Here is a 122,147-nt window from a genome sequence, read left to right as displayed (position 1 = left end):
TGTTACGCATTCCCAGCACCCACACGGTGGCTCACAATCATCTGTAACTCCAGTTCCAGGGCATTCAACACCCTCTTCTGACCATAGCAGGCATCAGGCATGCATGTGATCACATACATCCTTGCAAGCAAACCACTCATACACATAAAATAATAAAATCGTTTAAAACAAACATTTAAGGCTCCCATCTGCCGCTGGTCCGGGCCTTCCAAGGCTAATTTCAAAGAGATCAAGATATAGCATTCCTGTTAAGACATTTCCAGAGACTGGAGAGATACCTCTCATGTTACGGCACTTGATACCAAGCCTCATGACCTGAGTTTAGTCCCCAGTACTCACAAGGTAGCAATAACAGACTCCTGCAAATTGTACTCTGACTGTATGCATGGCATGCACGGACATGCACACACATGTACACACATGCATACACACCCAAATAAATAAAATTATTTATTAAATTAATTTTAAAATTAAGTTAATTAATTTAATAAATTAAATTAAATTAAAAGGCAATAAACCTTCCCAGAATGACTCCACAAGTCTCTGAGGAAGCCAGGCCCCATAAGTGTAGGAGACAGTGGGAAGCATGAATCCTCTTAGATAGGAGCTCAAAAGACCAAGCTATCTACAGAACACAGAGGGCCATGTTCAAGAGAGCTTCTAGAACTGGGGTCATCTACCCACAAAGGGGAGATGTGTAGATAGAAGCAGAGATGGGTGTCCTGTAAAAACCAGAGAGGACCGGATGCTGTTTACACACACACACACACACACACACACACACACACACACACACACACACACTGTCTACTTCACTGCCCCATTCCTCTGCAGATCTCTACCCAGTCAGTCATGTGACAGAAAGCAAGTGAATGACGCCTCAGGGTCCGTAAACCTTGGAGATCATCATCCAAAAAGCCTAGCTGTGGCCTGGGAGCGGCACCAGGCCTGTGGCTACCATGGTGTCCTCTGCAGAGGGATTGAGGACACAGAAAGGAGCGAGGGCCTCCTGAAGAGTCGGCCATGTTCTCTTGCCAAGCATCAGAGCCACAGGACACCTTCAGTCCTGTGACAGCTCAGCAGGAGAAACCCCACCCCGAGGAGTAGGAAACACCACCCTAAGGAACAGCTCTATCACCCAGCTCCCATTTTCAGACATACCATGTAAACTGAGGCAGGAGGAAAGCAGTCCACATGAGGCAAGGATGCATCCAAACATGAGGCTTATCTTTGGGGAGCATGGCACTGACAGATCATTGCACCCCCTGTTCCTGGTTGCACGTGTATATATTCTGCTTTATTTCACAAACAAAAACTGCACAGGGGTCTGGCATTGCTGGCTCATTGGTTGAGAGCTTGTACTGCTCTGGCAGAGGAGTGGAGTTTGACCCCCAGCACCCATGTCAGGCATCTCACAAACACATGTAACTCCAGCTCCAAGAGCGGTCTGCTGCCTCTGGACTCCTCAGGCACCTGAACAGGCGTGCGTATACTCATACAGACACAGACACATAATTTAAAAATAAAGTAAATCCGCTGGGCAGTGGTGGGGCACACTTTTAATCCCAGCACTCAGAAGGCAGAGGCAGGTGGATCTCTGTGAGTTCGAGACCAGCCTGGTCTACAGAGTGAGTTCCAGGACAGCCAAGTCTACACAGAAAAAACCCTGTCTCAAAAAAAAAAAAAAATTCTTTTAAAAAGGTAAATCTTTACCCAGAAAATGCATAGGTCATTTGGATCCCTGACTGTACTGACAAATTTTGTGCCCCGCCCCCAAGCTGACAGCAGCCCAGGAAGAGCTCTGGAGGGTTCTCTGTAAGCCTGACACCTGCCTGAAAGGCAGGCAGCCACAGAATTGGGAGTCTGCCGTGGAATCTGAGGCAGGTGCCCTAGTTCCTTGTCCTGCCTGGCTGGCCCTGTCCATCTGCCCAGCCTCCTCCCCGCCCACTTCATCTCATGACCCCTTGCATCAGGCAGGCTAGCTTCCTTTTCCTTCTGGCTGGAGCTTTCCTGGTTGACGCAGCCTGCAGCCCTGGGATCTAGCCACATGTGGACCTAGAGCACCTTACTGAAAACCCTTTCTGAGCCTCCTTCCTCACTGCGATGGTGCTGTCAAGTGCTCTACCAAGTACTTGGCACAGAATCGGTACTTACTAAGTTACATCACAATCCCACAGTCAGCATATGCCCTGGCCCTGGTGGCGGTCATCAGCGCTGACACTGAGGTAGCTCGAAATGAGCCTCTGGCTGCCTCCACTTCCCCCCAACAGAGCTACCAGGCTGTTAGGCTGGCAGCAGTCCTTTGCTTTGGGGCCAGAAGGACGGGGATTCAGCCTGTACGCCTCTTTCCTCTTGCCCAACAGACGCTCTGATTGACAGCTACATATTGCTTTGATAAATAACAAAAATAGAGAAATGAATTCATTATCACTTAATTACGTGAAGGCAGGTGGCAGAGGAAGAAGGAAGAGCAAACAGCAGCCCTCGGGGTGACACAGAGCTGGGACACAGCCCCTTGCCACCCAGCTGGGTCGCTCTGAGCCTCAGTTTCTTCTGGGGCGCTAAGAATTGAGTGACATAAACCAGAACCAGCACAGATACAGTCTGGGGACTGTGAAGGTCATGGGTGGTCTTAGAAGACCAGGGTGCTGCTGGTCACCCAAGAGCTAGCTTCATAAGTTTTTGCATATGCAAATTCCAGCCGAAGGCCTCAGAACCTAGAGAGGTCTGCGGTAGGCCCAAAGGGTCTGTAATGGAAAGCTTCTGTATTTCTACCATCTGGAAAGACTGCAGCCTCCTGTGGGTGGAGTTGAGCTTAAGATGTCCCAGGGCCCTGTCCTTACTAGAGAGAGTCCCAAGGGAACTCACCTGTATTACTTGGGGTCAGTTTAGCCTCAGAGGTTGAGTCACCTGTGACCAAGGTCCTGAGTGCTAGTTGCGTGACTAGATCCGGAGGCTAGAGGGGTGTTTGTGCCTCGTCAGGTCCTCCGTTTTGCAGAAGCCAGAGCTTGGTGGGGGCTGGGGTGCCTCACACCCCAGGGAGGGAGGATTCCCAACAATGGGCCCCTTCTCCTTTCCTCCCACTTCCCCTCTCCATCTGAGTCACCTCCCCCCTCCCACCCCTCTCTGGGGACTTCCTGGTTTACACCTCCCATCTGCCCCCTTCCCTTCTTCACACTCTCTGTCGCCTGAGGTCCAGGCTGGCTTCAGCTGGAAGAGTCCAGGGTCATCAGTGCTGCCAGAGACAGTTTCTGCAAAGCCAGGCCGGCAGAGGAGTTAGTTACTTTGCAGCCTCTTGAAAGGACAGCCCCCACACCCCGCAGCCACTAAGTTCCTTCTGGCTGCCCACAGCCTTTTTGATGGACTTCTGCTTTGCAAGAAGAGGCTGCAGGCCCAGGCAGGTGTGGCTAGCTGGGACCAGGCCCAGCAATGCTGAGCGGGAAGTCTTTCCTAGACCAGCCATTTGGCTGATGAATGGGGTCACTATTGACCCCCTGGGTGCCAGGACCCTGGCTCTCTTCTTCTGTTATTTATTTTAGTATTAGTATTAGTGTTTTATGTATATGGGTGGTTTGCCTGCATGTAAGTCTGTGCAGGGCATTGGAACCCCTGGAACTGGAGTTATAGACGGTTGTAGCCGCCGTATGGGTGCTGGGAATAGAACCCGGGTCCTCTGCAAGAGCAGCCAGTGCTCTAACCACTGAGCCACCTCTAGCCCTGCTGGCTCTCTTCTTAATACTTTCCTAACATCTTGCAAGATTCCCACCACCCTCTTCACAGGTAGGGAGACTGAGTCTCAGAAGATTCAGGTCCCACAGCTAGTGAGAAGCAGGGGCATCCCTTCATTCTGGGCCTCACATGGTCCATAGGCCTTCAGCATCACTTGTGCCCCAGAGTCAGATCAGAATATGCATCTCCACAAGTCTCCCTGCATTGTGTGCAAGTGTCTCCCAAGCCTGGTGATGCAGGCCTATCATCCCAGTTGCTCAAGAGGCTGAGGCAGGAGGATAGAAAAGTCAAGGCCAGCTTGTGTTGCAAAGTGGGTTGAGTCCAACTTGGTAAGACCTTACCGTGCATGAGGCCCTGGGGTTAATCCCTAGTACCGCTGAGATCGAGACAAAGAAAGAAAAGGTACCAGGCTCGTGCCGTGTCCCATACGGGTGACTGTAGGCAGGTGATTTTGTCTGTCTGAGCTAATCAGCAATAAAATGAATGGAGTCAAGAGTGTGAAACCAACACTCGCCGGGTTATATTAGACAGTAAGTAATGGTCTCCATAATCACTATCAGAGTGATGATTGAGGCTGGGCGGGAAATAGAGCAGTAACAGGATGCTCCCACATTGCCACCTTGGCTCAGCCTGTGGGTGGTGTCAGCCTTGAGGTTAAGACAACACTGAGCTAGTAATTGTCAGCGTGGGGCTCTCTGGAAACCTGGAGCAGGGAGACTGTGAGCATCGCACACTGGTCCCTCCCTAAACCCCTGACTTAGGATAGACAAAGTCAGAGTCTACCCTAAGGAGAAGTGATGCATGTCCGGCTTTTCCCATGAGTCAGTCAGTGGGGGCATGCCAAACGGAGTTGTCATTACTGGGACCCACCTGCACGTCCCACAGAGATAGACAAGCTGGCCCAGGCTGGACAGAACAGCTAGCAAAGTGTCACCTACCCTCAGGGATGCCTTCCCATCTCTGAGGATATAGAGGCTAAGGATCCACTGAGACCCCCTCCTACACAGGATGGAGGAGGCCCCAAAACACAGCCACTTAATGATTATAATAGAATTAATAGGCTTGAAGCACCTACTCTGTGGTTGCCATTTTGTATTCTTGGTTACACTTACTCCTTAATAATCCTGAAAATAGATATTTGTAATAATAATGTAGCGCACAGACTGGGGGTCCCGAACCTGTAAAAAGCACTCTTTCAGCAGTCTATCTGTGGCCCCCTGGAGCCAGCAACTCAGGCCAGGACTAGGTGCCAGAAGGGACGGATGTAGTCCCTGTGCCCCTGCCCCAGCCAGCACAACAGGGGTGGGGCTGGGGGAGCAACCAATGCAAAGGGACCCACCTTAGGAAAACGGGGAGCCTCCTGCATCAGGAATTTGCCCTTACAGAAGGCTGGGTGAAGTGACTCACTGAACTACCTTTTCCCGTTCTGGAGCTCTCCCACCAGGGTCTAGAGGCATCAGGAGCTAGTATGGTTTTTATCACATTTGGAGCCCAGCTGTACCCATGTTCCCGCTGACCTTGGCCCACGCACTTTCTTTCTGTGTCTCAGACTCCTTATCTGTTGAAAGGGGATGTCTGTACTGAGAATTAGACACAGCACAGTTTGCCCAGTACCCAGCCTATGAGAAGGTGTTCATCAAATTCTCCACTAAGGATAACCTTGTGAAAGGAGCCTGCCTGGGTACTGGGCCGGGCATCCATACTGCGTGTCCATGGAGCCAGGCACTGCCCACCCTTGTGACTCTGGATTATCAGAACTTGGCGAGGGGAGAGACAAAGTTAGGAGGAAGCCAGCTTCTTTACAGGACTGTGTTCAGACCTAAAGACAGGGTCTGCCTGGATGGCAGCTGATGGGAGGGATTTTTGTCGCTGGCATCCGGGGCAGCAGCTGCTGAGCCCTCCCCTGGTGAGAACTATGCTGGAGGAGGCAGGCAGGAATGTGGGCCGGATGCCAGGCCCGCAGCCTCCCTCCACTGGTAGGGAAAGGTGCTGAGCTCCAAAGCCTGGGAGTTTTGTTGACAAAGCTGGGTGACATTGGCCTTTCTGGGCCAACCCCAAGTGGAGCATTGGGCCCACCCTCCTCACCCTCCCCCACCTCGCCTACGTGCTTGAAAACACGAAAAATCCCCAACCCCAATGGCCAGGAGGAAGAGGGAGGCAGAAGATGGGAAGAGCCCACAGCTAGTAGAATCCCTCTTGTTCTGTGACCGTGGGCTTATCACTGCCCTCTCTGGTGGGCCAGGCTATGTGGATGAGCCCTGAAGGCTAACCTTTCTTTTCCTGGATCCTCTGAGCCTCCTGGAGCCTCCATTCCTGCTCAGAAGGGCAGTAGGGTAAGAGGGCCTCCCCAGCCAAGGCACCATGTCCAGCCTCATGAGAACAACTGTTCACAAGCTTGGAGGCATGGGACAGTCCCCACTGTCACCTCCCATATTTAGAGAAAGGAAAGCAGGGAGACCCAGAGCTGTGCAGCTTGGGGCTCCTTTCTTCTTCAGCTTAGCCAGACCCCTAAGTCAGGCCTAGTAGAAGATAAGTAAGTTATGCCCTCCCCTACACACACACACACACACACACACACACACACACACACACACACCTCCCCCACCCCCATCACTTCCACCTAAGCCCCTCCTCCCAGCCCCACACCTTCAAGCCCTTGGAGAAGCCAACATGGGTTCTTTTTGTTTCTTTGTTTTTAAGGCAGCCTAGCTGACCTTGAACTCTCTTATGTAAACCAAGCTGACCCCAAACTCACTGAAATCCTCCTGCCTCTATCTTCCAAGTGCTGAGATTATAGGCAAGGGCCATCCCATTCAGCTCCAGCATAGTGGGGTTTGGTTTTGTTGTTTTCAAGGTTTTTCTTTTTTTCTTTTTTAATTTAGTGTTCTGGTGTGTGTGTGTGTGTGTGTGTGTGTGTGTGTGTGTGTGTGTGTGTGTGTTTTATGATGCAGTACTCCAGAAGGCCAAAAGAGGGAGTCGGATCATGGTGAGCTGCCTGACTGGGGTGCTATGAACCAAATCTTGGCCCTCATGATTGAGCAGCAGTGCTTTGGACCTCCAGGGTGTCTTTTCTTGTCCCACTGTCCCTGCCATTTTCATAGTAAGGGTGTGAAATGCTCAGTGAAATGTCTGGTGCATGATCTTAATGACATCAGTAGGTTTTAGGCACCTACTGTGTGCTGGCCATTTTAGTCCGCATTTACCCTTTAAGGTCCCTAAAGGCTGCCGAGCGGTGGTGGCGCATGCCTTTAATTTAATCCCAGCACTCGGGAGGCAGAGCCAGGCGGATCTCTGTGAGTTCGAGGCCAGCCTGGGCTACCAAGTGAGTTCCAGGAAAAGGCGCAAAGCTATGCAGAGAAACCCTGTCTCGAAAAACCAAAAAAAAAAAAAAAAGAAAGAAAGAAAAAAAAAAGAAAATCCCTAAAGGCAGACAATAACATTTGGTTATTATTGTCAATTAGCCTGTATTAAGTACCTGCTGTGGGCCTAGCTCTGGGCTAAGAGTCAGCTTGAACCATCTCCCAATCTTTTCCTCAGACCCAAAGTGAGTTCTATAATTCTGCTTGGTAGAAATGGTGAAGGTGAGGTTCATGAGGACAGGTAACCAGCTAGGCCACCCAACCAGCAGAGGCAAAGTTGGAGTTTGGATTCGATGTGAGCATGTAATCAAATCTTTGGTAAGGTTAGCCCTGCCACCCCAGCCTGAGGCCACATCAGAGCCTCAGACACATCCAGGATGTACATTTTTAGGACCTTTGGGGGATGGTCACCTCCTCCAGGGCCACCTCTCACCCTGGCACCTGGCTTCTGACTCTGTTACCTGGCTTGAGGATTGATTTTTTTTTTAACTGTAGCCAACCCCTCCATTGTCCCCCAGAGGCTGGAGTCTGCCTGGGTTGGAGCCCAGCCCTAGTAATTGATTGACCTTTGATTGATGTAGGCTGTGGTTTGGGGCCTGGCCTGGCCCAGGATGAAGCTGCCAGAAACCAGGGAATCCACAGCCCAACTTGACATCCAAGTTTAGATATGGTGTGAGCTTCCTTTAGACTGAGTTGTTCTGGCTTTGAAAGAAACCTAGACTCTTGAATGTAGGTCCCACTGGGGACCCAGGAAAACAAGGGACATGGGGCTCCCAAGCTGGGGTCTGAATCCCAAGCTAGCCCCTCCTCAGTGATCTCCCTCCCCAATCTTGACCTGTTATGATAGCTGATCATATTAAAACAAAGTGCCTGGCACACAGTGGCTACTTGGCAAGATAACGAAATCTCTCGGTGATAGGCACCATGCAGAGCTAGCTGGTCCTGGTGAGCACCCTTTGCCATGGGCTTGGCATCTATGAGCCCAGGCAGGTCTCCCAGTAACCAAGAGGCACCATGCCATCTGGGTTTCTCAACTTTGATCCAGTGACATTTAGGACCCCTGATGGCTAATTTTGATTGTCAACTTCACACAGTTTAGAGTCCCCTGAAAGGAGTTGTCTGGATCAGGTTGGCCTGTGGGTGATGTCTGTAGGGGATCGTATTATGCTCATTGATCTGGGAAGACCAAGTATACGAGCCGGCAGCACCCATTTGGGGTTTTAATTATATAACATTATTATTCTAGTTCCCTTCCTGTGTTATGATAAAGCTCTTGAACCCAAAGCAGTTTGCGGAGAAAAGGATTTATTTGGCTTACACTTCGATATCATAGACCACCATTGGGAGGAGCCAGGACAGGAACTCAAGTAGGAACTTGAAGCAGAAACCATAAAAGAGTGCTGCTTCCTCTGGCTCGTGCTCAGACAGCTTCCCTATCCAGCCCAGGACCACCAGCCCAGGGAATGGTGCCGCCCACAGTGGGCTGGGCCCTCCTAGTCAGTTAACCGTCAAGGTAACCCTCTGCAGAGAGACTTGCAGCCCCATCTGATCTGGCCAAACCCTTCATTGCAGTTCCTTTCTCAGATGACTCTGGGCTGTGTCCAGTTGACAACTGGAGCTAACTAGGACAAGTAGGGAAAGCGAGACTAGTGAGCATGCGTTCATTGTCTCCACCGTGCTGGGTATGATGTGATCAGTCGCTTCAAGCCCCTGCCTTGACTTCCCCAGCCATCATGGCTGTCACCTGGAATTGGGAGCTAAAAGAACCCTTTCTCTCCAAGCTGCTTTTTGTCAGGGTATTTTAGCACAACCTCAGGAAAGAGACTAAGAGAGAGGCCTGGACCATTCTCTTTGTAGGGGACTGTCTTGGAAGCTGTAGGCGTCTTCCTTGGTGTTTGTTCAACAGCACCCATGACTCCCAGTTAAGACAACCCCAAATGGGTCCAGATGTTACCAGATGTCCTTTAGAGGACACACATTCTGCATCGGGCTGAGGGGGAGTGGCAGTCTGATGTCAGAACTATGATGTGCCATCTCTGACCTTCACTGGAATCTAAGTTCAGAGGGTTCAGGGGGGACTTTGTGGTGCTTGGGACACAAAGGAGAGGCATCCTTGTGTCTCGCCTTGGGAAAGGCAAGCCCCTCATCAGACACTCCTGTTGTCAAAGGCATGCAGCAGGTACCCAGCCCTCCACCACCTGCAGATATACTGCAGTGACAGAGGGCTGGCCAGTCACCTCGAGGGCCCTTCCTGCTGCAGATGGAGGCTGGGCCATGACAGACAGCCCTTGCCTGCCTCACTGACATCCCACCACATCCTCTCATACTTAACCCCCACCCCAGCAGGCCCTCTGTCCTCAGGACCCACTAGCCTGCCTGTCCCCACCCAGCCCTCTCACTCTGTAGGGAACCCATGGTCCCGAAGCCAGTGTTTGCTGTGCTTCCAAGCCTGACTCATCCAGGCATGAACTATTTATACCCCTCACACGGATGCTTGTCTTGGTGCTCCCGGCAGACACTGTTCTGCAGGTGGCCACAGGACGCAGGAGGAGGCTGGGCACAGACAGACAGATTGATAAGTGCCTCAGCCTACCAGCCCTGGGATATTAGCCCAGCTCCTTCCTTACTGCTCTGTGACCTTGGGCAGGTCATTTAGCCTCTCTGAGCTTCTGCTTATGAAGAGCATTAAATCAAAGTAAGCAATAAAGCTCCCATCCAAAATTTTCAGTTCCCGGGGCTGTTAGATGTCTAAAGTCAGGTGCGGCTGTATGTACCTGGAGAGGGGCACCCACAGATAAACAGGGAAGGCCCCCAGTGTCTGTAATTGAGCACTTTTGTGTCAAGCTGTTGTCATCTGTCCATCTGGAGGCCCCGGGTACCAGAAAAGCCCCGCATGTCACCCTGAGGCCACTCTCCCCAGGCTCCTGTCCCAAGAGACAGTCACCCCCACAAGAAGGCCTGATGGACCTGCAAACAAAGCCATTGCTTCAGGTATGGGCAGCACCTTCCAGCTAGGAAACGGGCTGGAGGCCACCTCTGGCCACTCACAACACAAGGAGTGTGACCATAGCAAAGGGACATTTAGACCCTGTTCTCGCCCATCCCTGTCTCCACCAGGTGGCTGGTGGCAGAGGAAAGAAGGAAGGACAGAGACAGGTCTCATTATCAACTGGCTCTGTGCCAGGCTGCCCAGCACTCCCCGCCACTCCCTGCAGCCTCCCAGAACAGCCTGTTCCTGAACACACCCCGGGTCCGATGCCCTGATGTGGCCATGAAACCCTCCCTCCAGGATACAATCCTGTCCACAAAGGCTGCTGAGACTCTTGGCTCCGAATTCATTCCTGAGTCACATATTCAACAGTCTAAGCACCTATTAGGTGCTTTTTACTCCTCTGGGAGCCCACAAAGGTTTCCTACTGAGACCTGAGCTTGCTTTACACAGCAGGGCTGCATTAGGGGATGGCTGGACCACGTGCATGGTCACCAGGTGTCTGGAAGGGTCTGCACTTGGCTGTGCAGCAGGGAGGTCTTTTGCTCCACCCCTTGGTGTTCCTTTAAAAGCCCTTTAGTAGAGACAGAAGGGACTGGTGGATAAGGATCCAGGCCCTCCCAAGGCTATCCTATGTTTTCTAACTGTCTCTCTATATACTTCTATCTACAAATTCCTCATTTCTCCCTGCTCGAGTACCCTGGGGGAATAAGAGTGAGCTGGTCTCCCTCATACTCTCTCTCCTGGAACCTAGCATGAGTTGGAGCAGGAAGTCAGATCCCCGTGTGGAGGGTGCCATGTTAGAAAGGAACTAGAGATCCCATGTGGAGGGGGTGACTTAGTGGTGGAGTGGAATACACCACAAAAAAATAAATACTGGGGAAGGACCATGCACATCTATAGTCCTGACATGTGGGAGGCGGAGGGAGGAAGATCACTATCACTACAAGTGCTAGGATAGCCTGGGCTACATGGTGACTTCCAGGACAACCGGGGCTGCATAGTGAGACTGTCTGAAACAGTTAAGTAAGAGACTACCTTCCACGCTGATGCTATCCTCCGGCCACTGGGAATATTTTGCCTCCCCACCGCCCCGCCGCACACACAACACTTGCACAGGAGACAGTTGGCAGTGTTTGGGAGACATCTGACTGTCACAGCCCGGGAGGGCGGCTTCTGTGAACCTCCCACCGTGCACAGGGCAGCCCCCACTGTGGAGAGTGTCCAGTCCCAGCTCACAAGGGCCTACCATCTAACCGGAGCCACAGATCTGGCCAGGGTAAGACCAAGACACCCCTCAAGTGCCTGTAGAGGTGCCTACACCAAATAGCTGAATCCACAGGCATGGTGTGAGTTTTGTTCACAGCACACTCAGTACAGGAGGCCGTGGCTTCCTCCCTCAAGCCATGGGTTTGTGTGAGAATTCGCATTGTTAAGAATACAGGATGCTGCCCGACCGTGTGGTGAGGTCCCTTCCAGCTATGATAGGAAGACATTGACCACTTCCTGTATCCCTCGCTGCACAGTCAGACATGAGGCACATCCTTAAGCCTCTCTGCATCCTCAGGTATGATGCCGGCAGGGATGGCTTCATCGACCTGATGGAACTGAAACTCATGATGGAGAAACTGGGGGCCCCCCAGACTCACCTGGGCCTGAAGAGCATGATCAACGAGGTTGATGAGGATTTTGACAGCAAACTCAGCTTCCGGGAGGTGAGGTATCCCCAGGCTGCTTCCCAGCCTGCCACACCTGAGCACTGGGTAGCTTTTGTTATTTGTGAGGCTGGCAAGGCATTCTTGGCAGGTGTCATCCTGTCTCAGCCTCCCAAGTTCTGGGGTTCTAGGTGTAAGCCACCACAACCAGCTATTTTTAATGATTTCTGTATGCCCGGCTGAGTTGTGGGAAAGGCTGTGTGCTCCAAGGATCCGGGAGGCACCTAAAAGAGGATATATGCAGTGCTTGGTTGAGAAGAAAGGGGGTGATGTGTACTGCCAAGGGGACCAGGTGTGGTGCGAGGTAGCCTCACACTCTGAGGCAGAAGCGTGGACCCGCCTGTTTAGGGACTGGCAGGAGGGCTGGATGGAGGCTCAGAGCATGATGGCTGTGGCCCTGGGCCCTAAACAGCATAGGGTTGCCTGTGTGGGGAGGTAGATGCTCAGGGAGTCCTGGCCCTAAGAGAGCTGACAGGAGAGATGGGGGGGGGAGGTGTCAAGAGCTTCTTGGAGTGTGGGAGGTGGCAAGAGGCCAGGGAAGAATTCAAAGTAGTCCACAGGAATGGCTTGGGGTCAGAGAGCATCCATTCCCATCCTTCCTATGTCTCCGAACCATCTTCATACTATAGAATGGGAGCGAGGTCCCTCGGGGCTTTGTGAAAAGTGATACAGCACAGATTTGGGGGTGGGGGGAACAGTGGGTGGCAAAGAGAGGCAGGCTGAAGCTGTGGGTGGGAGCTGGGTGTGGTCCTTAGCCCAAGGTCCTGGCAGGGCACACCAGGAAGATAGGGGCCGAAGCCCAGCTCTAGCTCCAGGTCCTGCAGGTGAGCACACAGCCTTTCTACAGAGATCTGAGCCGAGACTTGGGTGTGTCCAGGGACTTTGTTCCAGGTGTGCCTTGCTGACCTCTGTCTTCCCTCCACAGTTCCTTCTGATCTTCCGCAAGGCAGCAGCAGGAGAGTTGCAGGAAGACAGTGGCCTGCACGTCCTGGCCCGCCTCTCTGAGATCGATGTCTCCACAGAGGGTGTTAAGGGTGCCAAGAACTTCTTCGAGGCCAAGGTGAGGAACCAAGGACTGTGTGGTCCAGCTGTGTGATGGCACCGTTTAGACTGAGGTCCCTCCCTGTCCCTGTTGAGGCTGCAGAGGAGAAGCTGACCCTGTGGGGTGCAGGGCTGTGGGGATCTTAAAAGAGGGAGACAGCCAGCACTGCTCCTAGAGACCCTGCCCTGTCAGCCCGACCCTTTCAGCACATGCATAGATGGAGGGGGACACATTTGGTCCAATGGCTCCTGAGTCCTGCCTACCCAGGCCCCCACAGTTCCTTATTCCTCTTTTCCAAACAGACCTCTCCTTTCCAAGGCTGCCCCGCGCCTCCTCTCTCTCTCTTCCAACCTTTGATAGCGATACCAGGGTTCTTTAGCGGACCTGTGCGCCTTGCCTCAGGACAGGTCATCAAGGGCATCATCCCTGCCTGCAGTGCCCTGTGCTGCTTCTACCCGTGAATATTCTCTGTGTCTCTCTGTCTCTTTGTCTCTCACTCCCCTCTCTCTTTCTCTGTTTCTGAGAGGTATGGTCTCATATAGCCCAGGCTGGCCTCAATCTTCTGGTCTTCCTGCCTCTGTCTCTCCTGAGCTAGGATCACAGGTGCTGAGCGCCATACCCCATTTTTTTGAAGTACAGCTTAAACCATGCTAGGCGAGCACTTTACCAGCTGGGCTCTATCCAGTGCATTATTTTAATCTTTCCTGACGAGCCCCTGCGTTTGGCTACTGTGTGCCAGGTTCTATATGGAGAGAGATAGAGGCATAGAGGACTCACAAGGGCCACTGTTGGCGAGCATGGGCCAGAAGGTGAGCAGCTCCCAGGGGTAATAACTATGGAGGCCGCATCTCTGACCTGTCCCCCTCACTTCCAGGTCCAGGCCATCAACGTGTCCAGCCGCTTTGAAGAGGAGATCAAAGCTGAGCAAGAGGAAAGGAAGAAGCAGGCTGAGGAGGTGAAGCAGCGGAAGGCGGCCTTTAAGGAGCTACAGTCCACCTTCAAGTAGCCAGGGCTAAGGCCCAGACCTGGCCCTGCCCGGAGAGCAGTCTGGGGACATGGGTGGGTACAGGAGACCTATGGGAGACAAGCCTGAGTCCTGGTCTGTGGGGGCCAGGACCACTACTAAACTCTAAACTGTCTGTGAACGGATCTCATTCAGGAGTCTCCCCAGTGGCCTGGCCAGTCCCTGCTCCCTCCTGCTCTTCCTGAGGCTGTGACACCACCCACCAGCATCCTCTCTCTGACCATCCTGCTGCCTGCTCCAGCCCAGCTCCAGCCCATTCACGCCCCTGCCTTGTGTACCAGTTGCTTTGCCCGCCCACCTACCCTTAACCTTAGGCCGCCCTGCCCTGGGCCTGATGGCCCCCTTCCTAGATAGGGACCAGCAGAGAGAGAAGAGTCCCCTCCTTACAGATCAGCCCCTTCTGCGCTGGGTGTGGAGGGCTCCTGTTTTGGAGAAGAGGCCCTAGCTTGCTATAAATGGGGCCCAGCCAGGCAGGGTGAAGGCCACTGAATCTACCTCACAGGCTACACTCTGCTAGGCATGCCTTGGGGACGTGAGTGATAGGGCTCCGTGGGGAGGGCCAGGTGTGTCGCTTTCTGACACCTGACTGCTAGAACAAGCTGAGGGTCCCAAGGGGCTGTGGAGAGGAGGGTGGGCTGCCCAGGGATCGGCCTTCCTAGGGAGGCCCTCAGCGCTCTGCCTTGGTTCCCCGGGGAGTGCCTGATGTGTGTATGTGTGTGTGTGTGTGTGTGCCGGCAATAGGACATGGGGCTGGCACCCCTTCACACTATCCTTCCCTGGGCTTGTCACCAGTGAGAGCACCTGCCTGTCCTGCCCACACCTAGAACGCATGGGGGTTCCCCAAACCCACCCATCACCAGGCAGGCCATAGTGAAACCCGTGCGTACCTCCATAGCGCCCATGTGCTTGCTCGTGTGTGTGTGTGTGTGTGTGTGTGTGTGTGTGTGTGTGTGTGTATCTGTTGCTGTGTTGTGAAACTGTGACGTCACCCAGTCTAAGTGAATGGCCACGGAGGCCACTGTTATGCAGCGTTCAGTGTGTCACCGCTTTCAAAACTCTTTATTTTACTACAATGCCCCAAGAGTCCCCAGGTCCCCCCGTGGGACTTGCAAAGGTTTTATTTTTTCGGTCTTAGAACCCATGAGAATCGGAGGGACCCAGCCCAGCAGCTGTGGCCCCGGCTTGCGTTTGCCTTAGTGGATATGTTTATACAGATGAATATAAATTCCCTTTACTTTTGGCTTTCTGCATTTTATTTTTGGTCCCCCCCTCACCACCTCCTCCCCCTCAAAAAAAAGAAAACAGCTACTTCTTCATTCAGTGGTACAATTATTTTTTTTAACTAAAGTGAGATAAAATTCTATATTCTTATGTGTGTGTGGTTTTTGACGGCTAACTGAAGAGGGTGGGGAAGGGGACCAGGAGCCGGGGAGGAGAGCACTCCTGATGGAGAGGTTGGTCCCTTAGCGCCTTTAAAACACCAGTGGTCTAAGCACTTTGTATGTTAAACTTATTTCCTCCTTTAAGGAACTCACTGAAGGGGCGCTGACTTTTAATCCCCTTTTAAAGGTAAGAATAGGATGACTCAGCTGTTAAGAGCATTGGCTGCTCTTCCAGAGGTCCTGAGTTCAATTCCCAGCAACCACATGGTGGCTCACAACCACTTGTAATGAGATCTGGTGCCCTCTTCTGACATAAAGATGTACATGCAGATAAAGCACTCATATACATTAAATAAATAAATAAATCTTTTTTTTTTTTTTTTTTTTTTTTTTTTTTCCGAGACAGGGTTTCTCTGTGTAGCTTTGCACCTTTCCTGGAACTCACTTGGTAGCCAGGCTGTCCTCGAACGCACAGAGATCCACCCGGCTCTGCCTCCCAAGTGCTGGGATTAAAGGCATGTGCCACCACCACCCGGCAAATAAATAAATCTTAAAAAAAAAAAAAGAATAGGGAAGCCTGAAGGCCGCCAGGCACACAGACCAATTGGGGCGGTAGGATTCTGCCCAGGGTGGGTAGCCCACAGCCTGTGCTCTCGTCATAGGGCCACCAGCCTTGAGATTTCACAGAGGTAGGACTGTGCCACCAGACCCCAAAATGATGCCCAGAACAGATGTGATGCATACCTGTCCGTCACCCCAGCCTTCCAGAGAGGAGGGAGTGTTCAAGCCGGTTGGCCAATCTAAAAAAACTATAACAAAATGCTACAAAGTTTCAGAATCGATGAACGCCCCATGGTCCAGATACCCACCATCCTCATTGTCCCTGGAGTCGGGGAGTGGCTGCAATGTTGGCACCAGCAGATGTCTGTGCGGTGCCCATGTTATCCCGGTCTCCACGTGTGGGTGGACTGGGGTCTCCAGATCTTTCCAGATTTGTGGTTAAACAGCCGAAGCAGCGTGGGTGAAGTTTCTGATTTGTCTAGGTGCGTCTGCCCTCGTGTGGCCATGAGTGGAACTGCAGCATCATGTGGCCCCTTGCTCCTTTCTCACAGTCCTGTCTGGGAAGGCAAGGATCTGGGGGTATATATATCCTGGGGTACACCACTCCACACATGCTAGCTACTGGCTTACATACCACCACCAGTAATAACATTTGAAGCTAGGCATCTCCTTTCAGTAACCCTTTGTGGGGACCCCTGCAAGCGTCAAAACCAGCCGGGAAACAATCCCAGTGAGAATGAAACTTGGGTCAGTGCAACTGAGGCGGTTCTGGGTCAAAACTTCTGGAGTGTGATGCCAAGGGATTTATTTTTCACGTATTTATACGCTGTGAAACTTGGAGGGAAAGTTTCCATGTGGCAATTACCACGATGAAGCTTTAGGCATGGCTGTATTGAAACAAACTCCTTTGCAAAGCACATCTCTAGCAAAGTTCCTGTGACCTTTTCTCCTGACTGAGCAACAGTGTTCAGGATAAGGGCCTGGGGAGGAGGGGTTTGTAATAACCCATAAGGATGGGTTCTGTTGACTGAGAAACCGTGTTCAGGAGTCAGTCTGGGGGGTTCGATGTGATAAGGGGTGGCTTTACAGAATACCAAAGATTGCCAGGTATCAACACAATCACTCACAGCCTCCTGATGGAAAACGGGTGTCAGTTCTTCCCTTGAAGAAGAAAGCCTTGTTGAACAATTCTGGGTTTTCTAGTGCTTATCTGTGAGCTCTTGTCCTCTACACATCTTGTACTAGGGATTCCCTAACTTGCTGGAGTGATGGTTCTCAACCTTCCTAATGCTGCGACCCCTTAATACAGTTCCTCATGTGGTGACCCCCCCAACCATAAAATTATTTCATTGCTACTTCATAACTGTAATTTATTACTGTTATGAATCGTAATGTAAATATCTGATATACAGGGAATCTGATAGGCGATCCCTTGTGAAAGGGTCATTTGACCCCCAAAGGTCGCGACCCCACAGGTTGAGATCGGCTGTGCTAGTGGGACAAACCCAGGGGTGGGGCAAGGAGCTGGAAAGGGAGCAGCTTCCATTCAGGCTGCAACTGTCCTGGCGATGAGTGTGGGCTGACTCTCGGGTGCCAGAGCCTCAGCTCTGGGGACCTGAGTCTTAGCCTGCCAAGACCCCGCCCGCCCACTGCACAGCCCTGTAGAGAAAGCCAGCTGAGAGGCGAGGAGGCCTCAAGTGACGCAGTTCCCACAAGAAACTGCACCAGAAACCATCCCCAGGACAGGGTGCATTGGCACCTGCCTGTGATGCCAGCCTTGGGGAGAATCGGGAGTGTAAAGCCAGCCCGGGCGCCATGGCCCCATGTGGTAGAAGGAGAGAACCAACTCCAGCCAGTGGTCCTCTGACCTCCACATGTACACCATGGCATGTGTGTGTGCACATGTAAATAATTACATGTAATTTAAAGTTTGTTTTTAATCCAAACAAATGAAAAACTTCCCCAAACCCCATCTTCTCACTAAAACTCTTCACCAGATCCAAGCCATTCAGATCTCTATTGCTTTCCCAGATACTCCACTGGACTCAGATTTATTTTTTTTTATTATTATTATTTTTATTATTATTATTCACAAGGTCTCACTATGTAGCCCCAGATGGCCTGGAAAATCTCTGTGTAGACCAGGCTGGTCCAGACTCTGAGATCTACCTGCTTCAGTCTCCTGAGTGCTGGGATTAAAAGTGTACACCACCACACCCAAGACCCCCACTGAATTTACCACTCTACCTCACTGACCTGAAGATGTTCAGTGAACCCCCAAACTCCCTCCCTTCCCTGTGGTATTTGAGATGAAACCTCACCAGTCCTCCAGCCTCCCCCACTTAGTGAACCTCATTCAAGAGGCAACAGCTGCCACCAGATCTTGAAGGAGGCAGACAATCCAGGCCCCTGTCACCAGCACCTGCCCCTTTCTCAGGCTCTCTCTCTGCCTCCTCCCCCACAACCTTCTCTAGAGGCCACATCCTAGCATGCCCACACATCTTTAGTGGTTACTTTTCCATTCCAGCCTCTGGCCCTGAGCTCCTAGGTCCTGAGAGCCACACACACTGCAGGCCATGGAAACCAGGGAAATAGAAATGTCACAAGAGTGGAGGGTTGTGACACTCTCATCACCTCTAGGTCTCCAGTTCATTCTGGACAGGGATGAGCAGAGAAGAAACCTTACCTGCATCCCATCAAGCTCCCGGCTAGGATGGATCTCATCTCCTTCAGAGCTCCAGCCAGGCTTCTCTTCTCCAGGGAGCAGCATATCACCCTAGCTGACAGGAAGGTCCCTCCTGCACACAGGGCATACACATAGCGGGTGCTTAGTGAATCTTGGGGGAGTGATGAATGAATCCATTTTATGAATATATATATATATATATATATATATAGAGAGAGAGAGAGAGAGAGAGAGAGACAGAGACAGAGAGAGAGACAGAGACAGAGAGACAGAGAGACAAAGAGAGACAGAGACAGAGACAGACAGAGACAGAGAGACAGACAGAGACAGAGACAGACAGAGACAGAGAGACAGAGCACATGGATAAACAGGCAAGTCAGTACAGTGTCAAACCCTATCCCACAGTCACAGGAAATCCACCAGCTCCCTATGACAGCTTTTGCAGTCTTTATTATCATGAGTAGAAAATAAGTTAGCCCACCCAGTGTCCTAGTGTGGCCCAAGGCTAATAGCATCCTCTGCCCAGCCACTCCGGGCACCAGAGCCAGGGACCAGAATGCCAAAGTGATTCCTGCCCACCCCACCAGCTGCTCTTGAGAAATGGTTGCTCGTAGGCATGCTAAAGACGTCCAAGGGCGGTGCCAAAGCCCTTGAGAGGCCCAAGGGAATGCTTTCCATCTCTTGAAAATCAACAGGAAGTGGAGCCAGAGAGATGCCTCAGTGGCTAAATGCATTGGCTGCTTTGCAGAGGACCCAAGTTTGGTTCCCAGCACCTACAGAGCAGCTCACAGCCATCTGTAATTCCAGTTCCAGGAGATTTGATGTCCTCTTCTGGTTTCCTCTGGCACCAGGCACACACATGATGTACAGATATACATGTAGACAAGCATTCACATAAAATCATCTTTACATTTAAAATAATAATAATAATAATAATAATAATAAAATAAAATCTGCAGAAAAACATACAAATTGAGTTCCAGTCATCTACAAAGGCAAACAGCCCTGAAGTTTAGATCAGTATTCTGATGGAAGACAGAGGCCCTGTGAATTCACTCAGTCTTGGAAACCCTATACTTCTAGCCAACCACATCTTCTGCCCAAATTAAACAGTAATTACCAAGGTCAGGAAAAGGCCTTGTCAGAACAGGTTTGTCCCCAGACTGAGCTCAGCTTTGACCCTTGTGACCTCACACCGCCCACCTCGTCCCTATAAATGCTCAGCCTGCCTCCACACCAGCCAGTCCTGAGCACCTGACCATGTTGGGAATTACAGTCCTCGCTGCCATCCTGGCCTGCGGTAAGCTTGAGAGTGGGGACAAGCTGCATCCAGCAGGCTATATGATCAAGCTGGCCTTGGGGTGTCCTCTGCTCTCCAAGAAAGGCACTTTGGGCTCCTGTATGGGTTCAGCTACTGAGCAGCTGTGTGACAGTTAAGGCACTTCCAAACTAGTAGGTCCTGGAGAAGGGGTGAAGAGCACCCCCTAAGGTGTGAGGCTCGACAGGAGGCCCTGAGCAAGGCCCACTGTAGGTGTTGCACCCGGCGCTCACTCCGGGGAGCCCCCGGGCCCGCCTTTCCCAGCTGTGTCTTCCTCTCGAGGGCTCTTTTGCTCTCCTGTTTTGGTGGCATTCTCCCAGATTTCAAACTGAAGGGTTCACTAGGATTTGGGTTGGTATGGGTAAGGGAGAGCACTTGATCAGGAGTGGAGCCAGGTTCTCTAGATGCAGGAGCAAACTGGACCATATGCAAGTATTAGGCTTGTCCATATCTCCATTCAACAGTGGGAACACAGAGTGGGTCCAGGGATGCTCAGTACCCTGCCTCAGGATCATATGCTGGCTCACAGCCAGAATGCCAGCCCATCTGCCTCACCTCAGAGCACACACTCTTAACCATGTCATGCGACTTCCTAGACATGGCAGTGTGGCACTCTGTGTAGTCCACACTGAATGCTCCCCCATACACACACTGTACCGTGACCCACAAAAGGCATCCTTAGTCCTTCGTGAGTGCCAGTCACCTGCCTGTTCTTTTCCCTATAAGAAGTGCCCCTCCTACTGTGTGGCTTTTTAATGTGCCATGTGGCTTAGTTCTCAGGAGACTCTTAGATTAGTTCTGTTCCTCCCATATCACACACACACACACACACACACACACACACACACACACACACACACACATACACACACACACCACAGCAGGGGGGGGGGTGTGGAGCCGAGGCCCACAGAGCTAGCCTGAGCTTCTCACCTGCCCTTGGGGTGGGGACAACCTACTCATCTGCACTCCCCTCTCTCCCCAGCCTCCAGCTGTGGGGATCCCACTTTCCCACCCAACCTGTCAACCAGAGTGGTAGGGGGAGAAGATGCCGTCCCCCACAGCTGGCCCTGGCAGGTAAGCACTTGATGAGGCAGAGGCAGAGGTTGGAGGGACAAGGCTGGGGATCCCTGGAGGGCTGACACGTGGCCCTTTTGCAGATCTCTCTCCAGTACCTCAAGGATGACACGTGGAGGCACACCTGTGGCGGTACTCTGATCACCAAGAGCCACGTCCTGACCGCTGCCCACTGCATCAAGTGAGTGAGGCTGACACCGGAGACCTGAGCATCTAATGCTCCAGGCACTGGGCCCTGTTAGCTAATCTCCTTCCAACTCAGTTGTTCATTTAACCAGTTGAAAACATTTCTCTGTGCACCTACTATGTGCCAGGAAACAGCAGAGAAGACAAAGGCCATCCTCTTTTTTCTTTTTTTTTTTTTTAAGCTGAGTCTCGAACTCAGGGTCTTACGCTTGCTAGGCAAGCACTCTCTATCACTGAGCTAAATCCTCAACCCATCCTCTGGGGCTGTTTTGGTGGAACGTTCTATTCCATTATTCTAGCGGAAGGTAGAGCAATAGACGAACAAGTGAACATGTAACTTATCAAACAAAAATGAGGCTGAGAGAAGGGAAGGGCACAAGGTGGGTCTGGCTCAACTTCAAAGAAGATAGCCCAGAACCGGGGGGGGGGGGGGGGGAGGGAGGGAGGGGGGAAGGAGGGAGGGAGGGAGTCAAAACAGTAAAATAAGGCAGCCGGGGCTGGAGCTTAGTTGGCAGAGTTCCTCCTTAGCATGCGCAAAGCTGTAGGTTGACTCCCCGGGCCACATGAAAACAGGTGTGATGGATAGTACCTGCCATCCCATCAGGTGAGAGGTGGAGGCAGGAAGAGCCGAGGTTGAAGGCTGGGATAGCCTTGCATTTGAGGCCAGCCTGGGCTAAAAAGAAGAAAGAAGGAAATGGGGTGGGGAGTGAGGGAAAGAGGGAAGGAAGGAGGGAAAAAAGAGAGAAGGAAAGAAAGACGGGCCTGGGAGATCGCTCTGAAAAGGGCAAAGCCCCGAAAAGCAGGGAGGGAGGGAGAGAGGACGTGGGTGATGTGTGGGATTACAGGAACAGCCAGCGAGAAGGAGGAGGCAGTTCTTGGATGCTAGGGAAGCACTGGGGCAGCCTCCTACTGGGAGCAGAGTGTAAGGGTTGGGGTGTATACACAAGGCTACAGTGTGACTGGAGGGAGGGGGGTTGTGGGAAGGACTTCAGGGTACAGTTAGCACCTGTTTTAGGAGGTGCTGAACAGTCAGGGGAAGCCAGGTATGGTGGCGCTTGCCTGCTATCCTAGGGCAGGAGGATCTTGTCGTAGGGGGGACAGAGCCAAGCAGGGGTCACTCAGGTGGCTAGTGCCATGTGGAAGCCAGAGGCAATAGCAGCTTGACTTCTAGCCTGCCAGTCTAGGGCGGCAAGGTCATACTTGACCCGAGTCCCTGGCTCTAAGCCGTAGGCCCTTTCTCCCATTTTGCACAGGGTCAATAGGGACAGACACACTCCCTTCCCCACAAAGCCCTACTGTAGCGAGAGGACCAGGTCACCAATGCCCTCAGTTTCCAGTTGGTCCTTCCAGAAGCCACTAGACATCTCTTTCCCCCTTATAGCAAAGACTTAACCTACCGCGTGGCCCTGGGGAAGTACAATTTGACGGTGGAGGATGAGGAAGGTTCCCTGTACTCAGAGGTGGACACCATCTACGTCCATGAGAAGTGGAACTCCCTCTTCGTGTGGTGAGTGCCAGCCCTGCGGCAGCTACAGCGCACTTTCCTGAGGGTCATAACCTACAGTGGTTCTGAACATTTCCACTCTGTTAAGCTGTCATGAACTGGCATTCGAGGAAGAAACCACATGGAAAAGGACAGGTGCACCCATTAGGAGGGTCACTTAGGGCCGGAAAGGTGGCTGCATGGCTAAGAGCGCTTGCTGTGTGTCTTAGCCCAGGTTTCTGTTGCTCTGATAAATACCGTGACAGAAAAGCAAACTGGGAAGGAAAGGGCTTGTTTTATACTTCCAGGAAACAGTCCGTCTCTGAAGGAAGCTGGAGCAAGAGCTCAAGCAGGGCAGGAATCAAGACAGGGTTTCTCTGTGTAGCCCCGGCTGTCCTGGAACTTGCTATGTAGACCAGGCTGGTCTTGAACTCACAGAAATCCGCCTGCCTCTGCCTCCTGAGAGCTAGGATTAAAAGCCCGGCTTTTAGCCTGCTGTCATCATCCAGGGCCACCAACCTAGGGATGACACCACCCACGGTGAGCTGGGCCCTTCCACGTCAATCATCAATCCAGAAATGCCCTACAGACTTGCCTACAGGCTAATCCTATGAAAAGCGGTTTTTTTTCTCCATCAAGATCCCTTCCCAGATGACCCTAACTTGTGTCAAATTGATGTAAAGTTAGACAGCACTATATGCGAGCCTGAGGACCTGTGTTCAGATCCCCAGCACCCACATGAGAAGCTGCGTGTGGCTGGGAGAACCTCTAACCTCGGGGCTCTGGGAGGTGGAGACATGGGGCTCTCCGGGGCTTGCTGGCTGCCGCTCTCACTGGTGAGAGACAGTCTCCGGGGAATAAGGTGGAGAGCAAGAGAGCAGGCCACCTGACATCCCCCACACATGCATGGGAGCAGACAGACAGATAGACAGACACACATACACACACAGAGTCGTTTGTCTTCCAGAGTGTCCACTACTAATAAAATGCTACTAGGTGTTTACGGGGGAGTCCCTGGCCACCAAGGCTTGACACCCAGCACCACCTTCTACACATTTGCCAAACCTCTACTTTGCATTTCAGGAATGACATTGCTATCATCAAGCTGGCTGAGCCTGTGGAACTGAGTGACACCATCAAAGTGGGCTGTATCCCAGAGGAGGGTGCCCTGCTGCCTCAGGACTACCCCTGCTACGTCACTGGTTGGGGTCGCCTCTGGAGTGAGTACAGCCTGCAGCGGGACATCCCCGAGGCTTCCTGGAGGAGGTGCCACTCAAGATTAGAATGTTTCTCCCACCTCCCTCCTGCCTGATCTCGTCATAGATTTTAAACCTTTGTTATAATAGCAGTTACTATTGATTTACTCAGGCCAGACCATGTGACAAGCATGTCACAAGTAAATGTGGTGGGTGACACAAGGGTTCAATAGGCTAGAACTCATCAGGTATTTAGAACAGGAATTGGCTCATTGCCCCAGTCACATAAATAAACCGAAAACAAAAGGCAGGCCTGGTCATGCACTCCTGTGATCCAGAACTTGGAAGGTGGAGGCTGGAGAGTCAGGAGTTCAAGGGCACTACATAGGGAGTTTGAGGCCAGCTTAGGCTACATGAGAACCTGTATCAAAATAAGAAATACACTAACCAACTAACTAAAACCATCCTCTTGGGGGGTAGGAGTCTAGATCTCACAGCAAACCAGTTCCCAAGCAAATGTCAGCTGAACTAGACTGTTAAATGAACATTAAAACTATGCAAGACTTAGAGAAAGCAGAGGCTGGCTCTTAAGGACATCCTGGAAGAAGAAAGCCTTCAGATGTGTGTAGCTAAGATGAAGTTCTGGAAGGAAGTGGCAGACCGTTGAACCCTCAAGATCCCCAGCTAAGGAAGAGGGATCACAGGTCAACCTGGCTCAGTTCAGAGTGAGTTCGAGACCAGCCTAGGTAATTCAGGGAGACCCTGTCTCAAAATAGAAGAGATCTAGCTCAGCGGCAGACGGCTTGCCTAGCGTACTCAGGGCACTGGGTTTGACCCCTAGCACAGGGAAACAGAAAGAGGAGGGAAGTCGGACACCAAACTAAGGATACGTAGTCTCCAAGGGACTGTGACCCAAAGATCTGGGCCATCCTGATGAAGGGCACACACACACAAACACACACACACACACACACACACACACACACACACACACACACACACACACACACACACAGTTCCCAGAGCCTTCCACGCACCAGAACTTGCCTTTGCCAGTTCCCAGTCTCCTGCGGGCTGGTGACCAGCGCTATGGCTGGGCTGAGGGCACCAGCTGAATCCCTGGCATGGCTGCTCTCTCCCCAGCTGGTGGTCCCATTGCCGACGTGCTCCAACAAGGCCTGCAGCCCATAGTGAGCCACGATACGTGCTCCCAGTTGGACTGGTGGTTCATCAAGGTCAAGAAGACAATGGTGTGCGCTGGGGGTGATGGAGTCATCTCTGCCTGCAATGTGAGTGTCCTGACCCCACACCAGGGGGCAGCAGGGAGGTGGGCAGAGCAGGGTAGAATGGAGCAAATCAACTGCACCCCGTCCAAGAAGCCAAGCCCTGACGGACCCTGCAAGCCTAGGAGAAAGCGGTCACTCAGCCCATCCCTCGCTGCTCAGCCCCAGTGCATGGGGAGAGGCAGGGGGCTGGACAGCAGTTCAAGTACAAGTCCCAATGGAGGCAGCAATTGCATGGGCTGCTGAAGTGCTCTATAAAGGGGGGGGGGGGTGGCAGGAGGGAGGTTGTTCAAAAGGTAAAGGCGACCTAAGGTGACCTAAGTTTGAGCCTCAGAACCCATGGGAGAAGAAGAGGGCCAAATCCCACAGTTGTCCTCTGCTCTCCACTGTGACATGTATGCATAACCACAAAATACATTCATATATATATATATATGAGAAAAATGGGGCTAGGGAAATAATTCAGTTGGTAGTGCTTGCCTTACAAGCACAAAGACCTAAATTAGATCCCCAGAACTCATATTATAAAAATGCCGAGCATGGTGGTGCCTCTGAATCCCAGGCTAGGAAGGTGGAGACAAGAGAAGTCCTGGGTCTCATTGGCCAATGAGTCCAGCCCAGTTGGCCAGCTCCAGGCGAGAGAGAAGCACACTTGAAGATGACGAGCAAGTGTGTCTTCTGGCTGCACATACATTTGCATGCACACTGGCACACATACCTGCATACACACACACACACACACACACACACACACACACACACACACACATAAATACATACATACATGCACATACACACATCAAAAAAAGAGGCCATAGGAACCACTTCACAGAGCCACTGTGTGACTAAATGGGTCTTAGCAGCATGAAGTGACTTCCTTCATGTTCCATTCCTGAAGGTTCTGGTGCACCAGTCCCGGGAGACAGGGACTCAGAGTATGACCACAAAACATCCGGGACAATGGGGGACTGTCCATTCTGAAACACACGACCCTCTCCCCACACCAGCCCCCCTACTTTCCTAGGCCTCTTTGGGGTCCCCGGCCTCCTTGACTCTCTGGGAAGCTCTCAGAAGCTTACACATAGTGACCTGAACAGTCAGGGAAACCGAGGCAGAGTCCTTTGGCATCGTCCCAGATCATAGCAAACTAAGAGCTAGCTGACACCTCAGGGCCTCACAGGGTGAGGTCAGCATAGTCCCTTCACTTTCTCTGTCACTATCCCCACAGCTAGCCTGAGGCCTAAATAATAGGTATGGAGGCCAAGGGCCCAGCTCACTTCCCCCAGAGCAGCCAAAGCCAGCCTCTGGGGGAGGGCTGGGGCTGAGGCTGGCTGCTTTGATGCAGGGAGATTCGGGTGGCCCACTGAACTGCCAGGCAGAGGACGGCTCCTGGCAGGTGCATGGCATCGTGAGCTTTGGCTCCGGTAAAGGCTGCAACACATACAAGAAGCCAGTGGTCTTCACCCGCGTGTCTGCCTATAATGACTGGATCAATGAGGTAGGTGTGCCCTGCACCCCTCCCTGTGCCCCTGAGCCCACTTCCTCAAGTGGCCTCTTCTTCACTGGCTCCTCCTGGATGTATTCGCTGGTCACTTAAGCTCGTGTTCAGGTTCCATTCTCCCTCTGATATACCCTGGCTGAATCCCTCTTGGAGTAAGCCTTGAGTCAGGAATGATCGCAGAGGGGGCACATGGGTGGTCATATAAAGGCTTAAGAGTGTGGGGACAGAGGCACCCTGGGCAGGAAGCCCCCAATAGGTATAGGGTGTGCTCTAAGCTCACATGCATTATGCTCTGAAAAGCTGGGAGACCCAGAGTCTTTTGAGCAGAGACCAGGCCTGGCTATGTCTCTGCTGGGAACCTACTACCCTGCATGGCTTTGTTCTGCCCCAGAAGGTAGCACGTCCCAGAGTCACTCAAACTGGCTTCTGTTCCACCAGAAAATACAGCTGTGAAGAAGAGTCGGTTCCAGGAGCCTTGCAGCCCATCTCCCAACAGCAATAAAGTGCCTTCCAAAAATGTCTGGGTACCTTCATTTATGCCTTCCGGGAGTTCCTGGATCTCTGCGCACTGGAAACATACATCCTAGGCCAGGCCATAGAGATGTTAAAGGCAGGTGTCACCATGTTAACAGGAGGCAAGCAGGTAGCTGAGGGGATCAGAATTCAAGTCTAGGGCCTCCAGCTGCAGGTGGAGACAGGGAGCTCCTCAAAGGCCGGGTCACAGGAAGATGCACGGATCTCAGAGACAACCATGAATTCCTAGGGATGAGTGCCCAGCAGGTTCCCTCCTGTCCATAAGTCTCAATAGCAGCTGTTATCTTATGGAGGCATTTTCTTTCTTTTTCTTTTTTCTTTTTTCTTTTTTTTTTTTTTTTTTTTTTTGGTTTGTTTTTCGAGACTTTCTTTCTTCCTTTCTTTTTTAAAGATGTTTTTATTTATTATGTATGGAGTGTTCTGCCTGCATGCATGCCTGCTGGCCAGAAGAGGGCACCAGATCTCATTGTAGGTGGTTGTGAGCCACCATGTGGTGGCTGGGAATTGAACTCAGGACCTCTGGAAGAGCAGCAGACGCTCTTAACCTCTGAGCCATCTCTCCAGCCCCCGGAGGCATTTTCCAAATTGAGTCCCCCTCCTCTCTGATGACTATAACTTGTGTCAAATTGACATAAAACTAGCCAGCACGACTTGTCAACCTGACACACAAACACATCACTGTTAAGCCACACCTTTCCTTTCTTGTTCATCCCCAAGGGCACACATTAATAAGAACATCACAATGTAAAATAGTCCAAGCCTTACAAGTCCCACAGTCTATACAAGTTCAAACACTTTGAAACTCAGTCTATTTAAATAAGCCAAAGTCTCTTTTAAAACCTAGAATCTCTTTAAAGTTCAGTCTCTCAACTGTGGGCTCCTATAAAATCAAAAATCAATTAAATATCTTCTTACTTCAAGAGGGAAGAACCAGGGCACAGTCACAATTAAATCAAAGCAAAGCCAAGCCTCAACTGTAAATAACTCAGTACACAATGTCTGGGACCCACTCACCATCTTCTGCCAAAGGGTTTGGGGTCACTCTGGCTCCGCCCTCTGCACACACACAGCTCATCCTCTAGGCTCTGGCTGGCTCCACTCCACTGCTGCTGTTCTTGGAGGTCATCCCATGGTACTGGCATCTCCCAAATGCTGGGGTCTTCTGCTGTGACTGGGCTGCATTCTCCTGGGCTCTCTTCAGTGACTCTAACCCTGCCACATGGTACCAAGCCTCAGCTGCTGTCCATAACCCCTTCACACCTTCAAAACCAGCACCACGGGGGTGATTCTCACCCTACCAAGTTTGCCTGCCAATGTGACATGGTACAACCTCGGCCATGTCTGGAACTCAGCTTCTGTGTGCTGGCTCTCAGGAAACACTTTCCCGAGATTTCTCCTCAGCAATGCTGGGGCCTCTTCTTGATCAACACTAATTTCTCAGCTCCAGCCAAGCAGCATGGAGTAGCCCAGCAAAGATTTCACTTTAGTAGTTCTGTGTCTTGTCAATAACAGCTGATTCTTCAGCCCCAGATAACCAGAACCACAGAATCCCCCCCCCCTTTTCTTCTTCTTCTTCTTTGTTGTTGTTGTTGTTTTACAGGGTTTCTCTGTGTAGCCCTGGCTGTCTTGGAACTCGATCTGTAGACCAGGCTGGTCTTGAACTCAGAAATCTGCCTGCCTCTGGACGTACAGAATTTTAATTCAAAATAACAAATGGCCTTCTTAGAGCCTTTAAACTTCCCTCTGAAACGTCACAAGCCAGGCCCCCATCATTTACACTGCTCTCATCCACGCTCCACAGAACAGCCCACTGACATCTCAACACTCAATGGCTTCTCTAGCCCAACTTCTACTGCTTCCACAATCCTCCCAAAAGCCGTGACCCCTTGGGGGTGGCATATCAGCTATCCTGCATATCAGATATTACATTATGACTCATAACAGTAGCAAAATTACAGTCATGAAATAGAAATGAAATGATTTTGTGGTTGGGGAATCACTACAACCTCTGACCTCCTCCCAGGAGCCCCTGGCTATAGCTACTGATTGGTCCATCAACTGTCCCGCTTCTTCCATCAAGCATCAGCTGCTGGAGACAAAGACTGTGACGGGCCTCCCCTGCCCCAGGGTGCCATTCTCAGGAGTGTCCTGGTTACTCAAAAGAGATGGGGTGTAAGGGTCCCCAGTTTCAGAGAAGATCCTTGCTCTGTAGTAGACCAGTGTGTATGTATCATGAGCGCATTTGTGTACGTGTGTGTGTGTGTGTGTGTGTGTGTGTGTGTGTGTGTGTGTGTTCAGAAACACAGACCAGGGGAACAGAAATGAGCTACCTTAACCAGTGTCTGTCGGTAGCAGAAGTCCAGGAGTGCTTCTTGGAGGTGGTGATGTCAAGCTGGTTCCTAAATTGGAATAGAAGTTTCCTAAGAGTATTGCTGGCTGTTTGGTCCAAGCTGTATCCCCAAACACCTTCTTTTTTTTAAGATTTATTTATTTATTATGCATACAGAAGAGGGCGCCAGATCTCATTACAGATGGTTGTGAGCCACCATGTGGTTGCTGGGAATTGAACTCAGGACCTCTGGAAGAACAGCCAGTGCTCTTAACCTCTGAGCCATCTCTCCAGCCCCCCAGACACCTTCTTTAATGCCTGTCTCTATGTGAGAGGTGACATGTGCTCAACTCTTGCTGACCCCAGGTCCCTTGCAGGTAAGGAACTAGGGGAATCTGTTCTGGTCAAGAGAACATAATAATGAAATAACCTAATGTTCAGTGAGCTCTGTCCCTGTGGGTTTTATATTCATCTCAACTGCCCAACACAGGCCTGTGAGTCTGGCTGTCAGCACACACACCCCATTTGACAGATGAGAAAACTAAGGTCAGAAATATCTAGTGACCTCCCAGGATAGCTTAACTTGAAAGTGGGAGAGCTCAGATTCAGACATTGCTAATCTGGCTCCAGAGCTCATGGATTGGAACACAAATGTAAGGAGAAGGAAAATCTTTCCTGTAAGGAAAACCGGCACATATTGATGTTACACCTTGAATACAGGCATGATAGCTGGAGCTGAGGCAGCCATCATGTGGTCCTGTGGACTGCAGGGACACCAGCTCAGGCCTTGTTGAGCTGATGCTGCAGATCTGAGGCCAGCAACCATTCCCCTCTGAATTTCTCTTAAAAATAATAATAAGGGGTTGAGAATTTAGCTCAGTGGTAGAGCACTTGCCTAGCAAGTGCAAGACCCTGGGTTTTTTCCTCAGCCCTAGAAAAAAACAAAAATAAAACAAAAAAACAAATAAATAAATAAAATAAACCTGCATTTGTTTGAGCCACTGTTATTAATTCTTCATTTCTTTATTTCTTCTTTCTAGATGGGGTCTTATTGTATAGCCCTGGCTGACCTGGAACCTCCTATGTAAACCAGCATGGGACATGGTACTCACAGAGATCCACCTGCCTCTGCCTTCCAAGTGCTGGATTTAAAGCTAGCCTGCAACGCCTGGCTAACTCTCATTTCTTGCAGCTCGGCACACTCCTAGTGGGCAGCAGAGCAGGGAAAGGGGAGGGGGCTCCACTTCCTGAGTAAAGCCACTGTGAGAGTCTGGAAGGGAACTAGCAGCTGCTGTTACTAGAGCATGGCACCCTCGGGTGGGAGGGTGAGCAGGCAGGTGACTAGCCACCCTGGGTTGCCCTGGACTGAGGAGTTTTCAAAGATGCCAGAGTTCTAACGCTAAACCTGGAACTTGGTCACCCCAGCAAGAAAAGGCAGAGTAAGGGCTACCTGGGGATCATCCAGAGGCCCTCCTAAAGCCCTCATGAGTAAGGGCTACCTGGGGATCATCCAGAGGCCCTCCTAAAGCCCTCATGCTGTGCTGAGGGTGGCTGGGTCTCACAGGGCAATTGGGGAGCCCACAAGGTTTTAGGCAGAGAAGTGCACATTAAAGCACTGGGGTGGGGGGGGGGCGGGGTGGAAGCAGAGAGGCTGCTGTTCAGCACTATCTATGGAACCAGACAGATGCCATCTTCATGAGTTCAGCTGCGCCTGCATGCAAAGGCTCATCACAGCTAGGCCTGATGACTGTAGAGAGTCCCTCTGAGAAGGAGGAGGTGTGGGGTTGGGACGAGGGGGTGATCAGACACTCACTGAGTAGCCAGCCTCTCCTCCAAGCCATTTGATTGTGATTCTGCCATAATTGTTTGTGGGTAGCTTTGGTATTTCAGAGAGGGGGACAGAGGCAGTCTGTACAGGACAGAAGGAAAGGGACTCCATCTGCAGAGCTTTGGGGAAGCCATCATGCATGCTGGGTGCAGACTCTTCAGTGTGGCTGTTTTGAGGTCACCCATGCTCCCGTCAAAGACCCTTCACCCGCCCTCTGTATGTAAGCCCCCAAGCCTTGTCGGTTCTGCAGTGTGAACGTGGTAGACTCAAACTCTGGTTTGTCTTTGGAGAAAAGGTTACATTGCCTAGCCCCTCCTCTGGGGTGAAGGTCCTCACAACAGAGGCCAAGCTAGGAGGCTGCTACAATGGTCCCAGCAAAAGGTAATGTGGCCTGCATGGTGGCGGCTGTGGAAAGGAGAAGGGAAAATACTAGCTGGTCATCAGCCGAAAATGTAGCTCAGAGGTAGAGTGCTGGCCTAGCATATGTGGGGCCCTGAGTTCAAGCCCTAAAGCCACCTAAAAAGCTGTCACAGGTTGAGTAGAGGAGCACTCTCTTAGTCCCCAAGTCACTATAACTCTCTAGAATGCAATTTAAAAGTTCTCTGTTGGCGGGGTGTAGTAGTGTACTTTTAAAGTACATTCTGGGTCCCCACGCTCAGGAGGCAGAAGCAGGCAAATCTCTTTGAGTTCCAGGACAGCCAGGGTTACTATCTTGAAAAAATGCACTCTATTAGCTAGCACCAAATTGAACAGGAGCCACAGGCCTGGGGAGCATTGAGTTCTAAACCAGCCTCAGCTACAAAGTGAGAGCTATCTCCAAATACGGGAAGAGTCTGGAGAGATGGTTCAGAGGTTAAGAGCACTGGCTGCTCTTCTAGAGGTCCTAAGTTCAATTCCCAACAACCACATGGTGACTCACAACTATCTATAATGAGTTCTGGTGTCCTGTTCTGCAGAATGCTGTATACATAATAAATACATCTTTTTAAAAAATAGGAAAAAAAAGTGTAATATTCTCTGGTTTGGTGACACAATCCACTTATTGTGCCCAAGAATCAAGGCCTGGGTTAAATAAATCATGTTCCCTGAAAAGTCCACATCGTGAACCCCAGAATCCATGAACATGGAAGCTCCCAGGGCAAAGGGGAATTTTCACATTTGATTTAGAATCTTGAGATGGGGTGATCCATCTGTGTATAAGTTTGGCCATCACTGTGACCTGGTAGAAACAGCTTACGTTGGGAGGGGGGAATTTACTTTGCTTACAGTTTCAGAGCATTGTGGCAGAAGGGCATGACTGGGTAGCCAATATCATGGGGAACGTGAAGCAGAAAGGAACAATACAGAATTGGGTAGGGAAAGACACTCCCCCCTGTGGACATGTCCTCCAAGTCCCTACTTCCTCCAGCCAGGCCTCACCTTCCCCACTTCCTCCAGCCAGGCCCAACCTTCCCCAGTCCCTCCTCCTTCTAATTGCTTATTGAAATTTTGAATCCACAGATGAATGAAACCGTGGATGAGGCCAGAGCCCACCCGGCCAAACCCTTTCCAAAAACCCAGAGGTGTCCTTCCATAATCTCTTAGGTGACTCTCAAGCCAGTCAAGATGACAGTCAGGACTGACCATCACAGCCTGAGGGCCGGGCCCAGTGTGATCAGTGGGGTCCCACAAGGAGACAAGAGAGACACATCGGAGACTTAAGGATGAAGGATGACCCTCCTCCAGGGGATCAGGATCAGGGAGACATGAACACAGAGGAGGGTCCACAAGACAAGAGATGCAGGCAGGAAATTATCAGGAGCTGGAAAGGGTCCATATCAATTGTTCTCAACCTGTGGGTCATGACCCCCTTGGAATCAAATATCAGATATCCTGACTATCAGATATTTACTTTTTTGTTTTGTTTTGTTTTTGGAGACAGGGTTTCTCTGTGTAGTTTTGCGGCTTTCCTGGAACTCACTCTGTAGTCCAGGCTGGCCTCAAACTCACAGAGATCCGCCTGGCTCTACCTCTATTCATAACGGTAGCAAAATCACTGTTATGAAGTAGTAAAGATAATAATTTTATGGTTGGGGCGGTCACCACAACATGAAGAACTATATTAAAGGGTCTCGGCATTAGGAAGGTTGAGGACCACTGGTCCAGATGGACTCTCCCTGCAGCTTGCAAAGAAAGCCAGCCATGCCGACACCATGACTCTGCCCTGTGGGATAAACTGGACTCCTTGTCTCCAGAACTTTAAGATGAGAAATTGCTGTGGAGTGTGGTGACTGTTATCATAGCCAAAGCAACCCAGGCACCATCGCTCCTGACAGAAGGAAAATGTCGGAGTCAGGGATAAAGGCGGGTCATGAAAGACTCCCTGGGACCACTTGGGTGATAGTTTTATTGGAGGACTTGGTTGAGAGGCCACAACTGGTGATTGGAAGTGAGGGGAATTCAAACTTGAGTTTTAACTGCACACACACCCCCTTTGAGACAGGGTCTCTATTATGTAGCCCCAGCTATGCTGGAACTCACTATGAACCAGGCTGGCCTTGAACTCACAGAGATCTGCCTTCCAGTGCTGGGATTAAAAGTGTGCACCACCACGCCCAGCTTTATCCCCCATTTTCCTCCCGGTATTGATGAACGAAACAGCTCTCACTGCAAAGGAATAAAATGCATGGTTTATTCTGCAGCCAAATATAAGTGGCCATGACCCAGAAATGTAGATTCAGATCTCCTCATATACCATGTTCCAATGAGGTTTCATGACCTTTTTATAGCACCAGAACAAAGAAAGCCACAAATTGAGAGACTGTTCAAATACGTTGATGGTGACATCTGGTAGGCGGGTTATAGAAGATGGGAGGACTCTGCCATAGGCCTCACTGCTATTCAACAAGCCTTCGTTTTCGGTGGGAAAGAAGGGTTTTGTTAACTTAGTACATTCCAAACAGTTAATTTTTATCTATTTGTCAGAGTGTCAGGTCTGGGTGTCAGTGGGGTATTTGTTAAGACACAGAGCTGGAGCCAGGAATGGATATTTAGTAGACTAAAGACCACACAAGATAAACTTAATTATGTCTACAACATTCCAAAGTCTCCACATCATTGCAGCTCTGATCAGTCAGGCAGACACAGCATCTTTCTAGGAACTCACACTGGGTTGAGGGGTGGCTGGCTCTGACTGGAGAGTCCTGTGCTATCACCCATGATGCTGCCATGGGTAAGAGTAGCCATTGCTCTGACTCACACATGCTGAGAACCATTAATACCAGCTTATTCCAGCCACAGAGAGCCCTGGCCACTAACCCTTCTAGATGAGAACCTCGGCTCAGAGAGGCTTAAATCTCCACCCTCAGACCACATATCCAGGAACGGGGTGCCAAGATTTAAAGTCCAAATACACAGCTGTGTCCTGGCTAGCCACACTACTCCAACAGGAGCCTAGAGTCACATGGACCCCTTTAGGTACAGACATGCTCTAGTAACCGGGGAGGGGGTATAGGTGGCAAGGAGCAGCAAGGAATCTAGAGAGACAGAGGAGAATTGCTGCTCCTGGTGGAGCGATGGAGAGGTTCAAGGTCACCCTCAACTATATATAGCAAGTTATAGACCAGTTTGGACTACCTGAACCCCCATCTCCAAAGATAGGTAGGTAGGTAGATAGATAGGCAGACAGACAGACTGGCAGGCAGGCAGGCAGACAGAGGGACAAACAGGTAGATAGACAGACATAGATAAAGTCACACAGGAAAAGAATGATCACTGGGTAGCATGGTAGTGAATGCCTATAAATGCCAGGATTGGGGAGGCATAGGCGGGTTCTAGCCCACAGGGTGAGATACTTGTCTGAAAAAAAGAAAAAGAACACCTCCCAGGAACTGGATTACAGGTGTGTGCTCTATGTATCCACTGGATCCTTGGTCACACAGTGATTTTTAAAGATTGTTATTGTGTGTGTACAACATAGGGGGTGCAGTACACACGTAGCACACATGGAAGAGGACAGGAGCTGATTCTCTCCTTTACACAGCAAGTGTTTGCCCACTAAGCCATCTTACCCAGCCTACATAGTGAGTTTGAGACCAGCCTGGGCTACATGAGACCCTGCCTCACACACACATGCACATGCATATACACATACCCATACATAAACAAAGGCATACACCCAACTAAACACAGACATGCATACACACAGAGACACATAGAAATACACACACACACACATACACACACACACACACACACACACACGCACACGCACACGCACACACACACACTTAATGCCTAGATATATAGACACATAAACACGCACATGTACACACACTCATGTATATGCACAAATGTACATACAGATACATATACATTCAAACACATTTATACTTATGTACACTCACACTTGCATATATATACTAACACATACATAAACACATACATGTACACATACCTAACATATACATGCACACATATATATATATACATACATAAGCACATACACATATACCCACTCACATAGAGACATACATATATATCAATATGCCTATGAACACATATATACATGCATATACACAAAAAACACACATACACACATATCAATGCACACATACATACATACTCATACACATACATATATAAAAACATCCATTATATATATATATATATATACATTCATACACATATATACTGATACATATACACATGTATACACAAAGACCACTTAAAACACATATACACAGAGACATACATATATAGACATTCATACATATATACATACACACATACACACACACTATAAGACATGCATACACATACACACACACACACACACACACACACACACACACACACACACACACACTCGCTGCTTGCACAGTTCCCCCTGAGAATCTAAGTAAACAGACCGCCAGAGTCAGGGATCAACAACATTGGCTCTGAGACTGTTGGCTAAGGAGCAACGAGTTGACATGCTCTCTAGGACCAAGCCAGTATCTCACCCCAGATGATGTTTGGCTGCAGTTGCCGAATCCGGAGACCAGAGGTCCGGGTGGAAGTTCCGAGTTTCCCATCTGCTCCAGTGTTGCTGGCCCCAGCCACAAGGCCAGGCCAGAACCCCCACCCAGGACGCCCACACAGAAATGCCCACGCTGAGCCCAGGCCCAGAGCCAGGGAGCCAGCCACCTGGCTTCTCAGAGGAGTTGTTGTGAGTCAAGAGCCAGTGAGAAGGTCACATCTGCAGTACTGCTCCACCTGTCACACAGTCAAGGTCACACAGTCCAGTTTAGAGCTTGCTAGAAGCCAGGCTCTCGAGCAGTGTGGGAGTTTAGGGGGGGTGGGAGCTACAGTGGCTCCTTGCTGCTCCCTCTCAGGGCAGAAACCAGGATTGGATTCTGGGAAAATGGTCTGGGGAAGCCTTCCTGCCAAGACCAAGGATGGGGCATGTGCTGCAGGCCCCACCAGTTCCTGTACTACATCCCCTTCCCCAGCAGGCCCTGAGTCCTAGGGAGGTCATGAGACCAGGGGCAAACCCAATCAGCTTGTTGGGAAGAACTACCTTAAGTTCTCATGAAATCATCTGAGGCTACAACCACAAAACGGAAAGGGAATGGCCGAGGGGGGACTTGTTCCCCCGGGGTACAACTAGCAATGGGACATTTTTGGTTGTCAAAACTGGGGATGGTTTCTAAGGGGTGAGACCTACGACACTTGGAAGGCTCCTACAGTAAGAGACCAAGCAATCCGAGAGCAAAATGCAGCTGGTGGGGAGGACTTGCCCATCATGCATGAATTGATGATTTGGGGCTGGAGAGATGGCTCAGCCAGAGGTTATAGATGGGGGCTGGAGATAGAGTTCAGGAATGGGGTGCCTGCCTAGCATGTTCAAGTTCCCAGGTTCAATAGAGAGACAGAGAGATAGAGACTCTGAGCATGTTTTCTTCCATTTGGTAGATAGACAGCCCTCAGGCAGAGAGAGCCTACCCTCTTTGCCCAAGATCACAACAGCAAGCTCATGGCTCATGCCAAACTGCTGTTTGTTCAATGACTTCAACTAGAGAAAACTATTTTGATATCAAAGCCAACCCCTGGAGGAGAGTGCCACCTGCACTTTGGACATTAAGGGAAAATCGACACTTCCAAAATGGCTGCTGTCATGACCCTTATGACCATAAACAAAGGTCCTAACCAATACAGGGCATTAGGGGTAGAACTCACCAGAACACATGTTGTCTGAATTCCAGTCTGATAGGATTCTGTACCTCAACACCCCTCATCTTTGCAAGGCTCTTGCACTGATCTTGCCATCTACACGGCAGCCCCAGAACTGTGCCTGGCTTGCTTGCTTGCTTGCTTGCTTGCTTCCTTCCTTCCTTCTTTTTTACTTCCTTCCTTCTTTCCTTCCTTCCTTTCTTCTTTTCTTCTTCCATCCCTCCCTCCATCCCTCCCTCCTTTCTTTTTTGAGATAGGACCTCATGGAGCCCAGGGTGAAGTTGATGAATAACTGAAGAGGAACACCTGATGCCCTGCTGCCATCCCCGAGAGCCCTGGGATCACAGGCCTGAGCCACCAGGACCTAATTTCCTGCAGTGTTGCGATTCCAAGCCAGGGTTTCACTAGGGAAGCACTCCTGGACTACATCTGCGGTTCTGATTGTTGTTTGCATGATTATATGCATTAATGATCAGCTCTGAGTCCCAATAACTACGCATTAAGGAAAGAAATGACAGGACTTCCCCTTGGAGTCATTTAACCAAGAGTGGGTCCAGATTTAAATTCTCGACTCCATGCTCCCGGCCACTTCATCCTTTGTCTGTCTCCTGTATCTGTCTGAATATGTGCCTGCCTGGAGGCTGTCTTGTGAATCTGTCTATCGGTGTCTGTTTGTCCCTGTGTGTGAGACTGTCTCTTCCATCAGTGTATCTGTTGTTGGGTGACTGTGTCTGTCTGTCCCTCACAAAGGGCTTCACTCCCTTTATTGAACAGCATAGAAAGCATCATATGGGGGAAGGAATGGGATACTTCACTGAAATCTTTAGCAGAGTTTTACAAGGGATTGCATATCTGGATCCATTGGATCCCAACTGACTCAGACAATAAATGTCATTGTTTATCAACCAGTATCCATAAATGAATCCTCTCAAACTTAGTGTTAGATTTAGGAAGTTGCTATCTGTCTGTCTGTCTGTCTGTCTATCTTTCTTTCTTTCGTTTGTTTTTGTTTTTTCTTATTTGTTTGTTTGATTGTTTTTGTTTTGTTTTGTTTTGTTTTGTTTTGTTGAGACAAGATTTCTCTGTGTAGCCCTGGCTGTCCTGGAACTCACTCTGTAGACCAAGCTGGCCTTGAACTCAGACATCTACCTGCTTCTGCCTCCTGAGTACTGGGATTAAATGCCTGTGCCACCACACCCACCTGGGACCTAAATCCTTAACAAGGAAACTAAAGCTCAGAAGACAAACAACCTGTCTGAACTATGGCTCTCTGAAGTCACTGACAAGGACTTGAGTCCAGGTCTTAGGAGTTGAAACCCAGAGGCTGGAGACGTGGTTCAGTAGTTAAAAGCACATAACAACTACTTTTGCAGAGGACCTGAGTTTGGTTCCCAGCACCCAAATCACAGTTCCAGGTCCAGGGAATCTGATGCCTTCTTCTGCCTCTGTGGGTACCTATACTCACATGAGCATATTCATACACAGATACACATAATTTAGAGATGATCTTTTTTTTTTTTTTAAAGGATGTCTGTCCCACTAACACCTGATCTGCACCAGCAATGCCATCGCTGCTATTTCATCCCTCGCCAGCAGGGGGTAGAGTGAAGTTCTAGAGGTAGCCTTGGATTCAGATCATGAGGGGCTTCATTCTGACACTCTGATGCTGTGTGTCTTGAGACAAGCCACTTTGCCTCTCTGAACCTCAGTCTCCTCATCTGAAATAATGAGGCAGGTTTCCTAGGCTTGATTAAATAAGAAGCACGGAGGCTCCTACAGGTACCTTGCCTGTCTCTATCTGCACACTTCCTAAGACAGTCTTGCCTTAAAGCCATTCAGAAGATGGAGAAAATCAAACCACCGTTGTCCTGGGAGCAGATAATAAAAATACACTTGAAGCCAGGCAGTGGTGACACTCGCCTGTAAAGTAGGGGGTGGAGAGATGGGTGGCTCAGTGGGTAAGAACACTTGCTGTACAAGAGGACCTGAGTTCAGATCCCCAGCATAGCATCCACGTGAGAAGCCGGTCACAGGCACATGCCTGTGACCTCAGCACTGGAGGGTGGTGGCAGGCAGATGCTAAGAGTTTGCTGGCCAGCCAGCCTAGCCTAAACAGAGAACTCCATGTTCAGTGAGAGAATCTGCTTCAAAAAAATAAGGGTCTTGGCATGATGGCACACACCTTTAATCCTGGCACTCAGGAAGCAGAGGCAGATGGGTCTCTGTGAGTTCAAGACCAATCTAGTCTATGACAATGAGTTTCAGGCTGTTTAGGGCTACATAGTAAGACCCTGTCTCAAACAAAACAGAACAAGTATTAAATAGAGAGAGAGAGCCAGAGGAGGACACCCAAAGCCCTGCTCAGGCCTCTGCAACACACATGTGTGTGCAGGGCACAAACACACATGCATATATACTGCACATGATAAATAATTTGCAGGGCGGTAGTGGCGCACACCTTTAATCCCAGCACTTGGGAGGCAGAGGCAGACGGATCTCTGTGAGTTCAAGGCCAGTCTGGGCTACAGAGTGAGTTCCAGGAAAGGCACAAAGCTACACAGAGAAACCCTGTCTAGAAAAACCAAAATAATAATAATAATAATAATAATAATAATAATAATAATAATAATAATATAATAAATGAACATACCTCCAACCCATCCCAACAAAGCCTTCCTCTGGCACATTCTCCTTTGCTCAGCACTGGATTCCTTCAACTCACATCTGGCCCTTCTCCTAAGCATGTTCTCTGTGTTTTGAAACTCTCCCCAGGACACAGTGGAACACACTGGGTATAGACATCTCATCTTGTCCCTCCAAGAGTCAGCTCTGGGCCTAGAGCCCACACCGCTCACCCAAGACCATAGAGCCAGCCACAGCCTGGTCTAAGGCATTCTCAGTCTTGGCATACTTGGTGATTAGAGTATGAGAAGTCCTTCATTGTCCCGTGCCTACAGGATGCCCAGCAGCCTCTCTGTTCTCTATCCTCAGAAGCCAGTAGCATGGGAACCCAAGCTATGACTACCAAAAACATCTGCAGACATCATCAAGTATCCCTGGTGGCTAAAGCAGCCCAGTGAGAGCCGCTAGCCTGGAATGCTGTGTGCTCCATAGGCTGGTTTAATATTTTCTTTTGAAAATGCAACTCCAAGAACAAGCAGTATTATTCCCCCTCCCATAACATACGACCATCTCTTGAAAGCAAATAGAATCTACATTTCTGTTGTTGTTGTTGTTGTTGTTGTTTGGGGGGCTGAAACAGTCTTGTGTAGCCCAGGCTGGCCTCAAATACTCTATGTAGTCATGAATGATCTCAATTCATCAACCTGCCTCCAGCTCCCCACTGCTGGGATTCCAGGTGTGTGCTGGCATATTCAGCAGAAGCCAGGCTTCAGTACCTTTCTCAGTGTACTTCCATCATAACAGGTGGAAAGAAATGGAAAAAAAAATATTTATTCCACTGAGCTTTGGGAAAATCTCCACCTTGCACACTCCTCCTGTTTCTCTGGCTGATAAGCCCACACATAAAAAGGAAGCTTAGCCAGGGCCAGACCTATAGATATCCACAGACACACCATGATCAGGACCCTGCTGTTATCCGCATTGGTGGCTGGAGGTAACCTTTATCTGGTGAAGCTGGGAACCAGATGCTCTTGCCCTTGCCTTGAGCAACTGTCCCCTCTCCAGTCCCTCAGTTACAGGAAGCTTGGAGCAGGGCATGATGACACACTCCTGTAATCCCGGTCCTCGGGAGGCTGAGACAAGAGGGTGATAATTTGTGTGTGTGTGTGTGTGTGTGTGTGTGTGTGTGTGTGTGGTTTTTTTGGAGACAGGATTTCTCTGTGTAGTTTTGGTGCCTGTCCTGGATCTCGCTCTGTAGACCAGGCTGGCCTTGAACTCACAGAGATCCACCTGGTTCTGCCTCCCGAATGCTGGGATTAAAGGTGTGTGTCACCACCACCCAGTGAGGGAACACCAGCTTCTGTTCCCTGACAAATTCAGGAACACGCTAGGAAGCAGAGTGAAGGACAGGACTCACGGACCTGTTAGATCACTCCAAAGCAAGGCTTTCCTGCCAGGAGTTGTGTGTGTCCACACATACAATTCCCACTCTGTTTTCACAGCTCTCAGCTGCGGGTTCCCCACTTATGAGGCCGAGCACGATGTGAGCAGGGTAGTTGGGGGCCAGGAGGCTACACCCAACACCTGGCCCTGGCAGGTGAGTCAACCACACTAGTGGGTCTGTTATTCAGGCAAAGATGATGACTGGTGGACACACAGCAGGCAGCTCCGGCAACTTCACCAATACAGTGTACAGTCTTGCATCCTTGGTCAATTTGGCAACTGAGAGAAAGGTATCTTCTCCAGGAGACTTTGAAAAGGAGCTGCCAGAGGCCCACTACTCTGAGACACAAATTTGCAAGGCCTGCTGATCTAAAATTAGATGCTCACTGGCACATATGGTTACCCTGTGAGTCAGTCACCTCTCCTATGCAAATATCCTTTGCTTGAAGGGACCAGTCAGGGTTGTTTATGCATATTAATTCTTAATTACACTGTTACCAATGAAAATAACTGTTTCCTTACACTGATATAATCATAGCCCTGTCAAAACTGAAATTTGGCGCAGGCACAAATTACTAGATCTTTCATGGGACATGTGTGACCTTTATAATAGATTTTTTTTTAAATCTCTCTTACCTAGCATAATTTGCACTTAGCAGTTGAAAAGTTGGCTGTAGAAAAGAATTTTTGTTGCTGTTGCCTGTTTCAAGACAGGATCATAGGCCTGTAAGATTCAGACTCAGAAAACCATACCCAAAACCAAATACATTCTATCTATTTTGTTTTGTTTTGTTTTTTGTTTTTATTTTTGGGACAGGGTTTCTTTGTATGGCTCTGCCTGTCCTGGAACTCACTATGTAGACCAGGCTAGCTTTCAACAGATATCCACCTGCCTCTGCCTCCCAAGTGCTGGGATTAAAGGTGTGAGCCACCATCGCCCAGTTTATTCTACATTTTTTAAATGTCAGAAGCATGTCTGTTTTAAAATAGCTTTCCTGGGGAGCTGGAGAGAAGGGTCAGCAGTTTTGTTTTGTTTTTATATTTTAGATTGGTGCAAAATCTTTTTGAGTATCTTTCTTCATTTTGTTTATTTTATTTATTTGTTTGTTTGTTTGTTTATTATGTGGATGGAACCCAGGGCCTTGCGATTGCTAGGCAAGCGCTCTACCACTGAGCTAAATCCCCAACCCCCATTTTTAATTATACTTATTTATATTTTATGTGCACTTGTGTTTTGCCTCTGTGTATGTCTGGGTGAGGGTTTCTGGAACTGGAGTTATAGACATAATGTGAGCCGCCATGTGGAGGCTGGGAACAGCCATTTCTCCAGGCCCTCATTTTGCTCCTTTTGTTACATTTATTTGCAGGGTAGGGACTCGTGTATGCCACGACACTCATGGATGTCAGAGGACAACTTGCAGAAGTCGGTCCTCTCCTTCCATGTGGTCCATGTGGAACTCAAGTTGTCAGAGTTACTCACTGAGCCCTCTCACCAACCCTCAAGGGCCTGTCTTAAACATTTGCAGGTTTGGGACAGTACAGTGGACCAGCTGCCCAGGGGTGGCACCTGCCATGCTGAGCTGAGCCCTAAGCATCAATCATGAATCAGGAAAATGCCCCCATCAACTTCTCTACAGGAAATCTAATGGAGGCATTTTCTCTCTCTCTCTCTCTCTCTCTCTCTCTCTCTCTCTCTCTCTCTCTCTCTTTTGAGGCATTTTCTCAATTGAGGTTTCCTCTTCCCAGATGACTCTAGTTTATATCAAGTTGACATAAAAAACAACAACAACAAAACAAAACAGCTAACCAGCATTCTCTGCATTACCACCCTCATCACTATTATTATCATCCCTCTTTCTCCTCCATCTTTTCCGCAGGTCTAGAGCTCAAGCCTAAGGCACACATGCTAGACAAGCTACATCATCCACAGCCCCTCCTACCTATTTTAAATAATCTCTAGATCACTTCCGATCCCTAATCACAATGTCGTTGCTATCTAGATCATCATCCTGTGATACTGTTTAGTGAACGATGACAAGGAAAAAAGCATGTGTGTTTTTGTACAGATGCAAGTTTTTTTTTTTCTTGAGTAGTTCTCATCTGTGGCTGTTGAGCCTGAAGTGGAGAGCTAGAAGGCTGATGGTGTTTATCAAGGACCCACTATATACCGCCCATAGACCCCTAGACCACAGTACGCAGGGGTGGGAGTCACTGAACTTGCATTAAAGTTGAGGAGCTGGGCAACAAAGAAGCCAGTGTGTAAAAAGCAATGCAGGAAGGCAGGTGTGTGCAGGTGTGCATAGACTTGAGTGAGCACGTGTCTTAGTTAGGGTTTTTGTCGTTGTGATAATACATGGTGATCAAAAGCAACCTGGAGAGAAAAGGATTGATTTCAGCTTATATTTCCATGTATGTCCATCATTGAAGGAAGTGAGGACAGGAACTGAAGAAGGGCAGGAACCTGGAGGCAGGAGCTGATGCAGAAGCCATGGAGGGGTGCTGCTTACTGTCTTTCTCCTCACGGTGCGCTCATATAGCTTGCTTTCTTATAGCACCCAGGACCACCAACCCAGGGGGTGCACTGCCCATAAGTGAGCTGGGCCCTCTCACATCAGTCATCAACTATTAAGGAAATGCACCCCAAGCTTGCTTACGAGTCAATCTGGGAGGGGAGCATTTTCTCATGGACGCTCCCTCTTCCCAAATAACCCTAGCTTGTGTCAAGTTGACATAATTCTTGCCAGGACAGCATGCATGTGCATGTGTGCACTGTTCTGGATGGTGTTGTCATAGAAACGAGAAGGTGGCATCAAGTAGAGACCAATAGGAAGGGGAGGAAGTTATGCTAGCAGACCTCAGATGCAAATGCCCTGAGACAGCAGTGGGTCTGCCTACCTGGACAACAACTTGACAGAGGTCTGTGTGACTGGCACAGGGGGAAGTGAGCATCTGCAGGGTCAAAGAGGTGATGTAGGGCCTCATCACGTTACGTTATGTGAGAGGAGTGTCTGGATGGTCTGGGCAGAGCAGTCCTTACCAGATTTGGATTAATAAAGGACTGCTCTGGCCGCTGCACACTGAGAAAATATGGGTGACTGGACAAGGTGGCTCACATTGCAGTCTCAGCACTTGGGAAGTAGATGCAGGCAGTTTGGGGGTTAAAGGTCAGCCTGGGCTGTATAGCAAGACTGTCAGAAATGAAAGGAGGGCTGGAGAGATGGCTCAGAGGTTAAGAGCACTGACTGCTCTTCCAGGGGTCCTGAGTTCAATTCCCAGCAACCACATGGTGGCTCATGACCATCTGTAATGAGATCTGGCGCCCTCTTCTGTATGCATAATAAATAAATAAATAAATAAATAAATAAATAAATAAATAAATAAATCTTTAAAAAGAAAAGAAAGGAAAGGAAAGAAAACGTAGGATGAGGGGTGGGCTAAGTGCTACAGTGCAGGTCCACTGGGTAGCTCAGGCTGTCCTGGGATTACCCTCCTGTCTCAGTATCCTTTGTGCTGAGATTACACATACACCACCATGCCCTATTTAATGTTCACACACACACACACACAGAGTTTATCATGGATTTGTGTTCATTTTTGTTGTTTTAAGACAAGGATTCATATAACCTAGGCTGTCCTGGAACTTGGTACATAGCCAAGTTTGTCCTTGATCCCCCTGCCTACACATCCCAAGTGCTGAGATTATAGGCATGTACGACCACAGCCAGTTTTGTGTTAATTTTTTTTTCTATACAGCATTAAAATGCTTTTATAGTAACTAGGTTTGGTGAACACATCTGTAACCCCGTGCTCAGGAGGTGAAGGCAGGGGGATCAGGGCTCTAGGTCATCTTTGGCTATGTACCAATAGACCCTGTCTGGTGTGTCTGGTGGGAAGGAAAATGTTTGTATCTCAATGGTTGAGAACTGGGGATATCCCCTTAAGTATAGGACCTGAGGCAAGTGCCCTCCCACCGTGCCTTCCTCCACTGCCCTCCCAACCATGCACCTGTGCTTCCCCTCAGGTCTCCCTGCAGTACCAGTCCTCGGGGAGGTGGTACCACACCTGCGGAGGCTCCCTAGTGGCCAACAACTGGGTTCTAACAGCTGCCCATTGCATCAGGTAACCAATCACCTTTCCCTATTTACCCAACTGTTCACCTTATCATGGAGTAACACTCAGCTCTAGAGCAAGGATCCCCAAGTGGCCTGCTCCACGTACTGTACAGGAGCCTGGAGAGCCGCCACTTGCCTGGCTGAAGCATAGACACAAATCTATCTATGGTTTAGTGTTGTTGAGTCCCCCTGTCCATACATGGCACACACTGAGTGCCTTGTGCCAGGAGGATGCAGAGGAGGGAGAAAGCCAGCTCCTCCCCCCCTTGGGAATACCAGTGATGGTTCTGGACTGTTTCCTTCATGGCACTCTGCGTTAGAGTGTCCTTGTTCACAGAGGCTGGAAAAAAAAGAGGTCACTGACCTGTCACTCTGCCCTCACAGTAGTTCCAGGACCTACCGTGTGGTGCTGGGCCGGCACAGCCTCTCCACCTCGGAATCTGGCTCACTGGCTGTTCAGGTCTCCAAGCTTGTGGTCCATGAGAAGTGGAATGCCAACCAGATCGCCAACGGGTACATTCTGTCTTGTCCGGTGCTCTCAGGGGTGGGGTTGGCAGCCACACAGAGAAGGGTCAACCCACCCCTCCTCTGCCCCTTCTGTATGGAAGGGAAAGAGCTCTCTCCTTGAGATGGAGCCACCCCCATAGTGGCTGGGGCCGATGTGGGAATGGTGGAGTTACCGGAAGAGGGAGACGCCAAGGCTGTGGGAGGTTCTGCTACCCTGCCTGCAGGGTCAGCCTGGGATTGTTCATGGGAAAATGACGAAGGCTGAAACAGGTAGGCAGGAACAGTCAACACTCCTGGTGTTCTACCTTCCTCCTGATCCAGGAATGACATTGCCCTGATCAAACTGGCCAGCCCAGTGACCCTGACCAGCAAGATCCAGACAGCTTGCCTCCCATCTGCCGGCACCATTCTTCCCAACAACTACCCCTGTTACGTCACAGGCTGGGGCCGGCTGCAGAGTAAGTGAAAGCTAGCAGAGAACCCCAAAGCTTGGCAGGGAAGGGAGGTGGTGTCACCTTCATCCCTGAGGTGTTTGGCTGCCTTGGAGGGGCAGGCTAGCAGAGATTGCTAAGTAAACCTGGTTCAAATCTCAACTCTCCCCCTATCAGCGATGTGATTTGGGCACATTGCTGAGCCTCTCTGGTGGCTTCCTCATCTGTAAAATGGGGTGAAGAACAGTGGAGGGAGGGAAGGTGGGGTAGCAGCTATCTATAGTTAACAAGGTGCAAAGAAGGTGAAAGAAGTCAGTCCAGAGAAGCGTGTATGACTAGAAACTATAGTGCACTGTAGCCCCCCCCCCCCCCCCCCCCCACCTGCCCATGTGTGAGTTGTAGGGTGAGGGAGAAGTATACAGGCCACACTGTGTATTTTATGTGGCCCAGGGCCAGAGCTCAAAAGAGTACGTACTCTGTGACCTCAGGCTTCTGGAGCTCTGTGAAGTCCCCAGACTCTCATCAGAACATCGTCTCACTGTCTAAAGCTGGGCCAGCTTTGATCGGTTAGTGTTCTGGTCACTGGTGATTGGTTCAGGAATGAGTACCTGACTCAAGCTAAGCCAATAGGAATTGGGGATAGCTAAGACTCCATCTCAGACATTGCTGGAGGCCGTTTTCTTCTCTGCAGAGAGGAAAGAGGCCTGTCTACCAAGCAAGGAAGCTGAGAGGGTAAGGAAGGGAGGTAGCTCAGGCTTCTTGGATAGATACGCATTGCTTATGATGGGCCCTCATTTGTAAAGTGGAAAGTCAGTGAAGATCAAAGATACGTGTGGAGTGCTCTGAACCCTAGAAAGTGTCAGCCAAGTGTCAATTGTGTGCTAATTAGTGCAGTCTTGGGCAAGATCCTTAAATCCCCTGGCTTCTATGCCCCATCTGTCACACAGGAGTAAATATTGCTGTGAGGACTGGCCTGTTCGGAGAGCCTGGTCAAGTGCAATTGAGGGGTGATGATGAGGGCTGGGGTAACAGATCAGCTGGGAAAATGTTTGCCTTGTAAGCATGGGGACCAGAGTTCCAGCCTCAGAGCCATGCAAAGAAGCCAGGTTTGGCTGTGTGTACTTCTAATCCCAGCTCTGGGAATGTGGAAAGAGGCAGATCCCTGAGGTTCAACAGCCATCCAGCTGAGCCCAATTGGGTGAGCCCTGACCCAAAGGAGTGAGGGCACTGAAGCAGTGGTTCTCAACCTGTGGGTGGCAACCCCTTTCAGGGTTGCATAGTGGATGTCCTGCAGATCAGATATTTACATTACAATTCATAACAGTAGCAAAATTATGTTCATGAATTAGCAACGAAAATAATTTTATGGTTGGGGGGTCACCACAACATACAGAACTGTATTAAAGGTTTGAATCATTAGGAAGGCTGAGAACCACTGCACAAGAGGTTGCCCTCTGACCTCTACAGGCACACGCACACACAAACACACACACACACAGAATATGAAAATGAACTTTATCCTGGCCAACTATGGCAGTGATGTCGACAGTGTCTCTGGGGCCGTGAGTAAAACTACCTTCATCACAGAATTTCTTTTTACCAGCTAGAAGCTCTCTGTCGTAGTTAAGAGAAACGTGCAGAACTGGCCTAGCAAAAGAGGAATCCTAACCCAAGTGCAGACACGCGGCTAGGTATCAGGAACATTCCAGAACAAGGGGTCTGAACCTGCAGGAAACCATAGCTTCCTTTCAGAGTCTTTCCGGCTTCATCCTTCTCTGCATAAAAAGGCATCCACAGCGCACAGCTCTCTGGCTTTCATCTCTTTATGCACTCGCCAAAAATCTCAGAGGAAGGAGCTCATTAGCTTTAGCCTGAGTCAGGCTCACCCCTGAACCAATGACCAATAGCCACCATACCAACCAATCAATTGAGGGCACGGCGCAAACTAACATGGCCGCCTTTCACTGTGACTCGAGAGTGAGAGAAAGTGACATAGACCAGACCAGACCCACAGAAATCTAAGCAGTGATGCTTACCCACCCAGCTCCTGTGTTGTATGCACAGCAGGCAAGCTCCAGGGTTCCTCCTGTCTCTGTCCCCACCCCCACAGCCACACTTGGCTCTTTCCATGAGCACCGGGGATCTGAACTCAGGTCCTCAAGCTTTCACGGCAAGTTCTTCACCGACAGTCCCACAGCCTCCTTCTCACTCAGAGTCTCTTGGCCCCCTCACACCTTCTCTCTGGTCTCATTCAGCCAACGGGGCCTCTCCTGACGTCCTGCAGCAGGGCCGCCTGCTGGTTGTGGACTACGCCACCTGCTCCAGCGCTAGCTGGTGGGGAAGCTCTGTGAAGACAACCATGGTGTGCGCTGGTGGCGATGGCGTGACCTCCAGCTGCAATGTGAGTGTACCTACAACCAGGTGTCCCAGTCTCCAACCAAACATGGCTGGGATGCGGAGGTGGCCGGGGCGGGGATGGGTGAAGTGTTGGGGGGTATCCTAGGATCCATCTCTCCCTCCTTCCAAGGCAGGAGTCTTGGGTCATGGACCATTTCAGAACCTGACCTCTGTTCTCACAGTCCCCAGGAAAAATGCTTTAAGCTCCATCACCCAGTAGCATCCTCTTGGCCTAACTGCTAGGAAGTCTTTAGTTTTTCCTTGGAGCTCATCCAGGTCTCTCATTACTGGCATCCCCCTATAGTGGCCCCTCGGGTAGCTGCTAGAGAAGTCTTCTTAAAGACTGTCATGAATCAAAGCACTTGCTACAGGCAGATTCTTCAGAGGAGGACGGGGGTGGGAGGGTGTCCCCACACCTCAGATACAGTCAGTGCCTTGACTGCATAGACCCCTCACTCCATGGTCCCCTACAGGCAAGTCCTAGCCTCTGAACACTCAGTTGCCTTCTCCAATGAACCCAAGAAACTCACACTGGGCTCGTGGCCTTAAAAAGAGAAGAGGCATAGAAAGTGCTTAGCTACAATTTGGGACACATGCCTATCATCCCAGCACTAGGAAGGGTGAGGCAGGGGGATGGTTGCATGTTTTAGCTCAGCCTTGGCTACATGGCAAGACCCTGTCTGGGGTGGGGGGGGGGGGGGGCGGAGATGTGAGCAAAGCCAGAATGGTAATCCACACCTGTAATGCCAGCATTTACAGGGTTGAAGCAGGACAGCCACATTGTAAGGCCAGTCCCCAAATAAAGACATGTCAGCTCCTGTAAATAAGGTGCCACAGCTTGTGACCGTAAGGCTGTCCTTAGTGGACAGTGACCTCATAGAAGAACAATATGAATATACTAAGAACCAGGCCCCATTGGGCATCCTCTTCCTCCCTCCACGCCCGACTCTGGCTTCCTCAGGGGGACTCCGGTGGACCACTGAATTGCCAGGCATCTAACGGCCAATGGCAGGTGCATGGCATCGTGAGCTTCGGCTCTACTCTGGGCTGCAACTACCCCCGCAAGCCATCTGTCTTCACCAGGGTCTCCAATTACATCGACTGGATCAACTCGGTAAGAACCACCAGCCCCAGCCCAGTGTGAGCTATGAGACCTGCAGGGTTCCCAGAATCAGCAAGTGTATCTCATTTCTTCTTCTGGCCATATAGGCCCAGCCCCCACCCTCCAATGCAGTCAGTGATCATATGTATTTACAAAGCCCACACCTAATGGTTTGAGACCCCTGCAGCCTTAGTTATTAGCACTTAATTCCCCTGAGGAGTGCTCCCCTACACCCCACAAGATGACCAACTGTCCCCATCTGCCCCAGGACAAAGGACTATTCAGTTCTATGTTGGGCCACTCCCAAGCAAATGGGACTGAGTTTATCCTCCTGTGCCTCTGTATCCCCAGAAAGTCTTCTCCTGGAAACCCAATTTCCTTTTTACTATATAATAACCGCAAATTATTCAAAGAGTAATAGGTGGAATGTAGGCAGTGAAGTACGTGCCTTTCAAGTACAGGGATCCGAGTTCAATTCCCAGAGTCCATGTAAAAAGCAAGCATGGTAGCTGTGCTTGGAATCCCAGTGCTGGGGAGGCAGAGACAGGATCCCTGAGACAAGCTGGCCAGCCAGAGCAGCTGAGGATACAGACAGCCAGAACAGCAGGAAATCGGCATAACCGAAGAATGGAAGGAACGCTGAATCTGGAGAGGGATGCTAGAAAGGGAGGGGGTTCTGCCCACACAGTGTTTTGTTCTGGTTTGGTTTTTTGAGACAGGGTTTCTCTGTGTAGTTTTGGTGCCTGTCCTGGATCTCATTCTATAGACCAGGCTGTCCTCCAACTCACAGAGTACACCTGGCTCTGCCTCCCGAGTGCTGGGATTAAAAGCATGCCCCACCACTGCCCGGCCACACCACAAGGTGTATTTTAATCCACCTCTGTGTAGCCAGCCTCTTGGTTTGTTTTTCTGTAAAATGGACTTGAACTGACTCCTCAGCAGGAACAGCAAGGATGGTGGCACTTGTGACAGAGCCCATAAAGCAGGGAAGCTGTCGTTGTCTTATTATCTCCAGTTCAGCTTACAGGGGATCTTTAATTGAGTTAGACTGCTAACCAGATATGAACTGGCAGCTGTGAGCATGTGCCAGAGGGAGAGGGCGCTGTCAAAGCCAGCCAGAGGCTGCTGTCAAAGCCAGCCAGAGGCTGCTTCCGGTTTGCCCACTCATACTTGCTAGCTTCTCAGTCATTTGTCTACGTGCTGGTTCTGTTCAGCCCCTGCTAGACTCAGCCCCAGAGCTTCCAAGAGGGATTGTTAGAGCTCAGAAATGGAGCAGTGAGATAAAGGCACTTGGTGAGAAGCCTGACTGATGACCTGAGTTCAGTGTCTGGGACCCACATAGTAGGAGAGAACAGACTCCCACCAAGTTGTACTCCAACTTCCACACTTGTGCTGTGGCGCACGCGCGCGCGCGCGCGCGCACACACACACACACACACACACACACACACACACACAAATGCTTTTTTTTTTTTTTTTTTTTTTAAGTAAGTTAGGGAAAAACAGAAAATCAAGGGTGTTTTTTCCATTTTGGTTTGTTTTGATTGTGAACTAGGTAAGAGAGCCATGTCTACATTTTGGCAGAGGAAAATAAAGCCAGTTTAGCGCATTTCAAAAGAGCCTCAGTAACTGGATGGAAAGATGCTTATGGGCTTTGTCTCGGGCAAATCCTAGGATCGTCTTTTGTGGTCCCAGCTGCTGCATTAGTCATTGTGCAGCTGAGCCCGGCAGCACCTTTGGGACCCAAAGCGTGACTTGTCCCAGCACCTGCTGTTCCCAGACACAGACACAGGCGGACACAGCATGGCAGATGGCTGGGGGTGGGGGTGGGGTGAGTCAGGAAGACCAGAAAGAAAGCAAACCTTGCTGGGCGCCTGGGCAGACTCCTTGCATTCTCAGGGGAGCGGTCAGTGCAGCAGAGTGGGGGGGGGGGGGAGAGTCCAGACCTGAGTAGCCAGCTGTCCCTGGAGAAGGCTGCCCCGGCAGCTGCAGAGGAGCAATGGGAGCCTCACACGGTCCCAGCCCACGGCAACACTGTGTGTGCATGCAGCCTCAAACAGCTGCAACCCTGGGAGCACCTGTCTAGACAGCAGTAGGTGATGAGCCAAGGCCAGCAAGCTGCCAACAAAAGGCACAAATGAGGCGAGCAGGAAGCCCGAGGCATTTCATCCTTTCAGCAAATGTCCATTGAAAAATGTCAACATGGGATGTTTCAGCAATTACAGCTTTATTGTTCTGTTCAGAAGGGAGTACATTTCTTTATTGAAAATACTGTTTATAAAGAGAATATAGGAGTGTATTAAGTAAGCAGTGAGGGTCCCCTTGCTCTAACCTCTGTTCCCATTCTACAGAGGGAATCACTGTAAATTACATGCTATGTGCTCTTCGGGACTTTGTGTATATAAGACCAACTTAAAGAACAAAACAAACCCTATATTGCCAGACATGGTGGTACAGGTTGTAATGCCCAGTACTTGGAAGGCAGAGGCAGAAGGATTGTTTTAAGGCCAACCTGGGCTACATGAAACAAAACCAGCCTAATGTAGCCAAGCATTGTGGTACACCACCTATAATCAAAACACTTAGCCTGGAATGGTGGCGCACACCTTTAATGCCAGCACTTGGAAGGCAGAGGTAGGTGGATCTCTGTGAGTTCAAGTTCAGCCTGGTCTAGAAAACAAGTTCCAGGACAACCTATTACACAGAGAAACCCTTGTCTCAAAACTGCCCCCTTGCCCCAGGGGGGGAAAATACAGGCTGAGGCAAAAGGATTACAAATGAAAACCCCACAACTAAGTGTGTATATTGTCTAAGCAAAGGCCACAATCACAGTGTGCTTGTTCAATGCACTCAGCTGTCCCGTCACTCTGAACTGCTGTGAGGTATCCACAACACAAATGTCATGAGGGATGTTTCATCTTGTGTTTTTTATTAATGCCCACACTGCTGCAGTGAGCAACCTTAGACAAGGATCCCTGTACTCTGCTCTGAATGCCCGTGCTATTGAAACCAGCAGCTCCACTGGGCGAGGGAGCCTGTATGTTAGAATGCACAGGGAATCCCAGTACAGGTGGAGGTGAGAGGGTCAGGAATTCAAGGTCATCCCTGGCTACATAGCAACTTTGAGGCCATCCTGGGCTGTAAGAAATTCCCATCTAAAAAAAACAAAAAAAAAACAAAACAAAAAAAAAAACAAGGGGCTATTGTGTAGCTCTGTGGTAGAGCAGGTGGACAGTATGTAAGGTTCCAACCCAGCATCAAAAAAATTAATTAATTAATTAAAAACACACCCCCAAAATGTATTTGATCCTGCTAATTGGTCTTGGAAAGCAAGTGACATCCCCCCAACCCATACACCATGTTAGTGCCTCAAAGAGTAATCTTAAGGAACAACTTAGCCCAGTGTGGTGGTGCGCACCTTTAATCCCAGCACTTGGTAGGCAGAGGCAGGCAGCTCTGTGAGTTCGAGGCCAGCCTGGTCTACAGAATGAGTTCCAGCACAGCCAGGGCTACGTAGTGAGACGGTCTCAGAAAAAACAAAGGAACAAATGACGTCCAAAGCCACACCCACCTATACACTTGTCTTGTGCTCAGCAGAGATTCACACATTCAGAAGCTCCAGCAGGACTCCAGGCTAAGACCCCTCTTTACAAAGGAAAGCCATGACCACGCCCTTTCTCCCTAAGAGTCACTGAACTCAATCAATGCTCAGCCATCAGGCTAACCTCACCCTCTCCTGTGTGTCCTGCAGGTGATTCAAAAGTACTAACCAAAGATGGCTCTGGGACTGCCACCTTGGAAATGTCACACAAGGAAAGCAGTAATAAAGTGACCATATGAATCATACCCTGGTACGAGTCTGTCTTATTAATCAGACCCCCTAACCTCAGGGCCCGGAAAACAAGGCCTGTGGAGGAGCCTGGTGTGGTGGTGCATGCTGTAATCCCAGTGCTCAGGAGTCAGGATGGAGATTTTGAGGGCAGCCTAAGCTACAAAGTCAGAACCCAGCTCAAAAATAAACAAGGCTTGGCACCCCTACATCTGAGCTCAAATGGATGTTGATAAAGCAAAGATACTGACCGAAACCAGAAAAAAAGAAAACTAAGTAAAAGTCAGGACAGCTTTAAAGACCCCAGGGGCAGCACCTTCTCCAGGGAAGCCCAGCATTTCACCACTGCACAATCACTGCCATCAGGGGACAGGTTCACTGGGAGCAAGACACTGGGAGACAGAGGTGGGGACTCAGGATAGCCGAGCTCTGTCAAGGTGTCTCCAGTAGGGTAACCATGGACCTTCAAGACAGGAGACTTGATCTGTGGGGGCTCCTGGGCTCAGACAGGGATCTTAGAAGACATGGAGAAAAGCTCAGAAAATACAAAGGTCTGTTTTATAGAGAAGAACGAAACAGGAGTGGGGATGACACAGGCCAAAGGAAGCCCTTTGGCCCAAGGTTGATTCTTTAAGAATAAATAAGGAAGAATGACTCCTTCTGGAAACTTCAACAAAACTCACAGATCCAGGTGTTCACACTGGGCCAGCTGGACTGTGGGGTTTGGGAAGGAGAGATGCTGGTGTGTCTGAGCCACAGACCACTGTGGACAGTGGTCCTCCAGTGGGGGCTGTTATGTCCCCTAGGGCATGTGTGACAATGTCTACAGACATTTCTGGTTGGCAGAACTCAGGAGGGGTGCTCCTGGCAGCTGGCAGGTAGAGACCAGAGATGGCTCAAAATACCCTACAATACACAGGTCAGTCCCATGAAAGATTATGCAACCCCACATGTCAACAGTGCAGCAGCAGAAAGCCCTGCTCCAGGGAGGACCTGGGAGTCACAGGCCACAGTCCCTGACCACAGATGATGAGGCCAGGTGGCAGCCACAGCACTCTGTTCCTCTCCTTCCACTGCTCTGTATCTCTCACCAACCCGGATGCTGCTAGGAGCCCGTCTGCCCCATTTCCAAAAACCTGGCTTTCCAGGACAGTTCTGGCCTCAGCCACGTCCAGGCCACAAAGGTTTAGGGGAGGACATTGAGGCAATGAGCAGCCCCAGACTCATTGAGTTTTAAAAAACAGTTTTTTCCGGAGGAAGTTAAAACAGCCAGGAATCTGCTTATAAATCCCCTTCTCAGAAACAGCATTGGCGACCTGCAAAACAGAACCAGAGGTGGAATTTATGAGTTCAGTGTCGTTGTCGGAGGCTGTAACTGAGGGCGAGGGCCACTGAAGGGACATCTGAAGGAAGGCTACTCCACCTACAGCCTCCTCAGGTGGGTTGTGGAACAAACACCTCAGCAACTGTAAAAGAATAGAAAATTCAAGTTCTCTAATACAAAAATTCACAATTCCAATCAGAATGAAAGGCTGGGGTTAAGGAAGGTGGGGAAAGGGGGGACCCACACATGCTGCTCGGCTGTCCCCATCCTGTAGGGCTCCACTCAGGACCAGAAGGGACTCCTATAGCCCTAAGGTGTGCACCTCAGCAGAGCAGTGGAAACCCTCAGGGCCCTCCTTGTTGTGGAGTATTATTTAACTAGGCAAAGATGTGTTAATTTGTTTATGCTGCGGAATATTACTTTAACTGTGTAAAGGTGTGTTGCATTTGTTTATGCTGCATTTGTTTAATCATGTAAAGATGTGTTGCATTTGTTTCACCTTGTCTGCCTAAGGCACCTGATTGGTCTAATAAAGAGCTGAATGGCCAATAGCTAGGCGGGAGAGGGATGGGTGGGGCTGGTGGGCAGAGAGAATAAATAGGGGGAGGCGGCGGCCATGCCGAGGGCAAGAAGCCAGGCAGCCGCCAGCCAGACGCTGGGAGAAGCAGTGAAAGTAAGGTACAGAAGGAAAGAAAAGTGAAAAGCCCCGAGGCCAAAGATGGATAAAGAGAAACAGGGTAATTTAAGTGAAAAGAGCTAGCCAGAAACGGGCCTAAACTAAAGCTGAGCATTCACAACTTATTTAATAAATCTCCATGTCATGATTTGGGAGCTGGTTGGTGGCCCAAAAGAAAAAGCCTGGTTCACTCGTGGGGAGCAAGTGCCCCGGGCTGGCTGCTGTGAAGCAAGGCACCACCATGCCCTTCCCTGTTCATTCTCTTTGAGGCCTCCAGGAAGGGGACACTCTAGACAGAAGCACAATGCCTGATGGTCAATAGTCAATGACATGGGGCTCTAGATGTAGCTCAGTTGGGAGGTTACTTGTCTAGCACGAATGACACCCTGGATTTCACCCCTAGCACTGCACAAATTGGGTGTGGTGATTAATCCCAGCACTCAGGAAGTAGAGGCAGGAGGATCAAAAGTTCAAGTCCATTGTTCACTACACAGCAAGTTCTAGACCAGCCTGGGCTACACGTGACTCTATCTAAAAAGAGGGCATGTGGGGGACTCCCACAGGATTAAGGGAGAGGCACATGGCCAGGTTTCAGGGTACCATGCTCTTGCCACCTGGCACTTAAGACCACTCTGTCACCTGGGAACCAGGTGTCTGCCTGGGCATCGGTCTCTAAGGAGGCAGGGGGAGACAGCACTTTGCAAAGAGGACAAATGTCATCGCCATGGACCCGTTCCTCATTTGAGAGGCAAGGCGCTCCCTGATTCTCAGCCAGAGCCCATCAGCCTTTGCAGCTGGCTAGGGCCTGCTGCCCTGCTCTCCAGGCCTCTCCGGCCCTCAGGAAGAAGTACTTACCCTGAGGAGGAGGGACTGCAGGTCTTCAGAGCGAGCCCACTGTTCCAGGACGCTGTCCAGGGTCTCGATGTACCAGGAGCCACCCTTCTTGTCTCTCCAGGAGACAAAACCTGCAGGAGGGAAGACTGAACTCTGCCACGGAGCGGAGGGGCACACTCCTTGGCAGAGTATGCAGGCTACAGCCAGATCCAGACTGTGGCTCACGGACAGGTGGCAAGGGCGGCCCATCCCTACGGCTCCCTGCTACACCCCACTTGACTGGCTGTGGCTCCCATCTTCTCAGTCTGGAAACCAAGGTTCTGGGAAGTCAGGGGTCTCAAGAAGGTTGAAGCATGTACCTCATGGCTCCCTTACCGCCACTCGCCCAACACTGCTCTGAGGGAAGTGCCAGCCCCCTCCCTCGTTTACTCTGCAGGACAACCCCAAAAGGTTACTGTTCTTCACCTGCATGTCAGTCTGAAGCCTGCTTCCCTGAGAAGCGGCTCAGGAGAGGTAAAGTGACTTGCCCAGGACAGATGAGCTCACCTGGGAAAGTGGAATAGGATACGAGGATGTCACTGGGGGTGGGTAAACTTGACACGGCATCCAGCTGGTCAAAGGTCCTTGGGCCTTCCTGGTACGGGACAGCGTCTGGCTCCGAGTCGCTGTCAAAGGCCCCACCTTGAGAGGAAGTGCTGGCCACCTCAAAGCCATGGTCTTTCTGCTCTGTAGGGGCAGAAACAGACACCCAATGTCACTACACTGTAGAACCACTATAGCACAGGTGCTTCTCCTGAAAACGGACAGCCGGGACCTGAAGGCTTCTCTTGTGAGCGCTGCCAATCTTGGAAGGAAACTGGGACTGGATATGGTGGAGCACACCTGTTTTGTCTTGAGACAGCGTCTCACTATGCAGCCCTGGCTGTCCTGGAACTCACTACATAGACCAGGCTGGCCTCGGACTCACAAAAATGCCTCCCCAGTGCTGAGATTAGACACATAAGCCATCACACCTGGCAGAGTATTTATTTTTAATTGTGTGTGGAGGTGAGGTTTGTGCACACGCATGCAGTTGCCCACAGCGGCCACAAGAGGGTGTTGGATCCCCTGGAGCTGCAGTTACTGGAAGCTGCCCAAAGAGGTTGCTGGGAACTGAACTGAGCCATCTCTCCAGCCCCTTGCATGCACTCTTAACCAGAGTCATCGACTGGGTCCCCTCATAGTGTGCACTCTTTACCGACCTACCTCTCCAGGGCCTTGAATTTTTCACCACTCACCACTCCGCTTCTGCTTCCTAAACAGCTGAGATTACAGGTCTGGGCTAACAGGCCCAAGCATTTATAATTTTTGAACTACCCTAATCATTCCATGGTATCCCAAAGAAGAAATCCAAACTATACCAAACAGGGGGCCGACAAGATGGCTCAGTAGGTACTTGCTGCCAAGCCTGGATCCACATGGTGGAAAGAGAGAACTGACTCCAAGTTTGAACTTACACACTAAGTTGTATGTGTGTATGTATGTGTGTGCCAAACAGATTTATATTTATACTATATTAAAACCTTTAACTGCAACTTTGCAGCAAACACACACCCCAAATAAAGAAAACTACAGGTAACCCACAATTTTTTTGTTTTGTTTTGGTTTTTCAAGACAGGGTTTCTCTATGTAGTTTTGGTGCCTGTCCTAGGTCTCGCTCTGTAGACCAGGCTGGCCTCGAACTCACAGAGATCCGCCTGGCTCTGCCTCCCAAGTGCTGGGATTAAAGGCGTGCACCACCCCACCAAACCCACAATTTTCTAAGGAAATAATTCAGATGCAGCCCCCAGCACTCTATGGAGACCCCATGTAGTGTAAGCTGATGAACAGTCATAATCCAATGGGCCACAGTTGGGAAGTGGATGTGGGGAAGAGGGAAGTCAGAGGGACACTGGCCACATCTCTACTCATGTGTCATCCTTAGTCTACAAACTGGATAGGAAGGCCGAGTGTGCAGGTTACATGCCACTGTATACATGGAGGGACTGATTGCCCCATATCATACATGGAGGGACTGATTCCCCCTATACCATACATGGAGGGACTGATTCCCCCATATCATACATGGAGGGACTGATTCCCCCTATACCATACATGGAGGGACTGATTCCCCCTATATCATACATGGAGAGACTGATTCCCCCTATATCATACATGGAGGGACTGATTCCCCCTATACCATACATGGAGGGACTGATTCCCCCTATACCATACATGGAGGGACTGATTCCCCCATATCATACAAGGAGGGACTGATTGCCCCATATCATACATGGAGGGACTGATTGCCCCATATCATACATGGAGGGACTGATTCCCCCATATCATACATGGAGGGACTGATTCCCCCTATATCATACATGGAGGGACTGATTCCCCCTATACCATACATGGAGGGACTGATTCCCCCTATACCATACATGGAGGGACTGATTCCCCCTATATCATACATGGAGGGACTGATTCCCCCTATATCATACATGGAGGGACTGATTCCCCCTATACCATACATGGAGAGACTGATTCCCCCTATATCATACATGGAAGGACTGATTCCCCCTATACCATACATGGAGGGACTGATTCCCCCATATCATACGTGGAGGGACTGATTCCCCCATATCATACATGGAGGGACTGATTCCCCGTATATTATACAGCAGGAAAGGATAGACATTCATGACCCAGAGGCTGCATCCACATGGAGAGTTTATTATAATGAGGGATAAAGAATATTTATACTTGGGTTGGGGATTTAGCTCAGTGGTAGAACGCTTGCCTAGCAAGCATAAGACCCTGAGTTCAATCCTCAGCTCAAAAAAAAAAAGAATATTTATACTCATAAGCTCTAAAATCCTAAAAAAATTAAAAAAAAAAATTAAAAAAGGGTCACCTCAGCCTGAGCCACAGCTGGACTCTGGCCAAGAGCGTGTGACACGCTTGTACGATAATTGTGTCACACTGACAGCACCACACCAGTTACTGGCTCTGGAGGAACTTTCTCAAGCCCGGTCCTGTGCCACCTCCTAACAAAAGGCAGGTGATATGTTACCTCTTAAATTAGAATGATAAATTTGGCCGGGCGGTGGTGGTGGCGGCAGCGGTGGCAGCGCACGCCTTTAATCCCAGCAGAGGCAGGCGGATCTCTGTGAGTTCAAGGCCAGCCTGGGCAACAGAGTGAGTTCCAGGAAAGGCACAAAGCTACACAGAGAAACCCTGTCTCTAAAAAAAAAAAAAAAAAAAAAATGGTAAATTTGAAAACAGCAACAGTAATTACTAAAATCCTGGGCCTCATTTGCATGTACGTGAACAAGACAACCAGCCAGGCAGGGGACAGGGAAGTCACTGTGTTTCTGTTCTTAGGTGACATGGTGTCACCAGGTGGCAAAAGCATTAAACAGCAGGTCACACTTCCTGGTGGGGGCAAAGCTAGACAAAGAGGGAGGGTAGATGGGATCTCATATAGTCGAGGCTAGCCTGATACCAGTTTTTGGTCTGTGTAGCTCTGGCTGCCCTGGAACTCACTATGTGGACTGGCAGTACTCAGACACCCTCCTGCCTCTGCCTCCTGAGCGCTGGGATTAACCTTGTCAAGGAAGGGGGAGGCTAGGGCAGATTTCCTGGTGGCAATGACAATAAACTGCAAGCAGAGAGAATGGAAGAGTTAGGGGCTATAGAGGTGGCTCAGCCAGTGATAGCACTTGACGCTCTTGTAGAAGGCCCGGGTTTGGTTCCCAGCACCCACATGGCAGCTCACAACTATCTCTAACTGCAGCTCCAGGAGATCTCATGCCCTCTTCTGACCTCCACAGGCTTCTGCACACTTGTGGGACACATACATGCATGCAAAATACCTACATACATTAGTCTTTTTTTTTTTTTTTTAAAAAAAAGGGCCAATGGGCCGTGGTGGTTCACCCCTTTAACACTCGGGAGCACTCAGGAGGCAGAGGCAGCCGGATCTCTGTGAGTTCGAGGCCAGCCTGGGATACAGAGTGAGTCCCTGCCTCAAAAAAACAAAATAAATAACCGGGAGCAAGCCAGGGCCTGCACCACCCTGTGAAGGTTGATCTGTGCTGAGGAGAGCATAAGAGGACATGGCAGACCAGGCGTAGGGTGGCACAGTGGCAGAGTCCAAGCCACCAAAGGCCTTGATGGCACTTCTGCGCACTTGTGGTCACTGACATACATGCATGCAAAATACCCACACACATTAGTCTTACAAAAAAAAGAAGGCCGGGTGGTGGTGGCGCACACCTTTAATCCCAGCACTCGGGAGGCAGAGCCAGGCGGATCTCTGTGAGTTTAAGGCCAGCCTGTCTACAGAGCGAGACCCAGGACAGGCACCAAAACTACACAGAGAAACCCTGTCTCAGGGGAAAAAAAGAAAAAAAAAAGCCAATGGACAGTGATGGCTCAGGCCTTTAATTCCAGCACTCGGGAGGCAGAGGCAGGTGGATCTCTGAGTTCAAGGCCAGCCTGGTCTACAGAGCAAGTTCCAGGACAGCCAGGGCTACACGAGAAACCCTGTCTCGAAAACTCAAAAAAATAAAATGAGGGGTTGGGGATTTAGCTCAATGGTAGAGCGCCTGCCTAGCAAGCGCAAGGCCCTGGGTTCGATCCTCAGCTCCAAAAATAAATAAATAAATAGATAAAACTAAAAAAATAAATAAATAAAAAGAGGTCTGAAGAGTAAGACCATTCATATGTGTGGGACCAAAATCCTACTTGCGACTAAAACTGTGTGAGATTGAGAGACGCGAACACAGGCAAACTGCCGTTGTCCTGGAAGCTGGCGTCCCACTCAGCTCTGTTCCTAGTTCCCTCTATCTTTCAGGGGTCAGAGCTGGCACACCACCGCAGAACACCCTGTATCAGAAAAAGGGTGGACAAGAGGGCATCTCTGTGGTCTAAGAGCACAACGCAGCTTCTCCCACCATGTTGTCAATATTCTGCTAAAAGAGTATTGGCAACAAGAGGGGGCATGAGGTGACCCTGGGCCCTGCGGTCGGGTGGGGGGGTGCAGGAAGGGGTTCCCTGGGACAGAATGGCCAGAGTTCCTTGTCATTATCTAGCCTAACACACTAAAAGACCAGTATCTACTTGTTTTGTTCTCAGGCGTGTGTGTATGTATGTGAATATAAGCATGTGTTTGTGAGTGCACATGTGAGCACATGCATGTGGGGACCAGAGGACAATATCGAGTATCTTTCTTAATCATTCCCACCTTGTTTTTCGAGACAAGGTCTCTTGCTGGACTGGCTAGCCAGCAAGCCCAAGAGACCTCCTGTCTCCACCTCCCCACACTGGGATCACAGGTAGGCACCACTGTGCCTGGCTTTCTGTGGGTGCTGGGGCTCAGACTCAAGAGCTCCTTGTTTTCATGGCAGGCATTTTACAGATGGGGCTATCCCTCCTACCCTATTTTATTTGTTTTTACAGAAACTCTGGAGCTGAAGTCATCAAAGTCACATGAGCTTGTGACATCACTGCACCAAACTCCTCAGATGATGTTAGGCCTGTGGCGGCTAGGTGGAAGTCCTGCTATACACCACTGTGTGTGGAGAACCCCCTGGACTCAGTGAGGGGCTAGGTGGGGAAGGGAGCAGGCAGTGGCTTTTAACCTGCCAGTTGTGCTCACAGGGGGCTGAGTGCCACTTACCACCACCACAAGCCTGGATGAAGAACAATTTTGGTTTCCCGCCCAGGCTAGGGCAGCCAGTCCCATTGAAGATGTTCACAATTTTCTCTATGGACACGGAGCATCCATCTGTGCCATAGACAGCACCCGGGAACTGCAGGTGGCTGGCCTAGAGAACAAGGCACTTTGATTATAAAAACAAGACTGGGTAGAAATCCAGAGGTCTGTCCCAAGGCTTTGTGTGGGTAGGTCAATATTCAGAAGGCTCTAGGCAGGAACACCCATTGACGGAGATGGAGCAAGCTGTTTAGCATCGATTCCGAGGGGCCTGACTTGTTTAACTATGGGAGCCAAGGAGCCTGAGAGTTCAGGCCAGCTGTGTCCAGACCAAGTGTTCCCACACCACCAGTGTCAGTATCACCCAAAGACTTGCATAAAATGCTGGTTTCCAGATCTCACCTAGACCTCCAAAATCAGACTTTTAGTCCTCCAGCCCATCTGAAGCAGCTGAACACAGAGCAACATTTATTTTGTTGTTGTTATTGTGTGTGTATGTGCGTATGGATGCCCACATACATAAGGAGATCAGAAAACAACAGGAGTCGACTCTCTCCTTACACTATATGGGTTCTAGGTTGCCAGGTTTGGCAGCAAGCACTTTTATCTGCTGGGCCATCTCGCTGGCCCCCAGTCCCTCAACTTAAAAGATGAAGGATCTGAGACCTGGGCAGGGGTAGAGACTTAGCCACTAGTGCATTAGTGGCCAAGCACCAGACAGATCCCAACATCCTGTGTTCCATCCAACAGTAAAAGGCCTGGAATATACAACATGGAGCACAGTGGAGGTGAGGATGCAGTGGAGGTGAAGGATGCAGTGGAGGTGAGGATGCAGCAGAGGTGAGGATGCAGCAGAGGTGAGGATGCAGCAGAGGTGAGGATGCAGCAGAGGTAAGGATGCAGAGGAAAGATTCCCGCAACTGGTTTCTGAACTGGAGAAGGCAGTTTTGTGGACAGGTCTTTCTTAAGTCTTCCTTCCCATACTGGACAGGGCTTCCCCTGTCCCACGCACGAAGGCAACTCCTCAGAGGCCCACAGGGCCCTGAAGACAGCAGAGTGAGACAGGGCCTCACTTCTTTCTCTCCAAAGCTAAGGGTGCCGTGGACACAGAAGGGACATTGCTACTGCAGGGCCTGTCAAGGCTTAAGAGGAGAGGCTTCCTACCTGGCAGCCATGAGAGAGGATGACCACCACAAAGCAGTCCAGGGCATGGTGGTCCCGCTGTGCCATCTCCACCAAAGCCGCGACCATTTTCTACAAAGGAAGGTAGCAGGTAAGACAGAGGCACCAATGGAGATCTGACCTGCAGGGGCCAGCCAGAGGCCACGACATAGCACTCTGCTCCTAGTACTGAAGCTGTGATGGACACAGTCAACATACCAGCACCACTTGGAGGAAAAGATGCTATGCGTGGTCACCAGCCATTTAATTTCCATGATAATTTTACAATGATTACTCTTGCTTCTAAACAGGGAAACTGAGGCATAAGAGGTCAAGGAGTAGGCACTGAGAAAGCCAGTCCTCAGACTCTCTTTCTCTAAGTCTGATGCTTGAACCCACAGCCAGCTGCCCATGTCATTTCCCACAGTCCCATGGACATGTCTGGGGCACTCATGGGACAGTGACTGACCTTGGCAGTCAGGTCATTCTTCACCTCCACCATGAAATGCAGCCAGCGGAAGCGGTGCTGAAGCCTCTCACAGTCCACACTGGAGCCAGTGCGTGTGCTGAGCCCCGAGGAAGGGCAGAAGTTCACATTGTTGATGATGAGGCAGTGGCCACAGGGGTCCGCATCCAGGGTGTATGCCTGCACAATGACAGATTTCCAGTGGCATGGGGGGGGGGGGCTCAGTGCACTCCTCAGGAGAAGCAGTTAAGAGCACTGGATGCTGTTGTGGAGGACTTGGGTTCAATTCCCAGAGCTACATGGTAGCTCACAGCTGTCTGTAACTCCAGTGCCAGGGGATATGACACCCTCTTTTGGCTTTTGTGATGCACAGACATACATGTAGACAGAACACCCATACACATAAAATAATTCCTTAAAAATACCAAAAAAAAAAAAAAAAGCAAAAACAACCAACGCAGACACATTCACCCCAAAGGGACTTTAAACACCATGCACCTTAGGGGCACTGGCCCAGGGCTCACCTGAGGAGTACATGATAGGTTCTGTCACAGCAGTCTCAGGCCAGGGCCACACTCTGATCTCCTGAGACAGCTTTCACCCCAGGCTCAGACCCAGGAACTTCCTCTTCCATGGCCTGTCCATGGGTCTGATCACTTTAAGTGAATATTCCTTTGCCTGACTTTTTCTCCCCAGCACACGGCTCTGCAGGTTAAGTGGTCCTTGTCCCCAACAAGGAGAACTCCAGCAGCACATGGGAGCCAGAGAGTGTATACATGGGAAGGACAGCCTGAGAGGCTTGCCCTGAAGTAGACATCCTTGGGGATACAGCTCTTCTGTAGGTTTCAAATCTGACTTTACAGGGGCAGGTGGGCAGGATGGGTGGGACAGAGCGCTCCAGCTGGGGTCAGAAGCCATGGAGAGTGGTGACTGGAACCGAAGTTCCCCGACCAGGCAGGGTTCCTCGGCTCCTAGCTCAGCCATAAAGAAGGGCTTGGGGAAAAGACCAACTTTAATTACACGATGACTCACCATAGCTGTATGTCCCTTGATCTGCCCTGGAGCACCTGCAGAACAAGAGAGAAGAATGTGGGTGCTGGGGTTCAGCTGAGAAAGGCCAAGGAGCTGTGAAGACAGTCCCCACAGCAGGACTCCGGCAGAGGAGAGTCAAGCGACGCAGCCACCATGGAGAAGTGTCTGAAAGTTGCCAACATTAAACACACACTTCCACCCTTGAAAAGAGTTGGCCAAGAACGTTCACTAAGGTCTTATTCAAAAACCTCAAACTGTGATTCGGCCACTCAGGGGGGCATCCTAAAGAGAAGCCAACTAGTGATCCCCACAATGCCCTGGGTAACCCAGAGAGCACGAGGCTATGTTAGAAACAAGCAAGCCAGCCACTGAAATACAGACCACATCACTCCATTTCTACGAACTCCATAGCAGAAAGAAGTAAGGGAGGTAGGGGTGAGGGACAAGAGCAATGGCTGCTCCTGTGGAGGATCCAGGTTCTGGTCCCAGCAAACACACAGCAGTTCCCATTCATCCTTAACTCCATATCCAAGGAACCTGGCACACTATTATGGCCTCTGTGGTTGCCAGGCATGCATGCAGTACACATACATGCAGGCAAAACACTCAGAGATATAGAATAAAAATATCAAATAAACCTGTACAAGTTTCTGCTCCAAGTTCATGCCTTGTATTCCTGCCCTGACTAGTCTGTAACTCTAGGATCAGGGAATCTGATGCCCTCTTCTGGACTTCAATGGCACTGCACTCACGGGGACATACCCACACAGAAATACACATAATTTTTAGAGTACAATAAAAATATAATCTTAAAGAAAGAATAACCCAGCTGGGTAGTGGTGACACACACCTTTACTCCCAGCACTCGGGAGGCAAAGCCAGGCGAATCTCTGAGTTCGAGGCCAGCCTGGTCTACAAAGTTAGTTCTAGGACAGGCACCAAAAACTACACAAAGAAACCCTGTCTCTAAAAACAGAAAGAAAGAAGGAAAGAAAGAAAGAGAGAGAGAGAGAGAGAGAGAGAGAGAGAGAGAGAAAGAAAGAAAGAAAGAAAGAAAGAAAGAAAGAAAGGAAAACCAATGTGTCTATCAACGAAAAAAAGTGTGTTAAGCGCTTGTCATGCACCATGAAGACCTGAGTTCCATCCCCGGAGCCCACATAAAAAACCCAGGCACAGTGGCATATAACTCCAGCACTGCAAAGGCAAAGACATGCAGGCAAAATCCTGGGGCTCACTGGCCAGCCTAGACCCTTCTATCTATCAGTTCCAGGCCAGTGAGAGACCCTGTCTCCAAAATCAAAGTGGGGAGGGGACCAGAGAGGAGGCTCAGTAGTAAAGAGTACTTATTGCTGCTGGGCAGTGGTAGTGCACACCTTTAATCACAGCACTCAGGAAGCAGAGGCAGGTGGATCTCTATGGGTGTGAGGCTAGCCTGGTCTACAGAGCTAGTTCTAGGAAAGCCAGGGCTACACACAGAGAAACCCTGTATCAAAAAAAAAAAAAAAAAAAGTGTTCATTACAGGAGCTCTGGATCCAGTTCTCAGTACCCATGTAGTGATTTACAACCACCTGTAACTCCGCAGTCTTCTGACTTCTGTGAGTTTCTGCACTCATGTAGTACACATAAAACACTCAGGCACAGGCACACACACACACTCACATAAAACAAATATTTTAAAATAAAAGTGAAGTCGGAATGTCTTCTGAAGAATAACATCCAAAGTTGTCCTCTGACCTACTGATACTTACACTCCTGCACAAATGGCACACATGTGTGTACAAGTACACACACACACACACACACACACACACACACACACACACGGAATAAATAACTTCAGATAATTCAGAATGGGAACTACTGCCACCTAGCACTGAAGAAGAGTGGACTGTAGGTCTGCACACCACTACGACTGGAATGCAGACACAATGGGTGAAAGATGCTGACTCTACAGAGCTCCTAAAGTGGGATTTCATTCTCACTGATGTACAAAGATCAGCAAAAATGACAGACGTCGACAAACCCACAACAGCAATGACCTCAATTGCAGGAGTGGGTACTGACTGAAGAGACAAAGTCTCCTAGGATACTAAAATGTCCTGTAATGTGACAGTGTGTGGGTGGTGGCAACCCGTGTGCACACACACTCAAGTAAAAACCTTCCACCTGGGGTGTACGCATTTCACTGCACGCTGTTGTCATCTCTGGACAAATTATTTCACCTTCCTGGTTCTGAGCCTACCGAACTGAATCTAATGGTATCTACCTTGCAGGGGTGCAGGGAGGTAGGAGTATACGTCATGCAATATATATGTGTGCAGGGCAGAGTCCTAACAAACAGCTTCCCCACACCTTCTGTCAGGCGTGAGTACTTTCCGTCATCCACCAGAACCCAAAGGCAAACCCTGAGCCGCAGCTCCTTCTGGAAACACTCAGAGACAAGGAGCATCCAAAACAAACTCTTGCTTTTCAGATGGGCTGTAAAAATGACATCTTCTATATCAAAATGACATCTTCTATAGAATGATTGGAATATTCCACGCATCTCCTATGAGCATTCACTAAGACAAATACTAGAAATTAAATTAGAATTAAATTCTGAATCTTGACCCACCAATTTGTACTAGCCACCCCCCAAATAACCTCACTACACCTACCCAACAATCATTCTCTCAATACTCACAGACATCATGGGTTCTGCCAGAACCACTGTCCACTGGCCTGGGTGTTTCTGGTCTGAGAACCTCTGGCCTGAGCAGAGCAGGCCAGAGCTCTTCCGGCCCCAGCACCACTGGGGTGAGGTTTCCCAGGGCAGGCGGCGATGGGTCTGGCTTCACTACTCTCTGCTCCTTTGGCTTGAGTCCCATTGGTCCCAGGACCACAGGTACCAGGTGGTCTAGGGATTTAACAGCCTCTGGATCCTGCTTGGCTGCTTGCCGACTGGTTCGCAAAAATGAAGCCAGGGTGTCTTGGCCTGTGTCCTCTAAGCAGGAGATGAAGAGAGGGAGGGCCTGCCTCCCTCGGGTCTCAAGATCTGTGACCAGCTGCCTGGCCTGATCCCGCCGAGACCCACAGCCTGCCCGCTGTTTGGATAGAAAAACCAGACACTCATTACCCAGGGACATCTACTGACTCTCACCCTGTCTCCCTCCCACTTCTTATCTAGCACAAGCCTGGGACAGGCAAGCAGAAACTAATCCAGCAGCACACTGAATGCATGTCAGTCCCTCTGTGGCCTTTGCTTGCCTATCTACTACAGTGCTTTCAAAGATCCTACTGTGTGTCCAGCACTGTGCTAAGTGCTAATTAGCCCTACTAAAAGTAGCAAAGTGGTGGCCAATGGTTTACATGAGTTACTTAAAATTTTCTAAATTTGTTGCTAACATTTAAGTAAATAAGGGAATTTAATACAGAAATCAAGATTTCCAGCCTCTCCTTTTTGGAGGAAAGAGGTTGTTTTGCTTTATATGGAGGAGGGGGCACTTTCATTTTTGTTTTGGGGAAGGGAAAAGTTCTCCAGTAGCCAAGACTGGCTTTCAACTTCCTTCCATAGCTAAGGATGACCTTGAACTTCTGACTCTCCTGCTCTTGCTTTGGTTTTGCTTTTAAATTGTGTGTGTGTGTGTGTGTGTGTGTGTGTGTGAGAGAGAGAGAGAGAGAGAGAGAGAGAGAGAGAGGGAGTTGTGTGCTGGGACCCTGAGGAAGCCAGAAGAGGCAAGTGTATTTTTTTTTTTTAGGATCAAATGTTTTGCCAGGTGGTGGTGGTGCACACCTTTAATCCCAGCACTCGGGAGGCAGAGGCAGGAGAATCTGTGAGTTCGAGGCCAGCCTGGTCTACAGAGCTAGTTCCAGGACAGACACCAAAGCTACACTGAGAAACCCTGTCTCGAAAAACAAAATAAACAATAAACAAACAAATAAATAAATCAAATATCTTATTCTTCTGTTACCTCCATCAAATCCCTTCCCCCCACCCCCAAATCCTTCCTAAAGCATGCACTTGATACATAAAGGTCTGAGCAGAGAAGACAGGGCCTGCTGGGTCCTGGTGTTGTGTCCCACACAGAAGTGCGTCACCTCTGTTATCTCACTCGCCCTAGGACAGGATGGCCACTGTTCCATTTCACAGCCCAGGAAACTGAGGCTCACAGAGGGTAAGTGACTGGTAGAACGCGCCAGTGCAAGACTAAGGTGGGTGCCTAGGGCTCTTATACTTGAGCAGGAAAAATAACCGCCTACTTTCTCGAGAGAAATCCAAGTATTAACATGGTGCAATTTACAGTCGCTTTAGCAAACACTCCACAAAAGAGGTGCTTGGGGTTTTTCTATTTATTCTTCCGGACTCCATAAGAATCTGGGGGATTAACGGGGCTGAAGGCGGTGAGAGGAGGGCAGGAGCTCCGGGGTGGCTTTAGTCCCCATCTGCGCCGCGGGAAAAACTGAGGACGCAAGGGGGCGGGGCGCACCTGAATATCCTCGATCATGTCCCGAGTGAAGAGCTCTCGACTCAGCAAAGCGTCCCAGATCTCGGCGACCTGCAGCTCCCCCACTAAGCGCATCCGACAACGGCGCAGGAGCTGCCGGTCCGCTTCGTCCATGGCTAGCCGATTACGGTATCCCGGTTCCGTCCGCTTCCGGCCCTTGGGTCCCGCCCCCGCCCCCACGCTCCGCCCCCATATCGCCCTAGCAAGGGATCGCGCCTGGAGGAGGCCTCGCGGGCCAGCAGTCACTGAGACTCGTCCACTCGGCTCCGCCTCCCCAGACACCTCACAGCACCCCCAACCTTCTCACCTCCATCTCCCTACTCTCCCCGCTCCCTCCAACGCGCTCTCGGGCCCCGCCCCGGCACTTCGCCACGCCCTAAGATGTGCCAGCCACGCCCCCGGCCCCTTCAAGCCCCGCCCTGGCACTGCCCCTCAACACCCTAAGACCCGCCCCACGTGATATTGCTCCTCCCCTAAGACTCGCCTCTACGTCGACGTTCCTTCTCGCCTCCTAGACCAACACCCCGCTCCTACCATGTTCCTTCGCCCCGCCCCTAGGCCCGCCCTCCCAGTCCACGGTTCTTCCCTCTCTCCCCGCCCCATTCTGCTGCTCAGTCCCTCCCTGGTCCGGCACTCAGGCCCCACCCCACATCTTTTTTCCCTACCGCGCTATTCCGTCAAGGACCTAGCCTAGCTCTCAGGTCCCTAGCCTCGCCTCTAACACCTCCCGCGTAACATTGCTCCGCCCCCTTAGGACACCCCCACGTGACTTTCCGGTCCGCCCGCCCGCCGTGTCCCTATCACGTCTCCAGGACTCTTAGGGTTCTAGGCTGTGTAGTCTTGTTGCTTCCTTGCGCCTTCTTAGCAGTTGTGGCACCTTTTCCCCGGACGTAGCGACCCTACTTCTACAGACACTCAAAAGGTCAGATCACAACACTGGCAAGAGGAAAGGAAGCCATGTCTTGAGGTCTGTCCCACATCATTCAAGCCTCTTGCTGGTTTTTTTTGTAAAGCCCCATCCTTGCGGCTAAAGAAACCTCAAGTCTCCATCCTTGTCCACTACTCCGTGACTCATCCAAATAAGCCCACACAGACTTCCATCTTCCTCTCCTCTCCTTCCCTCCCTACCACCTCCTTCAGAGGAACTGCCAGGAATCTAGTCCTCTATTCTCTCGGTTTTGTACCACTCAGTTCACAAATCAAAAGTAAAGAAGCATTGTGCTACCCACTTTACACTCCTTAGTTATTTATCCCTGCCACATTCCTGACAGGAAAGCAACGACAACAAAAAAAACCCTAGCATGAATGACTCCATATTGGCCTGTTGGGGGTAGTGCAGGAGCTCAATTACTTATAGGTCACTTGGGCAGCACAACCTTAGGCACTGGAACACAAGTAGAACTCAGTGGTAGAGCACTGCCGAGTACACATGAGTTCCTCACTTCATTCCCCACACCGGCCAAGGGTGTGAGGGTGTCCTAGGCTTTAGTTTCATTTTTTTCAATTATTTTGCAAATATTAAAATATTCATTGGTAGCTTGTACAAGCCAAGGTCTGTTGAGACAGTGTTACAGTGCTGAACAAGACAGGTAAGAGACCCAACCTATGGGAGCTTACATTCCTGGATGAGCCACGCGACAGACGATACGGAATAAATAAAGATAAAGCGGGGTATGGCAGCACTCGGGAGGCAGAGGCAGGTGGATCTCTGTAAATTGGAGACCTGCCTGGTCCACCTGGCGAGTTCCAGGCCAACCAAGGATACACAGGGAGACCCTCGGAAACAAACAATAAAAACAGCATGCTAGATTTAGTGATAAAAGCAAACTATTACAAAAGATCTCAACAGGAGGCATACATAGAATAGAAAATACATCCCCAGAGACCTCGATCACCGGCGCAAAAAAAAAAAATGTCAACCTTATTCACCACACCCCCTTCCCAGTGCTTGCTTAAGTCCCAGTCTAGAACATTCTTGAGTTGATAAACGGTATTTTGAGTCTTGAATTCTGGGCTTTGGGCAAGTCTTTGGCCCTCTCTGAGCCTCAGTACATGGAGAGGTGGACTAGAAAGAATCCCCAAGGACGGCTCAAACTCTGACGCTCTAGGAGTCTATGAATAGGGTTAAAGTGAACTGGGACCAGCGACTGCGTCCCCGTCCTAGCAACTGTTGCTAGACGTAGGCCATCTTCTGGCAACCAGTGGAAACCCCTCCCCGGTTCCCGGAGGTCTTCCTGGCATCCCGTGATGCTTAGCGACTCCGCCTCGCTAGAAAGCACGTTCCGGCCTCGCTGGTCAAGATCAAGCCTTCGGACCCAGCAGAAGAGCGCTCTCCGTTCCTATAGCGACCACGCCAGATCCACGTGCCTACGGTGACTGGCAGGGGCCAAAAAGTTCGCCATGTACAACCTGGCCTGTGCGCGCTTCCGGAGCGCGGTGGCTTTAAATGTCACGTGACGGTTCGAGCCTGGGCCCCGCCTCTTTCTCCTCCCCAGGTGCTCTGGTGTGGACTGGAAGCGCCGGCCCCGGCGGATTCACTGGAGCACGGACGCTGCGGCCGGTTGGGCCGGTGCCCTTTCCCGGTAACTCCTTCCCGGCGTGACGCGCGGACGCGGCGGGGCCCGACAGGCTCGGTGATCTCCCGTCAGTTCCTCCGCGTCCTCAGCCCGCGCTGGGCCCTGGGGGACCCGGGAGCCGACAGGAACCGGGGCGGCGGGGGAGGGGGCCGCCTCCCGGAAGGTCGCGACCCGGGTGAGCGCCCGAGGCGGAGCTTGGTCCTGCAGAGCCTCCGGGGAGCCGCCGCCGCCGCCGCCTGCCGTGGGGACGCCGCGGGCTACCTGTTGGCCAGTGCGTCCCCTGCTCTGAGGCCGGCCCCCTGGAGCTGGAGAGTGCCAGCCAAAGAACTTCCCCACCGCACCCACCCAGCCGGGCTGACACTCCACCCACCCTGCTGGTGGATTCTTAGTAAACCCCTTACTCACTTCACTCTTCCCTATCCCCGCCCATGAATATCCATCCTTCTAGGTGCTAGTGTTCAGTCCCACCCTGTCAGCAAGGACACAGGTTTAGGTCCTAGAGTGGTGGTGGACAGACCCCCCCAATCTAATCCCAAAGCCAGGTGAGCTCGGAACAGGTTGTCTTAAGGGAGAAACTGGCTTGCTTGTGGATTTTACTTAGCGTGTGTACAGTTCTAAACAGTGGCCAGCTGGTCTGTGAAGACTCCCAAACAGCATTTGTCTTGCACCTATCAAAATCCACCCCCCTGAGTAAGGTGTCTGCCACTGAGCCTTAACACTGTGAGGTCAAGATAAATGTGATCCATGAACACAGTGTGTGGTATAAAAGATCATAGCCCTGTGTGTGTCCCCAATACCATACCATCTCATCAACCAGCCAGGATTATTCCAAAACCCACATTGAGTTCAACCCTTCAGTGGAGTTGGAGTTTAAACATTTTAAAGCCATGCCTATACAAGTCTATCCTGTTAGTTTTCTTTAAATGGAAAACAAAATTTTTTCTTAACCACTTTTTCATAGCTGAAGTTTCCATGGTCAATAACCAAAATTGCTAATCAGATTAAAGAACAGCTTCTTACTTTCTTCTTTGAATGAACATGGTGAAAAAATAATAGCAGGCTTACTGAACATTACTGCACAGTTATTTTTTACTTAAGTATTTACTTAGTGCCCAGAAGTGCCACAATGATTCCATACTGTAATTTAGTACATGATAAGTTGGATGATGAATTTATGAGTTTATTCAATACTTTCTCAGTGAGCTACTCTGAAGCCAATAATTCTAAGTTTATTGTAAAGATAGATGAAATTGTGGTTTGAGATACAGTCTCCTGCTTATTCTGAATATATTTTCATGGTTGCTACTTATTTCAGTTCATCTATTTTCAATGTGGTTTTGTTTTTCAAGAGAGAGTTTCTCTGTGTAGCCCTGGCTGTCCTGGCATTTGCTCTGTAGACCAGACTAGCCTTTAACTCAGAGATTTCCCTGTCTCTGCCTCCTGAGTGCTAGGACTAAAGGTGTGCCCCACCACTGCCCAGCTTGGGTTTTGTTTTGTTTTGTTTTGTTTTGTTAGGATAGAGTCAACTAGATTGATACATTCCCATTTTTTAAAAAATGTTTAATTCTTTATATCTATCTCCTCACCTAAAAAAGCAAGACTGTCCAGGTTCCTGCCTCTGGAACTTAAAGTGACCTCTTAATATTTCGGCTCTGGGAAGGAAGAGAAATGGAGGTGAAAAAGCTGAGCGTCTCCTGGCAGTTCTGGATAGTTCTCTTTCTGACCCTGCAAGGTCTGTCTGCGTTGGATTTTGACCCATACAGAGTCCTGGGGGTCAGCCGCACAGCCAGTCAGACTGACATTAAAAAGGCGTATAAGAAGCTCGCCCGGGAATGGTATGTGAGACCAAGAATGGAAGTTTAACATACGCTAAGCAATCAGCAGCTGGCTGAAGCCAAATTACGATGGCTTGTCTGTTCTGTGTTCAATATATATAGCTGTCTAAAGTATGAGTGGTCAGCTAACGGCCCATGTTCCGTCATTTCTAGTGATCCCAAAACCTGTGTTTACTTTGACACACACACCCTTCAAGAATGGCTTACAGCATTGTCTTAGATACTGTTAGGATATTTAATGTTAAAGTAAGAAGTAACTTTGAAGCCAGGCGTGGTGGCACATGCCAGTAATCCCAGCACTTAGGAGGCAGAGGCAGGCAGATCTCTGTGAGTTTGAGGCCAGCCTGGTCTACAAATCGAGTTCCAGGACAGTCAGAGCCACACAGAGAAACCCTGTCTTGAAAAAAAAAACAAGAAATAACTTTGATTTAAAAAAAAAAAAAAAGTAATCAAACTGAACATGGTACCTTACACTTATGATCCCAGCACTTGGGAGGCAGAGGCAGAAGGCTCATCCACCCTGAGTTGAGGACAGCCTGGGCTGCCTGGCAAGGTCCAGGTTCACTAGAGCAAATAAAGAAAGCAGTCAACAGTGATAAGATGCCTTTCTTGGAGACAGAGTTTTCTCTGTGTAGCCCTGGCTGTCCTGGAACTCTCTCTGTAGACCAGGCTGGCCTCGAACTCAGAGTTCTGCCTGCCTCTCTGTCTCACAAGTGCTAGAATTAAAGGTGTGCACCACCATGCCTGACCTATAAAGTAATTGTTTTTTTTTAATATATTTATTTATTAAACTTTTTTTTTTTCATTTTACATACCAACTCCAGTTCCCCCTCCCTCCCCTTCTCCCACCTCCTCACCTCCCTCCCACTCTAATAATTCTGTTTTTTTAAGATATTATTTTTAATTATGTTATCTATCTGAAGAGGAGATGGAGTTACAGGCAATTGTGAGTGGCCTGATATGTGTATAGGAACTGAACCTAGATCCTCTGTGAGAGCAGCAAGTACTCTTAACCACTGAGCCATCTCTCCAGCCCCTATAAAGCATTTCTTTATGGTTACAAATGCTATAGGGAATGTTATACAGTCTTGTTCTCTAACTCTCTATGCTTTAAAAAAGTTTAAAATAAGTACTTTGGCCTCCAATTTTAAAAAGAGATTCAAGAACCAAGTGCATTACTTTTTAAAAAAATCTTAAGAGAGCTATCAGAATTTTTTTTTTTTTTTTTTGAGACAGAGATCTTACTGTGTAGCCCTGCCTGGCCTAGAACTTGCTATGTGGACCCCTGCCTCTGGAGTTTTATGTGTACTCACGAGAACTATCATACCTTTACCTGTTTTCAGGATTCTAATTATCGAGGAGCAGTAAGTGTTAAACTTATTTGGGCACACTTCTCTCAGGACAGCTTCAGCCAAGCCAGAGAGGCACAAGGGTTAAGTAGCCACAGAGAGGGGAACAGGTGTACTGTTATTGAGCACCTACTGCATGCTCACCTCCGTGTTCTCTGTCTCATTGTACCCATTTGATTAGCCCAAGAAAAAGATGTTTGAACATGCTATACAAATAGAAAGGTCAAAGCTCAGAGTTGGTAAACCTGTATTGCCTTAGGCTTTGCAATCACTTGCCCATTTGTGCATGGGTAAGGTTGAGCAGGTCAGTGCTTTGGCGGGAAGGAGTGTCAAGTTGGGCAGCTGCAAAGCTGCCCTAAGTAGATGAGTCTGTAACCTTGCTTGGCTCTGGCTGGCACCATTCTTCCTCACTGAGCAGATTTAGCTTGATTCTAAACTAGTTGTGGTAAAGTTCAAAGGTCGTTTATAATGTTATGAATACATATTTGGGGCTATAATTCATATCACGAGGAATCTAGAATTGGATGCTGAAAACACATTGTCGAATAATGCATGGCCTCTTTCCAGTAATTCTCTGCCAAATTGGCTTTCAGTAATACTTCAGGGCCGTGCCTCTCTGTGCTTAAAGCAAAATGATAATCTGCAGTGTTTTCAGAAATAACAGCCTTTGGACAGGATATATAGCCTTGGCTGGGCAGAATGCTAGCTTAAGGATGTGGACCTACTGCTGTCCACTACAGCTGTGACTTTTCTATCTTGAGCTTTAAAAGGTATTCTGCTGTTGGCTAAATGTACTGTGTCCTTTTCCTCCTGTTGGAGTGTCTTGGAGTAATTTGTGACCGTGCAAATGAACAGTGTTGGCTCCGTGCATTGAAATCGTATTCTACTTGCACATGTGTACCGTCCTCCTGTTTTCTCCCCGTTGGGTCTTGGCAGTGTTTTCTCACTTCCGTTAGTCTGTGTCTCCTCTAGAAGGATTCGTAGAAACCACTGGAAGTGGCATTACAGCCCCACTTGACTTCCAGAACGATGATCCGAGGCAGGGAAAATGGTTAGCAATCTGACCATATTTCGCCAAGTGCTTTCCTAAGTGTTTCTTAGACCTCACAAAAATTGTTACTTGCTGGGTAAACAATGTGAAATGACTGTGTTTTCTGTCAGGAAAACTGTATTTGTTGCCCGGGAATTGTCTTAACATGGGTACTTTTATTTGCCATCCATGCTAACAGAGTACCTAAGGCCCCCATAAGAGAATCAGATTGGCGTTACATGGCTTGCTCAGCCAAGGTGCATCAATCCGCCTCATTCTTACTGAAAGTACTTCTTTGTATCTCCATTTTTATTCCTTTAGAGGTCACACTGACAGTCGAGCCCATGCAGTGTTTCCTTCACTGTGAAATGGAAATTTTGCCTGGCATGAGGCAGTTCATGAATCTGTCTCACTCCCTGAACACAACATTGGACAATACTCCCCCCCTGGGGGGGGGGGGGACTTCCCTTCTCCAAGTACTTGCAACGGTGAGAGGTCCTCCACCTTTGGGAAAGTACTCTTTATCAGTTCATACTGTCAAGTGTCTTCCGAGGTTCTCAGCTGACTTCTCCTACCCAGCTGCCTCAGACCCTGCCTTGGTCTCCTGCAAAGTCCCTCCCCCTCTTCCTGCCCTGTGTGTGTAGTTCTTCCTGTCAGGTCATCATTTGCAAGCTTGAACAGCTTTATCCGCTCCTCCTTAACCTGGTTTGAATATTCAATGCCCTTTATTTGGTCAGGCAGAAACATGCTTTGGAGCCGCCATCCCGTCCCCTCAAGTCCTGGTGTTTTCCTTGTGCCTACCTGACACTTACTTTTTAACCTCAGTGACTGTTAATGCAAGGATTCAGTGGGGAAGCACAGGTGGAAGCCAAGTTCAAGTCACATGAAGTTCCTTGTTTTTAGAGGGTGGAATATGGGGTATAAACCACTCAGACATTCCTGCTCAGATAAGTTTACTGAATTGTAAATTTTTTTATTTCAATGCATTTGATGAGTTGTCAGTCTTTACTTCCCTGTGAATTGTTTTCCTTCCAAGAATGTTTGCTAGAAGAAATTTCATAAGGTTAGTGGATGTGATTATATAAAGAATAAATGGGTGGTCGGTGGTTGGTGTACACCTTTAATCTCAGCACTTGGGAGGCAGGTGCAGGTGGATCTCTGTGAGTTAGAGGCCAGCCTGGTGAGAAACCTTGTCTCAGAAAAACCAAAAAAAAAAAAAAAAAAAAGAATAAATGGGTCCAGGCTTGGTGGTGCACACCTTTAATTCCAATACTTAGAGGGCAAAAGCAGGTGGATCTCTGTAAGTTTGAGGTCGGCCTGGTCCACAAAGAGTTCCAGGACATCCAGGGCTATATAAAGGGATCCTGTCTCAAAACAACAGCAAAGAATAAATGGAGCTGGGTGTGGTAGAACAGGCCTGTGATCCCAGCTCTCGTGATGCTGAGGCAGGAGGATGAAGAGTTTGAGGCCAGCCTGATCTATATACCCAGCTCCTGGGTCAAACAGTCACGGAATCTCTTCATGTCGTGACCATTGAAATTCTTTATGAAAGTCTGATTTCAGTCTTAGAAGACAGCTAGGAAGCAAATGTAACCACTCTCCAAGACCAAAAAAATCCCCAGCGCTGCCAAGGTGAGGCAGTGCACACCTGCAGTCCCACACTCCAAGGTAGAAGCAGGGGGCTCAGGAGTTTATAGCCAGCCTTGGCTACCTGAGACCCTGTCTCAAAAAACAGTTTTAGCCGGGCGGTGATGGCACATGCCTTTAATCCCAGCACTCGGGAGGCAGAGCCAGGCGGATCTCTGTGAGTTCGAGGCCAGCCTGGTCTCCAAAGCAAATTCCAAGAAAGGTGCAAAGCTACACAGAGAAACCCTGTCTTGAAAAACTCCCCCCCAAAAAAACCAGTTTTAGTCCCCAGAGAAAATGTCGCTATAAAGATGAAAAGACGCAGAATAACATAGCTTCAAGTAGAAACAGCAAGTTCTGAGATTAGCTGAAATCACCCTGCATGGACTCTCCGCTTTCTCACAGCTTAATAAACATGTGGCCTTGAAAGCATTACCTATTGGTAAGGAAAAGTAGCCAGTCACAGGTAGAGTGGGATCAGCAGGGCAGTGGCAGAAACCAGGGTTCTGATCTGAGTGTGAACAGCAGGCATGGGCAATGTGACCATTACCTCAGGGCTGCAGCGTTGCCAGCACCCTACCTATGTTCAGGGGGGAAAACTAAAACACCTGCAAGACCACCGTGACGCAGGGAGGGAACACTCCTTCCTGTCTGGGGACAGCGGGGATAACTGATTTAGCCTCCAGCCCTCTTCAGTCATGCTTGAGATGAGGATGAGGGTACTCTCCTCAGCAGCATGCTGCAGTGCTATGTGGTGCTTTGAAAATGTGCTCAGCTAGAGCACCTTGAGAGGAAATTGCCTGTGTTTAAGTTGCATTTTTATGGTCATGTGAAGCAACTGAGTGTTTCTACCATTTATTTTAGAAAACAGTCCTAACCAAACCACCTTCCCTTTGCTTCTCTGATATTGTAAGCTGTATATAAAGTTATAAAGTGATCATGCATAAAGAATTCTCTTCTCACCATCTGTGTTTCAGGCATCCTGACAAAAACAAAGACCCTGGAGCTGAGGACAAGTTCATTCAGATCAGCAAGGCCTACGAGGTACCATGTCAGATGCTCCAGTGCCTCTGCTAGTGTCTAGAAAATGGGGCAGAAGGGCTGGGGATGGCTCAGCCTCTCAGCCATACAAACGGGAGGCCCAGAGTTCAGATCTGCAGAACCCACACAAAGGCCTGATGGGCTTGGCAGGCCACCTGTAATTGCAGCGCTCAGAAGGCTGAGAAAGGATCCCCAGGGCAGCCATGTAGTTAGGCTAGCCTTGGTGAGAGCTCTGGGTTTGGTTGAGAGACTCTGGCTCAGTGAGTAAGGTGCAGAGTGACATCAGCTTTGGGCTTCCACAGCACATGAGCTCACATACATGCAAACAGAAATGCAAACACATACATGGAGCAAAACAAAAGGAACACAGGCCAAAGGTGATCAGTACCATACCATTCCCTCAGCAGGGCACATTCTCCACATCCTGACCCAGTTTCCTCATGATGTTAGAGAAAATAGCTTTGCCCCTCCAACATGTTGAAGCAGGTGCCTGAATGTTTCAGCTCCTGGAAAACCTGGCCCACTTTGAAAGCTTTAATTAGAATTGTGCAATTACCCAGAGCAGATGTCTGTTATGACTGTAAAGACTTAGGTTAAAGAATCACACACCAGTTTGCCTGGTTACACAAGGTTGCAAATAACTTTAAAACACAAGATTTTGGGTAAGTTTCCAACATGTCACTTTAAATAGCACAACCTAGAATACACATAAGCAGTGAGTCTTAGCTGCCTGACTTGTCAGGGTAATGTGCTTCAGCAAATAGTACTTAGGCTGTACAGTGACTCATCACTCTAAAAAGATTATGGAATTTTAGCCTTCAGAGTTAGGGTTCAGTAAAACAAAGTCAGTGGTGAAATTGCTCAGTGGGGAAGGGCTCCTACTGCCAAGCCCAGAGGCCTGTGTTCGATCCCCGGACCCAAGTGGTGGAAGGAGAGCACTGACTCCTGCAAGTTGTCCTCTGACGGCCACACCTGTGGTCTGGCGGACATTAAGTAAACATAAATGCAAAAGCTGAAGTCAGCTCATGCACAAGGCACTGGACTCTACTCTTTGTTACTACCATGCCTTGGTCCAAATGATTTTAACTCCAAAGACACAGCCAGGGTAATCTTGTGATGGATCCTGGTGATGTCATTATGTCGAGTCTTCTTTGTTTCCTGTTTGCTAGTACTTACTGAGATGATTGACAGCCTTAATGTCAACATGAGTGTGGAGATCTCAACAAATGAAATTTGAGGGTTTTATGTTTTCTGTTTGGAGCTTTGAGATTAACTTATTAATTTTGTGTATGTGTGTATTTTGTGGGCTTACAAGCTCCACAGCACTCATGTAGCAGTCAGAGGAAAGCTTGCCTGAGTTGGCTCTCCTGCCGTGTGGATTCTAGGGATGGTCAGGTCATAATCTCCCCCTCCTTCCCTCCCTCCCCTTGCTGGAAGTTGAACCCAGCAGCTCTACTATACATTCATTAGAAATGTACTGTCTCTTTCAGGCTGCTTACAGAACAGCCATGTGGGGCTGGGGTGGGGCTCCGTGGTAAGGGCTTGCCAAGTGCACACAGGCCTGGCTTCAGTCCCCGGTCTTGAAAGAAGAGAAGGGGAAGGAAAGGCCTTTGGTAAGCCACTTCCTCCTTTAGACTCCCTGTCATCTTGCTTGTAGATTCTGTCCAATGAGGAAAAAAGGACGAACTATGACCAGTATGGAGACGCTGGTGAGAACCCGGCTTACCAGAAGCAGCAGCGCGAGTTCCGCTTCCGCCATTTCCACGAGAACTTCTATTTTGATGAGTCCTTTTTCCACTTCCCTTTCAATTCGGAGCGGCGGGACTCAATTGATGAGAAGTACTTACTGCACTTTTCACACTATGTGAATGAAGTAGTTCCCGATAGCTTCAAGAAGCCCTACCTCATTAAAATCACGTCAGACTGGTGCTTCAGCTGTGTCCATATCGAGCCTGTCTGGAAAGAAGTGGTCCAGGAATTGGAAGGGTTGGGTAAGTCATGTCCTCGTTAGGATACATTTATACAAGAGGGGACACTGGTCATGCTTGTTTTTTTTCTTTTTAAGATTTATGTGTTTTATGTATATGAGTGTTCACCACATGTATATCTGTGTACTACATGCATGGAGTGTACACGGAGACCAGAAGAGGTCATTAGATCCCATGGAGCTGGAGTTAGAGAGGATTATAAGCTGCCATGTAGGAGCTAGGAACTGAACCCAGGTCCTCTGCAAGAGCAGCAAGTGCTCTTAAGCAGAGCCATCTCCTGCTCACCATTCTTAAATTAGACGGGGTGCTGGAGAAAGGGAACAAGCAGTGTGCTTTCTTTTCCCAAGTCCAGAATGGTTGATTTTTGAGGGATGTTTATGGAGTGGGAAGAAGTATAAGCTACTCTTCTTTTTATTTTTTAAATGTGTATGAATGTTTTGCCTATGTGTTTTCTGTTCACCACTTGGATGCCTGGAGCCTGAGAAGACCAGAAGATGGTGTCAGATTCCCTGGAACTTCAGTTACAGAAGGTTGTGGGTGCTGGGAATCAAACCCAGGTCCTCTGTAAGAGCAACAAGTACTCTTACCCACCGAGCTCTCTAGCCTCTTAATTTCTTTTTTTTTTTTTCTTCTCCCCCCAACCCCTACCTCCAGAGCTGAGGATCGAACCCAGGGCCTTGCGCTTGCTAGGCAAGCGCTCTACCACTGAGCTAAATTCCCAACCCCTGCCTCTTAATTTCTTAAAGGCATGCACCACTATGCCAGGCTTTTTTTTTTTTTTTTTTTTTTAATTTTTATTGGGTAGCAGGGGAGAAGCTCGAGTCATGGTACTCTATGGAGATCAAAGGAAACTCCGAGGACTCTGTTCTCTCCTTCACCTTTATGTGGATCCTGAGGAGTGAACCCAGTTGTCAGTGTTATGTGTAAACACTTTACTGGCTCGGCCATTTTGCTGGCCCGTCACTGTCCTTTTGCCTGATTGATTTAAAGCTTTATCTGTGTAATATCCAGGTCCCTCATTAGAAAGCTGAGAGTACAGTCAAGAAGCTAGGAAATCATTGGCTAACCAAAGCTACCCTCAAGTGGTAGGAACGACGGATGTATAGAACCCATGACCTCACACTAGGTAGTAATTTGCTAGTACTGCCATAACTAACTCCCACTGTCTGGGTGACTTAAAAACCAGGTTTGAGCCAGCACTTGGGTGGTGGCAAAAGGGAAGATTTCCCTGAGCTCAAGGCCAGGCTGGGCTGCATACTGAGCTCCAGGACAGTTTACTTGGGCTACAGAGAAAGCCCCTGTCTGAAAACTCAATTAAGTTCTGGAGAGGCAGAGATCTACCCATCTCTGCCTCTGCCCCTCTGCCTGTCTGCCTCTCTGCTCCTCTTCCTCTGCCTCTCTCTGTGTGTCGGAATTAAAGGTGTATGCCACCACATCCAGGCCCTGTCCTCATCTTATTCAACACTTGGGGCCAGGAAAATTTTAGTGATACAGAGAGAATATTCGTTTTAGTAATTCCTCAGTGCTGATATTACTGAGTGTGTGTGTGTGTGTGTGTGTGTGTGTGTGTGTGTGTGTGTGTGTGTGGTGGTGGTGGTGTTCTATAACCACCTGTAGAGACACCTGTTTGGTTATTTTAAAAAGGAGTAAACCCAACCCTCAGGACCCGAGTTCTCTGAAAAAAGTGGACTTCTGGATATCGTTGGGTCTTCTTTGTTCCAAAGCAAACCTTTAGTGTGCTGTGCAGAATACTCAGATTCTGGGTTTTGGCAGATTGTGTCCCTGAGCCTGGATCCAATTGCTCCCGGAAGAGGTTGGGCGTGAGTTGAGCATGACATGCAGCAGAGGCAGTGGGAAGTTGTTCACTCACGGTGTATCCTGCATGAGGAGAGCGGGGGTGGGGCAGAAGCCACTAACTTGAGAGCTTATTGGTCATGAAGCGGGACTGTCTTACGCTGTGTTGGCTGGTGGAGAGATAGTGTGGATGCTAAACCTCTGAGCACTTTAGGACCAAGGCTACATTACATTTCACAGATTACATTTTTATTTTACACATATGAGCACACACGGAGGCCACAGGATGACTCTCAGTTCTCTCCTTCCACTATGTGGGTTCTGGGCATGGAACTCTGATCATCAGGCTTGGTAGCCAGGGTTAGATGTCACACGGAGGGACCACAAAGCAAGAGATGCTGGCAGTCACCAGGAGCTGGAAAGGGTCCAGATGGACTCTCCCTGCAGCTTGCAAAGAAAGCCAGCCATGCCGACACCATGACTCTGCCCTGTGGGATAAACCGGACTCCTTGTCTCCAGAACTTTAAGATGAGAAATTGCTGTGGAGTGTGGTGACTGTTATCATAGCCAAAGCAACCCAGGCACCATCGCTCCTGACAGAAGGAAAATGTCGGAGTCAGGGATAAAGGCAGGTCATGAAAGACTCCCTGGGACCACTTGGGTGATAGTTTTATTGGAGGACTTGGTTGAGAGCTCACAACTGGTGATTGGAAGTGAGGGGAATTCAAACTCGGGCATTGATTGTCTCCTGTCTCTGTGGTTGTGGTTATTTGTTTTTATGAGACAGGATTTCTCTATATAGCCCTGACTGTTCTGAAATTTGCTGTGTAGATTAATCTGGCCTTGAACTCACAGAGATCTGCCTGCCTCTGCCTCCCAAGTACTGGGATGAAAAATTTGTGCCATCATGCTTGGTGAAAGCTGTCCTTTTATCTCCACATTCATACCATAAGGTACTCATGCAGGTGTACATGTACACACACACACACACACACACACACACACACACACGTAGGGTGCTAAGTGCCAAATGTGACAGTAGGAAAGCAATTGGCTTCTTCCTATCTCCTGCACAGCTCAGTTGTGTAAAAGGAATTGGTTAACCAGGCAGTGTCACACGCCTCTAATCCCAGCACTCAGGAGGCAGAGGCAGGTGGATCTCTGAGTTCCAGGCCAGCCTGGTCTACAGAGGAAGATCCAGGACAGCCAGGGCTACACAGAGAAACCCTGTCTCAGACCAGTAGCCTACTTTCATTGTGCCCAGCTCTGTTCTGACGCTGGTGGTACAACAGGACTCGTCTTCCTTAGAGCCTTCATTCTAGAAGAGGAAGGCAGCTTATAAATAATGAGCAGAAAAGGCCATGTGTGAACTGTGCTTGAGTGGGGTGCAGCAGTTGGGGTGCAGCTCAGAGGTAGCAGGTACTTAGTATGCTCAGGACCCAGTGCAGTTCCCAAACCGCTGTGGAAAGACAGAAAGTGAGTGAGGTTTTGGGGAATGCTGCATGTGGGGACACTGCTTTAATGTGGGCTGATGTAAGCCTTCTGAGAAGGACTTGAAGTTAGTGAGGATGTTAGCTACAGAGACACCAATGGGCCAGGGCCAAGGCCCCAAAGCTTGTCCGATCTGGGCTGGAGCAAGCTAAGAATAAGGAGGAGGAAAAAGGATATGGGACCAGGGACCACACCGTTAAGGGTCCCATTGTCCTTTTTGAAGACCGTGGTTTGATTCCAAGTAGAGTGAATACTTCTTTGCAGGGTTTGGACAGAAGAATAGTGTGGTTCATTTAGAAGGAACAATCTGGTGATTATGTTAAGAACAGACTGCAACAGGAAAGACCACTTAGGAGGCCACTGTAGCAGCCAGCCAAGAAGAAGCTGTGTGCTATGGTGCACACCTGTAATCCAAGCACCTGGGGAGCCAGAAGCAAGAGGATGGGAGTGTTCAGGGTCATCCTGGCTACATAGTGAGGTGGGAGGAGTGAGTAAAGGAAAAGGATTATGGGAGTGGTGAAAAGCTGCTGCATCTTCTGAAGAGATCCAGGAGGCTGGCTGGCAGATTGGATGTGGGTGTGAGGGACGAGAGAAGGCTGATGTTTGGGCTGTGGGCTGGAGGAATGGAGCTGCCATGTTTGGAGTGACAGAGGCAGGGCTGGAGCTATGGGGGAGGAGACCAGGAGTTCAGTTTCAGGTGACACTCAAGTCTCCCAGACACCCCCCAAAACAGTGTCTCCTTATTGCGTGTTAATCTTGCACTTAGTAGAGTAGCTGGCCCTCCAGACATCCGGTTAAATGAAAGAACAAGAGAAGACACAGGTATTAACTGAAGCTAGTGTCCAGTGAAAAGGAGACCCCACCTTACTGCCTGTGTCATAGTGCACGCAGAAAAAAATGAACAGCTGAGCACCCAGCTACCAGGGCTCTTACAGACTCTTGAGTGGGGTAGCTTCATTTTGTTCACTTTTTTAAAACTTGGTTGCTTTTTTTTGTTTTTTGTTTGTTTGTTTTTAATTTTGTAGGTGTATTTGTGTATATCATGTTTGTGAAGGTCAGAGAACAAATTCTGGAAATCAGTTCTTGCTTCACACCTTGTTTTTTTGTTTTGTTTGTTTGTTTTTGTTTTTCAAGACAGGGTTTCCCTGTGTAGCCCTGCCTGGCCTGGAACTCACTCTGTAGACCAGTCTGGCCTCGAACTCACTGAGATCTGCCTGACTCTGCCTCCCGGGTGCTCAAATCAAAGGCGTGCACCAGTCACCACCGCCCGGCTTCACCCCCTTGTTTTAAGGCAAGGTCTATTCTGCCTGCTGTGTACTCCAGGATAGCTGGCCACCAGGCTTTTCGGGGATCCTCTGCCTCCCCTTTCTCCAGAGGAAGGCTGCGATGACAGATGTGCACTACCACATCCAGTGCTTTACGTGGGGTTCTGCGGGTCTGAACTCAAGTCACTAGGCTTTTACTCACTGAGCCGTCTCCTGGTGCCTTCATTCACTTTCTAAGGAATTTGTAGCCATGCTGGTGCTATACAACACCTTCAGTCCCAGCACCCGGGAGGCAGAGGCAGATCTATAAAATTTTAGGCCTGCTAAAGCTGCATAGTGAGGCCCCGTCGAGAAGCGGGGAGGGGGACGGGACAGAGACACGGAGGGAATAAAAGAAAAAAATTACATTTTTAGAATTCTTTCAAATTATTGTTATTTTATGTGAATGGGCATTTTGTCTGCATGTGTGTCTGGGTTTTATTTGAAACAGGTGTGGTGGGTTGAATAAGAATGCCCCCCCATTAGTCAGGCAGTGGTGGCAGGCACCTTTTCTTTCCCTTTTTTTTGGTTTTTGGAGACAGTTTCTCTGTGTAGCTTTGTGCTTTTCCTGGAACTCACTTGTAGCCCAGGCTGGCCTTGAACTCACAGAGATCCACCTGCCTCTGCCTCCCATGTGCTGGGATTAAAGGCGTGTGCCACACCAGGCAGTGGTGGTGTACCCTTTTAATCCCAGAATTTGGGAGCCAGAGGCAGTCAGATCTCTGTGAGTTCAAGACCAACTTGGTCTACAGAGTGAGATCCAGGACAGCCAGGGCTACACAGAGAAACCCTGTCAGGGAGTTGGGGGAGAATGGCACCCCTAGGCTTATAAATTTGAATACTTAGTCATCCGGGAGTGTCAATACTTGAGAAGGATTAGGAAGAACAGCTTTGTTGGAGGAAGTGTGTCACTGGGGGTGGAGGTTTCAGAAGCCCAAGCCAGCCCCAGCGGCTCTCTCTTCCTGCTGCTTGTGGATCCAACTGTAAAACTCTTGGCCCCTTCTCTATCATCGAGTCTGCCTGCACACTGCCATACTCCTTGCCATGACTACAATGGACCAAACCTCTGAAACTGAAAGTCCCAATTAAATACTTTCCCTTTGTAAGAGTTGCCCTATCAGGGCTGGAGAGATGGCTCAGTGGTTAAGAGCACCGACTGCTCTTCCAGAGGTCCTGAGTTCAATTCCCAGCAACCACATGGTGGCTCACATCTGTAACTAAAGATCTGGCGCCCTCTTCTGGCCTGCAGGCATACATGCTGTATATACATAATAAACACAAATAAAAGAGTTACCCTGTCATGGTGTCTTTTCACAGCAGTGGAACAGTGACTAGAACACAGGATCTCTCTCTGTAGCCCTGGCCAGCATGGAACTTGATATGTAGCCCAGGCTGGCCTCGAACTCACAGAAGTCCACCTGCCTCTGCCTCCTAGTGCTGGGATTAAGGGTGTGTGCCCCCACATTCAGCCCAGTACATACATCTATGCACCGAATGTGTGCCTGGTGCCTGAGGAGGCCAGAGAGGGTGTCTGATCCTCTGGAACTGGAGTGATAGACAGCTGTGAGTCACCTTGTGGATGCTGGATTGAACCTAGATCCCTGTGCAGCCAGTGCCCTTAACTTCTGAACTATCTCTCTAGCCAAAGAATTTATGTGTTTTTTAAATTGTTTCTAATTGTGTGTGTGGTGTTGGAGGGATATACATGCAACAGCAAGCATATGGAGGTCAGAGGCAACTCTGTGGAGAGGATTCTCTTCTTCCACCTTTCCATGGGTTCCAGGAGTCAAACCCAAGTGGTTAGTCTTGTACAGCAAGCTCCTTTACCCACTGAGCCGTTTCATAGGCCCAAAATGTGCATTTTTCAGTATCTCAATAAAGTAATGTATATAAAAGGGAGATGTGTTCCCAAGGGCGAGAAGATGTAACCAACCCCTGTTGTGGTGCTGGGTGGGACACTGTTGCTGAGTCACTGGCCCCTTACCTTGTCCATCCATGTCTGTTTATGGGTAGGAACATGGGCATTTATTTATTTAGTGAGTGAGTGAGTGAGTGTGTGTGTGTGTGTGTGTGTGTGTGTGTGTGTGTATACAAACATGTACAAAGGTCAGAGAGCAACCTGCCAGAGTCAATTCTTCTCATATCTTGTAGGTTCTAGGGATGGATCTCAGGCTTGGCAACAAACTCCTTTATCCACGAATCATCTCTCCAGCCCTCTTTTTTCCTTGTAAAGCATTTCCTCATGACCTGCTCCCAAAATTAGAAATAACAGGCTTAGAAGATATTCAGGTTTGCAATTATTTGTAAATATTACCAGATTGTTCTGGTGGAAAAACTGACCATAGAGTTGTAACAGTGAAAAAATGCTAAACAAGCTATTAGAAAAATGTCTACTCCAACCGGTTGAGTTTCACTTCCCACTGTAAAGGACTTGCCAGCATTCCTTCTTGCCAGAGTCTCAGAAGGGCCTGGTGGAACTCTTCCGTGCTTTTCAGGTGTGGGGATTGGTGTCGTCCATGCTGGCTACGAAAGACGCCTGGCTCATCACCTGGGAGCACACAGTACCCCCTCCATCCTAGGAATCATCAATGGGAAAATCTCCTTCTTCCACAATGCAGTGGTCCATGAGAACCTACGGCAGTTCGTGGAGAGTCTTCTTCCAGGGAACTTGGTGGAGAAGGTGAGTGTCCGCTGAGAACAGGCTACCAACCAGAACCTCCCAATCTTCACTCTGAACAGCCTGGCATATAACTGTTTCCTTTCACCTGATCATCCTGATAAAGCCTGGGAGACTGAAGGCTGAAGCAGGCGAACAGAGCCGGCCGGAGAAAGGTCACTGTTAATAACCAGCTCACAACTGTTAACCCCATCCCAGGAAGCTGATCTGAAGTCACTGTCATGCTTCCTTACAACAACAAAGTTAGATGACGTGATAGGATTCATGGCTATGCATTTGTTCATGTGCATGTATTTATTCTATAAAAATACTCGGGGTTGGGGATTTAGCTCAGAGGTAGAGCTCTTGCCTAGCAAGCGCAAGGCCCTGGGTATGGTCCTCTGCTCTGGGAAAAAAAATGCTGAAACCAGATTTCATTGAGAAAAAAAGTGAATTTACATTTGGTTTCTACATTTTTAAGGATCATATCTACCAAAACCACCAAACTCATTAAACGAAGTATTATTTCTGGAACTTTAGATGCTAGTGAGGAACCGGTTGAGGTGGCTCACACCTTCAATCCCAGCACTTGGAAGGCAGAGGCAGGTGGATCTCTGTGAGTTTGAGGCCAGCCGGGTCTACATAGCAAGTTCTAGGCCAGCCAGGGCTACATAGACCCTGTCTCAAAAAAGACAAAAAGATTACTTATCCATATTTTTTTTATAAACAACATCTTTATATATATATATGGGAATATAATAAATATCCCTAATTTATTTATCTCCTGACAGCAGTATAATACAGTTGTTAAGAATTAAATATTGGGGCCGAAGAGATGGCTTAGAGGTTAGGAGCACTGGCTACCCTTCCAGAGGACCTGGGTTTAGTTCCCAGCACCCACATGGCAGCTCACAACCATTGTAACTCTGGTTCCGGGGAATTTCATGCCTTCTTCTGACCTTTGTGAGCACCAGACCTATGTGTAGTACATACATATACATTCAGGCAAAACATACATGTACACAAATAAAAATAGATAAATCTTTCTTAAAAATGAAATATTGCAACTAACCCTCCTTCTCTCTCCAATTTAAGGTTACAAATAAAAATTATGTGCGGTTCCTCTCTGGCTGGCAGCAGGAGAACAAGCCTCACGCCCTCCTGTTTGGCCAGACGCCGGCGGTACCACTGCTGTACAAGGTACTCACCCCAGGGCAGCGCCTCCTGGTCCTGCCAGGGAGCCAGCTCTGAGCCATAGCCCATTGTCTGCTTGTCTTTTGTGTAATTACATATTGAGCATCTCTAATTGAAAATTCCCAAATCAAAAAACTCTTGAACATGGACTTGATGCCACAAGCAGGAAATTCCACCTGACCTCATGTGACAGGTCACAGCCGAGATGTAGGCACACTAAATGTACACACAGTTACCTTCATGCTATGTGGATAAGGTGTATGTGAGACATACAGATTCTTTGTGTTTAAATTTGGTGCTGTTCCCAAGAACACTTTGTTATGGATATGCTAATATTCCAAACTGGAAAAGTCTGAACCATTTCTGGTCTCAAGTGTTTCAGATAAGGCTGTTCATTGTAGTTTATTGCTGGGCTGGACACAGACACACACATACACACACAAGGACACACATGTACCCAGGCAAGATTTCAGCATAATCATTATTTTGTTTTATAAGAAAAGTACTTGTGTTTACCTTTGCTCAGTTTTTATGCATAGAATATCATAGAATTCCTGAAGTGAATGTGTGAGGGTGAAGAAGACTCATGGGATCCATAAGCTGGCAGCTCATCCCAGCCGCTGACATTAACAGGGCCCACTTGCTGTGTAAGCTGGATACCAAGCTGTTGATTTCCTTTCCTCCCTCTTGTGCCCTCACAGCTGACAGCCTTTGCATACAGAGATTATGTGTCCTTCGGTTATGTGTACATTGGCTTACGAGGTGTGGAGGAGATGACCAGGCAGTATAACATCAATATCTATGCCCCCACCATGCTGATCTTCAAAGAGCACATAAACAAGCCTGCTGATGTGATCCAGGTATGTGAGTATCAGTCACCTCCTGTCAAGACGTCCTTCAGTTTACCTCAGCCTTGTGCAAATAAGCAACAGTTGAAGCCAGCTTTGTAGTCCCAGCATTGCAAGGGCAGGAGTTCAAGGTCATTCTCCACTACATAATGAGTCTAAGGCTAGCCTGAGCTACAAGGAGACTTTGTCTCAATCAAAGAGGAGGGAGTCATCAGGACAGCTGAGTGGATGAAAATGTTAGCTGCCTAGCCTGACCACCTGAGTTCTCTCCCTGGAACACGTGTGGTGGAAGGAGAAAGCCAACCCCTGGTTGTGCTCAAACACACACATGCACACTCAGGAATAAATCAGAGAAAGACAAAATTGAGCAAGACAGGAGAAAAAGGAGAAACTCATTTGCCATTTCTTTCTACTGATGCACTAAATTTTGCTGGGTTTTTTTGTTTGTTTTTTGTTTTTTTGACTGACACAATGATGTTTTGCTTTAAAAATTTTTATCTCAGATGGCACATACCTGGAATTCCAGTACTATAAAGGCTGAGAGGCAGGAGACTTGTTGGTTTGAGAGAAGAGGTGTTTCTTGGTTTTGAGGGTTAGTTTTTTGTTTTGTTTTGGTTTGGTTTTTTTGGTTTTTTTGGTTTTTGAGACAGAGTTTCTCTGTGTAGCTTTGCTCCTTTCCTGAAACTCACCCAGGCTGGCCTCGAACTCACAGAGATCTGCCTGCCTCTACCTCCCAAGTGCTGGGATTAAAGGCGTGCGCCACCACCACCCGACGGGGGGTGGGAGGTGGGGGGGATGTTAGTTTTTTTAAACAAGGTCTCACTCAGTGTACAGACTAGTCTTTGAAATTACAGAACTCTGCCTGCCTCTGTCTCCTGAGTGTACAACCATGCCCACTGGCCCTTGGCTCTTAAGTAAGGCTACAATAAGTTTTATTAAATTCTTTATTTGGGGAGCTAGAGAGATGGCTCAGCAGTTAAAAAACATGTACTGGTACTGCTCTTCTAGAGGACCCAGAGTTCCAGAGTTCAGTTCCCTACACCTGTGTTGGGTGGCTCACGAGCACCTGTAACTCCAGTCCCAAGAGGCCTGTCTATCCCTTCTGGACAGCCTTTCGTTTGCCATGTGCGCATACTCATACACATAAGCACATAATTAAAAGAATATGTTTTGTTTGGGTCACTAAACATTTCATTGCCTGACTGCTGTGTGGTGAGTACAGTGCTGACTGGAGCATCCATGGACTGCCTGAAGTGGTTCAGTCATGGGAGGGAAGACCAAAAGGCGATCTGCAGTTGTGTAGTATAGGGTGTGTGGAACTGGAAATAAGGAAGGTCTGGGGGGGGGCAAGAACCAGACGGGGAAATGGCTGATAGGGAACGAAGAGAGCCAATTTGTCTTAGGGGTGCCAAATTGGTGCTGCTTGCAGCAAAGACTGGCGGAGGTGACCCTGGACAGGGGAGAGCTCAGGAGAGACAGGAGGGGGCTGGATGGCTGGCAGTGCTTATAATCTCAACACTTTGGAGGCTGAGAAAGCTAACGTGGGGGCAGTAGAGGGGCACTGTTGCAGGAGCTCATTTGTTAGGTGCTTGCCTGGCAGACACAAGCCCCAGGTTGGATCCCCAGCACTCTGGAGGTGAAGCCAGAGGAAGGAAGTACAAGGACATCCTCAACTAACAGAGAGTTCCAGGCCAGCCTGGGTTACTTGACACCTTATCTCAAAAATTTTTAAAGAGGTAGGAGGGTGGGCTGGAGAGATGGCTCAGAGGTTAAGAGCATTGACTGTTCTTCCAGAGGTCCTGAGTTCAATTCCCAGCAGCCACATGATGGTTTACAACCACCTGTAATGAAATCTGGTGCCCTCTTCTGGCCTGCAGGGATACAGGCAGAACACTGTATACATAATAAATAAATTAAATTAAAAAAAAAAAAAGAGGTAGCAGGGCAGCAGATAGAGCATGAAAGGTTGTGAGTATGTCAGTGAGTGGTTGGTTTTTGAAGATTATAACCTTTTTAAATTTTACATTTATTTATTTGTGTGTACCTGTGCACATTCATGTATCTGTGTGGAGGTCAGAGGACAGCTTGTAGAAATCAGTTCCTTCCTTCCACTCGGTGGGTTTGGGGAATCAAACTCAGATCGTCAGGCTTGGTGGCAAGCCCCCTTACCCACTGAGCCATCTCACTGGCCTGGGATCTTACCTGTTGGCTCTCCCTTCTTCATACTTGTGAGACAGCATCTGCTGAGAAGGGAATCCGGTTGGTTCTCCAATACTGACTTTGTGTCATCCAGCAACTTTGCAGATGTGTTGGTAGTCATCTGTTCTGTCCTTAGGATCTGCTGAGTACACAGTATCGTCTGAGGCTGGTGGCAGTTTTGCGTCCCCTGTGTAATGTCTGTCCTTTAACATGCATGAAAGCAGCGACAGCATCAGTGACAACTTTATGGCCTGCCGTGTGTGTGGAGGGCTGGGTGTCACTGAGTGGCAGCGCTCTCCTGGAGCGGGTAAAGCCCTGCCTTCACTGCTGTCACCACGCAAACTGGTGTGGTGGCACATGCCTGGAGTCCCAGCACTAGGAAGGGAGGGAGGAGGGTCAGAAGTCCAGGGTCAGCCTCAGCTACGTAACAAGTAGGGTTCCAGCCTGGGCTATAGGAGAGCCGGTCTCAAAAGAGGAATGGTGGTACATGACTTAATCCCAGCACTCAGGAGGCAGACAGATGGATCTCTCTGACTTTGAAGCCATCCTGTCTACATAGCAAATTCCAGGCCCACCAAGGTACATAGTAAGACCTTGTCTCAAAAAAAAAAACCAAACAAACAAACAAGTGCTACCACTGTTTGGGTATTTTGTTTCATTCTGTCATTCTCTGAGGTACCATTGATTGAACCTGGGGCTTCATGCATATTAGAACAGTGTTCTACCACTGAGCCACCTCCCTAGCTCTGGATTTATTTTGAATTGTTCAGTTTGCTACACATCCTAAATGGAAATATATTTGTGTAAAAATCAAAATGATTGACTTTTCAAAGCTGTTAGTGTAAAGTGGTATCATCATCTTCACCTGAGTTATCCGACATCTCTGCATGTTTCTTGCCTGGTGATGTTGCTGTAGACAGAGTTAGCCACGGTCTTCGAAAGCTTGTGAGTAAAGCCTGTTTGCAGTGTGGAAACTGAATGCTTGTTGGTGTTTCTCCAGGCTCGAGGGTTGAAGAAGCAGGTCATTGAAGACTTCATCGCCCAGAACAAGTACCTGCTGGCAGCCCGGCTCACTAGCCAGCGGCTATTCCATGAACTCTGTCCTGTGAAGCGGTCTCACCGACAGAGGAAGTATGAACCCCAGGCTCTGACCTCTCGCTGAAGTGGGAGGGAACAGTGGTGTCTTCCTGTGGGCAGTTAAACTCTATGATGGGGTGAGGTGCCATAGTCCAGGGTACCTTTGCACCCTATGCTGAAATAGTAGACATGGGCCACCATATCTAGCAGATATCTGGAAGCCCATCAAGATGGCTCAGCAAGACAAGGTGCTTGCTGTCAAGCCTGACCACCTGGGTTTGATCTGAGATCCAGGTGGTAGAAGGAGAGGATTGATCCACACACGCCCAGACACACATACATTCTCAGAGCTGTCTGGAACCCCACTGTCTTACCACTGGCACTCTTGAGCAGGCCACCACCATGTCCCGTAGAGTCCCTGCCCCCGTCCATTCTCTTACTCTTCCATCAGTTCTCCACACATCTGTCACTGAGCTCTCCAGACCCAGGTCACGGCAGGTTGCTCCTCCCGCTTTTCCTCCTCCAGACTTGAGTCAGGTCTCTGCTCAAGCACCAGGTGGCATTTTCCTGGTCTGCAGGAGTGTGACTTCTGCCTATCCTAGCCTCTCTGTCCCATCCTCTTTTTCTCCCAGCACCTGTCATTACCTACTTTCGTGTCTGTGTGTCAGAGGCCTGTTTTGTCCACTGGACCAAGGGTGGGAATGTTGCCTGAGAGCTCAGTAAATGTTCAGGAGGATGAAGAAACGAACACTGGACTTCCCTTAGAACCTTGCAGAGGCAGCCCCTTCAGAATGAGATTTGTCACCTCTGCCCTGAGATAGATCTAACCTCTCCTCCCTGAGAGAGGAGACTGGGACACATGGCTTCTAAAGGTTTCCTCAGAGACAGGTTTTCATCATGCAGGATGTGTCTCCTCTTTCCTTAGCAGTTGCCAAGCCTGGTCCCGGCCTGGAATTGATTCTAGGGCCTCCTCTCTCGTTCGTGTCCAGGTACTGTGTGGTTTTGCTGACGGCTGAGGCTAACAAGCTAAGCAAACCCTTTGACGCCTTCCTGTCGTTTGCACTGGCAAACACTCAGGACACTGTCCGCTTCGTGCATGTCTACAGCACCCGGCAGCAGGAGTTTGCCAGCACCTTGCTACCAGACAGCGAGGCATTCCAAGGGAAGTCAGGGGTAAGCCACGAGCCCCAACCCTCATCCCCATTCCTCCTGTCTTGGGAGTGCTAAGTACAGAGTGCCAACATCTGGAAACCTCTAAGACTTGGTTTGAGTCTAGTCAGAACTCCACCTTTCACTTAGCCACTTTACATCCCCCGTGTGGCTCCAGTCCTCTCTGGAAGGCATTCTTCCTGTAGTTTGGTGCCATCCCAGCTGAGCCATCTTGGCCACTTCCCATAAGGGAAGGTTGAGGTGTGTCAGCCTTTTCCAACAGCTTTTCCTAGGGTCAGCTATGGTAGTGCAGAACTATTGAGGCCCCATTCCCCAAATCTCAGGCCACTGCTAATGTGCTTTGAAACCTCTCCTTTCTCGATGCCCGCCTCCCAGAAGTCTGCTGCTTTTGGACTGACGATTGTAGTCTGGTGATAGAGTGTTTGCCTGAAATGTGTAAGGTCCTGGCTTTCATGCCCAACACACTGCCTTCTCTGTTCTCACTCCGTTGTCAGGGAAATGCTCTCCTCAAAGCAAAGGCGCCTCAACTCTAATGTTATGTCAGAGTCTGTCACACAAATCTGTTTGAAGAAAAAAGGTTTAGAATTTTGACAGAAGCTTTGGAAAGTCACCATAAGAACCATTACTCTGACGATTGTCAGGAGGTAGAGGCAGGATAACAAAGTTTCAAGCCAGCCTTATATATATAAGGTCTAGCTGTGTAAGTCCAGGCTGGGCTCAAACTCTCCATCCTCCTGCCTCAGCCTCCCAGGGGCTGCAATTCCTGGTGTCATTCTATCCTGCTGCTTTTGAAACTCCTAATGGTTTTCTCCTTTTCTCCCAGGTGTCCATCTTGGAAAGAAGAAACACGGCAGGAAGGGTGGTGTTTAAAACCCTAGATGACCCCTGGACGGGCAGCGAGAGTGATAAGTTCGTCCTTTTGGGTTATCTTGACCAGCTTCGGAAAGATCCGGCCTTTCTGTCCTCCGAGGCTGTGCTTCCTGACCTGGCTGATGAACTTGCCCCTGTGAGCATCAGGGTCAGGGAAGATGGGCCATCAGGAGGGGGAGGAGCAGGGCAGAGCAGGGATTGAAGAAGTGCTGCGTTGAGGGGGGGGGGGGGGGCCTCCTTCTGGGCTTGGTCCTGAACACTGCCTGTTTACTCTCTGATAGGTGTTTTTCCTCCGGTGGCTCTACTCTGTTTCTGACTCCCTCTCAGACTGGTGGGAGAGCCTGCTTCACAGTAACTGGTAGGGCTCTGTTGGGTTTCTTATTCCCTGTCAAAGCTAGCCTCGATCATTCAGAATGTCAGTATGTACCTACTGTAGGCTGTCAAAGCCAGCCTCGAAGCTCTGGAAAGAGCTGTCCTTGGATCTCAGTGTGCACTTGCTGCTAGAAGTGGGAGAGTTTATGCATTCGCATGTTCCCTATGACAAGCTTCCTTTTTCTTTGCTTTTTAATATTTGCTGACTGGCACCTCCTGGGGGAGGGAAGGATCACTCCAGCTGGCCTCCCTGTCAACAGAGCTGATCCTAGTTCTTACTTGATGACATGTCTGCCTCTCAGCACAGGGCCTGACAGTGGTGTCCAGTGTGTACACTCCCAAATGTGTCCACCCATGACCCAAACAAACGGGGGAGGAGACAGTTTATTTTGGCTTACAAGCAAAGGCGGGAGCTAAGGCAGAGGAGCACTGCTTACTAGCTGCCCGTGGTGGCACCCCCACGGCGGCCTGGACCCTTCCATGTCAATTAGTAGTCCAGACACACCCTCGGGCCAGTCTGATGGAGGCAACTCTCCTGCCAAGGTTCCCTCTTTCCAGGTGACTAGTTAGTGTCGAGTTCACAGCTGAAGCTGACTGTGATACACCCTGTTCCATCTCAGCCACATCTGGTCATTCTGGCCACAGAAGAATCAGTTAAATTGAAATCATTCCACAGACTCTGTAGCCACCAATAGATACCTCAGTGGCAGCAAGTCCTTCCCTGTATATGACTTAAATCTCTCATCTCCTTCTGAAGAATGTATTAGATGCAGCCTAAAGCCCTCTTCCAGAAACCAGTCTCTGTGACTAGGCCACTGAGGAAACGGTCTCCCCCTTCCCCACCCCAGCAACAGCCTGTCCTGGGGTTGTGTTTCTTGGTGAAAGGCTTTTGGTTTGGGGCTTCACTCCTGGGCCATGGATGTGCAGCTAATCCAGCTGCCTTTGCTTTCAGGCGGGAGATGATGCCCCTGCTGTCCCTCATCTTCTCCGCTCTCTTCATTCTCTTCGGCACTGTCATTGTCCAGGCTTTCAGGTGAGCCAAGGGACATCAGTGGGAGCCCCAGTCTGCCAGGGCCGTTTAGACCCCTTAAAAAATAAATTGTTTTCATTCTGTAGCGACTCAAATGAGGAACGAGAGTCACAGCCTCCAGATAAGGAAGAGGTCCCTGAGAAGACCGGGAAGACTGAGCCAACCTTCACCAAAGAAAACAGCAGGTTCTTCCCAGACACCACATGCCTGCCCTTGGCCACAAAGAGCATGGAGGGTGGATAGTGTGGAGGGGCCTCCACCTTGCTGTGCTCTAAACCCTGGCTGTTGGATCAGGGGAGGGGGTTGAAGTGCTGGGGATCAAACCATGTGCTGGACAAGCATTCTCGCTGAGCAACATCCTAGCCCCCAACACTAAAATAACCCAGAGTGTGAAACATAATGGCCAGCAACCTAAGGCCACATGTAGTCTGTGCCAGCCGGTCATGGTGGCGCATACCTTTAATCCCAGCCCTTGGGAGGCAGAGGCAGGAGGATCTCTGTGAGTTTTATATAGTGAGTTCCAGGCCAGCCAGAACTACATATTGAGACCTCATCTCAGAAAAAAGAAAACAGTTCTGTGCCTCATCCGGTGAGTCCCAGTCACAGTTCACATGCACACAAAGTGTATGTGAAGTCACCTTCAGGCTGGGGTAGATGAACAGACGTCATGTCATGTTTTGACTGCCTGTCATATCTCCTTGCATATTTGCACATATTATAAAATGGGAGGGGGAATCTAAAAATCCAAAACGTTCCTATTCTCAAGCATTCTGAGGCTTTGGGTTTCTTTTAATTTAATTATTATTTTTTAAGTGTGTGTGTGTGTGTGTGTGTGTGTGTGTGTGTGTGTGTGTGTGTGTAGGTTTGTACCCCTAGAGCTGAAGTTCCAGGCTATTGTAAAGCTCCTGGAAGAACAGTGCACACTCGTAACACATGAGCAGTCTCTCCACCTCCCTCCCAGGCATCCTGAGTAAGGGAAAAAGTCACTGCTGCCCGGGGTTCACTGAGACCCTCTACATTTGTAGATACAGGACTGACAGACCAAGTGCCCTGTGATTTCAGATTCACAATCCCAGCTCCGTGATGGAAGCAGGAAGAGATAGGAGAACTCACAAGGGAGGTAAATGAGCCAGAAACTGGGGGTAGCCTGTCCCCATGACTCAGAACTGCTGATGTCACCAACAGAGGACCGACCAGTCTGAGTTAACTACAGACTGAGCACCCATGGTCTCCTTTGACCTGACATACAGCTGCCTTTGCACTGGATGAAAAGCAGCAGGAGGAAGGCTGCTGCAGGCCAGGCCCCTGGAGTGGGCCACCCTGTGCAGCCAGCAGGGCAGGGCAGTGTGGAGCAGCTGGTCCCACCAGCCAGGAAGCGTTGGGCTCCACTGGCTTTGTTGTCTGGTTTGAGTGTGTGTTCTCATGGCCCAGGCTGTCCTCAGACTCGTCACAGAGTTGAGGCTTGCCTCTCATGCCCCGCCCCCCCCCTCTATGTCCAGCCTCAAGGGTTGCAGCATGCACTGCCACACCTGGCTTGCACTTCCTTCCACCCCCTGTCTTGACTCTCTCTAAACTGCTCTGTATTTCTCCACAGCAAGATCCCCAGAAAAGGCTTTGTGGAGGTGACTGAGCTCACAGATGTGACATATACCAGCAACTTGGTACGCCTGAGGCCAGGCCACATGAATGTGGTCCTCATCCTTTCCAGTTCCACCAAGACAAGCCTGCTGCAGAAATTTGCTTTAGAGGTCTACACATTCACTGGGTAAGCAGGAGTGTTTGTGTGTGTACATGCTTGATTGTGCTGTGTGGTTTATGTGAGTGTGCGAGTGTGTTTGCCTATAGAAAGAAGAGAGAAGATACTCCACTTGGGATAAAAGAGACTGGAAGACACTCGCACACTTCCCACTTGAGGAGCAGGATTCTATATCCTTCTCAGGCCAGACATCCGCCATCATTGGGGGCCTTCTCTTGACTTCCATTTGGTTGGTTGTTAGTTAGTTATTTTGGTTTTCTGGGACAGGGTGTCTCTGCGTAGCCTTGGCTATCTTGGAACTGTAGACCAGGCTGGCCTCAAACTCACAGAGATCTGCCTGCCTCTGCCTCCCGAGTGCTGGATTAAAGGTGAACTCCACCATACCTGACTTGATCTAGTACTTTCTATGTAGCCCTGAATGCTCTCAAACTCAGAACAGTCCTCCTTCCCCTACTTTCCAAGTGCTAGGATAACAGGGACACCACTCCCCACCACTCTCCCCTGACTTCCATGTCTTGCTGGTTCTGAACAGAGGAGCATGAGCACCCCACCCCACCCCCAACTCCGCAGAAATCCTCTCCTAGGTTCAGCCAGCCTTTCCTGGCTGTTCATCCCTGCAGAGTGCGGCCGCTCCCCTCGGTGGCCTACAGCCGAGCCCCCTTCCTGACCCCGTGTGCTCTCTGCACAGGAGCAGCAGCCTCCACTTCTCCTTCCTGAGTCTGGACAAGCACCGAGAGTGGCTGGAGTACTTGCTGGAGTTTGCTCAGGATGCAGCCCCGATCCCAAACCAGTATGACAAGCACTTCATGGAGCGGGACTACACTGGCTATGTGTTGGCCCTAAACGGCCACAAGAAGTATTTCTGCCTTTTCAAGCCCCTAAAGACAGTGGACGAGGAGGCTGTGGGCTCCTGTGACCCTGACTCCTCCAGAGGGAAGCTTCCCTGTGGCCTCGGGCCCAAGCCCCTCAAGGGCAAGCTGAGCAAGTTGTCCTTGTGGATGGAGCGCCTGCTGGAAGGTTCCCTGCAAAGGTTTTACATCCCATCGTGGCCTGAGCTAGACTGAGACATGGACTCTTCAGGTTTTTAACGTGCCCCAGGAACAGGGATTTCCAGGAGAGTCTAGGTTTTAGATTTCTCTTCTAGAGCAATGGCTAGAAGACCTTTCCTTTGTCACCTAGGAGTAAAACACGTCGCTTGTTTGACCCCTAGATGAAACCTTTCCCTTGGGTTTTCTCATCCCCGTAAGAATGCCGCACTATTTGAGATAGATGCTCGTCCCTTGTTTGTTGTCCCTGTAACATGCTCACACCACCCTGTCCTCAGGTTGGAGAAACCATGGCTTGACCTCCAGTCGTGCTGGGTGAACCTCAGGATATCCTCACAAACCTGTCCTGCAGGGTGGGTCACCCCCCCTTCCACTTCCCCTCCAGTAGACTCCTGGCTTGGCCCCTGCCAGTGCTTCTGCTCAGGCTCAGGCTCTCAACACAGGACAGCCTACCAGAGGTTTGAAAGAGGCCTAGTTCTAAGCAGTTTTACACGTGGCCATCTTCTGGGAGCAGACATTGAGAAGTATATTTTGGGGGTATCTCCCGCAACAGTTAGCCAGCCATGGCTTTGAAAGGGAAAGGCTGAGCAGTGGGTGAGGGTGTAACATTTACATTTGGTCCTCCCCACCAAGAGAAGGGAGGGTTGACCTCTGACTGGAGTCTCACAGCCCTGTGATCCTTCATGAGCATCCCTTGTTCCCCATCCCTGTCCCTCACTACACTCCCATGGATCCACCATCATAGCCAGGGCAGAGTTCTGCCTAGCCAGAAGCACTGTAATGACTGAGCCACTGACCTGTCTCCAGATGCCTTTCTGCCTCTGTGGATTTTAGAGTTTGGATACTAGGAGCCATAACCTGTGATCCTGTTCTCTGAGCGTAGATAAGCTGCTATAGAGCCAGTAGATGTAAGTGACAGCAGTTACTCCTGTCCTCCAAGAGCCAGGTGCAGGAGCCCTTCCTGCCTCGCTCTCGGCCGACTAAAATGCCAGGTGTGTCTTCGTACCAAGGAACCTGACCTCTCTGACAATTGCATTTTGAACATTGTTGTCCCCAAAGTGCTGAATCTTCAAGTTGTCTCTTATGACTGAGCTGAGACTTGTTCCAGACTCCTGTCCGTCCGGCAGGCAGGCAGCTAGCTTCCTGCTTCCGGCCTGCATTCTGGCTTCTCAGCTTCATCATCCTGTCCTTCCCTTACTGCTGCTTCCTGCTGCCAGATCAGACCCATTGAATCCAGCTTGCCTGGCCCCACGCACCCTCAGGCTCAGGGCCACATCATGTTCTGCCAGATCAGACCCATCGAATCCAGCTTGCCTGGCCCCACGCACCTTCAGGCTCAGGGCCACATCATGTTTGTCCACTCAACATACCCTTTGTTTTTAGGGCCAAACCACAAGGGGAGTTTGGACAACCGTCACGCGTGGCATGTTCTACTGTCAAGCAAGTGCCCTTTTATAAAGCAAAGGGCACAGATCAGGGACAGGACTTTCACTCAGTTAGTATTCTCTAATTGTAATCACTTTGAACCAAGCACCTCGGATCCTGACTACTTTAAACACTGAGCTCCAGTGGTAAGTGATAACTCTCCGAGCCCAAGACCCTCTGTAGTTCTCAAAGAGTCTTTAGCTTTATTAAAAAATCAAAAAGCCGGGCAGTGGTGGTGCACGCCTTTAATCCCAGCACTCGGGAGGCAGAGGCAGGCGGATCTCTGTGAGTTCGAGGCCAGCGTGGGCTACAGAGTGAGGTCCAGGACGGGCACCAAAACTACACAGAGAAACCCTGTCTTGCAAAACAACCAAAAAAAATAAAAAACATAAAGAAATCACTGCCAGGCTTCATTCTTCCATCTGGCCTTCTAGAAGTACATGCTGACCCTCGATGCTGCTTCTCATGCACCTGATCCAGCTAGAAAGGGTGAAGGCAATCATTGGCTCCTCAGTGCCCAGTCCTCAGATTGCATTTCTGGAGGCTGAGGGTGAGCCAGGGGAGAACACTGGCCTGCATGTGTAAAGCCTGAATTCCATCCCCAGGATCACGTACAAAACGTGTTTCATTGGGGTTTTTTTTCTGGTGTTGTTTCTTTTTTTTTTAATGGTGGGGTTCCTCTTGTGAGGAACTCATTGATAGATTTTTGTCTTTACATTTCTGGAACTGATAAAATTCCTTGACATATAATTCTGAAAACCAAAAACTCCCCAGGTTTTTGTTCTTTCTATACCAAGAAGATAAAAGTCCCTTCCATTGGGGTGACAGAGGGAAGTGGTAACGGGACTGAGTCCAGAATCCCTGCAGATCTGATGGGGGTGGTATCACAAAGGACATCACAGAGCTTTGGTTTGCTTGCTTGCTTGCTTGATTTGAGACAGGGTCTCACTATGTAGCCCAGGCTGGCCTCCAGCTCAAGGTCTTCCTGCCTCAGCCTCCCAAGTACTGGGGTTACAGGTGTGCACCACAAGTCTACCTTTGACAGATACAAGCCTTTCTTCCTGAATGTTATTTCCATGAATTGTTTATTTTTTGTGTTAAATATGAGCTATTTTTATGCTCAGCCAAATGCCAAGGTTTCTCATCCTAATGAATGTAATATCACAGGACCCCGTTTCAGTTGAGATACTGCTGTTTGAGGAGGTGGATGTCTGCTCGAGACAGCTTATGAGTCATGTTCAGTAGACAGGGTACAGTGGCCTCTTTAGTCAGTCTGTGTGGAATACCTTTGTCAGCTGCTCAGGGACTGGCTGCCCTTTGTCTAACCCAGAGTTGACAGGCTGCCTCAAGACATTGCAGAAGCAGGCTGCTCTCACTGTCACCTGCCACCACCCAACAGAATTTGCTTGTTTTCAGATGGGTTAGTCTGTCACAGCCTTTTCCGTAGTGCTGATCATTTGCAGCCACCATCGTACCCATTTGCTTTGCTTGGGGCGAGGGATTGGAAGCAAGCACTCACTCAGCCTGTTTTGTTGTCAGAGTAGAATTCCATACTGGGGCTGTAGTTCAGTGGTAAAGCATTTGCCTAGCACCTGTGAGCCCCTTGATTTGATCCCCAGTGATGAGAGAGGAAAATTAGGTAGGATCCCTTAAATATTGTTGCAAGGAGCCAGATGTGGAGCACATGCCTGTAATCCCAGCACTCAGGAAGCAGAGGCAAGAGGATCAGGAGCTCAGGGTCATCCTTAGCATGAGCAGGTGAAACCAGCTTGGGCTATGAGACCTTGTCTCAAAAAACAAATGCTACCAGATTGGGGTGTTACACAGTGGTTCGAATACTCACGTAGTACATATGAGGCCCTGTGTTCTTTGACCTTAGCACCACCAAATAAATAAATAGTTGAATAAATAGAGGATGGGGATGAAATGTAGTTCATGTCCAGTATCTGGCGCCGCCCTTGGAAGCAGGCAGCATGGCAGTACTGAATCTGCTGGTTTTGTCTGCCAGGAAAGATGGCAGTACCTGGGAGACAGACCTGAGAGGAAGTGAATATTTTGCACTTTTGATACTATTGAGAACAAATAATTTATTTGGCAAATTGTGTCTTTTTATGTTTCATGTTTTTACTTTTCAGTTTTGTTTTTTTGTTTTGTTTTTGTATTGTGAACAGGCACTAAAGCTAATGTTATTTTGTTTTAAGAATATTATGGACTGGAAACAAATAAACTATTTTAATGTGTGATGGCTCTGGGGCACCTCTGGAATTGCAAGATGATTTCATCATGGACACTGTCAGAATTGCATGTGACTGGCCTCCAGGCACAGCAGGCTGGAGATGGCTGGAAACCAAAAAGGGCGGAAGGCTCATCAGTTGAGCACTTACTGTTGCAGAGGACTTGGGTTCGGTTCCCAGCATCCACTAGTGGCTCACAGCTGCCTCTAACTCCAGTTCCACGGGATCCTACACCCTCTTCTGAACTCCACAGGCTCCTGCACACATGTGGTACACATACATGAACTCAGGCACACATAAGATTAAATAAGTGTTTTCTTTCATGTTAAAGAGGACAGAAGCATGAGCTGCTCTGCTTGGGTCAACGTTCTGAATGGTCCTTATTTGCAGCCAGCGGTGACATTTGTGGAAAGCTTGCTGTAGCCCTTGCACTGCTTGTTCTCAAGTCCTTGAGGCCTTGTCATGAGACACTCTGTCTTGTCTTGAATAGGCTCAGACAGTTGTCACTTTGGGGAGCGCACAGAGCATCTCAAACAGCAGGTTGGCTGCCAGGAGGGCCGTGTTCCCTAGGAAGGAGGAAGAAATGCCATGAAGAGGGTGCATGCCTCCCCCCCCAAGCCCAGGCTCTAGGACCCTAGCCAGCTGGCCTTCCCAGAGCCCTGACTTCTGAACTCTGGGTGCTATCCGCCTATGAACATGCCTTCAGCCCCCACCAAGCGTCATTTGGAGACAATATGAGAAGTCTGTACTAATGGCAGGTGCTGCTCATAGCCCACCCTCAGGCCAATAGGCCCAACTAGAAAGTGGTTTTGTTTGTTTTTCTTCCAGTTAGAATTAGGAGGGGGACATCTGTTTTGCCCAGGTGTCAGCTGAAGCAACACCCTACTTCATGTCAAACATGCTTTGCAAATTCACTTTTCAGCAAAATCTCAAAGCGAGATGTGACTGAGGCACTCTGTCACTACACAGCAGGCCGTTGGCTTTCTCTTCCCTAATGACACCTGACAGACACCTTCCAGGGCTTTTGTTTGCTTCATTAGCTCATGCTCCTCACATTTGTGGTAACAGGCTTCTCCCTTCCTGCTGGACATTCTCCACAGGGTCCCTGAGGTAAACGTGGAGACCTAACTCACTAGATGAGTCTAATTTAAACAAGAGCTGCCTGTGGATCGTTCTTCCTCTTCACTTACCTGTGAGATCATATGGTGGGGAAACTTCCACGAGATCGCAGCCCACCACATTCAGGCCTTGACAACCTCGGATGATCTCCAGGGCCTGCCCAAGGTGGAAGTGAAAGTCATTGCCAATGAGAAGCAACCGGCATAGATACCCAGCCCTGACTGAGACATGTGCTCACTACAGCCACGCTGGTGGGTCTCCCAGGGACACAGCTCCCAACACACAGTCCCTCTCCTAGGGGCTTCGTGGTGAGATGCTGGAGTCAACCAGGCAATGTCACGTGTCAAGAGCCGAGACAGGCAACCTACAGGAGACAGCCTGGGTGTGGGAAGGCTTCCAGAGGTACAGACACTTCAAGGGACTGGCAGATGAGATGACTCAGCATTCTGAGCAGAGACACAGGCTAAATAAGACATAGTAACAAGAAAGGCCAAGTAGATGGAGATGCCTCAAGGTGGCATTAGGAGCAGATACAAAGGCAGCTGCTTTTCCAAAGAAGTTTCCCTCCTGAGCATGAAAAACAGAGGACAGGGCTGGAGAGATGGCTCAGAGGCTAAGAGCACTGGCTGCTCGTCCAGGGGACCTGAGTTCAATTCCCAGCACCCACATGGTGGCTCACAACCATCTGGCACCCTCTTCTGGCATACATGCAGGCAGAATACTGTACATAATAAATTTAGTTTAGGGTTGCTCCAGAAATGCTCCTGAATAGGCAGGGAATGGCTGTAAGAGATGCAGTTATGAGCATCCACTTTTTTTGTTTGTTTGTTTGTTTTTCGAGACAGGGTTTCTCTGTTTAGCTTTGGAGCCTTTCTTGGAACTCACTCTGTAGTCCAGGCTGGCCTCAAACTCACAGAGATCCGCCTGCCTCTGCCTCCCAAGTGCTGGGATTAAAGGCGTGTGCCCCCACCACTGGCCTTGTTTTGTGTTTTTTGTTTGTTTGTTTGTTTGTTTGTTTGTTTTTAAATCTCTTAATGTTTTAAGTAAGTTTACAATTTTGTGTTGGGCGCTATCCACAGGTATCCTTAGCCAAATAGGGCATGCAGCCCTCAGGCCAGAGATTAGACACATCCAGGTGCTGTGTCTTCAAAATCGTACCCTGGTGGTGCAAGCCCATAGTCCAGCACTCAGAAGCTGAGTTAGAGGCCTGCATGGGTTACATAATTTAAGGCAAGCCTGAACCCTGCAGCATTGGGTTAGCTAGCCAGGGGCAATGCTGAAAAGCTCATCTAGGTGGTGAGGATGCAGGAGAGCTTTGGGGCTGACCAACTCAGCTACCACCCAGGTCCCAATCCAAGGCTATGAGTTGGCCCACCCCAACATCCACCTTATCTATGAACTGCAGGAGCATGTGAAGGGGCCAGTTCTGCAGATCCAAAGCTGCAGGATCTCCCCAACACGGAAGCAACAGGATGTCCAAGAGGAGTCCCAGTGAGGGTCCAGTATTGATAGTGTAGCAGAAGCCAGAGCCTCAAACTGGACCAATGACACCTTGCAATGAACATTTGCAAGTAAAGATGTATGGACTAAAGGGTTTACTGTGGGACTCACTGGGACACACTACAGCTTCCACGATGAGATTGGGTAGGGGGGCAGGGCAGATACAATGACAGGGAGATGAGTAGGATTGGGGTACATGATGTGAAATTGACAAAGAATCAATACAAAGTTAAAAAATAAAATACAAGCCAGGTGGTGGTGGCGCACGCCTTTAATCCCAGCACTCGGGAGGCAGAGGCAGGCGGATCTCTGTGAGTTCGAGGCTAGCCTGGTCTACAGAGCAAGTTCCAAGAAAGGCACAAAGCTACACAGAGAAACCTTGTCTTGAAAAAAAAAAGAAAAGAAAGAAAGAAAGAAAGAGTGCTTGTTGCTTTTGCAGAGGTTTTGAACCAAACCAATCCAAGTTTGGTTCCCAGCATCCACATTAGGTGGCAGACAACCACCTGTGAATCCAGCTCCAGGAGGCTCTAATGCTCTTTCTGGCCTCTATGGGAACCTATACACATAGGCATGCATGCATGCATTGTGTGAGCGTGCCTGCACACACACAGAGGCATAGACAGAGGGGCATACATAACAATAATACCCACTCTGGGAATCCACTGAGCAAACCCACTTACCTGACTAGGGGTGAGCCCAGCAACTTCCGGTGCCCCTGTTCCTGGGGCATAGGCAGGATCCAAGGCATCTATGCCGAAGCTGACATAAAGAGGTTTGCCCCCCATCTGTTGCCTGATCTCTGCCATCAGGGGAACCAGTGACTTCATCCAACAGTCTTCAGCCAGGACCACACGGAAGCCCTGGAGAGTGAAAGAGCTGGAGATCATAGCTGACCCCATGCTCAGTTTCTCACACACATATCACATCTGACCTCAACTTTCATGAGGGCAACCACGGTCCCCACTCTACTGATGAAGTTAGGAATCAAGGTCAAAGGTGACTGGAGTGCCAGGATCAGAAAAGAACTTAGCTAAAACCAAGGGTGAGAAACTTGTCATTTAAGACTCTAGGTCAGGGGTTTTCAACCTTCCTAATACAGTTCTTCATGCTGTGGTGACCGCCAACCATAACATTCTTTTCATTGCTACTTCATAACTGCAATTATGCGACTGTTATGAGTTGAAATGTAGAGATCTGATAAGCAGACTCTGCTATAGGACTTCCTGGAGAAGGTGGTTTGAAAGGAATACCAACCCACAGTTGAGAAGCACTGTTTTAGATGCTTCTATCCAGAACATTGGCCTTGATACACCCTAAAATTGAAGGACTGGATAGGTGAGTCAGCTCAGCTAAGGTAAAAGCACTTGCTACCAAGCCTAATGACCTGAGCTCAATCCCCAAGACCTACACAGCAGAAGGTAACCAACTCCACAGCTTGTTCTCTGACCTCCACACTCATGCTGTGGCACTCACGAACACACACAATAAATAAATGTAATTAAAAGGAACATAAAATAGCTGGGCATGGTGGCACATGTCTTTAATCCCAGCATTTGGGAGGCAGAAGCAGGTGAATCTCTGTGAGTTCAAAGCTAGCCCTGGTCTACAGAACGAGTTCCAAGACAACCAAAGGTATGTCCTGAGACCCTGTCTCAAAAAAAGAAAGGGACTGGGGTGTTTGTGTGGGAGTCTTGCACTGTTCAGACCAGAGCCTTCTGTCTGCTGGGTGTTGTAATAAACACCAAGAAGGGGTGTCTGGCCTAGACTCAGGTTCACATCCCCACATATTCTAAGCCAGCAGCCTCCAAGGGCTTTACTTTCTGCTCCATTCTGCTGTGCAACAACAGGCCACTTCTGCCTCATTAATGTCTCTCTGAGCCAGGCACAGTGGCTCACACCTGTAACTCCAATATCTCAGGAGACTGAGGCAGGAGGATCGCCATGAGCTGCAGGCCAGTCTTAAGACCCTGTATCAAAACAAAAGCAGAAATCTACTCTTGCCACAAGACTCTTGATCCAAACTCGGATTTTCATCTCCACTTGCCTTTTCTTATCTTTGGGGGGGGGTGGAGGTGGGGCACATGCGCAAGTGTGAAGGTTGGAGGTCAGAGGACAAGCTTCCGGAGTTGTTTCTCTCCTTCCACCTTGTGGGTCCCAGGGATCCAACTCAGGTCATCAGACTTAGTGGCAAGCGCCTTTACTTGATGACCCATCGTGCCAGCCCATTTTTGGCTTTGTCCTCAAAGGAGATCTCATGTAGCCCAGGCTTGCCAGGAACTCTATGAAGCTGAGAAGGATGCTAGATTCTCGACCCTTGGAGACGGGGATTACAGGACTGTGCTGCCACATCTAGCCACAGCCACACTTTCTAAGTCCCTGTGGAATCTATCTTTGACAATGAAGAAGATACTTTGGGGGAGAGAGAAGGACATCCAGTCCATCACCTGGTTCCGACTGTATCTGTAGGGATCCACAATCTTGGAAGAGCCCCGGATGCCAATCTGCACCACCCGCTTACAGTCCAGCAGTTCCTCCTCCACGCTTCGACGGAAAGCTGTCCGATGATAGACCTTCTCCCCCAGAGTTTGGTCAGTCGTATTGGTGTGGGCACCCACATGCACTAGACCCACAGGGCCATGCCTGATAACAAAACAGCAGGTCAGGGGTCAAGGGTCCTGGCATCAGCTACCTGCCTTCCATCTCTTTTCTGAGTTCAGCTCACTTAGCACCTTGAAGAAGCCAGGTAGAAGCAGCTATGACTGGCCTGCCACCCGGAATTTCAGAGAGATGGACAATGGCACAGGACAGAAGTCGGGAAATGCTGAACCAGTCAGAACCTCCTTTTCTCCAGCTAAGGCACCAAAGGATGTTCAGACCCTGCTCCTCTCCATCATCTCTGCCAGATACCCCAAATACACGGTCCATGCTAGTAGGAGACTAGCACAGCTTGAGACAAGATTGACCCCACCCACCCCCAATCAGGATGCTACCCACATGCCTTCCCACCCCAGCCAGGATACTATCCATATGCCTTCCTGTTGGGATAATATTTTTGTACACTGTGTGAAGATGTATCTCTGTCCTTCCTCACCTGTATAAGGCACCTTCTTATTGGTTTAATAAAGAGCTAAACAGCCAATAGCTAGGCAGGATTTCTGGGGAGAGAGATGAACTCCAGTAAAAAACTTGAGGCAGGAGATTCACCAGCCAGATGCAGAGGAGGTCAGGCATACAGTACTGAGTAGAAGTAATGTGCCATGTGGAGGAATGTAGATTAATATAAACAGGCTAATTTAAGTTTTAAGAGCTAGTTGGGAACAAGCCTAAACTAAGGCCAAGCTTTCATACTTAATAAGAAGTCACCATGCCATTATTCGGGAGCTGGCAGTCCAAAGAAAGGCCTATTACACCTTCCCACTCCAGTCAAGATGCTACCCACATGCCTTCCCCAAAACAAATTCTGAAGCTCCCACCTACCATCTCCACCCTTCTATCTTCTGCCAACTAAGTCAGCCAAAGCTGACTAATGTGTGTAGATGTGCATCTGCTGAAAAATCTAGTTTTTGTTGTCCGGGCAAGGAGGGAGTGGGGGGGGGGGGGACAACACACCCTTGCCAATATTTGTAATTGGCATGCAAAGCAAAACAAACAGAAGGTAGCTGGGGTTGCATATCTCACTAGGGTTTCATTTTCCAAACCAGAGGCCAACTGAAAATGCAGAGTGTGTGTCCCACAGCAGAACTAGGCCAAGGGAAAGGGCTCCAAACTGATGACTGACAGACACACCCGGAGCCCAGCCTTAGTTTCTAACCACAAAAACAACTCAGTGGGGATTTCCCATCACCCCTGCATCTGAGCCCACAGTGGTCACTTGATGTCACCTAGTGGCAACTGGACCTTAGCTCCCAAATGTTGAAAGCTTGGGACTTACTTTTTTGCCACCGCTTGCAGTATGGGATATGTGATCGTATGGTCTCCACCTGCAGAGAGAAAACAGCATACATCTACAAATGTGACAGTCCTGAAGTCACCCAGCACTGCCACCCTTTCGGGTCTACTATAGAACTGTACCCACAGCTAAATGGCCACGGGAGGCATTTTAAAAGGAAAATGCAGTCCTGTCCCGTCCCGTCCCCCACCACACCATGCCCCATCACTTAAAAGCAAAGACTGGAACTGGAGAAATGGCTCCGTGGTTAAGAGCATGCACTGCTCATCACTCACGTTAGGCCGCTCACAAGTCACCAGTAACTCCAACTCCAGGGAACCCCACCTCTGGTCTTCACTGACACCTGCACTCACTGGCACATATCCATACTCAGACACATAACTAATTGTATAAATCAAAGCTTATGAATTGTTCTGCAACACAACTCTATCCTACACACCTCCCCGGGATGGTGTGAATGGCGTATGCCTGCATTGCCTAATACGGTAGCTGAGGAGCTGAAGATCCTATGTTCCATTTGCTTTAGTTTTTATGTATATGATGTGTATAGCTGACGGCCTATGTGTGGACATCAGAGGACAACTTGGAAGAGTCAGTTCCCGTCTACAGTAATGTTCCAGGGGTTAAATTCAGGTCATCAGGCTTGTGTAGCAAGCACTTTTACACACTGAGCCATCTCTACTGCTCAAATATTTTTTTAAAGATTTATTTATTTTGTATAAAGCATGTATGACTACAGGTCAGAACAGGGCACCAGATCTCATTACAGATGGTTGTGAGCCACCACGTGGTTGCTGGGAATTGAACTCAGGACCTCTGGAAGAGCAGCTGAAGCTCTTAACCTCTGAGCCATCTCTCCAGCCCTCAAATATTTTATTTTAATTTTTTATAGATATTTATTTATTTTTTATTTTTACGTGTTTGAGTGTTTTGCTGGCATGTGTCTCTGCACCACATTCATGCCTTGTGCCCTCAGAAGTCAGAAAACAGTGTCAGATCCCCCTGGGACTGGAGTTATGGATAGATGACTGTGAGCTGGCCTGTGGGTGCTGGGACTTGAATTTGAGTCCTCCGCAAGAACAGACAGTGCTCGTAAGTACTGAGCCATCTCCAGCCCCATACTACTTACTTAGTAATTTTCATTAAATTAATAAGTAATTCAACTCAGGGCTCTACACATGCCAGACAGGTGCTCTGCCACACTAATCTCATGGGTTTTATTTGTTTGTTTGTTTTTTGTTTTGTTTTGTTTTGTTTAGGCAGGGTTTCTCTGTATAGTTTTTAGTGCCTGTCCTGGATCTCACTCTGTAGACCAGGCTGGCCTCAAACTCACAGAGATCCACCTGTCTCTGCCTCCCAAGTGCTGGGATTAAAGGCATGCGCCACCACTGCCTGGCTTAATCTTATGTTTTTTAAGAAATAATTTTGAGGACTGGCTGATGTGGGTCCTGGGAACTGAACTCAGATCCTCTGGAAGAACCACATTAGCCCTTAACCACAGAGCCATCTCTCCAGACTCACACAGAAAGTGTTTGGTGATATTTCTCTCCCACTCCTCCAGCAACTGCAGCCCTCCTTTCCAGCACACCCTCCTCCTATCTCTGTGTCTTTTTTCTTTTTTAAAAAAGTCTCACCAGCGGTGGTGGCACACGCCTTTAATCTCAGCACTCGGGAGGCAGAGACAGGCAGATCTCTATGAGTTCAAGGCCAGCCTGGGCTACAGAGTGAGTTCCAGGAAAGGCGCAAAGCTACACAAAGAAACCCTGTCTCGGGGGAAAAAAAAAATTAGTATTAATAGTGCTGGCTAACCATACGCCCCTCACACTGCAGTGAGATGGGCACTGTCACTCTGCCTGTTGACAGATGAAGCCAAGCACCTAGCAACACAGACCACGAAGCAGCTTGTGAGAGCTAGGCTGAGATGTCAAAAACTGCATCCTGACCCAACCCTCCCTACCGCTGCCAAATCCGGTAATTAGGCCATGCAAATTGGCAAAAATAAATGGGGATATTTAAAAACAAAACAAAAACCAAAACACCTCTCACATTGTTTCAATGTGGACCACTGCCTTGTAGATTGATGCAATCCTGACCAGTTCAGATATATCCTCTGGAGGGGAGGCAAGATGGCTCAGTGGTGAAAGCCTAATGACCTGTGTTTGATCTCCAGGACCCACATGGTAAAAGGAGAGAACTGACTCCCAAAAGATGGATTCTTACCTGTATATGCATACTGTGACACATGTGTGGACATGGACACACACTACATAAATGTAAGGGAAAAAAAAAGAAAGAAGGATTGAAAGAAAAGCCCTCTTGCAGTTGTCACAGTCACTAAAAAAATTTTGTCTATGAAGTTGGGGAGTTGCATCTGAGTCACTGTTGATGACAGGTCTGAGGAGGAGGGCTGGGAGGAGGTTGAGGGAGGAGGGTGACATACATGCAGGGGTAGAACATTTGAAAGAAAAGAAATTCTTGGCTGAACAACAACAAATCCAGTAACACCAATTCTAGTCAAACTGGGATTTGACGCAAAAGCAGGGGATAGGTTACTTATCCTAGTTTATTGATCTTGACTGTTGATTTTTTTTATGCCCGAGGGCAAATGCCTCACCGGCCTTGTCCTAGTTAACTAGCCTTTTTTTTTCCCACTGAGACAGGGCCTTACTCTGTTAGCCTTCATGCCAGGTCTCCCAAAATATTAACTATCCTCTCCCCTGGGATTACAATGAGTGACTCTGAATGTTCACTCTCCTTCTGTGTCCATCTTCCCAGTAGCTTCCCCTGGAGAAGAGCTTCTCATGGGCCCATATTGAACAGCCACCCTCCCCTGACACCCGTGAAAAAGCCACACTTGCCCTTGCCGGCAGCCATTACCCAAGGTCAGAGGAACGCAGCCAGCTGCTAGGACATTCTGATAGACATCTCGAATTCGCCGGCAGCTGTCCTGGAGGCTGTAAAGGTTGACATTCACATTGCCTAGATCTGCCACCCTGAGGGACTGGAAGGGGAGGGCTCCTGTGCTGGGGTTGACAGCCCCCAGCATCACCGATTCCTCCCGGATTCGAAGGGGTCCAAATCTGGAGAAGAAGAATCATCTACATGTCAGCTGCTGCAGAGCTCTGGAGGCTGGCGATGCCTAAATGGTCCTTCTCTGTCTCCTCACATTTGGGACAGGCGACCCTGTGCTGTGGGATAGAGTCTGTAACCACTAGCAACCAGAAGCACCTCTTCCCCCAACCTGCACCAGGTAAAAGTATGTGGATGTGAGCAGACATCACCACTGGGTAGAATACAGACCCCACGGAGAACCGTTCATCTATGTATTTTGGGGGGGTTGGTTGTTTTGTTTTGTTTTTTTACCTTTTTTTATTGTATTGTTATTTTTATTTTATTGTTTTATATTGGTCTTGCTATGTTGACCACAAGCTGGCACAAAACTCACCATGTGGCCCAAGATCGCCTCAAACTCCCAATCCTCCTGCCTCAGTCTCCTGAGTGCTGGGATTACCTCTATGCATGACCATAGCAGACTAACAGAATTTCTGATCAGGTTCAGTTTATTAGTTTTCCACTACTGTAATACAGTATCTGAGGCTGATCAGGTTCAGTGTATTAGTTTTCCACTACTGTAATACAGTATCTGTGGCTGATCAGGTTCAGTTTATTAGTTCCACTACTGTAATACAGTATCTGAGGCTGATTTAGTTTTTTGTTTGTTTCTTTGTTTCACTAAAGCTCTTGCCATCTAAGTGGAAGGATCCAGGTTTGATTCCCAGAACCCATATATAACTACCAGGTGTGGTGGCACCCACTTGGAATTCCCAGCACAGCAGAATCAGATCAGGAGGGTCCGTAGGGGGTCCCTGGACACCAGTCTAGCTCACTCAGTGAGCTCATGGTCAGTGAGAGACCCTGCCTCGAACAAGGTAGCATAATACTAAAGATGACTCAATGGCTGACCTTCAGTCCCTACCCACATCCATGTATATGAGCACACATATGAATTAACTGCTTATCTAAGAAGCTGGAGAGATGGCTCATGAGTTAGGAGCACTGGCTGCTCTTGCAGAAGATCTGGGTTTAGTTTCCACACCCACATAGCAGCTCACAACTGTCCTTAACTCCACTCAACACTGTCCCCTTCTGGCTGCTCAGCACCAGGCAGAGATATGATACACACACATTCATGCAGTCAGAAACGTGTACACATGAAATAAAAGTAAATATTTTTAAAAATTAAGTACCAGCATGTGACACACACTTGGTTCTTTGCCTGTTTTATCTTTTTCATCAGTGGAGATCAAACCAGGGGCCTCGAAAGCTGGGTGAGAGAGAACTTGTCACTCAGATACACCCCTCCATTCCGTACTCAAGAGCCCACCCACCACCAATTTATTGGATAGCATTAGACAATTCCTTGACCTGAGTTTCTGTTTCCTGATCTTTAAAATAATGATGCTGTTATTTATGCCATGGTGTGGTTGTGTGGATTTAACGAGGTCAGCTTTGCAAAATGTCCTGGGTTCGTTGACGTTTACTAAATGACGGCTTTTAAAAGTCAGCCTGATGCAGTCAGATACAATGAACTGAAGCAGAAACTGCTGGTGCTTGCTAATTAAGAAAACAGACTTCAGGTCTCTTGGATTTTGATAGTTGGGGGTTTGGGGAAGGGACTACCAATGTCTGTTCTCAAACCAGTGGCCCCTAGGATGGAACTAGGGTGTGCACACCTACCATCCCAGCAAGGCTGGGGTTCTAGAAACTCTCCTGGCTTGCTAGTGCAGCCCAGGCTGGCTTTTCTGAGCCGCCTCGGCTTCGGCTTCGTGAGGTTACAGGAGTGCAGAGAAGCCTTACTTGACCCCTGATGACCCTGAGATATCAGGATTGGCCTTCCAATCCTGTGTTAAGTCCTTGGAGTTGCTTGTTGAAGGAGGAGGGAGCCGCCCTCCCTGATCCCAAAATGGTGAAGAGGTACAAGCCCCACGTGCCTTCTGCACTCCTGTGCTTCTGGCCTTACCTCGCCCCAGGCCGGTTGGAAGTCCCAGTGTCCAGAGGCACACCGATGAAGGCGGCATCCAGCCCTGCAGGGGAGGACTGCAGGGGCAGGCGCATCATGGAGCAGACGCCCACCAGTTGTACCAGTGGCTCAGAGCTGGGGGACTGGTGATGCGGGGCATCTGAGGCATCTGAAACCTGGCGGATCCTGGGGTGCCCAGGAGAGAGGAGCCCCACAGAGGGACGCCACGTGGCCACCCCAGACCCGGGGCCCCGGGTACAAATGGACCTGAACAGCCGCAGCATGCCGCCTATTGTGGAGCCCAACCCCGCCAGCGCCAGCGTGCCAGCCCCCAGGTGCAGGGCTCAAAGGTCAGGGGCATCCTGGGATCAAAGGGGCGGGCCCTGGGATCAAAGAGGCGGGGAAGGCCCCAGAGCCTAAGCGTTTCTCTACCTGCCCCACTGGACTTCAGCTCCCCACTGCATTGGTCAATGAGACGGCTGGGGCTCCCCATTCATGCCCACCTGCCCCACCCCAGGTTTGTCAATGCAAGGAGCCTCCCACCATCTGTTCTTTGGCTGTCTCTCCCATTCAAGAGTAATTTTGTTTTGCTAACAAAAGGTCTCACTCAGCAGCCCTGGCTGGTCTGGAACAAGTGTATCTCAGTTGGCCTTCAGTGCTAAGGTCAAATGCTCAACCTAAGCAACATTGCTTTGTTGTCGCAGTTTGTTGTTCTTGTTTTAAGACAGGGCCTCATGTTGCTGGCCCAGGCTGCCCCCACCCCCCCAACCCCCACCTCCCCACCCCCACCTCCCCACCCCCGGCTGGTCATGTAGACTAGGCTGACCTCAAACTCAGAGAGATCCATTCAACACAGAAGAAAGGTGTTCGCCACCAGGCTCGTCATGTGTGTCTGTGTACATATGTATCCTGAAAGGACAGCTGGGGTGGAACATTCCCATCATATCTGCAAAGACCTTCAGTTGCACACTGAGTAAAGAGAATACAAAATAAAAATTCGTTACAGTTATGCATGATGGTATTAGCCTTTAATCCAAACACCCAGGAGGCAGAGGCAGGAGGGTCTCTGTGAGTTTGGAGTCGGCCTGATTTACATGAGGAGTACCAGGCTAGCTAAAGCTACAAAGTGACATCCTGTTAAAAACAAAAACCCACAGAATTTTTTTTTTTTTTTTTTTTTTTTTTTTTTTTTTTTTTGGTTTTTCAAGACAGGGTTTTTCTGTGTAGTTTTGGTCCTGGATCTTGCTCTGTAGACCAGGCTGGCCTTGAACTCACAGAGCTCCCCCTGGCTCTGCCTCCCGAGTGCTGGGATTAAAGGCGTGCGCCACCACCGCCCGGCCACAAAACATTTTAATGTGTTACAAAGAATTTAGTGTTGAGCTCTAGAGAAGGGCACAACACCAGCAAACCTACTATTGTGCTGTCTTCTCCTTAGTCCTAAGGAAAGGAAAAAAAAATCACTCAGGGGCCAGCAGGATGGCTCAGTTGGTAAAGGCATCAGCTGACAGGCCCAATAAACTGAGTTCAATCCCTGCCACCCAGAATAGAACTGACTCCTGAAAATTGTCCTCTGACCTCCGCAGGAACATCATGGCACACATGCACACACATACAAAGAAATAAATGCAAAAAAAAAAAAAAAAAAAAAAAAAAAAAAAGAAAAGAAAAAAGACACAAAGAGATGTGACATGTGAGACACTCGGTGGTTTTGGTGTTTTCTCTAGCAATTGAGACTGAATGGAAAAAGTAGTGTGCCTTGGTGCACAGCCTCGCTGCAGAGGCCACACAGGACTCTGCACAACATCTAGGATGCACTCCGGGGCACAGGGCAAAGTTCTCTGCGGTCAGTAATGAGCGTTCCATATTAGCAGAGGCTTCAAGGCAGGTCTTCTGTCTATCCTCCAGAAGAAATGCAACGGTCTGTTGCTCTTGACGCCCAATTTCTAACATGGTTTCCCTCTCTTCACTTGTCTTTGAGCACGTGCTTGTCTCGATGCTGGATTTCTTTCCAGGCATCCCACGCATGTTTAATGGGTGCCCTCTCTGCATCGGGCACTCTGAGCCCATGCCTGAGGGACACCCCCTCCTCCTGCTGCTTGAAAGGGTGGCCTTCCAAGTGAATGTTCTGGAGTTTCCCCACCTCCCTGCTTCCCTCGGGACAATCTCCTTTCACATGCGATGGTTTTCTTTTGCAGATGGATGACAGTGAGGAAGTCTCTAGGTCCGATGTCCTGTCCTGTCATCCCCACAAGGAGGCACCAGCTTAGCAGAAACACCTGCTGCTATATCACCTGAGAGGCCAAGTGAAGTGGAAAGTGGACTACAGCCCATGCAGGACAAGAGCCCTGGTCTGGCCCACAGCCCTGGCTCAGCTGTTAAGAGTGCTTACTGCTCTTGCAGAGGACCTGAGTTTGGTTCCCAGCCCCACGTTAGTGGCTCACAACTGCCCGTAACTCCAGCTCCAAGGAATCAGGTGCCTCTTCTGCCTCCTCAAGCACACACACACACACACACACACACACACACACACACTCACACACACACAAAAAATAAAGGGACTGGAGATACTCAGCAGTTAAAAGCACTTCCTGCTCTTTCAGAGCACACAGGCTCAGTCCCCAGCACCCACACAGTGGCTCACAACCATCTCTAACTTTATCTCCAGGTATCTTTGGGTCTTCACCAGCACCAAGAACATACAAACTGGGTTGGGGATTTAGCTCAGTGGTAGTGGACTTGCCTAGCAAGCACAAGACCCTGGGTTAGGTCCTCAGCTCCAGGAAAAAAAAAAAAAAAAAGAACATACAAACTTCGAGTTCATGAATGCAGGCAGAACCTTCACATGCATAAAAATAAATTTAAAATCAACTTAAAATGAAGCCTACTTCAGGGAGCTTCTTGTCAACATTTAAAATAAGTAAAATAAAAAACTCTTACACCCCCCCCCAAAAAAAAAGATGAGAGTATGTAGTCAGAGAGCAGTTGGTAGGGGTAGCGGGCACTCCTATGACTAGGGGTTCTGGTCAGAGCAGCCTAGGCAGCCGGTCCCATTCGGTGTTCCCTGTGTCTGTCCATGTCCAGCTGGAGAGCCGATTCAGGCAAAGTTCAAGCTAACTGGGGCAGTATCACAAGGGCAGGCTAATGTCGCACATATTTAATGTCTGTGATGCACAGACACTGGCCAGGGGCAGTGGCCAGCAGCACATACCAAATGGGCATCAGCCTGGAAAGAAAATGTATTTAAATCAGAGCTCCAAAATATAGAAAATGAATTAACTTTTTCTCTGAATCTTCGACGTTCTTCCTCTGTCCCCTAGTTTACTTCAAAAGAAGAAACTGAGTATTTCCCCACCCTTCCAGTGCTGGAGAGGGAACTCGGCGCTCCTCCAATGGACTCCACACGGTGCCCTATATTGTTTTCTTTGTGCACCAGGACAGAAGAGTGGGGGAGGCACTGTCCCAGCAAACTCTAGGCTCCAGCATAGACTTTATGCTCACGGCTGGCCTCCAAGGCTGCTTTGAACCTTGTCTGAAACAAGTAAGAACTGCTTTTGTCAATGAGTGGATGATTGGACAGATCTGTCTGGAGCTGCACAGAAGGGCTTTAGGGGCGGTGCTTGCTTTAGAAAAACAAAAGATCATCCGGGAGAGCCGGAGTGTCAGGAAACACTGGTGCGTTTCAGCCGCCTGTGCAGATTCCCTTACCAGTCCAGTGAGGCAAGGGTTCTGTGAGAGTCAGCACTGGGAACTTGTCTCTGCTTGTGGAAGCTTAGACATGATGGTGGCAATGTCAGCAAGATGAGCAGCTGGGAACATGATGCTGTGACCACCAATGCCTCCTTGACTTCAGCCCTTTTGTTTACTTTTTTCTACTTAGCCCAGGCTGGTTTCCAGCTCCCAATCCTGCTGTGTCCGTTTCCTCAATGCTCCAGTTACAGGCATGTGGTACCATGCCACACCAATGCCTTGGGGGTGAAGGGGGTGTAGGGGATCAAGACAAGGTTTTCCTGTGTAGCCCTGGCTGTCCGTGAACTAGTTCTGTAGACCAGGCTGGCTTTGAACTCAGAGATCCGCCTGCTCTGCCTCCCCAGTGCTGGGATTAATGGCACACCTAGCTCCCAATAACGTTTTTAAAACTATGTTTCGTGTATTAGTCTTTTTTCTGCCGCTACAACAAAACAGCACAGCACAAATCCAGGTCTGGTGGCTTGTGCCTATAACAACTGCGTTTGAGAAGTAGCTTTGGGAAGATCCAAGGTTATCCTGGGCTACAGAGTGAGTTTGGAGGTAGCCTGGGATACATGAGACCCCAAGAGGGTGGAGAAGGAGGAAAACAAGAAGAGGAAGAACAGGAGGGAGTTATTTATTTGATACTGTTTTGGAGTCTGAAGGTCCAAAATTGGACCACACTATCAGGTCAGTCTCTTGAAGAAGGCTTCAGGCAGCATATGGGAGTGATCGGATGGAAAGCCAGGAAGCCAATGGGCGAGGAAGGGCAGGATGCTCTTCTTCTAACATCTTGTTCTCTTGGGAAGGAAGTGGCATGCCCTGAGGAGTAGTCTAATGTCTTCATGGATGATACCCCAATAAACAACTTAAATCAAATCCTATTAGACCCGAGCCTCTCATAAAGCCAGAGACACATGAGCCTTTCGGAACAAAGCACATCAATCCAAAGCATCGCGACGTGTTCTATTGCTAGATAAAAACGGACATTCAATCGTATTTCAGAAAGCGCGAAAGGGAGGCAGTTGTGATGGGGCTAGGAATGGCCTTGGCAGTTGGCCTGGCAGCAGGAGAGAGGGATTGGCTCAAATCAACACAGTAGATCAAGTAGCAATGACACCCAAGGGCGGTGGTGGGAGCGGTTAGTGGGTGGAATTACCAAGAGGAACTGTCACGGGCTGTTCTAGCTGTTGCTGGGATAAAACACTCTGACCAAAAGCAACTTAGGAGAAGAAAAGGTTTATGTCAGCATACAGGTCACAGTTAGTCATGGAGGAAAGTCAAGGCAAGACTTCAAGCAGGAACCAGAAAGCAAGCCTGCTTGCCTTTCCACACATTACCTCTCACCAAAGAACTCACAGCCACAGAACTGGCTCACTCAGGCTCATGCTCAGCTGTATCCTAGAGAGCCCAGGATCATCAGCCTAGGTATGGTGCCACCCATAGTGGGCTGGGCCCTCCCATATCAGTTATCAATAAACGTGACTCCTCACAGACTTGCCCACATGCCAATCTGATCCAAGGAATTTCCCAGCTAAGACTCCCTTCTCAGGTGAGTCTTGGTTGTATCAAGTTGACAGTAAAAGCTAAACAGGTCACAGGCTAAACTGACCAAACAAGATTCTTGCTGAAGAAAGGTGGGTGACAATGACAACATTGCAGGATGGTGGAGGAGGAGAAGCTAAGCGGACGCTGAGGGTGACCAGCCACCCAGGGTGGGAAGTTCTTGCTACAACTTGACTTTTATACCTGTAATCCCAGGCTCAGGCAGGAAGATCAGGACTTTCAGGAACCATGTATAAACAAGAAAGTGGCTGGGCAGTGGTGGCACACGCCTTTAATCCTAGCACTCAGCACTCGGGAGGCAGAGGCAGGCAGATCTCTGTGAGTTCGAGGCCAGCCTGGGCTACAGAGTGAGATCCAGGACAGGCACCAAAACTACACCAAGAAACCCTGCCTCGAAAAACGAAAAAACAAGAAAGTGGGGGGGTGGGGGCGGTGGAGATGAGGGGAGCTTGATTTGGTTTTGATGGTAGTGGTGGTTTCCTCTGGTTGGAGTTTTGTTTGTTTGTTTTTGGTTTCTCAAGACAGGGTTTCTCTGTGTAGTTTTGGTGCCTGTCCTGGAACTCACAGAGATCGCCTGCCTCTGCCTCCTGAGTGCTGGGATTAAAGGCATGTGCCACCACCGCCCAGCCTGCCTAGAATTGAGACCAGGATTACCTCAAACTCACAGAAATCTGCCAGCTTCCATTTATCAAGTGCTGAAATTAAAGGCATACACCACTAGGCCCAGCCAGTCCAACCAATCACTTTATCCAGACACCTTCACTGTCTAGTCTAAAGTGAGCTTCCTAGGGCATGAGGAAGTGAGGTAGCATGAATTGACATAAAGGAAAAAACCCCGTCAGTAGTGGGGGAAGAACATTAGAGTTGGGAAGGGGATACAAGATTTTCTGCATGGTCATCTAACAGAGACAAGAAGGTAGACTTGGCAGTAGATAGAGAGCTCTCCTTGAGTCATTCAATCACATGGCATGGTTCATGTTACTCTCAGGACAGTTTATGTATGCACCTTCCAGACAGTCGCTGAAGGAGCCAGGGACACAACTCAGTGGGAGAGCATTTGCCGGCCAAGCTCACACCCTAGTTTCTATCTCCAGCAATGTAAAAAACAAAACAGAACAGAACAAAAAGCTTATCAGAGGTTGCAGATCCTGTTTCTGAGCCGACTTCTGGAAAGCCCCCACAGCTGGGAGCTGGAAGCCTCCCAAAACCACCCAAAGAGAGCTGAGTCATCTGATTTCATCCTGACACCCAAACACGAAAACACCTAAGTTCTGGCATTACAGTCTTCGACCTGGAATCTCTCTACAGTGCTCAAGCAATTCTCCTGTGTAACTGGTGCCCCTTGTCTGGCTGAAATAAAGTTATTCTGTATGTTTTGTGGTGCTGGGTCAAACTCGGGCTTTGTTCGCGAAGGGCAAGCTCTCTAGCTTTAAAGGGAGGCATTTTCATAGATAATTATAGTCATGAGTTACAAGGCTCAGAAGTGGCCATTTTGCCTGGCTTACATTTGCTGCTGGCATGCAAGAAGTTGCCTGTCAACAAACACTGGATGGAAACACAAGCTGCTCAACAGATGTTTGCTCAAAATAGTTTACCCATGGGAGCCCAGCTTTCGTGGTGTGTCAGCCAAGTGCCAGGTGTTGGTTAAGTCTGCTGGGGACAGGAAGCAGAGTAATAGCTATCTCCTGAGAAGTAACTGGCTGTAAGCTTAACAAGACATAGTCTAACTTGAGTAGTTTGTTTGTTTGTTTGTTTGTTTGTTTTTTAAGATTTATTTATTTATT

At 49.2% G+C, this 122,147-nt stretch overlaps 6 protein-coding genes across 10 annotated transcripts; 4 read left to right on the top strand and 2 right to left on the bottom strand.

Annotated features, from left to right (window-relative positions):
- The first annotated feature begins 11,594 nt into the window (after window positions 1-11,594).
- On the top strand, window positions 11,595-13,973 carry Efhd2 (EF-hand domain family member D2). Its single transcript, XM_036178509.1, has 3 exons — window positions 11,595-11,792; window positions 12,718-12,852; window positions 13,709-13,973. The coding sequence occupies exons 1-3, from the start codon at window positions 11,610-11,612 to the stop codon at window positions 13,838-13,840; spliced, it is 450 nt and encodes a 149-aa protein (XP_036034402.1). The 5' UTR covers window positions 11,595-11,609; the 3' UTR covers window positions 13,841-13,973.
- A 5,682-nt stretch (window positions 13,974-19,655) lies between these two features.
- Ctrc (chymotrypsin C) lies at window positions 19,656-27,044 on the top strand. The gene is made up of 8 exons (XM_036179942.1): window positions 19,656-19,787; window positions 20,791-20,882; window positions 20,966-21,063; window positions 22,450-22,575; window positions 23,635-23,771; window positions 24,891-25,036; window positions 26,376-26,528; window positions 26,970-27,044. The coding sequence occupies exons 1-8, from the start codon at window positions 19,748-19,750 to the stop codon at window positions 26,982-26,984; spliced, it is 807 nt and encodes a 268-aa protein (XP_036035835.1). The 5' UTR covers window positions 19,656-19,747; the 3' UTR covers window positions 26,985-27,044.
- Window positions 27,045-40,990: 13,946 nt separating this feature from the next.
- LOC118578021 (chymotrypsin-like elastase family member 2A) lies at window positions 40,991-50,070 on the top strand. The gene is made up of 7 exons (XM_036178631.1): window positions 40,991-41,030; window positions 41,539-41,633; window positions 45,501-45,598; window positions 45,976-46,104; window positions 46,420-46,556; window positions 48,785-48,930; window positions 49,888-50,070. The coding sequence occupies exons 1-7, from the start codon at window positions 40,991-40,993 to the stop codon at window positions 50,068-50,070; spliced, it is 828 nt and encodes a 275-aa protein (XP_036034524.1).
- Window positions 50,071-54,396: 4,326 nt separating this feature from the next.
- Window positions 54,397-69,857, bottom strand: Casp9 (caspase 9). The gene is made up of 9 exons (XM_036179826.1): window positions 69,555-69,857; window positions 67,772-68,171; window positions 65,088-65,122; window positions 64,059-64,235; window positions 63,593-63,682; window positions 62,393-62,540; window positions 57,238-57,417; window positions 56,713-56,822; window positions 54,397-55,173 (listed from the first exon to the last, which is right to left on the bottom strand). Exons 1-9 carry the CDS (start codon window positions 69,684-69,686, stop codon window positions 55,081-55,083), a joined length of 1,365 nt encoding a protein of 454 aa, XP_036035719.1. The 5' UTR covers window positions 69,687-69,857; the 3' UTR covers window positions 54,397-55,080.
- A 1,978-nt stretch (window positions 69,858-71,835) lies between these two features.
- Window positions 71,836-101,503, top strand: Dnajc16 (DnaJ heat shock protein family (Hsp40) member C16). 5 transcript variants are annotated; one of them, XM_036179354.1, is made up of 16 exons: window positions 71,836-71,944; window positions 72,068-72,154; window positions 73,744-73,983; window positions 78,966-79,032; window positions 80,687-81,020; window positions 88,102-88,286; window positions 89,358-89,462; window positions 90,158-90,316; window positions 93,504-93,634; window positions 94,570-94,753; window positions 95,574-95,756; window positions 95,902-95,978; window positions 96,945-97,025; window positions 97,109-97,207; window positions 98,617-98,787; window positions 99,467-101,503. In XM_036179354.1, exons 3-16 carry the CDS (start codon window positions 73,817-73,819, stop codon window positions 99,840-99,842), a joined length of 2,319 nt encoding a protein of 772 aa, XP_036035247.1. In that variant the 5' UTR covers window positions 71,836-71,944; window positions 72,068-72,154; window positions 73,744-73,816; the 3' UTR covers window positions 99,843-101,503. The 5 variants fall into 5 exon arrangements, with proteins under 5 accessions (XP_036035247.1, XP_036035250.1, XP_036035246.1 ...); XM_036179357.1 differs by having other exon boundaries at window positions 71,836-72,154; window positions 73,748-73,983; XM_036179353.1 differs by having other exon boundaries at window positions 71,836-72,154.
- A 2,252-nt stretch (window positions 101,504-103,755) lies between these two features.
- Agmat (agmatinase) lies at window positions 103,756-115,509 on the bottom strand. Its single transcript, XM_036179464.1, has 7 exons — window positions 115,072-115,509; window positions 112,929-113,131; window positions 110,034-110,082; window positions 108,547-108,742; window positions 106,783-106,962; window positions 104,674-104,758; window positions 103,756-104,049 (listed from the first exon to the last, which is right to left on the bottom strand). Exons 1-7 carry the CDS (start codon window positions 115,353-115,355, stop codon window positions 103,976-103,978), a joined length of 1,071 nt encoding a protein of 356 aa, XP_036035357.1. The 5' UTR covers window positions 115,356-115,509; the 3' UTR covers window positions 103,756-103,975.
- Window positions 115,510-122,147: the final 6,638 nt, after the last annotated feature.

This window comes from Onychomys torridus, chromosome 2 (genome assembly GCF_903995425.1).
Source record: "Onychomys torridus chromosome 2, mOncTor1.1, whole genome shotgun sequence".
Classification (NCBI taxonomy): domain Eukaryota; kingdom Metazoa; phylum Chordata; class Mammalia; order Rodentia; family Cricetidae; genus Onychomys; species Onychomys torridus.
This window is presented reverse-complemented; position numbering and strand designations above follow the sequence as displayed.

Excerpts from the sequence above, each read along its gene's own strand:
- Efhd2 (XM_036178509.1), top strand. The coding sequence starts at position 11,610 with ATGAGGCACATCCTTAAGCCTCTCTGCATCCTCAGGTATGATGCCGGC. Across the intron at positions 11,793-12,717 it reads GCAAACTCAGCTTCCGGGAG|TTCCTTCTGATCTTCCGCAA; the intron begins GTGAGGTATCCC and ends TTCCCTCCACAG. Across the intron at positions 12,853-13,708 it reads AGAACTTCTTCGAGGCCAAG|GTCCAGGCCATCAACGTGTC; the intron begins GTGAGGAACCAA and ends CCTCACTTCCAG.
- Ctrc (XM_036179942.1), top strand. The coding sequence starts at position 19,748 with ATGTTGGGAATTACAGTCCTCGCTGCCATCCTGGCCTGCG. Across the intron at positions 19,788-20,790 it reads CGCTGCCATCCTGGCCTGCG|CCTCCAGCTGTGGGGATCCC; the intron begins GTAAGCTTGAGA and ends CTCTCTCCCCAG. Across the intron at positions 21,064-22,449 it reads ACCGCTGCCCACTGCATCAA|CAAAGACTTAACCTACCGCG; the intron begins GTGAGTGAGGCT and ends TCCCCCTTATAG.
- LOC118578021 (XM_036178631.1), top strand. The coding sequence starts at position 40,991 with ATGATCAGGACCCTGCTGTTATCCGCATTGGTGGCTGGAG. Across the intron at positions 41,634-45,500 it reads CCAACACCTGGCCCTGGCAG|GTCTCCCTGCAGTACCAGTC; the intron begins GTGAGTCAACCA and ends GCTTCCCCTCAG. Across the intron at positions 46,557-48,784 it reads AGGCTGGGGCCGGCTGCAGA|CCAACGGGGCCTCTCCTGAC; the intron begins GTAAGTGAAAGC and ends GGTCTCATTCAG.
- Casp9 (XM_036179826.1), bottom strand. The coding sequence starts at position 69,686 with ATGGACGAAGCGGACCGGCAGCTCCTGCGCCGTTGTCGGATGCGCTTA. Across the intron at positions 65,123-67,771 it reads TGGCAGAACCCATGATGTCT|GTGCTCCAGGGCAGATCAAG; the intron begins GTGAGTATTGAG and ends CTTGTTCTGCAG. Across the intron at positions 57,418-62,392 it reads CATCCAGGCTTGTGGTGGTG|AGCAGAAAGACCATGGCTTT; the intron begins GTAAGTGGCACT and ends CTGCCCCTACAG.
- Dnajc16 (XM_036179354.1), top strand. The coding sequence starts at position 73,817 with ATGGAGGTGAAAAAGCTGAGCGTCTCCTGGCAGTTCTGGATAGTTCTC. Across the intron at positions 81,021-88,101 it reads CCAGGAATTGGAAGGGTTGG|GTGTGGGGATTGGTGTCGTC; the intron begins GTAAGTCATGTC and ends CGTGCTTTTCAG. Across the intron at positions 97,026-97,108 it reads GTCATTGTCCAGGCTTTCAG|CGACTCAAATGAGGAACGAG; the intron begins GTGAGCCAAGGG and ends TTCATTCTGTAG.
- Agmat (XM_036179464.1), bottom strand. The coding sequence starts at position 115,355 with ATGCTGCGGCTGTTCAGGTCCATTTGTACCCGGGGCCCCGGGTCTGGG. Across the intron at positions 110,083-112,928 it reads CTGCGTTCCTCTGACCTTGG|GTGGAGACCATACGATCACA; the intron begins GTAATGGCTGCC and ends TTCTCTCTGCAG. Across the intron at positions 104,050-104,673 it reads CCCACCATATGATCTCACAG|GGAACACGGCCCTCCTGGCA; the intron begins GTAAGTGAAGAG and ends CCTCCTTCCTAG.